At 38.4% G+C, this 144,179-nt stretch overlaps 7 protein-coding genes across 11 annotated transcripts in view; 3 read left to right on the top strand and 4 right to left on the bottom strand.

Annotated features, from left to right (window-relative positions):
* Nucleotides 1–1,188: 1,188 nt before the first annotated feature.
* On the bottom strand, nt 1,189–37,860 carry LOC117293330 (probable phosphorylase b kinase regulatory subunit alpha). 3 transcript variants are annotated; one of them, XM_033775596.1, is made up of 26 exons: nt 37,708–37,860; nt 35,610–35,768; nt 34,310–34,526; nt 33,607–33,689; nt 32,944–33,024; nt 32,083–32,223; nt 31,434–31,592; nt 29,564–29,782; nt 28,576–28,762; nt 27,640–27,774; nt 26,877–26,986; nt 26,172–26,316; nt 22,064–22,159; nt 19,912–20,067; nt 16,780–16,977; nt 14,045–14,164; nt 11,614–11,726; nt 10,702–10,811; nt 9,720–9,804; nt 9,035–9,271; nt 7,247–7,376; nt 6,662–6,760; nt 6,215–6,318; nt 4,926–5,087; nt 3,189–3,446; nt 1,189–1,435 (listed from the first exon to the last, which is right to left on the bottom strand). In XM_033775596.1, exons 1-26 carry the CDS (start codon nt 37,783–37,785, stop codon nt 1,205–1,207), a joined length of 3,813 nt encoding a protein of 1,270 aa, XP_033631487.1. In that variant the 5' UTR covers nt 37,786–37,860; the 3' UTR covers nt 1,189–1,204. The 3 variants fall into 3 exon arrangements, with proteins under 3 accessions (XP_033631487.1, XP_033631488.1, XP_033631489.1); XM_033775597.1 differs by lacking the exon at nt 22,064–22,159; XM_033775598.1 differs by lacking the exon at nt 14,045–14,164.
* A 340-nt stretch (nt 37,861–38,200) lies between these two features.
* Nucleotides 38,201–40,736, top strand: LOC117293998 (cytochrome b-c1 complex subunit 8-like). The gene is made up of 3 exons (XM_033776515.1): nt 38,201–38,296; nt 39,147–39,312; nt 39,646–40,736. Exons 2-3 carry the CDS (start codon nt 39,153–39,155, stop codon nt 39,738–39,740), a joined length of 255 nt encoding a protein of 84 aa, XP_033632406.1. The 5' UTR covers nt 38,201–38,296; nt 39,147–39,152; the 3' UTR covers nt 39,741–40,736.
* Nucleotides 40,737–48,789: 8,053 nt separating this feature from the next.
* Nucleotides 48,790–116,520, top strand: LOC117293511. Of its 3 annotated transcripts, XM_033775860.1 has the most exons (7): nt 48,790–49,702; nt 67,644–67,688; nt 92,900–93,047; nt 95,899–96,885; nt 104,316–104,504; nt 104,832–105,221; nt 113,322–116,520. In XM_033775860.1, exons 3-7 carry the CDS (start codon nt 92,990–92,992, stop codon nt 115,304–115,306), a joined length of 3,609 nt encoding a protein of 1,202 aa, XP_033631751.1. In that variant the 5' UTR covers nt 48,790–49,702; nt 67,644–67,688; nt 92,900–92,989; the 3' UTR covers nt 115,307–116,520. The 3 variants fall into 3 exon arrangements, with proteins under 3 accessions (XP_033631751.1, XP_033631750.1, XP_033631749.1); XM_033775859.1 differs by lacking the exon at nt 48,790–49,702 and having other exon boundaries at nt 67,569–67,688; XM_033775858.1 differs by lacking the exons at nt 48,790–49,702; nt 67,644–67,688 and adding an exon at nt 87,558–87,978.
* Nucleotides 116,521–120,460: 3,940 nt separating this feature from the next.
* Nucleotides 120,461–121,022, bottom strand: LOC117293558 (RNA polymerase-associated protein LEO1-like). The gene has a single exon (XM_033775917.1). It carries the CDS (start codon nt 121,020–121,022, stop codon nt 120,567–120,569), a length of 456 nt encoding a protein of 151 aa, XP_033631808.1. The 3' UTR covers nt 120,461–120,566.
* Nucleotides 121,023–124,832: 3,810 nt separating this feature from the next.
* LOC117293647 (cytochrome c oxidase assembly factor 5-like) lies at nt 124,833–127,863 on the bottom strand. The gene is made up of 3 exons (XM_033776030.1): nt 127,665–127,863; nt 126,650–126,748; nt 124,833–126,532 (listed from the first exon to the last, which is right to left on the bottom strand). The coding sequence occupies exons 1-3, from the start codon at nt 127,764–127,766 to the stop codon at nt 126,491–126,493; spliced, it is 243 nt and encodes an 80-aa protein (XP_033631921.1). The 5' UTR covers nt 127,767–127,863; the 3' UTR covers nt 124,833–126,490.
* Nucleotides 127,864–128,112: 249 nt separating this feature from the next.
* On the top strand, nt 128,113–135,119 carry LOC117294074 (protein unc-50 homolog). Its single transcript, XM_033776593.1, has 8 exons — nt 128,113–128,288; nt 128,938–129,179; nt 129,347–129,372; nt 129,627–129,692; nt 130,446–130,566; nt 131,200–131,339; nt 131,669–131,770; nt 132,259–135,119. Exons 2-8 carry the CDS (start codon nt 128,971–128,973, stop codon nt 132,396–132,398), a joined length of 804 nt encoding a protein of 267 aa, XP_033632484.1. The 5' UTR covers nt 128,113–128,288; nt 128,938–128,970; the 3' UTR covers nt 132,399–135,119.
* A 663-nt stretch (nt 135,120–135,782) lies between these two features.
* The window catches only part of LOC117294075 (short coiled-coil protein B-like), a 12,183-nt gene continuing 3,786 nt past the window's right edge, over nt 135,783–144,179 (bottom strand). Inside the window, exons 4-5 of the mRNA XM_033776594.1 lie at nt 143,725–143,863; nt 135,783–141,563 (exon numbers count right to left, since the gene is read on the bottom strand). Coding sequence (XP_033632485.1) covers nt 141,530–141,563; nt 143,725–143,863 — 173 coding nt within the window. The 3' untranslated portion in view covers nt 135,783–141,529. The remainder of the gene's footprint in view (nt 141,564–143,724; nt 143,864–144,179) is intronic.

Below are 144,179 nucleotides of genomic sequence, written 5' to 3' on the forward strand. Positions count from 1 at the left end.
GCAGGGTAGTTGTGCTGCAACTATTCCTGGATGGCAGGGTAGTTGTGCAGCAACTATTCCTGGATGGCAGGGTAGTTGTGCAGCAACTATTTCTGGGTGACAGGGTAGTTGTGCTGCAACTATTCCTGGATGGGAGGGTAGTTGTGTTACAACTATTACTGGATTGCAGGGAAGTTGTGCTGTAACTATTCCTGGGTGTAAGACAGTTGTGCAGTACATTTTCCTTGGTGTTAGGGTATTTGTGCTGTAACTTTTCCAGGTAGTAGGATAGCTGAATTCAACTACACCATACATGTATTACTAGATGATGCAGCTATTCTTAGTTCATAAGCTACTTTGGCTGGGACTATTCCCGAGTGGCAGAATAGTTGTGCTACAATATTTGATAAAGCAAATTTGTCACAGCAAACACCACAGCCTAATATTGGATCACCTGATTTCCTGTATTCATTAACTGAAAAGACGATCTTCTTGAAACCAACACTAGTAGACTATGTGCTCAAAGGTTAACAGCATCACGCTAAATCCTCCACTACATCACACACATAAACTTCATAATTCTCTCTAGATTAATTTCAGATTGGCTGGAAAAAACACATCTAGTCACACCACACTACGTCAAAGCAGAGTCAACACTGATGGACTTGTAGCTTACAAGTCCAAATATTGGCTACTCTTGCACTGCAGCATTTTAAACACAGTCCTTAACTACTGCACTTTACATGGCAGGGTTTCCCGAAGATCTGGTAAAAATAACATCATCATCGACATTCGGCAAAGATTTGCATCCATGGCCGCCTCATCCTCAAACTGTAATGGGGGTGCACTCCTGGAGCCGCCCCCGCCACCTGTTCTCTTTCAATCGCAGGTCTTCTCAGCTCTCCTACACAACTGCCAAAATAGCATGCTGGTAAGATCAGAGTTGGTGACCAACATTTAGGCATGTGAACTGGCAGCACTGATACCGCACTCAATAAAATATGCCCATCGACTCCATATTCTACACACAGATTGTGTGGTTTGCTAGAAAAAATAAATTAACCAATAAATATTTTCTTTAGTTGCAGATATTTTCACGGCAAGGTGATGTCATCGGGGAAAAAAGTTAGGGGTGTGTGGCAAACAAACTGCACCCTTCACATTTTGAAAGGTAGCGGTAAAACACGAGGCCGTCATCTAGCTTCAATAGCAACATAAATCCCCATCAGCTGACTTTGCACTCGACCTCTGCGTTCTCGTCCATGTTATGGGAAAAGTTCAACTTGTTGGCGGTGGCCTTGGCCAGGTACGCCATGGTGCCAAAGCGGCCACTGGGGGCGCTGTCATAGAAGTGACTACAGATACCGGCCACCCCTCCGCATTCTAAGATGCCGGGCGGGGGTAGGTGGTCTTTATCTTTGGCACAGCATAACGTGGCATCTCCTTTGATATCCAGCTGTGGGAGAGTGAAACGGAAGAAAAAAAGGTGTTATTGGTTTTCAAAAACTACTTAATTTTAATAGTTACTATGTCTAGTATTTGTGTAAAAGTTAACATGATTGTTTACTGTATTGTCTATTGATATCCGACGACTACGTTAGGCCTAGACTGCATTAAGTGCTAATTAATTATTTAAATATGATTGACCTTAAAATGGCTAATGTAGAATGTAAATAATAGCCTAAACTAAATGCACAAATTTAAAGGTACTTTAAGAAAGCAATTGGTATAAAAAATACAGAAAAGTACAATAACAAATGGTGGTTACAACATAACAACATCCAATTCAATTCAATTCAGTTCAATTCAGTTCAATTCAATGCAATTCAATTCAATGCAATTCAATTCAATTCAGTACAATTCAATGCAGTTCAATTCAATTCAATGCAGTTCAATTCAATTCAATTCAGTTCAATTCAATTCAATTCAATGCAATTCAATTCAATTCAATTCAATTCAGTTCAATTCAATTCAGTACAATTCAATGCAGTTCAATTCAATTCAGTTCAATTCAATTCAATCCAGTTCAATTCAATTCAATTCAATTCAGTTCAGTTCAATTCAATTCAATGCAATGCAATTCAATTCAATTCAATTCAATTCAATTCAATTCAGTTCAGTTCAATTCAATTCAATTCAATTCAGTACAATTCAATGCAGTTCAATTCAATTCAATTCAATTCAGTTCAATTCAATTCAATGCCATTCAATGCAATTCAATTCAATTCAATTCAATTCAATTCAATTCAGTTCAGTTCAATTCAATTCAATTCAGTTCAATTTAGTTCAATTCAATGCAGTTCAATTCAAGGCAATTCAGTTCAAACCAGTTCAATTCAATTCAATGCAATTCAATTCAATTCAATGATTGTCAAAATAATGAAAAAAAATTAAAATGCCCTCAAAATTAATAATTTGATGCACTTTACTGCCACTAGTGACAGCTTGGGAAATGAAAATGACAATATAAAATTTGACAACACAATATCACTCTTTGCACACAATCAAGAAACAAGAATATGCAAAAGAAAATTGCACAATCCTGCAAAGGGGAAAAGATCACCAGCAAAAGAACATCAATATAAGCGCAAACATTGTGATGGAAATACACACATTTGTAAATCAGAATGAACAATCATGAAAATAGGAGTGATGTTAAGAAGTGTATAGTTGAAAATAATTGCAAGGTAAACATGTACAATATATATATATATATATATCAAAACATGTATCAATATGATTCAATCAATCATCATGATCTTTAGAATACAAAGTATTAGAACATTTCTGAAATGGGGGATAAAAATGCATCAATAAATTCAAACAGAATATACATGTATTCATCAAAGCAAAGTACTATACATGAAAATTTACATGTATAACCACAAACACAAAGAGAAAATACAATTCAGTTTAAATAACATTTCCATCAATTCATTTCAAAAGTGAGCAATGTTGTATTAGAATACCACCCAGAATCAGTGAATGATATTAAATAGTAGCAGACAATAGAAGCAACACCTATAATGGTCGGGGCATACATAACTGTTCAGACTTTTATTGGACTAGTCAATCGTATTCAAATCTAAACAATTGGGTTTTGACTTTTCAACTACAATCAGAGTGCAGGTCATATCCGACTAAAGAACAGCTCACTCCCAACTACAAAAGGAGGGGCGGACAAACAAACAAAAATGACAAGAAATTACCTGATCTTTCAGGAAGAGACCATTTGCATCGTACACCAACCCTTCCACTTGTATGACAGCACCTAGATCTCGCAACCAATCATTCTCAACGATCAGGGACAACACCATTAGTGCTTCGACCACCAGCTGACGAAGCTCTGGCTGCGGGATCCGATTGAGGGCCGACTCCACTTGCAGGGAGAATTTGAACTCGTGCTCCGTCATTTCCCTGGTCATGTGATGCGGGAGGGCGTAGCCCTGGATACTGAGTCCATGGCACTGAAAATTTCAAATCAAAAGGAGACGTGTTCGGAAGTCTTCTGCATAGTAAAAAGATGCACTCACATGCAGTTTGCAAGCAATTTTTAAATAAGGTTAAAGGCACTGGACGCTATTGGTAATCACTGTTAGCATAAAAGCTTACTTATTAACAATCAATGGAGAGCTGTTGATAGTATAAAACGTGAGAAACGGCTCCCTCTGAAGTAACGTAGTTTTCAAGAAAAAAGTAATTTTCCACTAAAATATTTGAACTCGATTTCAAGACCTCAGAATTTGATTTTGAGGTCTCAAAATCAAGCATCTGAAAGCAAACAACTTTGTGTGACAAAGGTTTTTTTCAAATTGTTTTTATTTCGCAACTTTGACGACCAACTTAGTTCAAATTTTCAAAGGTTTGTGCATGTTGAGATACACCAAAGGGAGAAGACTGGTCTTTGACAATTACCGAAGGTGTCCAGTGTCTTTAAAGGGTCATACTTTAGTAAGTACTCCAAAACTTAAAGAGCATAACAACTTAGTGAGAAGCACTGCAGCTGTTGATAAACTGTTACCTTTCAAGTGTATGGTTTGGAAAAAATTTCACCCAAAAACATTTGAATCTGAGAAATGAAACATGCATGAATTGTTTCTCAGATTTATGAGGGTTGGAGGTGTCCCTTTGCGAATGCTGTTGCCAGAGATGCAGTTGATACCTGGGCACAATTTCATGGCTCTGCTTACCGTAAGCAAAGAATCAACGCTAACGTCTAGCGTATTTCACAGGTTAACTGAGAATTTTGGCTTGTTCGCGTGCATTCTCCCCGTTACTAGGCATTCTACGCTTGCACAGCTAGCGCAGAAATTCGGCGCTTGCAAGTAAGCAGAGAATCGTGATCGTAAGCACAGAATTCGGAGGAAAGCAGAGCTATGTCACCTTGCTATTAACATCAAGATGAGGTTTGTGTGAAAATACCACAACAATTGTTTTTCTTTTCTCACTAAGTAGACATTGTATTCAGACTGGTGACCAAGTCCAATTGAATGCTGAACTGCCTGTTATACACTCTCAGCAAAGACGACGAAGCATACAAGCTACAGAACATTTTTGACCAATTAGTCCAAAAACCAGGCCTACAATGCCCTCTTTGTCCACCAAGAAAGGATAAAAAAGACAGTTGAGCATTGGACATTGTCACCAGTCTGAAGAAACTCCTAGCTTAGGAGTAAAACATAACTATAACTGAAATAGAAACTTTGATTGGCTATAAATTCTCCTGCTTTTTTCTGGATCCTTCCCTTAATCCCTTTCCCCTCTTTTCTTTTATAAATGGATATGTATTTGTTTTGTACTTGTTTATGCATCTGAACAAGGTCCGGTTTGGATCGACAGCTAAGGCCATCTACCCAACTCATCATATAACTAAAATACATGTAGTAGTATTTTTGTATTAAAAAAAAAATAAAACAAAAACGAAGCTCTTAATTCAAGATACATACCTTTTCTAGAATCTTCCAGACTTTGTAGTAGAACTCTGCGGGTGCTCGGTTGAGGGAGCCGTCCAATCTCCGCCGTCTCAACCACTGGCCAACTCTCTCCTCGTACATCTCTTCCTCCCAGTTATCATCTTCAAGTTTCAGGGACATCTTACCAGATGAACTCTACGAGAAATCAAGGTTGTGATCAAGACACTTCAATACAGGCATCGTCAGCCTACAAGTACTTAAAGGCACTAGACACTATTGGTAATACTCAAAATTTTAGCATAAAAACTTACTTGGTAACGAACAATGGAGAGCTGTTGATAGTTTAAAACATTGAGAGAAACGGCTCCCTCTAAAGGACATAGTTTTTGAGACAGACGTAATTTCTCACTGAAATATTAAAAGACTAAAGGCCTGAAGGCATCTGAAAGCACACAAATTTGTGCAACAAGGGTGTTTTTCTTTTATTATTCTCTTGCAACCAATTTTCACAGATTTGTTATTTTATGCATTTTATGTTGAGATACACCAAGTGAGAATACTGGTCTTTGACAATAACCGAAGGTGTCCAGTGCCTTTAACGTTTCATGACAAGTTACACGACAAGTAATTGTGGCTGAGCGGTTTAGTGGATTGGACTCAAGTTCTGGTGGTTAAGTCATCAGGGTTTGGGTTCAAATTTTGGTCATGACACTTTTGTCCTTGAGCAAGAAATTTAACTATAATTGCTTCTCTTCACTGACAGGTAGGCCTACATGAAAATGGGTACCTGTGAAGTCAGAGACGATTCTTGTAGTTGTTTTAGATTAGTGTGATACATATTTGGCAGCACAAGCTGTATAGTCCAAAGGGCATGAAGTGATTTGAGATGGTTTAAAGAATGAAATAAATGACCCCATGGCCAGGCGAAATAATGTTTGAAATGCAATGACAGTTTCTTTGGAAGTGCAAAAGATAAGAGCTATTATTATCATTAATATAAAACAAATTTAAAGACACTGGATACCTTTGGTAAAAGTCAAAGAGCAGTCTTCTCACTTATGCACCAAATAACAAACCTGTGCAAATTTGAACTCGATTGGTCGTTGAAGTTGCGAGATAATAATAGAGATTTAATACTGATCAGTCTCAATCTAAAAGCTCACTGATTATAAAAGTTCCTATATCAGTAAAACTTCTTCAAAAAAATATTCTCATTTGAAGTTCTATGTTGTGGCCCTACAGTAAATGTTGAAATTTTGTAGCTTTTAGGGAAACAACATTTTTGATAAAATTGAACAATGAAGATCTGACATGATATTTACCGTCATTTGGCGTTTGAGACGAGATAGACCAGACAAGTCATCTTTGGGAGCGCTGACGATGGACAACTGCCTCTCCAAACCTCCTGTTGGCCTACGAGAACTAACTGGAAAAAAAACAAAAAAAAACTTTGAAACAATGAAGAAATGTTGTGCTCAAAGGCAAAGTATGTAACTTTGGTTTTTGGAACCGTTTGATTGTGTTAATCCTATATAAATGCATTTGTACATAATAACTAATATGGGGAATTTTGATTTCAAAAGGTGGTCACGCTTTTGAGAGATCGCTGAAAATATGGAGCGAAAATGTCTACGCAGGAAGAATAATCCCAAATAGGAATACACAATCTGAACAGCATTACTTGCATAAGGCTGTATACAAATAAACTTTTGTCTTCTTATTAAATCCCCTTTGGAAAAACCAACTTGGAGGGGGTGTCCATTTCCTACCTGCAGATATTCCAAACTCCTTGCCACTCAGGATATGATGCAGTAAGTCTTTTAACTCATAGGGACTTAGGGACATCAGATGCTCATACGCTTTGTCTCCTGATAAAAAAAAAAAAAAAAGGAAAAATCAAAGCCTGATATCATGGCTCTGCTTACAGCCGAATTTTGGTTGCGGGTAAAACGATTTAACCTGCTGCTAAAATAAAGGGATGTAACTGCCTCTAGCGACCGGCAATCCCAGTGGTCTAGTTGTAACATTGTAAGACAGAGTGCCAAAGGTCGTGGGTTCGAATCCCACCCAGGTAATATGCCTGTGAATTTTTTACAGAGCTCTGGAAAGTCCTGAGTAAACAGTGCAACATACATGTACATCAGTATATGGGTAAATAGACAAAAAAAGACTTAAAGGGTGCTAATAAATAGCCTTACGTTTCGCTCTTGGCAGAGTCTTTTTCAAAGGCTTGTTTCTTCTTAGGCTCAAACAATGTAATGTAGCTCTTGAAAATGACTCTGCTTTGGTTAAAGCGAGTCTGATTCGACTTAATTTCAGACTGTGTTGAATGTCTGAGAATAGGATGGACTCACCTGGGCATCCCATGGTGCGAGCAAGTTCAGAGGTCATGACCTGCATAATTAGGCCAACCCTCAGCCGTAGCATCTCATTAAACAGTTTGGGTTCTGTCCGTATGAACATTGCCAGGTAAACCAGTAACTCCTGCACATAGACACACGCACGAAGGAAGTTATTTATACCATTTAAAATGTAGTTTGTAGTATTCAGTAAGCTTGGGCAATATCGATTTATTTATTCACGCCGACAATATATCGCGATATTCAATATAATCGCGATTAACGAAATTTGACATCATCAGTCTTCAAACTCCAAGTGAAAGTTGTAGAAGAGACAGTCATAGCTTAAGAGAGGTGTTCTAATGACCTATTCTTCTGGTTTTACTCCAAACCTATGGGGTGCAAGATGTCTTCAAACTCCAAGTGAAAGTTGTAGAAGAGACAGTCATAGCTTAAGAGAGGTGTTCTAATGACCTATTCTTCTGGTTTTACTCCAAACCTATGGGGTGCAAGATGTCTCAGCTAGCAAAAACATCGCGATATTTAATCGATATTGCGATATAACGCGATTATCGCAATATATCGATATTTCGATTAAAACCAAATCCATCCGATATCGAAATCGTTTCCAAATTAATATCGCGATATTCGATAATATCGTGATATCGCCCAAGCTTAGTATTCAGTTCAAATAGAAAATTCTGAGAGGGATACTATATTAATCTACAGTAGATGAAGATTGGGCAGAGGTAAACAAATCATCAAACAACATGTTGGGTTCTGTTTACATAATGAACATTGCCAGGTAATCCAATAACTCCTGAACAAGGATATTCATTCAATTCAAGGTACACGTATGCATCAATCAAAATGTAGTACGTGGTATTCAATGAAAAATAGTAACAGACATAATTAATGTCTGGGCAGAGTTTGGACAGAGTGTAATGAAATTTGGGCAAATTATCAAAGGAAATTTGGTCAAGTACAATAAGTAATAATATAATAATAAAAAGATATTTATAGAGCGCCAAATTGCCAAAAGGGCCTCAAAGTGCTAGATACAAAGGTAAAAAGCAATAAGGCGTTAAATACAAAAACACCTCCAGTATGTAATGGGGAAGTTTACATCAATTGCATTAAAAATAATGAAGGATTAAACTGGCAGAAGGTAAAATATATCAATCAAGAAAAGTCTACTCAAATGCAATACCATCATAGAAACATAATATTCATGTCAAATACATAAAGAAAATAATGTCATCAATCAAGAAGTGTCAGTATAATGCAAGAAAAATCAACTCAAATACAGTAGATACAATCAAATACATGTACAATCATCATAGAATAAGAATGAATGGTTCAAGTGACACAAAGAAGAAAACAGTTCAAAAGTAGAATAGAAGACATTTTTTTCATTACAAAATACAAGTACAAGAATACACGATGAAAGTTAAACGATTCAAGTAAAATGCACAACAATTAACATATCAGTGTCAATTTGTTAAAGAAGTAAACTGGTTCCTATAAAAACAAAGAAGAAAACAGTTACAATGTGTTATATAAGAATAGATGTACATGTTAAGTACATGTAGGTCCCTTTAAAAGGAATACACTAATCAAGAATGCATTCGATTAAAGCCAAATGATTCCAGAATAATATTCAAGGTTTAACGCAGCAATATAAATTTGACAAACAAACGTATTGGGATATTACAGTTGGAAATTGTACAAGAAATTTATATGATAACGGATACCGCCGGGAATCCTGCCTGCGAGCGACATGATTGATTGAGTTGAACTTACCTGAGTAAGCACAGCAGAACTCCGGTCCTCCCCACACGCCTCCTTGATGACCTTATGGAGTTGCTTAGGAGGTAAAGGTGCCGTGATGATCTTCTCTCTTGGCTCAGGGGGTAAGCCCACAGACAGCTGTTTCTGCCTCACTAATAAGCTGGTCACAGACTGGGCTAGATTCTCCACTTTCTTCTGTAAGATGCCGGCGGTGTGGCGGACCACAGACCACGCCTTAAAGTGTGCACTCTGAAATGGATTTTAAGAAAAAAAAAGTTTGTCTTCATTAATAGTTTTAGATTTTAAAAGTAAACAAAATGACATCCGGAGATTAATTTTGGAAGAGGTTATCAGAGATGACGTATTGTGCAGGGCAGGGATGCTTTCTTAAGAAATAGATTTGAAACTTTGCATGGTTGAGATACAGTCTAGTCAGGTTTGAGGTAACATCATGTACATGAGTTAGATTTGAAACTGTAATTGATGGAGAGACACTCTAGTAAGGTTTTATGCATGATGATGCAGTGACTGTGTAAGTGTCGAACATTGGGACCTCTGAATCTGCTCAAGTTTTTCTCTTTCATGTGTTAACTTGTTCAAGCGCCGACCAATCACTAGCAACCCGTTTAAATTAGGCCTAGTTTAAAACAAAACACACGAATGTTACATTAAAACAATTTAAGCTTCATTGACCTACCTTGTAATACAACTCCTCCATCAATGTTTCTACGGTCACTTTCTTCTCTCCCGTCTTACTGAGTCCAGTGTCCCAGTTTATCCCTCTAAACATGACAAGAAGAAAACACAAAACCTATGACTGTCATTGTCATCAGTGTCACCAAAAGACTTCAAAAACATCATATGACATACATGTAGGGACAGGGACAACAGAAATTCAGGCTGTAGTTTTGATAGAGCTGTAGTGACCTACATTATTGCACACCTAAGCACAATGAGCGTTTACAATACACCGATCTATTAGGCTCCGCCCAAGGCGCACGTGTGAGCAAGAACACGTGAGCCTCTCCAATGCCATTCTGCACAACTCTGCCACGCGCGCCAAGCATACACGCACGCATGTCGGACTTTATCGTGTCAGACTTTTGGTTGTGCAACGGGTCGTGATTGGTCAATACGCAATGGGGTGGAGCTTAATGGATCGGTCTATTGCCAAGGCTTTGGGGTTCATTCCTGCGTGTACATTTTGAATCCCAAAATGGCGGACAGGGTAGGCGCCTGCAGATGCGCTGCGCATTGTACAATGGGTCCATGAAGTCTATCCTGCTATAAATCATTGTGTCAGATGTTTGTGTATCAGCTGCACATCAAAAGATTCTACTAATTCTGGCTCCAAAGCTGACATTTGTTTGTGTGTACATTGTACATGTAGCTTTACCATTTCATCTTTGAAAAGCATTTCTTTTGACAGAAACTTTGAATTCTGAGAATGGACTTAATTTTTGAAGATCGAATCGTATGTGAAAGCCAAGTCCAACTTATCAAACTTTTAATGATAAATCATAAAAAAAAACTTTAAAAAAATCAAGGCAACTCCCATTGGCCCAGTGACAAGGGGTAATAATGTTGGAGCACCATGAGCGTCACTGCGTGAGGGATTTGGGTGCTTTAAGAAAAGCCACTATGATCATTATGATACAAAAGGAAGAAAAGTGACTTACTCTGTGACATAGAGATAGTGTAGAATGTCAGCTTGATCATTGAGTGATACAGATTGGGAAAGCTGTTCCAGGAGATCTTCAGAGTTCAATCCACTGTACATCTCCACTAACTACACACAAAGACATCAATACAAAAATCAGGATTATAAATAATTATGATTTATTCATTTATTATGTTTCATAACAAATATTTACAGATTACTCATAGAATCAAATTTATCAGCATCAAATTTCATGATGATGGGACACATACATACATGTACATGTGTATGCATAAACCATTTGAAACTTTGAATAATTTTAAATTGGGGAGCAAAGAGCATAAACATACAGTACAATGTAGCTCTCGCAAATATTCAAATATATGCAAATATGCAAATATATGCAAATATTTGCAGATTTTCACAAAGAGCTAAATGTACATGTAAGACTGATTGTAGATTGGCTCAGTGGTTTATTTCACTGCCTTTCACTTCACCTCTTCGCAACCCTGTTTGAATCCAACAGACCAAGTCTTTGCATGTGGACTGGGTTTTAAGTCCCAATTACTGCTTGCATGGGTTTCCATTCCCTCCAACATCTAAAACTGAGATTTTCTTCTTGTTTCCTATTCATGATAATATTTGCACTTATTGTGCTGTAGGGTGTGTATTAATGAAATAAATTAATAATTGAACAAAAAATATGACAGCCTGCAAAATGATGACACATGTATGTACATGTTATGGCGTTAATGCATCTGCACAGTAGAAACACATTCAAAGCTAGTTCTGTGTACAGTTTACACACCCAGACACAACCTGTCAAGGGGAAGTTTCAAATGATTGTCAAGTCAAAATGGTAATAGTAGGAGGGTTGGGTCAGCTACAAGTACTTTGAAACAGATACCACAGTTTAGGAGTTTTGTCTTACCGCTTTATCCTCTGCCCAGCTTGCAGTACGCCTCATGGGAGAGCCACCGGTATCTTCAGGTAGAAGATGAAATGACGGCTTGGAGCTTAGTTTATTTGGGGATCTAACAACTTCTGCAATGGAGAACAAACTGCAAAATGTATAACCTAATTACACAACACTGCAAAACTACTACTAATTAGTAAAAAAAGTAGTAAATGTACTTCATAAACAACTTCATTGTTCTAAAATAACGGAATCATTTTGTTTATAACAACAAGCTAAATGAAAAATTCAAATTTCTCGAAGCCTAGATATGAATGAATATTCTTAAACAAGTTTTGTTGTTGCTGTTGTTTATTAATTTTTTGATCTAGAAACGATGAGAGGAAAACAAACATAATGGAAGACAAATTGACAATGTTTCTGTAATGATGTACATGTATGAACACAGGGGATGAATTTAAGGGCTGAATAAACCATTTGAGAGTTAGACTTGAATAATGGTTCAATGACTTGCTTAGTCACAACTTACATGTACTGCTTAAATTTGAATTCATCAGACTAATGAGACAGTTGCGTTATGGCACAATGGTACAAGCACCTGTTTTCATGAAACGCTAGGATTAATCTCGAGTTAGAACGAGTAACTCGTCCTAACTTAGGATGGATTTAATGCGTCCTACATATACGCCTACATTATGGATATTTGTGTATGGAACTTAACTCGTCCTAAGTCCTAAGATTTATCGTAAATTAGAAAGAGTTTGGTGAAATCGACGGCTGGGTTGCTATAAAAAAGCTTGTCCAAATCATTTGGCAAAGCAACTATCTCTGTAGTTTGATGAATTCAAATTTAAGCAGTAATTCTGACTAAGTCACTGTACCACCAGACGTTATTCGAATCAAACTCGCAAATCGCTTATTGATCAACAGAATAAAACACTTGATTAGTGGACCACAACCAAGCAGCAAACATCTTTGTCTTGTGCCCTGTCTGCAAGCATTTAAGTCCCCTGATTATTATCATACCAAAAGGAGATCAGGGGCCGATTTCACAAAGATCTAAGATTGATCGTAACTGCAAACCAATCGTAGTTGCTTAGTAAAGTGTGATGTCACAATACAAATCACTATGGTGATACTGAAAATTTGTCTTGCGATGAGTTTTATTGCTTTGTGAAATCGGCCCCTGGTAAGTTTGCATGTTTGTGCCATAACCAACGAAAGACACTTTTAGCAGGAAAGTATTAGGCTACCACAATCAGGCTCTACCACCATTGTCTTGTTCCCTGTTTGCAATGAGCACTGATAAATACAGATTTAGGTTCAGACTTTTCTTAGCTAAATTGAAAACCACCCTCCCCTCCAAAAAAGATTTTTGCTACGAATTTTCTTGTTTCCAAGAAATCCTACATTAAAAAAGAAACAAGAACAGTGTGTTAACAAATAAATGCCCCGTTGACAATAATATCAATTATATAGAGTTATCGCTCAGACATCATTTCCTTTGTTGACCTTGACATTTTGTCCCCAAAATAGACAGTTTACAATCTCAATTAAAAATCCCAAACATCTCAACATCAAAGCGTTTCAAAAAGGAAACCAGTTAAAAAAAAAAAAATCAAAGAAAATATGATTGAAGGTTTTAGTGAAGTGTGGGATAAATCAAAACACGGGGTGAAAACAAGTGTAGAGTGGTCAGGTGGTTATAAAGAATACAAATATGAACAAAACACCAAACTGTAAAGTTAATAATGAAACGCTAAACCGGAGAAGTTTAACATGGTTACAAATTGAGAGTGGTGATGAAAAGGTGGAGAAATGATTTTGATGTTTAATTAGCACTCACATGAACTGGTTAATATGATATTATATTATATGAATAGTATTCCCTAAAAAGATAGAAGTGTGTGAAAAAAGACACAAAAGCGTGAGCCGAAGCAATACTGATTTAAGCATCTACAAAATTGGCATGTAACTGTAAGCAAGTGCAGTAGTAAGTGAAAAACTCTTATAAACCAGAAATAAACTCGAAAATCAGAGAAAATGGAAACAGGGGTGTTTTTCTGAAAGGAAAAACTTGGTACATTTCACAAAATGGTTTTGCTAAAATCACAAGTAATAAAACCAATTTGATTTGGGGTTTTTTTGACAGTCAGAAATCTGAAGCTTTTCTTAAAAAAACTTGAAATAATTTGATTGTTTTCAGATGTTAACAAAAGCTATGGTTTGCTTTTCAACGACTAAACTGTGCACAACTTGTTTATCCCTGTTTACCAATTTTACAAATACCATTCAGACATGAAGTTCTAGGAAATATTGGTTGATTAAAAGAAAAGAACTTAGCAAAATTTTAGAGATCATAACACAAGCTTTGGTTGTCTTTTTCAATGAGCAAAACGTGCACAAAGATTAATTCAGTCGATGAAGTTCTAGGAATGATTCGTACCACACCAGGTTAAAAATTGCTGATCGGAGGTGGGCACCGGGGACAATTCTTGCTCGTCAATTTTAGCGAGTTCTGGCCGGTCGTCTTGGCTGAGGAGGCTTCTTGTACTACTGTTATGTCCTGTGGCGGAGGGGGGAGGAAAATGTTCAGAAAGCAGGAACTGGGGGTTCAGGGGGGGCTACATGCAGCTCTAAACTTTGTAAGAACTGTGACCTTCACCCACTAAAACCACATTGTAGTTCTTGGAACAGGCTGTCTTGCCCTTACAATGTACAACATCAGGCTTGGACTGGATTCCAACTTTTTTTGAGAGCAAAAGGCTGTACATACTAGTACTTGCTCATTCTTGTATGTAGCCACCTCTGGTCTTTTTAAAGGGAAGAAAGCATGATGCATGCATAATGTGACCCTTTTAACAAAATTACTCTTTAGCAGCAACTGCTTTATTGATATTTCTGTGATCAAAGATTTGACTTTTTAGAAAGAAAAATTTATATCACACAAGATAAATGGTCCGCCTTTGGTAGACAGGTTTGCTGATTATAAGAGCTAAGAAAATCTTCAAGGAGTCATTTTGTTGAGTCAAGTCACAAGCAGGTATCTATCTCAAAGTGTATTGATCATGACTGAATAACGTATTTAGTCATAATCAACAAACTCAATAAAGTAATTTACTGAGACCAGGGCCCAATTTCATAGAGCTGCTGAAGCGCAAAAAAGTAGCTACATATGTACACATGTACATATAAGCAAAACAAAATTAGCAGATTAAGGTTACCAGCCAAAATGTATGCTTATCTCCGGCTTATTTTTGCTTAGCTGAAAATTGTTGAACAACTTTCTCTTATGCAAAAAATAGTTATAGGCCTGACGTTTTGACCCTAGCAGAGTCTTTCTCGAAGAGTCTTTCTACGTAGGGTCAAAACGACAGGCCATTAACAATTTTTTGCATTATACCATTGGTCCATAGTTGTTTGCAACAGCTAATCCTCTTTTCTCAACTTTTTCTTATTTTACACAGCTCTATGAAATTGGGTCTTCTAAGGTCTTCTCTAAACATCAGCATGCATAAACACAGTCCAAATCATGTCACAACTCAAGTATTTTGCTTACAGTAGATGCTACATGTATAAGGTTCTTTTGTATAATTCGTTTCAAATTTATAGCAAGTGATGGGTTTTTGTGAAGCCTTTGATCAATCAAGTTTACGGGTTGCATGTCCCCCCCCCCCCCATTTTGTTTTAGTTTTGAATATCTTTGCTATTAAATCGTTTCCCCTTATCTTTAGCCAGATTAGATTTGCCGGTAAAGTGCATGGTATGAGTTTAAAGGGAAGGTGTATGATTTGTAACCACTCTTAAAAGTATTGGCAATATGAACACGTGGTTAGAAGCCTACAGCAGCTTCCGGTAGTGTAAAGCATTTTGAGAAACATTGCACTTTGAAGTTATTTGTTATTTAAATCTATAGGCCCCTAAATTTATTTCTGAGAACCATTACTGTCAGTAACGCTTCTCAGATTGTGTATTCCTCATTAGGAATTATTCTTCCTGCGTGGACATACTCCCTAGGGATTTTCTGCGACCAACCACATTTTAAAATGAAATGTTCACGTGTTAGTTTGTACATCTACAAATAGGATTAAAACAATGGTTGTGACATGATTTGTACACTAACACTCAATCAAAATAAAACAAACTATGCTTGTACACTAATGTACACTGGCAAACATAAACACATGATCTATGCAAAGCTGTCAAACCTACAAAAAAAATATCAAAAAGCAACACTAATTACTCAAGTAACCAAATAAAAAAGAAATACATTTTATAATACATAACAACAAACCCCAAAAGAACAAAAAATTCTTTCATGCTCAAACATGTCTAACTTGTTCAAACGAAAAAGTTAAAATATTGTATCGTTTCGTGCCAAAGTAACAAATTTCCCAAGGGACCAAAAACAAATTAATTCAAACAAAAAACTGAAAATAAGGAGGTATTTTGGGCAATGGATATGTTTAAAGTTAGCTTTGCACTTGTTATACAAATTAAGGAAATTAAATTTGCAAGTATTTTATGTGGAATTTGTTCATTGCAGGAAAAGAGTGTTGGTGAATAAAAATGACAAGAAATAATCGATTCAAGCTTGCAAGCTTACTCAATGTATTATCTTGCATGAAATATTATAATCTTAGAGAGAAAGTTCTTTACCTAAGACAATCAGGTTGCAAAGATTTTAGCTCAAAACTTTGATTGATAATGACAAATGTACTACCAAAACCGTTTACAATGTTATACACATATTGACTGGCAACGAGGTAACTAGTATACGTCTATTCCCACGAGGGACTTTGAGTGGCCAGAAGAGCAAACCTATTTCCCGAGGAAACTAAATTGTAATTCTCAAGATGCATTGTGTCATGTTTGCCGCAGGTGCAATATAGTTCAAGCTGAAAGGATTGACGGATTGTTTTCATGATGTCTGATTGTGTCTCTTAAGTAAATTATAAGGTCTTGAATTGTCGTGAGCGACCTAATTGGTTTATCAAACATGTTTTTTTTACGTTGCGATTTTTTTGTAGTAGTCATCGTGACACGATTAACCGAGTAGTTGAAAAACGATAGTCGCGACTTGACTAAGCAATCAACTATGACACTACATGAAGTCGCACTAGTCGCTCAGACTCAATGAGAACATCCAAAGTGTGCTTCCTGATATTTACTCGTACTTACCACCGTCGAGGTCGATAGACCGCGTACGTTTGACAATCCCACTGACGGACATCTTGCGCTGATAATACGCCTGGCTAGCTGAAGGCGGAGCTGTTGCTGGTTTGGTTTCCTTGAACTCCACGACAGGTGGCAGGTAAGGCTTGGGGGATGCCGACTCGTCATGTGGCCCGAAAAATTTCTGTACCTTCACCCCTTCTCCTATTGAAATAAAAATGATAGCAAAACCGATAACGAATCTGAATGAATCCATCATACTGATTCCACTATTATTGTGTAGTGATTACCACAGTAAGGTCCATGTTCTCTCTCATGAGTTCAAACTCAAATGCAAATTGCAGAGATATGTTTTAACGCAGGTTTTTGAACTGTTCTAATGTTTCAGCCCGTTTGACAATATCTGGGCCCAATGTCATTGCTCTGCTTACCGGGGAATTCTGTGTTTACAGCCTATAGAATTGTGTGCTTCATTGGTTTTTTGCTATGCATAGTGATGGCCAAGGTACACGTACATTGTACATGTGATAAGAAACTAGTTTGTGTGTGGTACCCATGTGAAGGTCTTTTCACACCAGAGCATTTTAACAAGGGCCCTTGACTAAAATCAAGTGGTATAAAAATGAAGACAACAAGGAAATCCCAGTCGTGTGAAATTTGTCGAGTTTAAAATAAAATTAAAAAGTGAAAAGCACAGAGCAATGTTCTCAGGAGAGTTGCGTAAATGTGTTGTACATGTACATGCTAAAATAATTTTTGTCTCACTGGACGAAAATTATCTTGGTGAAATTGTTTTTTTCTTGTCATGTAAAAAAAAATACAGCACCTACACATGTACGATTTGGTGCAAAACATGATGTGACAAAAATAAAAAATTCTACATAATGGCACCACTATAATTTCACATGGCTGATAAACACTTGAGTGATACATTTTTATCCCGAACAACCTACACGATCAATCTCAAATCGGCAAACTTAAAAGGCACATAAATATTACAATTATTCTTAACTCAAAAAAAGGGGTAAAAACAGTAAATAAAACAATAAAAACAGTATTTTCAGACATTTCTCTAAAAAGGAATCCTTCATATTTATTGTTTTAAAAAAAATTCCATGATTTAAATAAATGTCAGTTCTACAACACTACCGATCCTTTAAAGCCATTGGACCCTTTCGGTTCATAAACAAACAAAAAAGTTCACAGATTTACAAATAACTTACAGGGTTTACAGAAGGCAATGGTGAAAGACTTCTCTTGAAATATTATTCCATGAAATGCTTTACTTTTTGAGAAAACAGCAAAACAATATAAATTCTCGTTAACGAGAATTACGGATTTATTTGAAACACATGTCATGACACGGCGAAACGCGCGGAAACACGGGTGGGTTTTACCGTTGTTTTCTCCCGACTCCAATGACCGATTGAGCCTAAATTTTCACAGGTTTGTTATTTGATATAGAAGTTGTGGTACACAAAGTGTGGGCCTTGGACAACACTGTTTACCGAAAGGGTCCAATGGCTTTAAGGGGGGAAAACAATAAACAAACTTAGGAAAGTTGAGGAAATGCCTTAAATATCCTAGGAGAAACACAGTCAATATACATGATACATGTAGTTAAGGAAGTGCCCCAACCATCCTAAGAGGAAAAATACAGTTAACAACATGTTTAAATTTGAGGAAACGCCTAAACCATCCTAGGAGAAAAAACACAGTTAACATGTCTTTTTTATTCCTAGGATGGTTGAGGAAATGCCTCAACTATCCTAGGAAAAAAACACAGTCAACATGTATTTTATATTCTAGGATGGTTAAGGAAATGCCTCAACCATCATAGGAGGAAAAAAACAGCTACTAGGTATTTTTTGTCCTAGGATAGTTAAGGAAGTGCCTCAACCATCCTATGAGGAAAACACAATGGCCATGTATGTGTGTTTTTGTTTCCATGACAGTAAAGGATATGCCTCAATCACATGCTATAAAAAGACGTTTACCTGAGCAAGTAATATTGGATTATTTTCTTTAAACATTGTAATTTTAAAGTAAATCTTTACTGAGCAATTACCTCTTTTCTCAACTACTACGTGACTTCAGAGGTAGTCTAATTTTCTCACAATGTGTTTAGCCCAATTTCATAGAGCTGCTTAACGATAAGCATTTTTTTTTTGCTTAAGGTAGCAAAAATAATTGTTTAAAGTCACCTGGAAGTGGTATTTTGTCAAACCAAAGCTTTTGTCACTAATATATGTGTTTTGATGAGTGGAATGTGAATAAACAGTTAACTAAGGTTCTAAAAAGACGTCGGACCGGACCACTGGGCAATATTGTGAGTCTGTCCAGCCATGAAGGCTGACCCCATCTTTAGTTGTTTTGCTGCATTCAGCAGCAAAACACTTGGACGGCATTGCCAAAAAATTTAAGGCAACCACTTGTTCGAAACGTACAAACTCAATGACTTGGACTTGCATGTACTTTGCAGGTGTGTTTACTCAACGCATCAAGGCAAAGTCTGCCTCGATTGATGTCACAAAAGGGGTAGGCGGAGTCAACCCCCAAACAACTTTAACTATTTTGTAAACATATACATTGTAAATGGTGACAAACAATTACTAAAAAAATTGTTTTAAAGGGTGTATGTACTTTTTGTAGGACGAAAAACACAATGTCCACCCACAGATTTACACTAAACTTACACAGTTTGAAGATAATGATAGTATAAAGCTTTCCTGAAAGTGCTGTAGTTTTGGGGAAATGAGTAAAACAATGTCCTGAATATAGTTTTCGTCTCATGAGACGAAAATTATTTTAAGCATTTACAAACGTATTTTCATGACATTGTTTTACTCATTTTTCAAAAACTGCAGCTCACCTCAGTAAGTAATATTTGAAGGGAAGCTTTCCACTGTCATTATCTTCAAACCCTGTAAGTTCAATGTAAATCTATGGACATTTTGAAAAGGTATCCAACTCCTTTAATGTTACTAAACATACATGTACACTCTTATGTTTGACAAAATAAAAAAATATTTCCAGGTGACTTTAAACGCACACCTATTTCAGGAGCTTAAGTACGTAAGCAAACTGCGCGTGCAGCATTTTAGATTGTCTGAACATACCCTATGATGCCTGACTAACCTTGTTCCACAGTCTCAAGGAAGCTCAAATGTTTGATGCAGGAAGTGCTCAGGAAATCTTTGAGGTGACCTAGCTTGACCTGCACCCCGTTAAGGTAGCCCGTCTTAATCTTACGAATGACAGACCACATAGCGGACTGCAACATGCCGTGCTCACCTAGGGGAAGAATTGAAAATGAAGGTTTTAACATCCGCTATCGAATATTCGTAGAAATAAATGGCATCACTAAGAATGAAGTGAGAGACTACTATGTACAATACGTAACAGATCTGAATCCCATTTGCTTAAATTTTTGAAAAAAGTGGTTACATGTAAATGGCCTTTGTCTAAACCGAGTCTAAGAGGTTCATTAACCTTTGTGAAAGACTCTGTAAGAGTCGAAACAAAAAGTCATGTTCTCCATGTCCAATAAATCCTAGTTCTTAATCTGCAAAAAGGAGCCAGACTAGTATTCGTCTTAGCCTCATCTTGGCAACGCCATGAATTGGCAGCTACGGCAGCGGCTTGTCTGCCGCATAATCACGCCCCGAAGTACATAGGACGTCCTCAGGAACACCCTCAGCAATAGTCGTAGTCGTAGCCACTACATGTACATGTAGTACGGATTCGAACAATTTAAAGGTTACTTTGAGCTTGTCTAATTTAAGCCATTGGACACTTTCGGTAAACAGTATTGTCCAAAGGCCCACACTTCGTGTAATAGAACATATAAAATGACAAACCTGTGAAAATTTAGGCTCAATCGGCCATCGGAGTCGGGAGAAAATAACGAGAAAACCCACCCTTGTTTCTGCAGGTTTCGCCGTGTCATGACATGTGTTTAAAATAAATCCGTAATTATCGATATCGAGAATTGGTAATTGTTTTAATGTTTTCTCAAAAAGTAAAGCATTACATGGAATAATATTTCAAGAGAAGTCTTTCACCAATTACCTTCTGTAAACCTTGTAAGTTATTTGTAATTCTGTGAACTTTTATTTTTGTTTCTGTTCCGAAAGTGTCCAATGGCTTTAAGCAACAAAGAAGGTGATTAATTAGCATCAGTTCATAATTAACAATTGATTATTTTTATCTCACCAAATTGACAAAACTGTTTAAAATAGTTCAAAGGCATGATACATTTGGCAATAAAGTCAATACTGAACTTCAAGTAAACCCTTCTACATGTATGTACATGTATTTACATACATCCGTATATTTAAATCAAAGATGTTAATATTGTATTTAGCTGTGGTCAAGCCTTATCTTTTTGTTAAGAAGCCAACCGGGCTAATAAACTCTGGGTTCAACTTGATCCCAGGAAGTTTTTGAAGGCCTGAATTTTAAATTGTCATAAATGTATCTTTCTGAAGCGTTAGGCCCCTAATGGTTGCAATCACAACAAGTGAAATAGGCCTACATGTAAATAAAGTTACACTCAAAAATAAATAAACACATTTAAAAAAAATTGTTTCACATCGAAATGGAAAAAATATGAGCATTTTAAACAATTAGGTTGCACAGTTTTTAGTAGCCCACAGGGCAAGTTGAGAAGTGGTGTTTAATAGCCTGCAGCATTTTTTTACAAGACAATACTGTAAAGTACATGTATATGCCGGGCTAGTGTTAAGAGCGAGCCCCGTGTGGTATACATTTGCCCAGCACTAACTAAAAGGGCACCAGTCATCTAAACATTTATCATTCTCATAGTATTTCAGCTGGTAACTATTTCAAACTGTGTAAAATCCTAATCGAAAAGACATACTGCACAGAAACTTTGGACTTGAGCGCATCTGTTTAACTCTGCATGATCCACAAGAGACAAACTGATTTTATGGGGTGTCATGGCCGAGCGGATAAGAGGACTGAATTCAAGCACTGGTATTTCTGATCAGCAGAGTGTGGGTTCGAATCTCGATCATGACACTTGTGTCCTTGAGCAAGACACTTCCACCAAGTGATAAATAGGTACCTGTGAGGGCAGAGTTGGTTCTTGTGATTGATAAGCTTAGTGCGCTACATATTCGGCGGTGCAGGCTGTATACTCCCCAGGGAGCTAAAATGGTTTAAGGAATGATTCAAGGCTCAGTGACCAAGGGTAATAATGTTGAAGCGCCATGAGCGTCACAAGTGCTATAAAAGAAGCCACTATTATTATTAGGTTTGCCCTCACCAACAAAGAAATATTCACAGGGTTGCTCTGGAGATTCAGATCCCTCATTTGATCCCTTCTCAGATGAGCTTGGAGTTCTTCTCTTCTTGTGAAGTCCTATAGCGGTTTTAGTGTCGGAGGATTTGTACGATAAAAAAATGTTGTAAAACGTGCACCGAAACAGAAAGCGAAAGTCCGGTTTCTAAGCATGCTTGTGGTTGCAACATACATTGTAAAGACGGTTTTAAGATTACCAGGGTTTCAGGGTAGCAATATTGAGGCTCAAAATATGCTGAGCGGTGCTAAGGGCAAGGGGTGGGGTTCTTATTGAAGCTGCAGAGAGTTTGAGGGAAACAGGCAAGAAAGTGTTCATGGGTGGTGGGCAACAATTAAGCTTCATGCATGTATTGGACTCCACTGACATACATGTAGTAAGCCACTGACAATACACTGAACACATAAAGTCACAACAAAACTGATGCAATACTGTAAGCAAAGTGAGGTGATAAAATGCCGTATCTATCTGTCAAAAAGTTAAAAAAAAAAAAAACGCTGACTGGCTAACCAAAATGGACTTATTTGCACGCATGCCCCCCTTCAGACTGTTGCCCACCAACTCATGATCACCTGTGGAGCGCTTAATTTTTAGTATGCACATAAATGTCAAATTGTAAGTACTTTGATGCACTCCACTCAAAAGAATCATGTGTGTAAATGGTCACCCTACAGTTGGACATGGCATCCAAGCTCAAAGAAAAATTAGAGGAGACCAGTCTGAGTTGCTCTATGACTTGATACCTCTTTTGAAATGAATCGTCTTTTTACATGGCCACCCTAAACTGCATACAGTTGGACATGTCACAAGATCGAAGAAGAATAAGAGAGGACCAGTTGCTCTATGACTTGATACCTCTTTTGAAATGAATCGGCTTTTTACACGGCCACCCTAAACTACATTCAGTTGGACATGTCACAAGATCGTAATTTGGGTGTGATCCCTGGCTACACGGCAGTTAACGGTTGTATGGCTTCTGACTGGCACCCCCGAACAAAGATATTGCCAAGTTAGGGACACCGCCAATAAAGGGCTAGATAGCTCAGTTGGTAGAGCGCCGGCACGTTAATCCGGAGGTCGTTGGTTCGAATCACACTCTAGTCAATTCTTTGTTCAACCCCAAAAATCATTTCAAAATTTACCCAGTCAGTTTCCCTTGTGGTTTATATTGATATCTGAAACAAAAAGTCGCATCCCCTTAAGGTGATCCCCTGGCTGCCGCTTCCCAGGTTGTATCGTAATTTGGGTGTGATCCCTGGCTACACGGCAGTTAACGGTTGTATGGCTTCTGACTGGCACCCCCGAACAAAGATATTTACAAAATAGGGACACCGCCAATATAGGGCTAGATAGCTCAGTTGGTAGAGCACCGGCACGTTAATCCCGAGGTCGTTGGTTCGAATCCCACTCTAGTCAATTCTTTGTTCAACCCCAAAAATCATTTCAAAATTTACCCAGTCAGTTTCCCTTGTGGTTTATATTGATATCTGAAACAAAAAGTCGCATCCCCTTAAGGTGATCCCCTGGCTGCCGCTTCCCAGGTTGTATCGTAATTTGGGTGTGATCCCTGGCTACACGGCAGTTAACGGTTGTATAGCTTCTGACTGGCACCCCCGAACAAAGATATTTACAAAATAGGGACACCGCCAATATAGGGCTAGATAGCTCAGTTGGTAGAGCGCCGGCACGTTAATCCCGAGGTCGTTGGTTCGAATCCCACTCTAGTCAATTCTTTGTTCAACCCCAAAAATCATTTCAAAATTTACCCAGTCAGTTTCCCTTGTGGTTTATATTGATATCTGAAACAAAAAGTCGCATCCCCTTAAGGTGATCCCCTGGCTGCCGCTTCCCAGGTTGTATCGTAATTTGGATGTGATCCCTGGCTACACGGCAGTTCATGGTTGTATGGCTTCTGACTGGCACCCCCGAACAAAGACATTGACAAAATAGGGACACCGCCAATAAAGGGCTAGATAGCTCAGTTGGTAGAGCGCCGGCACGTTAATCCGGAGGTCGTTGGTTCGAATCCCACTCTAGTCAATTCTTTGTTCAACCCCAAAAATCATTTCAAAATTTACCCAGTCAGTTTCCCTTGTGGTTTATATTGATCAAGATCAAAGAAGTTGCTCTATGACTTGATACCTCCTTTGAAATGAATCGTCTTTTTACATGGCCACCCTAAACTGCATACAGTTGGACATGTCACAAGATCGAAGAAGGGAACCAGTTGCTCTATGACTTGCTACATGTACTTCTTTTGATAGTGCACCCTGTGTATCGGTAGCCCAAGTCTTTAATACAGAAGGGATCAACCTCAGGACTACTTTAAATATCCAACATATTTGGACATTAAAAAGTCATACTTATGGTTATGATCCAGCAAGACCTTCTCTGACTGAGATGTCTGAGAAAACAAATGGAAAGGCAAGATCGTACACCACTGGGAATGGCAAGGCCAGAAGATACACTACTGGGAACTAAGTTGCGTACATGCAGATGCTGCCCTTTTATGAAAACCACTGCTTTGACTTCTGCTCTGGCTTAAGCCTTTTAGCCTGTCCAGAGTCATGAGAGCTCAGGCCTGATACTTCCTGCAGGCATCAGAGGGACTGCCTCCATGCCCCATGGTCATTGCCTTGGTGCCCCCGAAATGCTCTAGTCCCAATTTACAAATTCCTCAATAGGGTGGTGCCAACAATAAGAAAATGCCTTGATGCCATTGCCCTTTCAAAAACGAAGCATATACAGGCCTGGCCCAGAGCTCATGTTTTTAAAATAATTGACGGAGCCTACACCGTAGTCAAAACTGTGCTTTCCAAAAGGGTGTAAATTGCAAACATCATCAGCACTGCTGGCACAACATGCTAGCCTTATTACATGTACATGCACTACAGTGTACAGTAAGCTAACATACAGTACATTATTCATTAAGTGTGGTTAATTCATTGTAAAACTCCCTTAGTTCAAAACAAAGATCAACCTAGAAATGCTGTGCTGGAAATGCTGCACTCATTTCAGAATTTCTTTGAGTTTGAAACATCCAGACTTACATACATGTATGTACACATGTACAATGTATGTATACATCTCACCTGGTTCTTACTTTTTTGGAAATGAAATTTCTATACGTGAATATCACGATAACCTACATGCATGACATGTATCAATTAATTTCCTTCTAAGCTTCAAATCTTACTGTAACCACAGGATTTGTACAATGAATTCACCTGAATTTGTCAGAGAGCCACAGCTTGTGGGTACTCATTACCAAAACTGTGGCCTTTGATGGAGAATAATGTACACGTATGTACATGTACATATGTATATGTGTCTGGTCCAAGCCTGCTTGGTTTGCTTAGCTAAAGTTCAACATTGAAGCAATCAACGTCAGGTGAAAATAGGCATAGGTTTTGGAGAGTTTGTAGGAAAACGTTGAACAAAACCATTACACAAGAACAATCAGCAACTTACTACAATACAGACATTTTGTACAAGGCTCCAAGCTTCACAAGACACATGCATAGCCATTGATATCAAAGCATTTCATATACAACAGAATCAGAGCAATTGCATTTGAAAACTTTAATATAGAAGTTTCTCCGAGAGTATTCTTGAAAATACCCATGTTTGAAAATGTTCAAAAATTTGCAGTGATACAAATTTGTAAGTTCGTCTCCAGTACAATACAAGAGCTTCTAAAGACCTAGTTGAAATCTTTTTACAAAGTCAACATTTAACGGTCTTAAATTTCCACAACCATTTATTGATGATGTTTGTCCTTTTGTCTCCTGTCTTTATTCAGGTTGGACTGACACACCTCTTGGACTGATGTCTTTCTGTTGTCCTCAGTCTTTTAATACTCTGTTTTTTTCTTTCACTGCCTGCCCCCCCCCCTTTTTAAATCTAGATTCATCCCTCTTCTTACTTATTTTTTTATTTTCCATTTCCGATGAATATATTTTCCTATTTAATGTTTTTAAGAGTTTTATCCTATTCGTATCTTGTATTTTTGAATTTATCTGTGAAGTTGCCAAGTAAATAATTATCAGTATATAATTCAAGGTTTGCGCTTACCCATCATGCTTTGTGTGATGATGATGGTGATGATTGGCCGACCGAGCTCTCTCCAGTTGTAACGCAGGTAGGCGACATCCGTCTTGGAGATGTCCGACAACAGATCATTGTCAAGGGCAAGATAGAACTGATGCTGATCCATGAACTAAATTAGGAAAAAGGAGTCAACTGTTTGTTTGAAGTTTAACTGAGTGGTTTCAGAGACAAAGAACATTGTGGTTTGATTAACCATACATGTACATCTACATGTATGTAGCCACGGTGGGCGGTGCTGTGCGGGCCTGCACAGGACTCACAATTTTTGCTGCGGACCCAAATCAACTGTCACCAGGGGCATGTACATGTATCCACTCCTAGGGCTGAAACATGTTCACCCCCTTCACAATTTGTAAGAATGTATGCATGTGTATCATCCACTGGGGGCCTGGCTTGTAGAGCAGAATGCAATACCTTCCCAGATTTTTATGAAGCAATATCATGTATGGTTAAGAGCTTTGCTTAATGGCACAAGTCACATGACCGGGATTCAAACCCACACACTGCTGCTGACAACACCAGAGTCTTGGTCCGTTGAACTAGACCACATGGCATCAAAATGGCATCTAAATGGCTTCACGGCATCAAAACAGACATTAACGTATCGGGTAAGATTTGACAGTAACGATGCACAGTTATGTATCTTTACAAAAGTCTGTATAATCATACCTGAGGTACAAAGGCTAGGATTTCTCCATGAGCGTTGTAGAGTTTACTGGTACTCAGTAAACCATTCTCCTTAGAAACGTTTCCCGACAGACCTAGCTTCTTGTTATGACCTATGAGGACAGAAAAATACAATACAAATAACAAGATACAACCTGATATATGATTTGAGGCATTGCATGGTGAGGTATCAATATAATTGGTTTGCGGTAACACCATGTGTGTATCTACTTGCCAGTAGTGCTGGGCGAATAGTGAAATTTGGTATTCGGTTAACCGCTGGCCAACTATCCAAAATTAACCGGATATTCAAATATTTTTTCCCCGAGTACTAACTTGCTTAAGGGGTTTACAATCACATGTACCGAAGCATAATCTCTTATCTCTTTTATTACTTCGGATATTCAAATTATTCGCCCAGGCCTACATGTACTTGCCAGGTAGAGTTTGTTCTTAGAGAACTGTCTTTCTATATTCTACTACCGCGGAGTAGATTTATCGGATTGTTCGGGAGACTTCTCAGTTCTGAAAAGAACTGTCCTGCTTTTTAACTACTACCTGGGCAGAAGGTATAAATAATCGGCTGGGCCTACTACTTTAGCTTATAAGAACATTATTACAACCTTGCTATTCTAAAACTTGAATATTCATTTTAACACTATTTTTCGTTGTTCCAACGACTTTATATGTATGTATAATTTCTGAATAGCATTGTGTTATAGGTGATAACAGAACACCATAAAACATGTAAACAGCCTAACTTTACCAAGTTGTTTATAGAGACGGGTAAGAACCCGGGCAGGATGAACTTGAACTGGGGATGCCTCCTCCACGGTTTGGATGTCAAAACCGTGCTTCTTCATGAAGCTCTGAATCATGTCGTCCTCGGCTAGCAAGGCAACTAATCACAGTGAAAGGAAAAATATATACATGTATAGAAAATAAACTACAAGTCATATACTTTCAAAGAAGAGATTGGTAGAGACCTTACAGGGCTCAAAACTAACACTGGACCGCAGGACCCAGGTCAGCGAATTTAGTGTCAGGCAAGTACATGTACCATCATACAAGTCCGGCAGTCTTGCGTTTCTAAATAGTAACACCTCACTGCATTTTTAATTTAAACTGATAATAAAAAATATCATTCAATTCTGTTGAGTATGGAAGTATTACCCATAAGAACAATAATTATGATAAATCTTCTCTTAGTGCGAAAACGGCTCAAATGTGAAACTGTGTAGATAGTCTGGTATTGTAACAAATGCTCTGGCCCAGGTAAAGTTTTCTTCTACAAATCCTGCAGTCTTCAGTATTTTCTCCCCAACTTCGAGCCCCATTATACATGTACATGTACATACATGTATGCAGGGTATGTAGTGTGGCAGGAGATTCTGTTCTAATCAAAATAGTTTTTGTACATTAATGCATCATATACATCATTCTATAAATACTTTGGACATGTGTCTGTGTCCATAAAAAAATCTAATGATTCTGCAAATGTCTGACGCCTAATAAAATGTCCATTGGACAGGCCTGGAATTTAATGGAGTCCACGGAGTCCATGGCCTCAAAAAGTTTCCCATACACTTTAAGATTTTCCAACGGAAGTGCCCTTTTTAGAATAAAACTGGACTTGCCCTCTCCAAGATGACATTCAAGGCCTGAATGGATCAAATCAAATTGTTATTTCTTTCCCCCTTACCCTGGATGACAAGATCTGGCTTGGGCTCAGCGGACATTCGTCTGTTGAGTGGGTCCACTTCACCAGGAGCTATAAAGCCTTCTTGAAGTAGAAGACCAAGAATATACAGGGCCTGACCCCAGATGTGAGGGATTTTCCCTCCAGCCACTCTGTCTTGGCTATGAGGATTCTTGTATTCAAGTGCGACCTTCAAATGAAAATCAGTATAGAAAAAATGTCACAATTAAAAAAAAAAAAAAATTGGAAGTGAACTAGCGGGTACATGTAGACTAGTCCCCTGTCGTTATCCTCAAGGATGCGGGTATACTGGTCCCGTGTCTTTGTCCTCAAAGATGCAGATAGACAGAACTACCTGCAAGTTTGCTACCAAAGTTTTTCTGCAAGGATAAAGACATGCAATTTTTCTACAGACCCACTGATTTCATTGGATATAATGATTTCATTGGATAAATATGTAGTGACATACATTTGTAAGCTTTCTAGATGTTTGTCAGCTGCACTTTCGAGCGTCTGCATGCAGCGTGCATAATGTTTGTATATTTTACTTGTACACAAACATGCATGTGATGACAATATGTACGTCCACATGTATGAAGGATTTGACTGCAAATCTCCATGTGAAATGAATGCAAGGTCAAAGGTGAATTTGCAAAGATCCTGATGATAGGCTCAAGAGCCCCAAAGTGTAATGTCAGATGTTCAGGCTGACTTGGGGGTAGAGCCATGTATAAAATTCTTTTGTGAGAAGTGTTGGTTCTAAGATGGTCTCAGTGTTTTAACAGTATACTCTAAACTTCAGGAGAAGATTATGTCCGAACAGTCAAGCTAAATAAATCATAAGAACTATATCTGCCCTCACAGGTACCCATTCACCCCTGGTTGTTGAGAACCAATAATAGTCAACTGTCATGCTCAAGGGCACAAGTGTCACGACCAGGATTCAAAACCCACATCCTGATGACTGAACCATCACAACTCAATCCCATACCTTATCTTTAGGTACATAGTACAGCTCCGGTATGGCTTTAGTGGAGTCACTCATGGGTACCAGTATGTCTCTCAATCCCTCAGCGTATTCATCAGCTTGTTCCTTGTTACCATTGAACACACCATCAAGAAGGAGGTACGTCCAGAATAGTGGCCATTCACACTCAATGTCCTCAAACACTTTCAGCTCAGCTGGCTCATAGTACAATCTATTGGGATCCTTAACGGGCCAAAAGGAAAGAAAGAATGAATGTGAGCAGTGTTGTAGCCACAGTGGGCGGTGCTGGGCGAGCCTGCCCATCCAAGGACTCACATTTTGTTTGCAAATACAGCACAGGTAGACTTTGAAAAATAAAATTGATTTATTGCGGACCACTAAAATTGGTCTGGGCATAATTAAAAAAAATAATGGTTTGTTTCCAGTAACATGCTCTGACAAGTTTTAGGATGTTGCATGTACATTTACATGTACATGTACATGTAAATGTAGGTAGGAAGGGAAAACATTTAATTTTGCACAAAAAAATTCATTCTGGAAAGAATTATTAAGTTTAAAAAAAAAAGTAAATCAAGCCTTTAACTGAACTGAATTCAAGGATCTCAGTAGGGCTCAATCAAGACCCTATCCTATGTAGCCCAGTGTGCAAACACACAAACGCTAGTTGTGTGAGTTGAGGTGGGGGAGGGAAGGAACTGTGTGAATGTAAAGTGGGGTCTGGGCAGTTACAGGCCTGTGAGCGGGTCATGAAAAAAAAACCGGAAAATTGTTGTCCGGATTTTGGGCCAAAATTACGAACGTAATAAAAGGCTTTAATTAAAAACTGAAGCGTAGACAACACATTCACAGAAACAGTAGGCAACAATTCTTACATGTAACAATGTGTTGTGCATCCTCATTTTCAATATATTTTTTTAGCATTCCTTTAGAAATAAATCCACAAGCGCGATGAGTCCTCGTCGTCGACTGCCATATTATGCATAACTTGTCGCAAAAAATACACACTGTACACACACTGTACACACAACGTACGTACGGACGCCGCATGGGGGAAACCATGTGTGCGCCCTCTGTTGGTGCAAATGAATAATGACATTGAAGTACATGTAAAATAGACATCGCGCTAAACGAAAAATTAACAACAACGGCTCCAATGAAAGACCAAGACGGAGCATTTTACTGGGTCTGGCCCCCGACTCATTATGTCAAAATCAAATCAAATCGCAATTAAAAAGCTTCCCGATTCCAGGTACGTGCTGCTTGACGATCTATTTCGGAGGTAAAAAAAGAAGATAAAAACGGAACGAGAAAAAGCGGAGCTCACAAGAAAAACAAGGAACGGAAAAAAAGCGGAACCCACGAAAAATGCGAACTGGGAAAATTAAAAAGAGCGGAAATCCGCTTTAAAGCGGAGATTTCACAGGCCTGGCAGTTAGAGCATTAGACATGTGCAGGAAATTGCCATGGGGGTAATGATAAGATGTGTAGGGGAAGGGTGCCTAAACAAGTTTTATCTGGGGACCCATGCTACAATAGTCTACAGTCTTTCCAATAAACAGAGTCATTTCTTCTCATACTTCCAATGCTGTAGACATTTGCGGGACTGTGCCATGGGGGTATTGATGAGGTGTGTAGGGAAAGGGTGCCTAAACAAGTTTTATCTGGGGACCCATGCTACGTTAGTCTACAGTCTTTCCAATGAACAGAGTCTATTCTTCTCATACTTCCAATGCTGTAGACATTTGAGGGACTGTGCCATGGGGGTATTGATGAGGTGTGTAGGGGAAAGGTGCCTAAACAAGTTTTATCTGGGGACCCATGCTACAATAGTCTACAGTCTTTCCAATAAACATAGTCATTTCTTCTCATATACCTCCAATGCTGTCTTGTAACCATCCCTGAGAAATCGTCGGCATCCATATCTCCCTTGTAGTTTGTCGATAATATGTGTCCGAGTCAGGTTAATGAGTGATTCATCATCCACTGCAAACGCTGGGAAGCCAATCACGCTCAGGAGACCTGCATCTATCTCCTGCAAGAAAAATCAAGATAAATTAATTATAATAATATGAATATTTTTTGGTAAATATTCTTATCCTTAAAATATGTCTTATATGTAACATGGCCTCTGGCTGCAAAGAGGTGTTTATCAATATAACTTTTCAATTTCAATATTTGTTATTACACCTGTCATGCCTGTAGGCCTAAACAACAATTCTGAACTATAAACATCAATCCATGATACAGTTCAGTCACTGTTTTGAAAATCTGGCACCCATATGAAAGAACCGTCTCAGCAGGAATACTTTCACAACACCTTTTTCACTCACAACAAGAACTAAATTGTACCAAACTGTACAAATCACTGGCTGGTAAACTTAATCTGCTGAGGCTGTTTTGTTCTTTAGCCACTTTGGTGGATCTACATTACATGTTTGTACATGTATATGAAACTAAGCCCTCGCAAGTAGAAGTTCGAACCCCCCATCCAGTGCAATATAAATGATTTTCAATCTGTTTACCTTTGAGCTTGATTCTCTTGGTAACATCGAGTATAAGACTGCTTGGCATTTAGCAATCATATCGGCCTGGACATGGATGACTGAAGCTGGGCCACCTCTTGCTCCAAACAGGTCTATTTCATTCAATGCTTCCATTGCAGCCTGAAGGATAAAGACAACAAAATCAAGTTGATTAGTCAATTTGAATAAACCAGGGCTCGATTTCACAAAGGACTAAAATTTATCTAAAGGTAATTTGTCAGTATAACCATAGTGATTTGTACTGTGACATCACACTTTAATTAGCAACTACGATTGATTTGCAGTTAAGATCAATCTTAGCTCTTTGTGAAATGGGCGCCAGGGCCCAACCTTATAGAGCTGCTTAAGCACAAAAAAAACTCAGTCTGTGAATATTTAATATAATTTACCTGAGAAAATCCAGCTTCATTGGCCATCAAGTTTTTGAGAGTTAAAAGTTGAAATAACAGAGCAATGTTATCAGGAGAGTCACATAAATCCTTACTACTTGCTAAAGAATAAGTTTTGCTTTTCTGAGACAAAATTATTACCGGAACTTTTGTTATTCATTTCTCAAAAACTACAGCACTTCAGCAAGTGATATTTTAAGGGAAACTTTCTATCATCATTATCATTTAACCATAATGTAAATCTGTGGACGATAGTGTTTTGTGTCATACAAAAAGTACCCAAACCTTTTAGGGGAGAGCTAAGCCTGATACCGTAAGGGAGGAAGGCAAAATTAGACAACTGGTAACTTGTCGTTAAACTGTAGATACAAGACGGTTCAACCCCCAAGTTACTTCAACTTTTATTCAGCATTCCTCACTAATCTTTTCTTTGATATTGACATCAACTGACCTTTGCCATTCCTATGGAACTTGCGTTGAGTTCTGGTAAGCCATGATTGGTTTTGTCACCTCTTTCCCAAATGCCGTAATCCTGTCAATCAAAAACAACAACAAATCTACATTGAAAACACACCAACAAAAAATCAATAAAGAAAAATGGAGTAACTGAAGTATAACCAGAAGTAAGCAAGAAGACTTGCCAGTGAATGCAACTTTCCTTTGGGACTTTACCAGGAGAAAAAAAACAACTTGATTTTTTAATTAATACTGTGGATGATAAAACAAACTAACTGCATGTTTTGTTTGAAAATGTTGGACTGAAGATTGCACTGGTAAACCGATTATGCGTAACATGACATTTGCATACGACCATTATCAGAGTCCAACAGTTTGGGCCAAGTTCACCATAGTATAATAGTTCAACTAAGTTAGCCCAAATTTTTGGGACTACGTTAGTCGACTATTAGGACCAGCCAACTGGTTATGGTCGCAATTGCTGGTTATTAATATGTTTTAATACCACATTGCAGAGAGGTCCAGTAATAAAAATTATAACTTTGATCCAACTTAATTCTTACAAAATTTTAAGTTTCTGTTTGGTGTTGTTTTGGATTTTATTAACGTGAGGGTAAACAATTTTCTCAGTTAATTTTCAGATAGTGAATATACTCACTGGTATGCGATATGAATGCTCAATGTAGAAGACTAGATTCTGTATGAACGCCACTTCATCAAGAGTGAATATGATCTGTAAACCTGCAGAACGAAACAATCAAGAAGATTTCATGGTAATTTTTTGTTTGTGGAAATTTTTTGGAACATAATCACATCTCCCTACATTAATACGTATATGGCCAAAGGTCTACGTAGGATAAAAAATAGAACACTGTATTACCCAGTCTTTATGATCACAAAATAACAAATATGTCCCAACCCTAATAGAAACAAAATTCACGCAAATAATCCTCATAGACTAGTCTGCCACGCCATGGGATATAAATAGGGTGTCATGGCGGAGTGGATAAGAGCACCGGACTCAGCTCTGGTGTTTCTGTTCAGCAGAGTGTGGGTTCATTAAACTTGTGTCCATGAGCAAGATACTTACAGTGTAACTATAATTGCTTCTTTCCACCCAGGGGTTAAAAATGGGTACCTGTGAGGGCAGAGATGATTCCTGTGATTGACTTAGCTTGGTAGCGCATATTTGTTGCACAGGCTGTATACTCCCAATAGAGCTGAGATGGTTGAGGAATGAATTGAATGGCCCAGTGACCGGGGCTAATAATGTTCAAAGAGCTTTGAGCTGCCTTCAAATGTATAAAGCGGTATTAAAAACAATTATTATTACATTATTATTATTATCATGAAGAACCTACCTGATGCAGTCATCTGTGCCAGCATGAGGAGGTACAGGGAGGTGGCGTCTATCTGCAGGTGTCCCCATTGGTGATCCCCAACACACGTCTCCCCTGTTGTGGTGTCATACTTGGCATGGAGACAGTCATCGAGGCTCTGTGATTTCTTAAAGGTCTCCACTTTCTTGACTTGCTTCATCATGCAGATGAGAAGCCCTCTCATGAGCTTAACAACATGCTGGGTATAGTAAAGGGATAGAACATTACAATTGCATACAGCTGTTAAGCAGAAAATTCTGTTTGCCAAATTTCTTTTTAACAGCTGTTAAAGACACTGGACACCTTTGGTAATTGTCGAAGACCAGTCTTCTCACTTGGTGTATCTCAACATATGCATAAATAACAAACCTGTGAAAATTTGAACTCAGTTGATCGTCGAAGTTGCGAGATAATAATGGAAGAAAAAATTCCCTTGTCACACGAAGTTGTGTGCTTTCAGATGCTTGATTTCGGGACCTCAAAATCTAATTCTGAGGTCTTGAAATCAAATTCAAATATTTTAGTGAAAAATTACTTTGTTCCTCGAAAACTACGTCACTTCAGAGGGAGCCATTTCCCACAATATTTTATACTATCACAGCTCTCCATTGCTTGTTACCAAGTAAGTTTTTATTCTTCAAATCATTTGAGTATTAACCACTAGTGTTCAGTGATTTTAAGCAGAAAATTCTGTTTGGCAAATTTCCTGTTAACTGCTTATAAAAAATGTTGTTTTTAAAGTTTGCTTTGCCAATACTGCACAGTAAAGGGGCAAAAACCAGCCATGGACTCGACTTGCAGTTCCTCGCAAAAGGAAAAATCTCATGGCAAAGAATAAGGCACTTTGATTTAATAATAGTGATGGCCATTTGTAACGCGCCATATCTGTCAATTTGACACTCCTGGCGCAGATTATGAGACAAGGATGTTGTATACAGTACAGTCTTGGCATAAATCAAAAAGATGCCAATTTGAGTTATCCATTTTAACAGAGTTAAGCATTGACAAAAAGAAAAGTTTTGAGTTATGATTTGAAGTTGGTATTTCCTGCAAATGGCTCGGAGGGAGCTAGTTCCAATGGTGCGGCCCTGAAACAGAAAATGATCGGTATCCGCAGGAGCATTGTGTCCGTGGAATGTGCAAGAGCCGAGTGTTGGTTGAGCGAAGCTGTCAAGTACATGTGTACATAGGTTGGTACGGATGAATGACTTCTTGGATGTACATGTACATGTATGAAGGTGAAGTGCCAGTAAGAGAATGAAAAATGCTAGATATTCCCTACCTGTTCCAACTCATAGGCCTTGGCTCTGTCCTCATCCAGGTCGGCCTGTTTCCTGTAGGCCAGTGCCAGACCCCACACTGCGATGATGCCGTAGACATTATCCCGTACCCAGGCATGCTGCACATCGGCGCTGGCTGGTAGCAAACCAGTGATTGGATTCTGTAAGGTTGTGACAAACATTGTAGGTTATTTTTTTTTTTACTTTAGGCAAGGCTTAACTTTCAGGTATTAAAACCCTATGTTTCGTCAACCCCTTTGTTCCGACAATCATCTTTAAAAAAAATAACCCAAATGACAAATAATAATAGTAAGACTTGTAATGCGCACGTATCCACCCTGCTGGGTGTTCAAGGCGCAGATTTATTTTTAAATTACCTCTTTCTCAGATAACACACAGCTTGTCTTGGCCTTGGTGCTCCTTCAAATGTTTCCTATAGACTTTAACAACTACATTCAAACTGAGGTTCTTCACTTTACCAGTAAATTCAGACAGAGTCATCAACTCGAGTCTTTCATCCTTGATGACATGGCTGTCATTACAGTGGCAGATTCTGCCATAAATCTTGGCGTCAAACTTGATAACTATCTTACAATGCATGCATGTAAATGATACCTGTAGAGCTGCTTCATTTGCACTTCATAAAACTGGTACAATACGGTCATTCTTAAACAAGAAATCAACAGAAAGACTCGTCCATGCACATGTAATGTCTCGCATTGATTTTTGTAACAGCATTTTGTATGGTCTTCCCGATGTGCATATTAACAAGCTTCAGAGAATCCAAAACTCTGCTGCTAGATTGGTGACACGTACTCAAAAGCGTGACCACATTTCTCCTATTTTGCATGATTTACATTGGCTTCCGATAAAACACCGTATTCAGTACAAGATACTTTCATTAACTTTCTTATGTTTGCAAGGTTTAGGCACAACTTATCTCCAGGAACTCATCCAAAAATATCATCCAGTTCGTAATCTCCGCTCTAAATCCAGGTCTCTCTTAGTTTGTCCCTCGACTTTTACTAAATGTTATGGGGCCAAAGTTTGCAGCAGCAGCAGCAGAATTATGGAATAGTCTTCCGGACACCATAAAACAAGCTCAAACAGTGAATTTATTTAAGACAAAGTTAAAAACACATTTATTTTTGCAATAGCCTTCAGTACTTCTTTCTGTATCAACTAATTTTGCTTTTGTATTTACTTCACATCTCTATTAACTTTTGCTTCTCTTGTGTTTTCATCTCTTTAGCGCATAGGGACTTCTCTGTGATTGTTACTAAATTGTACTAACAGTTCAAAAGAACAATTGGAAAACTTTCCATATCCTACCCTGACTTTTTCATTTATTTGTACAAAAATTGCTAAAAAGGTAATTGAGAGACGTTTTAATACCAAGTCCAAATAAAAAAAGTGGTGGCAGGACAATAATTTGAAACTTGTGACGGAAAACGGAAAAGTGCCGGAAATTATTCTGTAATTCTGTATCCTGCCACCACTTTTCATTCAAATTTACTAACCGGAATATCTAATTCATGTCATTTGATAGTTGCGATTCGCCGTCGGAATAGAGGGTTTGTTATCGCAACTTGTCATCATTTGATTGAGTAAACTAGTAACTAAATATAAGAATGATCCTATTTTATTTCAAAACGAATGAAAAAGTGGTGCTCTAGAACAGCTTACGTTGATGTACCAAGCAACAGCAGGCTAACACACTCCTGTTGTTTGGTAAGCTGGTAAAAATAAAATGTAAGAAAGTGCAAATAAAGATAATTACTTAACTTAATTATTCAAAACACCCAACCAAAACAAAAAGGCAAAATTGTTGTGTAAACATGATTATTATTAACGTTAACATGCATAACTTTAGAACTGTTCAAACTTCAATTGTGATGAAACTGAAAGTGAAAGGTTTGCTTCAAAACATTAATAGTAATACTGTAGTGACCCGCAGTATCACGCACGTGTCACACTGGCTCAGTGGGAGTGTCGGTCAGTGTGTGCGGTCAGAATGGCACTGCTGGCAGACGTTTTTGCCCAGGTGTACGTGTAGATTTAGTGAATACAAAAATGTCAGTTTTCCCATGTTGTTTTTACCTGGTGAGATAAGATGGTCTTTGTGACGAGTCGATGATAATAGTCGAGACGCACGCCAGAGTTACTTCGGCTCCGCATAGTTAACTTTAATCCTTTTTGAAAAGGAACAAACCGTGTATTAAAGAAGACCACATTTTTACTTGTTTTTATCGTCTGCTGCACACACACTGCAGCAAATTCGCAAGTATATGGATGACCCGTGACCTGAAAATATTTAAAAACGTATAATTATAATTTACAATAAAGAAGCGTAAAATTATTTTAAAATAATAAAAGCTGTCACGAAATAACATTGTATTAACTAAAATAATAACATTTTAGGCGATTTTATTCGTTGTTTAAATTTAATTTGGATTATTTAACCGTCTCACAATTGTTACGATGAAAGAGCCTACTGTGTCGAAGGATCGGGTTGATGGTATCGTTCCCAGGGCATAGGATACTTTTGTTTGTACACTGTCTTAATTTTGTACATGAAGTGCATACACTTTGGGTAATGGGGTCGAAGGAAGTGTAGTGACGCTCATTTTGAGGTCGATGTGACTATCGACGCCATTTTTGTTAAGTTTACAGAATAAAAATCACGAAGGTAAGAACAAGTCGAGAAATACCGGTTTTCGTAAAATCAAATAGAAAGATTTGTGCTTCCGGTATGATTGGGACATATTAAGGAATATATTTTACTGTCTGATCGTCTCAACACACATTTCCTCATTGAGTTACAGGAGCCCAATATTCAGACATGATCTTGATGTAAAAATTGTGTGTCAGATTTTGGGGGAACTGATCTGTGTGTGAACAGATTTGGCTCAAATTCCCTTATTTATTTAGGGTTGTGGGGTTTAGAACATTTACAAAGTATCAAATTCATGACAAGGCCAGTTCGGTTTTTAGGTCTCTTCGTTCTTCATTCAAAAGACAAATCAATTCAATTCAAACTTCAATTCAAATTAATAATTTATTTATTCGGAAATCCATTTATTCAATCATTGCAAGTTCAAACGACAATTCAAGTTCTTGACAACACTGCTTGCTGCGCTTGCTCGCTACATTCTTCTTCTTCCACTGACTCAATAATAAGCAAAAATGTTCTGAAGAAGCAGGCATTTGTTTGATCGCAAATATGACCGTGATGATCATATTCATGATGTCTTGTTGATGACACGAAGAAGATATTTTGATATTCAGGATGAACACTCCATTTGCTCAGTTCTTCTTTTCCACGAACAAGTTACACGTACAATAAAAAAGGATGAATCATGAATGGATGGTTTTATTTTAATTTATTCCACTCACGCTTGTGTGATAACTTATATTATATATGTTCTATACATGTATATAATAACTCTGTGTGTGGAACCTCATACTCCATAGGCACCAAAAAGGTCATTGTTATTTGGCACTTTGATCTTTCTATGTTTTATCTTCCATCATTACAGATCACCATGGGAGGAGATCACATATTTGGCAAGCTTGCCAAGTACAGGAATATCATCACATATTCCTTGTCACCCTACGAGCAAAATCCTTTTGCTGGATACTTCCGCAAAGGCATCCCCAACATGTGGAGAAGGTTTAAGGGTCAGGTGTTCCGAGTTACACCACGTAAGTTTCTGTCGCCAAGATTTCAACCACTTAGTGGATAAATATTGTTTGAAGCTTAGCATGGTGTGGATATGTAGGAAGAAACTATAAATAAATAGTAAACTTGCGGGCACAACCATCTTTTGTAGGAGTGAAAAGAGCCAGTGTGGTCTTGACTTCTCGAACAGTATACTCTGCTCGACTTCAGGAGAGAAAGACTAGCCAAATCTGGAGGCGAAGCAGTGGTTTGGCAAAGGTCTTTAGTGGAACAATGGCCATGGCATATTAGTTTATATTTGTATTGGAAACAAATTAGTTGTGTATCTTTATTCTTTTTTCCTTTTTTTCCCGTAGCTTTAATTTTCGCCTACCTGGTTTATAGCTATGGCAAGAACGAGAATGCGAGACAAAAGAGAAAGGATCCATCAGTGTTTGCCAATGATGAATAAAGGTCCCCAAGCCACCTCCAAAGATCTGTGCAACAGCAAGAACTAGAACTCTAATCCATTTGGATTGAAACTGGAACTGGAACCCAGCGTTCATGAAAACAAATTATGCTTTGTTTTGTCACAGTACACAGTTTCTTTGTGTGAATTACTTTATCAGCAAAATAAATCTTCAGCAAAAATGTTTAATAATGAGTTTACCTACATTCAGTAACCAAACACAGTGGCTTACTCAATAGACCATTATCATGGTGCGGCTATTTTAGTTTCCCCCACTTAATTCAATGTAACCACACCGAGGCTGTAAGGACAAATAGTCAGGTTCCTTTTTGTGCAATGACTATTGACATCCATTACTGGTATTGGATACAGGGAACCAAACCAAGATGGTGGTAGCATGGTACTGGTCTGTGATATGAGTCAGATTGTCACAGTTGTACAGTGAGATGTTCTATGAGACTAACGGTCTTAATTAATAGTATTTAATTTCTTTTCCGTTTAAGTGGAAATGATGCATCCATTGCATTGATTTGTGTTTTAATTAGATAAGTTTATAGATTGATTTAAATACAAAGTTCAAAGGCTATTTGAAAAAAACAATCCACATTAACCAAAACAAAACTGTTCTATGAAACTCTCTGTTCATCAAATAGCATAGTACACATCGTATCTTAAGATATTTGTAGTTTGATGAAGAGTTGTTTGACGATAGTTCTGATGTGAAAAGTTAAAAACAAGAAACAATACTCTGGAATCAACTTCCACATGTAGACAATTCAGTGAAGAATCACTACAAACATCAGTGTGTGATTTCAAGAAATATTAAACCTTTTAGAATTTGAGTTTTCACTGATGAGGTTTGTGACACTTACAGAACTCGTTAGACATACACCTGTACAGCCAAAATATCCTTCCAACTTGTTTTCAATTATAAAAGCTTTTTTTCAGTTTGTATAATTTAAGAGTGAAATAAAGTGTTTGGTTTGTTCACAAGAAAAATGTGTTGGGTTATAAAATTATGTTGTTGTATTGCTACAAATCTACGGACCCTATGAGAACTAATCTAACATGTTAAATTGATCTAATATATTGAAGGCACTCCTACTTTACATTAACATTTTGAGTTCATGGGGATACAAATTTTAATGACATTTGTAAGAAAATATTTATCGAATGTGGTGCTTATTTATAATGTTCAGTGAACAGGTGGTTAATTGCCCAAACCAAAGTAAGCAGGGTTTACACAGCTTGATAAAGGGACAAGAACATTAGGGCGTTTATATTATACTAATGGGAAAAAATCCGGGGCAATGTTCAATTCAATTCAATTTTATTTTGTCCCACCATGTAGGAAACTCTGTATGAATACAGGCAATACAGAAAGAAAAATAAATAACACACAATCATAAATAAACTACTGGAAATATTAATTAATCAGAAAACTACATTACTAATAAACCACAATTTAATTATGTTAATTTTGTTTTATCAGTGTGTGTGTGTTGGGGGGGGGGGGGGGGGTGTCAAGTGTCTGCTAACTACTTATAAAAACTCTCACCAGTACCAACCATCAAAGAGAATTTAGAAATGCATATTTTTATTATCTGAACTACTGCCAAAGTTACAAAAGTAGTATTTCATTTCAAAGATAGCCAAATTCCATTTTTGTTTATTTTGATTGCAGCAATCGAAATAAGGACAGTATGAATGTGCACCCTCCCGCCCCACCTCCCCTTTAATTTGCTGTTTTTCAATGAAAACCGAATCTGCTGTTTTTCATTTTGTGAAATGATCAGAGAGTGGCTGTGTGAAATGCGGTGTTGAAAATGAAGGGATGGAATTTAATTTGCTCTTACAAAAACCATTGATGTCCAATCCCTTTAAATAATTATAACATGGAGCTCTAACCGACTGGATGTTACCAAAAATAAGCTCAACTGTACTCGACATATAAACAACATTAATGGGGGATGTCTATGCCTCTATCAATTATATTGGTGAAAAGCTTTATAGTGTCTGCACTGTGGAGGAAAATGTCCATAAAACTAATAGAAAGAAAGGGAAACCATAAAGTGTTTTATTAGAGTGGACATTTTACTACACTACTCCGGCTCTGCTGTTTACAACGATGCTTTGAAGCTTTTTATTAACTAGTCCATTATTTCATTTTGTCTGCACTTATGTGCACTTAATGCAATCAATTGGCGACAGTCGCTTGATTATATGGGTTGAGGTTTAATTCGAATCACACCCTCGATCAATTTCATCGGTTTTAAATTAAAAAATAATACTTACAATTTAAAGGGATGTTAAACGTTAAGTGTAGAGCCTATACACTACATTTTCACTTCGTTAAAAATGTTGATTGTCGTAAAACAAACAGGGGCGCCAACCTAAGTTCTCTATCAGTTGATTTCAGTATGTTAACCCATATAGCGTACATTATCCGTCACCCAGTGAAGCTCACGGCGCTTCAACGTTCAGTATTTTCCTACAAGGAATTGGAGACTAAGTTTGTGAATTATGAGACAATACACAAAACCATGCAATGGTTGACAGGGTGATGTGGTGCAATATGCTGCCAATCAAACCAGGAACTCGGGCAGACTCTTTCTCTTTTCGATAAATGCACTGGGTTCTTTGCATTGCACAACACACGGGACCAACGGCTTTACGTCCCATCCAAAGGACGAAGCATCATGGTGAAGTGTACATGATTTGCTTTAAGGACACAAGTGTCACGACTTGGACACGAAACAGATGTACTTTTCCAAAACCCAATGATGTATACCACTCCTTTATGATATTATGTTTCTTGAAAACTAAAGGACTCGATAAACGTACTCTTCCCAATGGTGTGCCATGTCTTTATAATATAAATTCTTTGCAAACTATACAAAGATGAATGTCTCTGAGTCAGTTATGTTATGATCTCTCGGAAAACATTAGTGGACGAACACAAATGTTCCTGCAACAAATACAGTGATGTGCCAAACTCCTTATGTAAAACAGCAAATGCAACCCTCAGCCTAAAATGTGCAGAATCAGTATCAAGACTGACAGTTCTTTCCATAAGCAATATGACATTATGTAAACCCCCCTTTAAACATTTCGCCCTGCATTCTTGATATCTCCTTCGAGGGCTACATGATTACCAAGGCCGACACACAGGCGTCATTACTGCAATTAAGTTTTTGTCTTAGTCTCCCAGTCATAAATCTTATGATGTAATTCAACGACTGGTAATGGGCTGCATGACCAGAGGATAACCCCAGGACCAAACGGAAATTGAATAATTCATTAAGATAGGTATGCATTTTGAGGTGCTGTAGGGGGTTTCTTGATCGTCCTTGCTCCAGTGAGCTATGAAACAATATGGATAGACAATGTGATCCAAGGTCAAGTTTAAGGCATGGTGCTAGGGTTTGGAAGAGTTCACCCATACAATAATGAAGTTGATTTACCATTTTTCATTCACAATTAACATTGTTTAACATTAATAAAATAACAACCACTTATTGTTCACCAATTGTATTGATAAAAGTGGTTATAGTTTACTTTTTTTTTTGGGGGGGGGGTGCAGCAATGACTGACAGCGTGTCAGAACCAAATCATCTCGATTGAAAGACAAACACAGGAAGGATGCTGCACAGAATATGAATTAAACCAAAATGGCCTACATAAGAAATGGACAATTTTATGATAATGGCGGCAACAGTTATGACTTAAACCGTATTAGTTAATACTATTTACGAATGATACACAATACAAATTGACAACTTTTACGTTTACAGCTTATTTCTAGAAATAATTTGAAAGAACACACAAATTTCACGTCGAATGAGGGAGTATCAGCACCTCTTTACTATGGACAACACCATTCAATTGTACAGTCCACACTTCAATACGCACAAAATGGCTCACTCTAATGAAAGAAGGAAAATAACTATAAAAGAGAGCAAAAACAATTAAGACAGGCACTTCTATCTTTATTGACAGTTGTAAACCGGCTCTTTGCTAGAAACTCGTGGAGACGATATACATGTCGGTCTGACATTCTGATGTATATTGTTTCAAATTGCCCATTTCGATTCCTCCGTCCGGTTCCCGGGGTCACCATTATGCATAAAATAAAATGTCAAATTCAGACAGAACCGAACTCGTCCAATGGTTCTATTTTTAAATGAATTAATCGACTACCTCTAAGTCGCCCCCCTTGTTAATTGATTGTTATAAGTCCTCCGGGCAGATAGTTAATGTGCATTATGCATAATCCAGTCGTTAAACGCCTTGGGGAAATTTGCTCCCGTCCGAGAGTTGTTGTGGACGCCTTGCGAGATGAAAGTGAACTTTAGTTATGTGTAAGACTGAGTCGGTCTAAGCATCAGGTTGTATTTGAACATCGGGTACTGGATGAGGGGCGTAGATACCCATAGTGCGGCAGTCATGATCTGATCAAGCTTGGGAATTTCAGTCGGCGATGTGCACGGTAAGTTGCTTGTTTAAAATACTTATAAATTAAGAATACTAATAATAACATTGGCTTGTTATGATGATCATAATATCCGTCGTCCAGTAGCGCTCAAGGCGCTTCAACATTCAGTATTTCTTGCAAGGTATTTTGGACTACGTTTGAAATTATGAGACCCACTCCTTTTACAAGTTACAAGATGATGTGGCACAATATGCTGCCAATCAAACAAGGAACACCGGACGAACTCCTTATTTCAAGTGCACTTTTATACAAAGCACACGGGACCAACGGCTAAACGTCTCATCCGACGAACGAAACTACAACGTAGTTGTGTGAGTCACGATTGGGCATTTTTTCATGAAAGAAAAGGGACAACAAGAAGATAATACTATTATTTCAGATGAACAAAACTTAGGGGAGCCATAGGAATTGATATTCTTCCTAAATAGTATAGATTGTAGGATGGGGAAAGGATGGCATTCAAAGGACCCAAAGAGATGCAGCATGTTGTGATCAACCTGTTGGAATGGCTCTTTAACAAACAGATGAAACTGTGAGAAAAAAACACCTCTCTCTCTCTCTTTATAATGGCGGGTAAAACCGTGCAACCCACTTCTCTAAAAAGATCAGTGGTTCAACCCCCAAAACACCAATGAGACTGTGTTGAACGAACAGCTGCCGGAGTGTCACCAAGAGTTTAGCCAACCATAAGAGTGTATAAACTCTCCAGCATGCAGAAACGTAATATGTAACTCAGAGTCAACGTTGTCTGTGTTTGCATGCACCGAGGCGCAATGAGAATCATTTTTATATTATGGGTGAATCAAATTTGAAGCGACTGTGGCCGTTTGATACATATCTCCAACTCTTGCCACACCCACGTAAGATAAATGAAAATATTGCCCGATCCTTGTTCACGCAGTCCCCAGGGTTTATATAGAGATAGAGGAGTGATCTCAAACACTTCCCCCTAAAGTATCACCAGCAATCAGGCACCGTGTCCAGCCTCTCTCAACAACCTCAAGCCCCCGAGTGCTACGGGGTTTACCGCCAAAGCAGTTTGATGAAGCAGGTCACGCACTAGCGCTACTCTCTCGGCGCCCTCTCAAGACGACTCTTCCCGCTTATAAAGCTCTCTCTACTTTTGCCGCGTTTTTACTTCCCCGCTAACTGCGATAACAAAAATCTTCATGATTTTATTTGATAAACATCTCGAGGCAATGCGAAGATTTGCTGAGGAAAGTCCCCTTGTCTTTCTTTTGTTTGGTTAAGTGAAAAGGAAGATTTAATTAGTTCCGGAAAATTCGTTAACACATTAAGCTTGAGGGGGAACGGGGCTATAAACGTATGTGATAAATGCACGGCTGAAGTGAAATTAGCGTTGAATTGTGAGTACAAAATCATGAACCATTAAGGCTGTATCACAAAATATGTTTTTACGACTCGGTTGATTTAACTTCCCCAATCTTTTTGAGTGTTCATTCTTGCACAAAAGCAATGCCAATTTAGCACGGTCGACTTAAATTATGATTACTGAATTAAATAGTATAGCAACGATAAACAGTTTTGGGACATACCTGTATGCAATTATACCGTGATAAAAATGGCGATCAGGTTTCGTTTAAGATTTGAGGCATTGCATGGGGAGGTATCAATTATTTGGTTTGTGGTAACACCATGTGTGTCTATCTACTTGCCAGGTAGAGTTCGTTCTTAAATTATTTCTTTATTCTAACACCGCGGAGTAGATTATCGGATGTTCGGGAGACTTCTCATTTCTAAAAAGAACTGTCTATTAAGTTCGTTGACTACCATGAAAATCATGCTCTCTTATCATGTACTTATTATGTACGTACATAATAACTTATAATGTACGTACATGATAATTTATCATGTATGTACATGATAACTTATTATGTACGTACACGATAAATCCAAACATATCGTGTACGTACATAATAACTTATCGCGTACGTACATGATAACTTATCATGTACATTCATGATAACTTATCATGTACGTACACAATAAATCAAAACTTATCGTATACATACACCATAACTTATCATGTACTTACATGATAAATCAAAACTTATCGTGTACATACACGATAACTTAACATGTACGTACACGATACATCAAAACTGATCATATACGGTCATGATAACTTATTATGTACGTACACGATAAGTTCAGATTTATGGATTTATCATGTACGTACATGATAAGTTATCGTGACGAACGTGATACGTTTGGAAGTCTGGATTTATCATGTATGTACCACGCCAATAAAAGACACACGGAGATCACTCAATCACAAAAGAGCGCCCTCAATCCAACTGACGCCTCGCGAAAAGGGACTAAGAAACTTGCAGAGGGCGTCCCGCACTTCCTGTTTTAACCTTGGTGGCTTATCTCTCAATAAAACAATCCAGACATATCACCAAGTTATTCTGGAAAATTACAAAACATGTGGCTTCAAATAAAAATTTTGTCGGTTTATTGGGGAGGAAATTTATATTTACTTTCAGAAAGAACTACATGCACCAAAATGCATTTTTCCAACCGACTTGCTGTCGTTTTTCAAACGCACCCTCCATTGCCAAGACAGTTCCACCAAACTTTAATCACAGCCAACATTTATTTCACGACAGTCGAACAATGAACCTAACACAGTGATAACAGATGTTTTTTAGCAATTCCTCAAATTGCGCGACCCCACAAAATTAGTTTTCAATACAAGATGTTGGATTACGAACAGTAGTCAGGGGATCGTTTTCAACTATTGACTTGTCTCATCACGTTTCGTACTCATTGTACACAGCAAGTCAAACACATAATTAACAAGTGACATATCAATGCTAACAATCGAAATTCGAAATTTTCATAACTTTAGAATTTTAGAATGCTTAATGTTTAGTCGATAAATGTGTATTTTTTATAAGCCAGGTCTAGGAGGGCACATCTTTTTTGATGACAGTTTTTTGACTTTTGCCCTTCCCTGGCCTGTGCTTGTTTTATTGTTTTGCTTGTCCGAAGAATAAAAATAAAAATAAAATTAAATAAATAAAATAATTATTCAAGAAATTTCAGTGTGGGTGTCGACACCATAATGAGACTTATTATGAGATGTTTTCTTCTTCTTGTAATTGTTATAAATTAAAATTTTCTCTTGAAGACGAGCAGAGTATACTGTTCGAAACGTCGGGACCACACCGGGTCTTTTCAGAGCCAAACACTCACACAAACAAGATTTACACATGGCTGTACCATAGAGCAAAGAACTTGCTTCGTTGTCGTACCCGCAATTAAGTTTACTATGTATTTATATAGTTTCTTCTTGCACATTTAAAAGTGTGTACGGCACTAGGTAGGCATTCTTACACGTTAGTAACATACACGACATATACATGACATACAATGAATTCGAAAATGTGTACATGCCAGTTTCGTATTGTGTACTGTATGAATTCGCTCCTTCAAGAAAAACCCTTCACCATCATGCAAGAACTCAAAGACTGAAAGAGTTGAAAAATGACCACTAAACACAACCCCTCGTGGCAAGGGTTTTCCAAAAACCATCGACGTGTTCACGTCCTTGGATAAAGTCGGGCTATGCAACAGATCGTAGAAGATTGAAGAAGATTGTCTTAATCTTCTGGAATCCAAAAAGGCCCGAACTGTCATCAAAAGGATTCTCAATTGCCTCCATTAACTGCGTGTAATTACTTCAGTGTTAGAAGCGATCAGATTTAGGCAAAATATTGAATAGGGAAACTTTTTCAATTCGATTAGGCGAACTGAAGTTGTGGATTTTCACAGATTAACTGGTTCTTTGTGCACACATCTCCTACCAGACAGAATACAAATGACGATGTTATTTTTTGTTCCAATTTACATAGATAATTTCAGAATTTACAGTAGGATAGTGGTTTTGCTTGCATGAGCACTGCGGGTGGTGCAATCTCCAAGTGGTTTTTAAGTGTGTTTTATTCTACATAGTTACTTCAATTTACTAGAAAATTACCAGCACTCAAGCTAATTATAGTGGGGGGGGGGGGGCATACGCAGTAAGGCATATTGCCAACAGCTTATGTGCTTTTCTGTGTAATAGCCACAGGCAGTACTTTATTATGTCTAACCAGTGGGTTTAAACTCTTGGAAAATCGATGCCGTGTTAAGAAAACATGAATTGACTTTATCAATGGATGTCTTTTTTTGTTATAATGAAAGTATAATCTGCCAGTCTAATGCCTTTCGAGTTGGTCACTAGTGAATACATGGCCTTGGGGTGCCGATAGAACCGCTTGGGTATACATAAGAACATGAATAGCGCTACGTGGAGACGGGTTATTAAGCCCGTACTAAACTGAGATACCTGTTTGCAAATCACTGCTGAACGAAGTTTTGAAACATAACACAGAAGCTTTAGGGGGTCATGGGTGATTCAAAACTAATGTTTAGACACGGATCACTATTCGTATACAATCAAAAGCCCTCTCCATTTCGAGTGAAAAAACACATAGTGCCCGGACTCAGACAGAAGTTGGTGTTTGCTAAAGGGTGTTTCTGTGTACCACCTCGAAAGTCTTTTTGTCGATTTCACAACAACGACCAATTTAAGTAGGACACGGTAAACGGTAGACGTCAGTTTTTAGTGCGCACACAACCACAAGCACCACGTCAAACGACATCTCGGCTAACGTACGCTGAGTGTGTGCGCAGGTGCACGGCTGTGGTAGTCAGTGTGGGACAACTTTATGAGAACTCTCTTCATTACGTTATCAAAAAACTGGATGCTGCGCTGTGTCGTTGCGACTTCAAATTGGAACATTCAATGTAGCATTGGACTCGCTAGAGGGGAGAAAAAGTACATCAGTCACAAGAGTTCACCACCGCAGTGATCGATCTTGAATGAATAGCAATTCAACAGTGACTGAATTCCACTGGCTCCTTTTATACAATCGGTTCGTTCTGCTCAACGAACTGATACCAAGTTCAACAGCCATTAGCTTATCAGCGAACCGGTGAACTTGAACGCTGCTGAAATGAAAAACCAGTGAGTATAGCAACACCATAACAACCAGTCGTTTATACAGTACATCTGCAGATCATAGTTTAACTAGATCCTAGTGTAGTAGTTACCGACGTACTCCAGGCAAGTGTAGCACTAAAAATTGAACTTCAACCTGTGGGGTATAAGCGAGGGTATAGCACTGTCGAGCACAGCCCGTCTGACCCGTGTCGCTCTGTCAGTTATGTTGACATAACGGTTACGGGGAGTTAGTTGTGAACACCACAGGGAGCCTAACAACAAAGTGTGACCCGAGGGGAGTGAGGGGAAAACGCCGGGTCAAGTCTCGCTGCGTCCTGACGATCTCGCGCCGTGGAATTACCCTGTGGTCTGACGGATCAAAGATTGAAGGGTTCCAGTACCTGGGATAACTCAAACTGGAGGTGTCTACAGACCTACACCTGAGTGCGAGTGACGGTAAGTGGCTAGAGGTAACCTATTTGCTTCTATGGATAACAGTACACACGTTGTAGTGATCAAAGGAAAGAGTGCCGCATTCCTGACGTTTTCCCACAGGTAAATTGATTTGGGAATTGGGATTGCGCTTAACGAGTAGTGTGTGTATTATTGCAGTTGCCAATTAGGGCTTGGAGTTTGTTCAGAGGCATAGTATTAGTAGGCCTATGTGTGTGTGGAGGGTGGGCAAATTCAATTTGAAGAATAAACTTGAGTGTGGATTGATTTCTCGTTCGAACCCCAAGCATGTCTTACCTAAAGCAGAGTTTACTGAAACAGTACTTTTTGTCTTGTCGAGACTTTTGAGCCCATCAGGTTTTTATAGCCAGAAATAGGTTCAACAGCTTTGAAGTCTTGACATATATACTTTTCGATATAAGCAGTCAATCTTGCCTACAAGTACACGTAGGCCTGTTCTCCATTAAGTTAGACTCGATTCCGGACTTGAGATAAGTCTACGTCACTCCTTCTAAAAATGATTTCTATGTCTTTGCCAGTAGTATTGGAACTGGCAGTTGTGTGCGTGAGTTTTGATCGTCCTTATTGAATTAACCAACAGTTTGAGGAGCTGACCACATTTTTGTGATGGACATGTTTTTACTCCTGTTGTCTTTGTTTAAAGAGCAACCACAGCACAGCTTTATGAAGGTTATACCAATAAAGAGTCACTATCCAAATCATTGTAATAGGCTCATGACGGATGGCGTCTGAAAACGCTTTTGTCATTTTACACGACTGTACTTTTTGCAAGCAGTCAAAAACCTAGACACGAAAGTATTCAAATATGTTTTTTTTGTTCGGATAACCCAGTCTTTCGCCAAGCCGGAGTCGTGTTTTCCCCCTCTCTACTTCTCTCTTTGTCCGAAACATGTTTGTGTTAGGCTATACAAAATTGCAAAAAAATTGCATACAAATAAATAAATTATATACTGTACTAAATAAATAAATGTATTTTTTTCTTTAAAACAAATATAGATTTCGTAGAAAACTGACAAAAGAAATAAATGGGGGCAGTGCGCCTTTTAGGTTCACTTTCATTGTGTTTCCACGTGTGTAGGGGCTGGGAATATTATAGTTTGCCAATGTACAAAGCTCACCCCAAAACAAGGCAAAAAATCAATCTGGTTAGGGGCTCCAAGTAGAAAGCATTTGAAATGAAAGTAACTCAGGGGAGCTTAAAGGAACACGTTGCCTTGGATCGGACGAGTTGGTCTATAAAAAGCGTTTTGTAACCGTTTTCTATAAAATGCATATAATTGATTGGAACGATGTTTTAAAAGTAGAATACAATGATCCACACAAATTTGCCTCGAAATAGCGTGGTTTTCCGTTTACTGCGCAAACTAACACGGTCAGCCATTTATGGGAGTCAAAAATTTGACTCCCATGGGAGTCAAAAATTTGACTCACATAAATGACCGACCGTGTTAGTCGACGAGGTAAAAGGAAACCGTGCAATTTCGAGGCATGTTTGTGTGGATCATTGTATTCTACTTTTAAAACATCTTTCTATCCATGTGCATTTTATAACAAACGCTTTTCAAAGATCAACTCGACCGATCCAAGGCAACGTGTCCTTTAAGGTAGGAATTGGTATTCCACTGCGGTATGTTCGTGCTGGTGCAGCTGCAATGTTCCAGTAGATTAAGTGATGTATGGGACGGGGTACATCATGAGACAACGAAACAAATCTGTCGTGAGTTTCCCTATATAGCTGCAATTTGTATCAGCAAATTGCAGTGTAACACTTCAAGGTTATAAAGGTACACTGAGTGGAATATCTTCGGATCCTTATTGTTAAAGAGCGGTTTTTGTTTTTTTGTGAGTATAGGTGCGTTACAAAGTTTGTTACAACCAACCTCTTTCAAAATCAAGGCCTTGCATAATCATCTTTGAATGGACAAGGCCATTTTCATTTTTGAAAAGAGAACATTATTTGCAAAATGACAATTGTTTTGCATATTCATGTCATTAACTTTTGCTATTTTGATAATCTTCAAGCCAATTTGATTGTTTTTGAATGGGGATACCGAGGCCAAGGGCAAAAGGGCACACGTCTGGATGGGCTATCGGGGAAAAGACCAGGGGCAAAAAGGCAAATGTGTGAAGGGCCAATGGCAATACCAGAGGCAAAATAAAAGTGTTCGGCCAAGACCGTGCAGGGGCAAAACGGGCATCAAGAACAGAGGGGCAAAATGGCGAGTGCTTTAAAGAGTCAACCGAGGCCGATACCAGTGGCAAAAGGCAAATTGCTTCGGTCGGTCTGTATCTCAGACAAAAAAGTAGGCAAAGCCTGTTCTGAAATTCAAGATTGTGATTTGGTAGAAGCCCCAGTAGTTCTGAGCGTGTTCGTAACTCAAGTATTTTGAAAACATGAATCACATCACACCAATTTCCTACCATGCGCTTTCACGGTTGTGATGCATGATGACATCTTCGCAGTGAATTCACGGTATGATGGATCATTTTAATGAATTCGTGTCCCCTTTTAAAGTTAAATAGTCACCGAAGCACCTCTATCTTGCCCTGCAGTTTATTAGAATCCCATCACCCTTGCTGGGTCTGGAAAGTCATGAATCATACAACAAATTCTGTATATAAATACAATGAGCTTGGGCTCAATAAAGCAAACATTATCCGTGATATAAAGTGGAGGCAATTATTCTACCAAAGATTCAATTAACTGTTTGAGTCATTTACTGGAGGGCGATTTATAAACTCAAACGTCAACTACACGAACAACCTACCAACCAACCCACTCAACAAAAATAGTCAAATAAACAAACTGACAAAAAATACTCGTACATTTCAGAAACTTTGCGATTGACAACCTCACACATTGTTTCCAATACTTGCCATATATGGAAACCGAAGACAGTATTCTATTAAAAGATGTCGCATACTGTGTGAATTTTAAAGAGAATGGAGTTCAAAAAGAATTTGACGTACAAAGTCCAAGAGGATGTTAAGTACAGGATCGGAACAAGGGAAAGAACAAAAGAAGTCTCCACAGGGGTGCAACAAAAGGAATGTTTGAAGTTTATTTTGTGTGTAGAGTACACAACCCATTATTTATTACAGTTTTGATTAATCGTGGATTTGATTAACAGATACCCTTGATTAATTGTCTGTTATGTTCACACAGGCTAACCCTTTTCGTGTTAAAGGCTCTCCACATTTCTGACAAACTTGTTTTTGGACATCACAATAAACCAGTTTACACGCGACAGCTGTGTGATAATCTCTTCTTGATAGAAGTATAGTGCTTCTGAGAGAAGCCATCCTGAGATGGGTCTCGAAGTTTCGAGCAGTAAGCTCTGTTCATCTTCAGAATATCATAAAGAATCCACCAGACAAACCATATTGTAGCAAAAGAAACTTCAAATTACAATCAGATCAGACCAAGCAATAAAATAGGTGCGTCTTTCAGTGAACTTTGTCATCACACCTATGTCACTTCTTATCAAATTCTTATGCCTAACATTCTATGTTATTATATTTAGTGTGTGAGGGATACAAACCGTTAGCGAAATGTTTCGCATTCGCACCAACATATAATCACATCGTATATTATTGTCTTCAGTGGTTAAAGATATAGGATTGGTACTGGTAATGTTTAGCGGTATGCTTACTGCCTTTGAATCAAGATAAGGTACATCACTTGGCAATGTTGACGAATCTGCTGCAGCTATGCCAACTCTGTTTGAATCACTAGTTAAGGTAGGCCTACAGCACTGGTAAGGTTCAATGATAAGACTATACTGATTTTATACCCGTATGCTTACCCACTGTATCAACGGCTGCACAGTGCACAGTGCGGACTCTCTATGAATCAATATAAGGTACAATTGAGTGATATTGGCAAACATAAATTGATGCCTCTATAATGCCTACCGTTATCCGACTCAATACAATGTGCAAACTCTGTTTAAATCAAGATAAATATACATCGGAAGTTATGTTGAAAGAACTGCCCCCTGCCGCTGGTATTTTCCTCTCGTATACATACTCTCTTTGAATCAAGATATGGTACAACATTATTTTTGTAAACGTGTTAAGACTGTCTTAGAAAGACTACGGCTCGAAAAAGTTATGAGCCATTGATATTCACTGAAATTTAAAATTTGAAACACTATTTTTCTTCAGAGAAACCAAATGTGTTATCACATCTTTAAGTTTGTTTTTCTCACGGTGGGTCACATACAATCGATTAATCTTTCAGCTTTGACTGCACGTTTATACAATGGAACTGGTACCTAGAAACATAATGAAAGCATATTTGGCATATTTTGTCATGGGCACCAGCCAACGAGTTTATACGTAGAATGGGCCAGACACCACATTGCTGTTGAATGTCTTGCCGTTGCCATGGTAAAAATCTAGTACATTTTCAAATGGTTTGCCTTTTTAATTTACAGTAAGGCTATTTTGCATGACCCAGGTTTGACCATGCTTCCCTTCTCCAGGGTTTATTAACCGAGTATAATGTAAACAAAACCGAAGCTGGAGTTTTAACATTGAACACAACCTGCTGAGGATACCATGGGTGCGTTCGTTTAGCTTCCCTAGGTGGACCGCGGTGTGTGGCGTTTTTTTTCCCAGGACGAACGTGGGTAATTATCTGCACACTTTCGTCCTGGAAAAAACAAAACGCCACACACCGGGGTCGACCCGGGGAAGCTAAACAACCGCACCCCATATAGCACTTGCTTGCATGAACATTTAATGCTTAGCGCAATTAGAGCCTGATTTTACAGAGCTGCTTTAAGACAAAAAGTAGCTATATAAGCGAAACTTCACTCTGCTTACCAGAATAAGGTTACCAGCCAAAATACCATTCCACATGTGATGTATCATCCGTGACTGGTAACCTTCTCAGTTTAGCTTAGCAGATTAAGGGTATTCATTCCGCTTACAACGCTTCAATAATGTCATGGGAAAGTTTCATCTTAAATAGATTTCTCAAATTGTTTTCAACCAAATTGGATCATTCGAAAGTGTACAATCTATATTTACTTCGTATTGGCCTCAAAGTATATTGCCTGAAATAACATTCAGCCATGTTGATGTATTGAGTTTTAATCAGCCATTGATTCTAGCTACCCTGCAATTACAGCCTTAATCAGTTCGACCCTTTCCTTGTAGTTTAACCCTATCTAACAACGAATTGTCAGGGTTAAGTTAGATGGGTGCTGGGGGGGGGGGGGAGCAATGACACCGGACCCATCACATAATTATGTTAGCAACTTAGGCCCTTTTCGAAACGACGGTTTCGGCTTTGGATTCATCTCAGGCTAGCTTTGTTTTGACAATTGCGCGTGCTTTGGGTATACGCGGTCAGGGCTTCAGACTAGAGAACGGAGCCTCAAGCCGAATCCAAAGCCGAAGCCGTGGTTTCAAAAAGGGCCTTGGCCATTATTGTCTGCCTTGTGGAAGACCCTGGATCAAAGTTGGTCATTTTTAATAAATTGTCTTCCATCACTATACTACAATTTGAATCACCTCTTTTTACGATTTCTAGCTTGGAACTCAAGCAGCCTTAAAACAAAATCATTATGCTCATTACATCAAGTTTATTTAATTAACACCGACAACTGTTTATAACACTCCTATTAGTCAATCTTTGTGCCTATATAGTTTGCATGTCATGAGGAAATGATGTTCATTATAACATTCCTTTCACTCGTCTCCTATATTCGAGATGTCCATTATGACCTAGTCCATTATGATCTTTAACTGCTTGGTATCAGGGGTCAGTGAGTGCAGATCGCAGTTATAGTCTAAACAGTTGACGTGGTTAGCATTGGAACAGGTATATAGATCCCTGTTGCACGTGACAGTATGGAAAACATTTTCTGCAATCCTCTATGTGTTCAAGACATATATGCATATCATTAAAGCCATTATACACTTTCGGAACAGAAACAAAAAAGTTCACAAATTTGCAAATAACTTACAGGGTTTACAGAAGGTAAAGGTAAAAGACTTCTCTTGAAATATTACTCCATGAAATGCTTTACTTTTTGAGAAACGTTGAAACAATTATTAATTCCTTGACAACGAGATTTACGGATTTATAGTAAAAACACGTCATGACACGGCTAAACGTGCGGAAACAAGGGTGGGTTTTCCCGTTACTTTCTCCCGACTCCGATGACCGATTGAGTCTAAATTTTCACAGGTTTGTTATTTTATATATAAGTTGTGATACACGAAGTGTGGGCCTTGGGACAATACTGTTTACCGAAAGTGTCCAATGGCTTTAAGGTATGGTACTTCAATGGTTAGTGGAAGAGTACATTCATTCCAATACTCTGTAGTGTTCAAGACATGTGCCAATCATAGATGGGTGGTATATATGGAAGATAACTCCAATCACATAGTTTCCAAGACAGAAGGGATCCTACATCATTGGTTGCTGAAAGAGTATTCATTCAAATTTCACTTTCATGAAGCATATCATACATCATTGGTAAGTGGAAGAGTATATTCAGACAGGTAACATAAAGGGGTGGTACCATCGTTGATTACCCAACTATGGTTTAGCTCCACCCTACGTACAAAATACAAAATCTCTTGACGCCCCGTACAACTAGACCAGGCCTGAGATCTATCAGCAATACGCTCCATGTTCCTCGAACTCGCTTGGCCAGTTACGGGGATAGGGCCTTTTCCAGACTCTGGAATCCACAGACAAATACACAACATTACTCTCTTCCAGCAGAAACTTAAAAAAACACTTGCTCATGCTTGCTTTCCAACATCTTGACGATACTTTAACTTGAGTAAAGTGCGCCTTATAAATGTTGCAGTTCATTATTATCCTCTAGATTTCAAGACACCATAAAGGGATGGTCGTTGGTTTTGGGACAGTATTCATTCCAATCATCTGGTGTTCAATACATGCAAATCATTAAAGGATGAGATACCGTTGGTTTTTGGAAGAGTACATTCATTGCAATCCCCATGAATCAGACTTTTTATTTTTTATTAAAGATGGGATCATTTATCAGCGTAATTTTCACGGTGACTGACACTTTAAGCGCACCGTTGAATGCTCCTTAAAGATAACATGATTAAAGGTGTCTACACCGCAATGTTCAACATCTCTATGAGTGTCCTCTTGAAACCACGGCACCTGGCGGCTTCACGTGGTGAATAGCCTCTCCAAAAATAATCCTCAAAAGAAGTTTAAAGAAGATCTTGAAGATCCTTCTAACAAAACACCGGATAAAAGTGAAAGGAATAGACAGCTGTTTACACAGCGTGTCGTGAAGCATGTCTGCGTCCCTCTATGGTTCCATTTGTAATGTCCATTCACAGTACCAGACAACATAAATTCATACTGAGCCCATTTCGGAATACTGCTTATTCGAATACTGCTTAACAACTTCCCTTGCTAAGCAAACATTTAGTGGGGCACCAGACACAACAATGTAAACTTGATGTAATTGAGGCTGGTAGCTTGTCTGTTAAGCAATACTTTTCTATGCTTAGCAGAATTTTGGCTGGTAACCTGTTTCTGTTAAGCAATACTTTTCTGTGCTTGGCAGAGTTTTGGCTGGTAACATGTTTCTGTTAAGCAATATTTTGTTCTGTGCTCAGCAAGTTTTGTTGTGCTTACCTCAGGCTTCATGAAATTTAGCCCTTGTCAGTATAGTATCCATGTGATTCAATTTGTAACAATCTCTATACTGGTATGAGCCAAGTGGGACCTCTATAACTTGAAGGAATGTTTCCGAAGTAGTTCTCGACCTCCCCTGCTGGTATTTTTCCTAGCAACTGTTTCAATCACGACATCGTCTGGGGAATGGCTTCATTTATGAGCAAGTAACCCGTTTCAATTGAACTGGTACGCACTTCAAATTAACTTATCATATACAAAAAATAGCATAATTTATAGATAATTGCTTAGCATGAGAAAAAAATGGCTAGCAGTGAAAATGCTATTAAATTCACGCAACTAGTGTGACCTGAGCCTTTCTGTATATTTTGATGATAATTTACACGCCATGCTTCCTCAAGCAGAATTAAAGAGACAGCAGCACGGGTGAGAGTCACTGCTGACAGAGGGGTCTGAAACTATACACTCTGAAAACTTCCGGGTCAGAAATTGACCTGATAAGGGTCTTGGGGTCTGACCTAATCGGAGTCAGTATGATCTATTCGTGCTATTTGGCCCGACATGCTTCCACAAATAGCATTAAAGAGGCAGAAGTTGCCGTTCACAATTCACACTTACACATGGGTGAGAGTCGCACTGCTGACAAAGAGGTCTGAAACTATACACTCTGAAAACTTAATCCCATCTGGGTCAGCATGACACGAAATCGGTGTCAAAATGACCCAATGATGCATTATCAAACTTCTAACCACCTTCGTGGTAAAAATTACCCACTTTTTAAATTTTATTTTTTAGAATAGAATCAAAATTTGACGATAAAATATAATTTTTTAATTATAAGAAGGAGATTGCATCTCAAACGCTACTAAAATCACACAACAGTAAACAATAAACCAAAAGCAAATCCAAAACCCAACAACACCCATAAAACACCATAAACAGGAGGCAGTGACGCCAACATTAAAAACCCCAACAAGACAAGGTCCCAAAAAGCCCAACACGAATATAAAGCCAAAATAAAACTGACGAGTAACCCCGCCCAAAAGCTGCCTACTCGGGAGGTCCCTCTAGTTACGGACACGGTAGATTTATTCAACACGTCGCCCCCTATTCCGGCTCTCATTAATTCCCTTATTACAATAATGGATCTTTACCTTGAGGAGCGAAGCGAGTGCGACCGAAGTTCAGTGGCACTCGGAAATGAGTTGGGAAAACGTGCCTTGTTGCATTCAGGCAGCCTCTCACCCCCCCCCCCCCCCCCCCAAAAAAAAAACAAAAAAAAAACGACCTTACGACAGTACAGCAGTTTTGCTAACTCGTCAATTTCTTCGTGAAGACACTCAGAGCATACTGATCGAAACATTGAGTCGTCAACCACCGGTTCTTTTCAAAGCCAACACTTCTCAAGCGATGGTTTTACCCCAAACCTCTCTTACATTCAAAGACCAGTTTTCTCAATTGCTGTATCTCAACATATGCATAAAATAACAAACCTGTGAACATTTGAGCTCGATTGGTCGTCGGAGTTGCGAGATAACTATGCAAGAACAAAACACCCTCGTCACACGAAGTTGTGTGCTTTCAGATGCTTGATTTCGGGACCTCAAATTCTAAACTTGAGGTCTCGAAATCAAATTCGTGGAAAATTACTTCTTTCTCGAAAACTACGTTACTTCAGAGGGAGCCATTTCTCACAAAGTTTTAGACTACCAACCTCTCCCCATTACTCGTTACCAAGTGAGGTTTTATGCTAATCATTATTTCGAGTAATTATTAATAGTGTCCACTGCCTTTAAGGGGGTTGATTCATAACTGGTTTGTCTAATGAGATGCTTCTTATAGAGAGGGATTTCACTGTCGAGTTCAGTTTTTCGATTCAACCTTTGCCAATAGACAGGCCTATACTACAGTCCTTATTATGAAATTGAAGAAAAAACCATGTTGAAGAAGAAAAAAACTGTGCGAATTTTATCAACATCTACTGACATCAACGACGTATTTATTTTCATTGCACGGTCAAACACAGCTTAGTTTACTTCGACAATATCTGACACATTATGGTATACTATACGGTAGATCTGAATGAAAACGTTATGTTGACGAGACGAATAATGGCAATAATTATGTACTCAACATACAAATAAGCAATTTTGACAAATTGTTCACAGCTTGAGTGCTTTCACTAGACCCTTTTTCATAACTTGCTTGTCAACTCTTCCGTTGTCCCCTTTTATCACATCCAACTCGTGTTTCTCTTTGTCTCCTTGCCTCTCAAGACTTTGCTCTTCCTTTTTTTGGCAACATTTATCTTCCTCCCGTCCCATCTCCTTCCTGTTTATCAGTTTCCACTTCAACTGCGAATTGTCTACCCTTATGATGTTCACATGGCATGGTGTCGAGAACAAGTCATCTCGCCCGCAAGAAAAGTCGCCCCTTGCAAAGTCGCCCTTGTAAAGTCTCATCTTGCTAAGTCTCCTCTTGCAAAGTCACAGGTATAATATAGTGTCGAGGGGCGACGTTGTAAGTTTGTAGCCTTAAAAGTTGTCAATTTATCAACAGCAGTGCGTCAAAACCGAAAGTCACTGTTACATTTCAACAGTGCTACTAGAAAAGGACCATCTGTTCATGTTGTGTTTATGGGCTTAAATCAGAAGGGTGCTTAAACACAGAAGGGTACCTAAACCCAAAAGGGTGTCTAAACCCACAAGGGTGCCTAAACCCATAGGGTTTGTAGGTGAGCCTATGGGTGACCCGCCAGGCCCGATACTTCACGGAGGCAACAAAGGCGACTGCCTCCATGCCCCCTGGTGCTTACGGTGCCAATGAAATGCTCCGGTAGAAAGTTACAACTTCCCCATAGGGTGCCCTTTACCAAGGAGAAAATGCCTTGGTGCCCTTGCCCTTTTAAAAACGAAGCATCAGGCCTGAGCCGCAACTCCGAGAGGTGGGGCAGTCCACACCCACGATTCACGCCATGGTGTTTCCAGCCAACACCGGGGTTGTCACGGCCCCCTTGCTCTGCTGACAACTCACGGGGACTTATCCACTCTCTCGCCCCACCGCGGAATGAACCTCCAAGCCCTTGAGCCCCGTTCATCATCCTGACGATTGACATCAAATAATTGTTTGCCCTCATATTAACTAAGACAACATCTGCCTCTTCGAGTGCCTGCACCATCCGCACTGAGTCACGATCCTCTGTAGATTTATTGATGGTGCATCTTCAGTATCACGGTGTTTGTCCACGGATCCGTCATCTCCACGACACCCGAGATGGCCGTGATACCGTGTATGATCAGAGATAATAGAGAATTGGTGGACATTTTTCATTCAGTCTTCAATTATCACAAGGAGTTGTAAATCATTCAGAGGGAATCCCATATCATGGGCTTGACTTTATTACTATACGCACTGTATATTTAATAATGATGGTATTAATTGTGGGTATTAACAGTCAGATGGTTGGAGATGATTGCTTGGTCATGATTGTTTGATCTGGGACAATAGTTATATCTTGGATGCATGATGCTATCTAATTGGGACTTTAACTTCTCCGGGGGAACTGTAGAGATCTGGGCCAGGATGTGATATATGGCAAGTAATAATTCTCTAGGTGCAGTTTACGCCCTCTAGAGACGAGCAGACACCTATATATTACAACCGTCGTGGGTTCGAATCTCACCCGAGTAAACTGCCTGTGATTTGTTTCACAGCAGTATACAGAGCTAACACACATTGGTGTAAGGGTGAACAAAAATTAATACAAAATATGAAGTTTTTCCTTGTCTGTCTAAAGACTGATTGTTGGAGATGTTTTTATGAATAAAATATTGATGCCTCGGCGCTGGTGCATTCACAATTGGTGGAAGTTATTTTTGATCATTGAGTTTAGGTTTACAGCCTTTTAAAAATACACGCCCGGTCTCAGTCGCGTTCCACGTGGTCCCTTATAACCGATACACCTGTATCGAAGTCCACACCGTAAGGGTGACAGAATATTTTCTCACTTATCGCCTCGGTTTGATTGCACTGCTTTTCGAGTGGTAGCTATAACAAAGATGGATGCATTTTGTAGTCAAGTTATGAAAACTCGCTCCTTGCTAGTTCCTGGGCCCAATTTCACGGAGCTGCTAAACACAAAAATTTGCTTAGCATGAAATTTCTTACTTGATAAAAACAGGACTACCAACCAAATGTCCATTTGTTGCATATTGCTCGTTACTGGTCTTCAGCTGTTAGTTGCTTATCCTGAAAATCACGTGGAAACTTGGTTGGTAATCCTGTTGTTATCAAGGAAGAAATGTCGTGCTAAGCAAATTGTTGTGCTTAGCAGCTCTATGAAATTGGGCCCTGGTCCTAATGACTACATCATATAAGGTTCGGCACCCCAATCAACTCAATTTGACCAAAATTGGATTGGGTTTTTATTACGCTGCCTCTACTCAGCAATACTGACCGATTCATTTGTCATCATAAAATAGGGTCCTTTTGTATGTTTTGGTATATTCTGTTGCGTGCGCTTTGGGCCATTAGATGTCATGATTGCTTTATTGCAGTCAGCGTCGGTTTCATTTGAAGACATTATTGGGTGGTTTATGAGTCGAAGTGAGTCACTTGATGCCGCCTTGTAGAAAATAATCTCCCCCCAGTATTCAGTATTGGGGTACAGCTGGTCCGGCTTAAAATATCACAGCCATATAAGAAGAAAACAAAAATCGTTTAAATTAGTTTCTGTAAATTAAACATGCATGTATTTATAAAATATGCATTGTGATATGTGAGTAGGCCTATTAGGAGTAGATGGCCTGTAATGATTCTTACGGGCTGACGCTCTTAAAATGGTGTTTTGTACTTTGCAGGCATTTCAGTGATATATTATTTAGGGAACCATGTTGAAGAGCACCCTTTTTTAAAGGAGTGAAAGTGGAAAGTACCAGCGGTACTCTTTTCATTGTTTATACTCTCCCTTTTTCATGAGATTGAACAGATTTTTTGTTTGCCATTTTGTAACTCTTTACTTCACTTCATTTTGAATAATTAGGGTTACGAAGCCAATGAGTCTCGGAAAAAGCGAAATTAACCACTGTACTTGCCAATAACCGGATTAATATGGATTAAATTCCCGGGAAAATCCCACAAAGTCAGTTAAGGGATGAAAACCCAATCCGGAGATGGGAACGAGGAAAGATACCAACAACACACACACTCAGGTAGAAAACATGCCTGAATATCCGATCCATTTGGAAACGAGGAAAGATACCACGACGCCAACCCGATTTCCTTTTCACTGTTTCCATTTTGTTTGGTTCCATGCAAACACGTGGTCCCAAATCAATGTTCAAAACTAGAATAACCAGTATCATTTTTAGTGTGTACTATTCATTTTTGACAACACAACACTAACACAAACAAATGGTTCACTACCAAATCGAAGCTGGTCTTTTATCAGTCTAACATTCAGCAGTTAAGATTGTGATTGCGTACACAGGAAACACGACCAAGATGGCAACTCCCATTGGTAATATCTCTGTGAGATTCAACGCATAATTTTGACAAGATATCTGTTCTTTTTCGAAGCATCGCATGGTATCGAGCGACGCAAAAGCCTAAACCCATCGATTTGAATACAGCACACGGCGAATGTTTTCATAGTGTGTCAGCATTAGAGGGCAATATGATATGTTTGGACTCCGGATAAAGATATAGGCGGGAACACGACCACCCGGTTGTGATGGATTGCGTGGATTAGGAAAGTGGCGTAACAACCCGATACACCAGGCCGTGGCATGCGGTCCGACGGGGCAGTTAGGAGTGTTCAATCTCTTAACTGGTTTGGCGCGTCCAGTTTCTCGTGACTAATATATACGTTTATTGTGATGTGCAATTTGTCGGTAAAAGAGCATGTAAAATGCATTTTGGAGTTCGAAGAGACTAAGTATAAAAATGTCAGCTCATTTTTGTTCACTCTTCAAACAAGCAGAGGACAGTACCCCTGTGCAATTGTATCTACTGTGCTAACATGTTTTATTGGTATTAACATAAACATTTCAACGAAGGGGCCATCCAGGAAACAAATATCAATAATATAAAACCTCAAGAGAAACTGACTGGATAAATTTTCAAAGATTTGAGGTTGAAGAAAAAAGAATTTACTAGTGGGAGTCGAACCAACGACCTCTTATTTCACAGAAAAAAAACCCACACAATTGCTTTCTATGGTTTATGTTTTGTAGTTAAAAATAACGGTTTTTGTGTGTGATTAAAGGTTAATGTTATGGATTGGTTTGTGGTTGTGTGTGTAAAGGTGACTCTTAAACCATAAACCAAACGGTGGATTGTATAAAACGTTGGAAAATTCCCATTTATACAATAAGTTGAGCGAAAAGTTATGGGGTTTGAACGTATAATACTCGCAAAATAACACTTAAAGCTCATTCAAACAAACATTTAAACAAACGCACATAAAATATGAACATGAAAACAAACGATGTCAAGAGGCGATCGCGATGCATGCTGAACGAACACCTCAAAAACCCAAACCCGCCGAGTCCGGGAGAAGATAGTTTTCAAACCCTTTGCATTTTCCAAGGAGATTTCGTTTCAGAGATTCAATATTCACTGTTATGACTCGACATTCCAAAGTGCATTTTGTGTAAACATTGTCAGAAATGCACTCGTCGGAGTGCTTGCACTTCTCCCATCATGACACACAGAAACTTAAAAGGTTTCTTTAAAACAAACCGCGAAAAGCAGTTTTGAAAATGAGTTTTTAAAAGAGCATCATCGGAGATCCCCTATCCCTGAAGCTAGTAAGGCAAGCTTTAAGGGTTGGTTTTTAAGTTAGGTCTCCCCCGTATATATAAAAACAGTGGTGACTCAGTAAGTTTTGTTATTCAGGCGAACATCTGCCGGCTAGTGTCCTCACTTTACGAACCCTCCAGATTGTATTGAGATAACACTTGTGATTGGACGTTTAGCGAGCTAATATCTCGTAGACTGAGAGAGGGTTCAGGCGCCAGTTATAATTTCTTCTGAGGTACTATAACCACCGAGCGTTGACCTCAATGTGTGAATACGTAATGGTGTTTGGTCTGCTGCGATTGGCGCTCACTGATTTGTGTTATGATTCTAGTGATGAAATTTCAGACTTGTTGGGGAGTCTTTTTACTGCGAGGTGGGGTTTGGGTTGCATGTTGAAGTGTGGGTATGGATTGGATTTTGATTGGTGATATGATAGCACCGGTGGAATCGCTGTGTCTGAGTAAAATGCAGTGTGGACTTTTGATTTTAATTGCCAATGTTGGTGAGGATGATGTGAGGTTGTTGGTGACTTAACTGATAGTATTTTGGGTAAATTACCTCCTGTGGGAGTGATACAAGTTCTTTAAAACCCTCATTCTTGTAAAATGCACTCCATCAGAGAATCCAATGCATTGCACATGTATGAACGAACATCACCAACTAAATTAGGCATAGAAACGACAACAATGCAATGCTTAAACAATCACAGACCCATGTTAACGACAGCAAGGCATTGCTTAAACAATTATAGGCCTATGTTAGTGACATCAATGCATTGCTATAGGCCTCTGTTAGTGACATCAATGCAGTGCTTACACAATTAGGCCTCGGAACGAAAACAACGCAATGCAATGCTTAAACTAGTTTTAAAGCCAGATGTAACTTGCATAGTACAAGTATGAACAAACATCACCAATCAATTATTAGGCATAGTAAACGGCAGCAATGTAATGCTTAAACAATCATGCCTGTGTTAACGACGAGCTCACTATGACCATCATGAGAGAATAGAAATTAACATCATATTCACACTTATTTCTGCAAAAAACAATTACAGATGTGTTATGTTAACACCATAATATGGAGTTAATATTAACAACCTAGTGTGCCGTTTCTGTATGCTGGTCCAAGTTAAACAGAAGTGATGAAACATTTTCAGCTAAAGCTGGTCACTGGTTTCATAAATTTAAAGAACAAAAAGATAAATAAATTGTTTACTGTACTTTTTCAAGGAAACACATTTTACAGGGTGGGAAAAGAACACTGCACTCATCCTTTGCGCACGCCTTTGTAAAATAATCGGAATGAGATTTCCCCTCCCGGGAGCGAACGAGGAAATAAGAGGTGGCAAAGATGATTCATATGACAAACGACGTATCACCTCGGTTCACCTGTTCCTATGTCATCAAAAACGTGGTCCCTCATATAGAGCAAGGGTTGCTGGTCTGTTTTTTGTTTTCTTTTTAAAAGGTTACAGCATTTGTTTTTTGGAAGAGCCATTAACCCATCACTTTATGAATGGTTCCTGAAAAAACCATAGGAGTGGAATATGTACACTTCCAAAAACTAAATACGTTCTCCCTTATGATACAATATTTGAAAAACTGGGACATGAAATTATACGATTATTTTATGAGCTAAGTCTGGGAGGGCACATCTTTTTTGACGACAGTTTTTATTTTTTTTTACATTCAGTTTCATAACGTCCACATGAATTCACGAATTATTAAATACATCAAGAGCTGAACAAGTTGAGATGTACCCTATAGTTTTTAGTCGTTTCAAAATTTGATTCAAATCGGTGTAATCTCCATGAAATATCTACAGGAAGTCCAGGTTGCCACAGGTAAGGCCTTCATGGTTTATACTTTGTCTTTAAACTCACCCCAAATAATCTGATCCCACCGCTACGTAGTAACCCAACCCCCCTGTTAAAACACCCATGTCTTCGACTGCCAATGCTAACTCATGCGTATAAGTGCCCAGTAATGAAGACTTCATATTGGTACTTTCACAATTGATGGATGTAGCTACTATGGTAAATTGCCCTAAGGGTGAAAGAGAAGATTTTTTTGTTTTGCTTGGATATTTTTTTGTTATCAGGAACAGGGATTGGTTGTATAGAATCTGATATGAGGGGATGTACTATGAAGTACACGAAAATGCCGAATTATGCACAGTTTGCAAGAGGGAGACTGTGGGTAAACGCATTGTAAGTATCTCAACACGGTTCTAATAATTATATGCTAATTTAAACAAGATTCATTTATCTATAAAGCTCATTAGAAGCGACACCTAAGCTAATTAAGGAGTTATTAAGAAGCCGATTAAGACGTAATTAGAACTGACATCCAGTAATTTCGTAAAATATCAAACTCGCATGACCTGTTTTTTATTCGATTAAAAAAGGAACTATTGTTCAGTATACAACAAAAATATTTTCCACAAAACAGCGAGCGTGCGTAAGAGCCTATAGGCAAAGTAGCTATAGGTTCAACACAGGTCTTTTAATATTGGCCATTTAATATTTATCTTGATTCGGCACGGTATTGTGTTGACTTTGGCATCGACACGACAGAAAATCAGTCACTTTACTCGAAGAGAGAAGAGACTAGAACAAATCACAGGTTTGAACTGATGCGTGAAACGACAAAGTAGTGTCAATATGATCGGTGTTTTCCTGTTCCCCCGTGGTTATCGACGGCGTTTCCCCCACCATCATTGCAGGTATAGAGAGGGGGGACACAATATGGATACCTGCAAGCGTCTTCATTTTACCCGTCGCATCTTGTACCCCTTTTTTATACTTCTTTCTTGGGGAATTCTTGGGGAATTCTTGTTTAGAGTCTCCGGGCCCTTTGTATTCAAACGTCCGGAATAACTTCATTACCGCGATCAAATTTGCGCGGCAGGTTTTTTTTCTTCTTCGCTTTTTCTACATTTCCCCCCTCTCGCGCGAGCAGAGCTGTAGGTTTCTGGAGCGTGGTTATTGTGCCAGCACACCGTCACACCTTGGGAATTAAAATGTCGTCAAGATAAAAATGGGCAAGGGAGAACAAGATCGATGCTGCTTATGCACGGACCGGACAGTGAACCTGTTACTTCCCCCTCAAGATGTATACCGTCAATTCTTTTAGTTTTACCGCGGGGCGCTCTAAGGTTTTGCCACACGTTCAGTGTGTGGTAAAGGCTTCTAAAGGGGAAAGATATAGATGAATCCACAGAGTGACTTTGACTTCTGTGTTAAAACGAGAGGAAAACAAAAACCGGGAGATGCGTTCAGAGGAGCAGTTCCTGGGGCCCTCTTTGGCATAGCAACGGGGAACGAGGCGATCGCTGATTGGACGGGTGGGGTTTCCATTGACTGATAGGAGAACACGTTCATTGACGGGGATGTGAGTGGGGAAACTGAAGCAGAGATACAAAATGCTTGTGGACTGACACTAGTACAGGGATGTGGTTTTTTTTGTTTCATAGGACATGGCAAAGTGACGGACCAAGTTTCTATATATAAAGCCTGAGGTAAGTTTGATTTTACTATTTTCGTAAATGAGTAATTTGCGCATGGAACTTAATACAAAAACGCGGTTTGTGCTGTGGAAATGTACGAATTGCTCCAAAGCACTTTAAGTCCTTGTGGAAAGTAAAAAGCTTTCATCGAATACTTTCAACTGTAAGCGCTCTCTAAAAGTCAGTCTTGTATCATTGTCAACTTAAACCATTTTCATTTTTTCGGAATGCGACGTTGAAATATTTCATCCAGTGATGTTAGCTTGTGTTTGCGTTTGTTTTGGATGTACACGGCGGCGCCGTATAGGGGTCTTAGTATCAGATCCACACGTACAATAATAATATTTGGCAGGAAAGTAGTAGATGGCAATTGTCTTAATCGTTGAGAACGTTGAATCGGTAACTTGCATTTCATCGCTCCTTAAAATAAGATAGGAATATTTTTCGATAGTAACGTTAAGTTAGTATGTGTACCATTCGTCCAACATATGCTGCCGTTTTCTTGTTCTGGACAACCATGGTCGTTTTTGATCTAGTTATTTAATAATTGCCTTATACAGATCAGGGCAGACTTAAACTATGCACGTTCAAACATCACAAAGCCACGACACACTACATTTTATATAACACTGAACCTGTCTCAGCGAGATTCGTACACGTTTTATATCACCGCGATTTCAACTACAGTTTACAATTTTTGCAAATTTATTATGTATTTTTGACATAATGTAACGCCATCGTTTGGTATGAAACATTAAATTTGTACAGTTGTGCACGCGAAGCAACAATAGTCTTTTTGAGTTTCTTAAAAAAAAAAAAAAAAACTAAGCACTGATAAAACCTGCGTAAAAACATCATCAAGTGATGAAGTATGTAAAATGTGTTAATGTGTTTCATATAAAGCGCTTACGTTAACTTGGCAATAGATAATGTGAACACCCCCAATGGGAGTAAAAACATCATAATAGTGATGATTTTTTTTTATTTTTTATTTTTTTTTATTTTAACACAGCACAGCATGTGATTTGCTTGGAGTTGTGCACATTTTGTTTGATGTGAACATTTCTGTCAAGTGCTTCACCTATTGCGATTATGTTAACTTGGCATAATATAACCCATACGAATGTGAACAACCCCAGTGGGTATGTTTCACCGCACAGACTAAACAGACCAGACATTATGGATTTGTCAGCGAAGATAAATGACTTTGTATCATTAACAGCTTTCACAGGATCGTTGTCATAATTAGCCCTCTTGTGATGTCGAGACACCCAAGATCGATTCCCGGTCGATTCGTTCGGTTATTCTGATTTAGGGAAACAGGAGGGGAGTGTGGAAGGGTTAAACGGTGTCGAGGGGGTATAGTCACCTCTTTTGGGGAACAATGAAGGGATAAATGACCATAAGTTCTGGACTATCTGCAGTGAATGATGGCGGCCTTGTTGTCTGAAAGCTAGGCAAGGAAAAGGCGGCAAAGTGACATATTATTGATGTGTTGATTGACATACGGAAGGTCAGCTGCGGATGACCCACGTAGAACTCTTCAGTAATGTGCTAGCTTCAAACTGGTACTAAACACAGTGTACAACTTTGCTAAGCAACTTCTGATGTTGTTTTTAAAGGAGTCAAAATTTGTCACTTTTGTTTAAAAACGCCAGATAGAGATGAGTTTCCAAATAATACGAAAACATGATTTCGAAAAGACGCGTGCACACTCGTCAAGTTATTATTCACGGTTACTTCAGACTAGGTTTGGTAGGGCGTTTTCGAAACCAACGTTTTTGGCACCGGCTTTGAAATTCCGGTCCCGCACAACGAGTACAATTACCGTACCGAAAGACACCCCGAATCAGGTGAACCGGAAATGCAGCCAGTGTTTGGAAAGTGCTCCTTGTATTTGACGGTTGGAGATACAAAGTGGAAGTGACAACCAACGAAATAGAGAGAAAAAGAGAACACCAGCGTGTGTCTATGCAGCAACAACAACCTGATGTATACCATACATGCATTGAAGTTTAATTAGTTTACGAACAAACGCCACCCCGAGGCCCAAATATTGATCTATTTTTCAGTCATGGGCTAGGTACATCTTTCAACAGTTTACAATTGCCAGTAGTAAATTTAATAGTTTCATTCTGTCTTATTAAGAATTAGCGACGGGCTGTCTGTTAAAATTTGCAGTCTATTTGTTCAACCTCTTGGGTGTGATATAAGAATTAGGGTGTGCCCTCCAGCGGTCTGTGTTATGAGTGAATGGAATGCCTCTGGGTACAATACACACCTGACTGTGCTCTGATGTAGCACGGGTGTATGGAGGGTAAGGTACTTTGTAGTGCACTGTTGATGAGTTAAAATGATAAAGAAGATGCATTATCAATGATGTTGAGAATTCTAGTTCTTAGGGAGTTTCTCCCACTGCCCTCTGATACTCATCGAAACCTTGGACAGTATAAGCTCTACTAGTCCAATTAGGATTAGTCGTTTGGTGGGGAGTATCCTTGAAATCCTAAATAGGATTTGGAACTTTGCATGTTGGAACCTATAACAATGTTTGCTGTATACATAAGGAAATGCTTCTTTAGTGTGTTTTGCTCTGGAAGTGCGATAGCATCAGCGGATTGTTTTTTTTAAAGAATCGTCCATAACATAATTAGCATTCCTCCCCATACATTGTACATGTTTCTGACTAACTTGTAATTTCTGTTACATTTCGGATGATGGCAAATAACAATGTTCATGGGCTTATGTTTTCTTTGCTGGGAAGTCCTAAGCTTCATTTAACAGAATTTCAGTTGATTTCGACCACTTGGATTTATAGTTGTACATGCAATCGTTTCCGGTCATCACCTTTGTTTTCTTCTGTCAAAATATTTAGATTAAGGAGCTGAACAAGATCAGGGCTTATCTCATAAAGAATGATAGGCACAAAACTTGGTAAGCACAGAAAACTCTTGCTGTGGAAAAATAGGGTACTATAGCAACAATACATTCACCATTGCTGTATCTGGTATCAAACAGATTTCATGCTTAGGAAAGGAAACTTGCTGAGCAGAATATGAAATCAGGACCGGGATAAATATTTGTCCCGTGACTCTGTTGGGGTTAACATTGATTTCCAACCTACCCATTGAGAGATGACAATCTAATCTAATTATATGAGAATCAATTGCATAGATTACGACTATGAGGTCAAACCTCAACGTCTGCTGGACTGCGATGTTTACTTCAACAAACTCAACCCGTATATCATGGGTTTATGAAAAGGCACATTTGGCATTGAGGGTACGCCCAGCATGCATGGCAACATCGGCGTACGTAATCAACGTAATGGTGCGTTAAGCACATTTTCTGCCCGAGCGTCCGTTCATCGAGCTTAATAACAACCCGATCTGCTCTTCCATTTATCTAGTGCTCCGTCCCTCGAAAGCCAATGAATAACACACATAATCCCCTTCACTTTCTATCACAACTTTGGGGGGGGGGGAAGAAAATGTAATTTGACAAAATCGACCTTCAGGATTTAGCCGAGACTTTGAAATGATCTCCTCGTGTGTTGGGAAAGTGCACCGACAGTGTGGCTGTATTTACAATGTACTATTTTTGAAAATCTCACGTTGAAATGCGTGTTTTGCTGCGAGATATCACGCCCAAAAGAAAACATGTGGTTAAAGCCATTGGACCCTTTCGGTACAGAACAAAAAAAAGTTCACAGATTTACAAATAATTTACAGGGTTTACAGAAGGTAATGGTGAAAGACTTCTCTTGAAATATTAGTCCATGAAATGCTTTACTTTTTTGAGAAAACGGTAAAACAATATAAATTCTCGTTAGCGAGAATTACGGATTTATTTTAAACACAATCATGTCATGACACAGCGAAACGTGCGGAAACAAGGGTGGGTTTTCCCGTTATTTTCTCCCGACTCCGATGACTGATTGAGCCTAAATTTTCACAGGTTTGTTATTTTATATATAAGTTGTGATACACGAAGTGTGGGACTTGGACAATACTGTTTACCGAAAGTGTATAATGGCTTTAACCGCATGATATGAAACACAAATATGATACTAGGGGTAAGTTACAGCAAAATGGTAGGCCCCTTATTGATGTTTTGGGAGAGGATTTGTGTTCATCATAATCCTATGAGATTGTCAATGAAAAATACTTTACAAATTTTATAACCTCAGAAAAAATTATTCATGGTATTTTGAACGGATTAAGCTTATATAAAGGCATTTCACAACAACTGAAGTGATGTGAAATAATGTGTTTAAATGGAAGGTATACGCTTGGTTATTAGGTCATCCTAATGCACAAAGATCGGAGTGGCACTGCAGTTCAGTTTTAATGGATGCCCAATCGATGCCTTAAAGTTAATGGCAATTTAATCTAAGTACAACAACTTTTTGTAGCATTTCGAGAACCATTTCACTTGGAGTAACGTGGATATTGAAAAAGATGAAAATGTGAAACTAAACTGTAATAATATTCCAATTACGGATATTCTGCGTGCATGGACATAACCGCTCAAGTTTTTCGGCGATATTTCAAAAACACGTTTGTTTCTTAAAGCCATTGGACTCTTTCGGTAAACAGTATTGTCCAAGGCCCACACTTCGTGTATCACAACTGACATATGAGAAAACAAACCTGTGAAAATTTAGGCTCAATCAGTCATCGGAGTCGGGAGAAAATAACGGGAAAACCCTACCCTTGTTACCGCACGTTTTGCCGGCCGTGTCATGAAAGCATTTCATGAAACAATATTATTTCAAGAGAAGTCTTTCACCATTACCTTCTGTAAACCCTGTAAGTTATTTGTAAATCTGTGAACTGTTAATTTGTTTTCTGTTCAGAAAGTGTCCAATGGCTTTAAACATAATCTGCCCATAGCAAATACTATAGCCGGATACCAATGACACTTGCAACATTATGACATGTTATTTCGGCTGGTAACCTGACTCTGGTAAGCATTATTTGTCTATGCTTAAGCAGCTTACTGTACAGCACCGACTTAGTGCAATGAAACTGGTTCCATTTGATGAACGGAAAACATTGCAGAAAACCTTTAAAATTGTGATAAAATCAATCCAACGACCAATACATTTGAGGCCCCAAATAGTTCACCTGTAAATTCTACGCTGGGTCTTCATTACCCTTTTAGATTAACCCCTTATATCAGCAACATGAAAAGGCCAGGGATTGACTATATATCAAAAGAAAACACTCATTTCACAGTCAAATTGCGAGGTATGTATATTAGCAAAAAACTGAATTGCATTGTTTTTCAAATAGTGTTTTTTTCCTTCTCTTTCTTTTTACAATCATTGGTTAGAATGAGTCATAAATCAAGATATAGGAGTCATTTGCATTCTTAATCATGATTGATAGACATTTCAACTTCCCCTGACAATCGCGCCGAGTCGGTGTTTTTGTGCCCAAATCCCCCGCGGTATAGTTCACTGGTTCTTTTTTATTCTACAATCAAACCCATTTTTTTTTCGAGCTGGAAAGTAATATTTACGATGGCGGCAAAATCTCCATGCGCCTGACGGTATTTCCCATGGGGAGTTGTACACGAATTGAAGGAATGAAATGGAACTATCTAAGGACTAAACGGAATACTTAATTGTGTCAAATCGTTGATGGAACTGTCTGTATTTTAGGAGAGGGTGAGAGGATTGGGGTTATAGCGTTGCAATGTGTGGGGAGGGGGCGAGGTCGGATACTATACTAAAGCTTGAGTACGAGTTTTGAATAAATAGTGAATGAGCAGAGTGCGATGTGAGTAGGCCTTGGATCGCTTCAGGCTTACTGCTTATAACGGCTAGAGTGGAGATCAAAGAAAGATACCGGCTCCGTAGGGTCCTTAAAAGGCAGGTTGTCTTCAGTTTAGGTGGAGTCTGAATATTACAAGTAGAAATGTTTGGTTTAAATGTTCCTAAAACATGCAATCGGACAAGTAAACGTGTTTTTCCCTCGAACTTGAGTAGTGAGCTTGAAAGCTTCCACATGATAAATGTGTCATCAATATGTTTACTGTAATCAATTGAACTAATGAATGCACGTCAAAGATAGTGTAGGCCTGCACCACTTTGAAACATATGAACGCTTCTGCATTAAACAGTGGAGAGCAGCCACAAGAAAAAAACACAAGAAAAACACACCCCTTCTGAGTGTGTATTGACCTCTAAATGATGATAAACGTGAACCCCATTCTTTTCCTTTGTTTTTGGCAATCGCGGACTTGTAGCATTATTGTTGTGTATTTCTCGGTTTGAATGTCACAACAAACACTACACACGACCACTGTCCTCGTCCCAATAACTTCTCTTTATTAATAACCCCATGGTTTGGATGTCCCTATGTATTTTGCACATAAATCGAACCGAGTACGTACTCGTTCTGTCAAGCCAACCAATACACATCCATCACAACAGTATGTCAGAAGGTCATTACATATAAACACAAGAAGGACTTTGGGGAAAACAAATACCGTATCAGGAACTCCTTCTTATTTTCGTAACGAACGTGTACATTGCCATTACACAAACAATACAACGAAAGAAGCACCAACGGTCCGATGAAAGAAGTTACAAGGATGCGGGCATGATATATAAATGTCTTGGCAAACATCTAACTCGCATGTCTTTAAAGATATATATACATCTCAAGATGAGTCGTGACCTCCTCCTAATTTCCCCCACTCCTTGCTTGATTGCCCGACTTGAGTGAAAGGAAAAGGTGACGCTAAGAACCATTTAACTTCCCCGTCACAGTTAAGGTGTTTTTCAAAACGCTCGTCCTCGGACCCCCCCCCCCCCCGCCCTCTCTCTCCCTTTATACCCGTTTCCGCTTTACTGTCCCCCTTAAAACCTGTCCCTCTACCTCACTTACACATACCCTAGCCCCCTTTGAACCGCTCCCTCTACCCCCCTTACACCTACCCGTGGCCCCATTGGAACCTCCCCTACCCCCCCTTCCACTTACCCCTAGCCCCACCCCCGGGGTCAAAACTAAAAACCAATTGTCCTAATCATTTCAAACGGAATCTTGGGGACCCGTTGCTGCCAGTTTAAATACTTAAATTTGTCATGCATCATTAACCGCTGCCTTTAAGGTAATTGTTCTTATAGGCCTCGATACGGCTGAGTGCATTTTGCCAAATGACGGTCGGGGATGGCTGTCATTATTGGTTTTTCATGTTGAGAGTTGTCGAGCTGGAACCGGTTTTACTGAATGGGTTTTATTCTTTTCAGGATTATTGGCAAGTAAAAAAGTATTTGAGTCCATTTAGATTAGCATAATATTATAATTAGCATAATATTATAATGACATGATTTTAAACATTTTTTTAACCATGTGAAGGTAATGCTAAACCTAAGTAACAATTATTGAAAAGATATATTTTACACTTTCTCTTACAACAATGTTTTTGATCATTTCTGTTATCGTACAATTTCTATACAAGGGGCGGATCTCAAAGCTTGTCACCACGAAGTGGATATTAAATTTAACCGACGAAATCTATGAATGTTAAAGACGAGTTTAATTTATGTTACATATAGATCTTGTTACTAAATAAGGGCTACTATATTTGATAATTAGGCTTACTTCTGGGATATGTAAAACTACATCTTGTTTTTAGAATTTTATGACAAGCTTGCCTAGCAAGCAAAGCTCAACACACAAAGACGCAAACCAAACAATTACATTCCTAGTTGACGATCTAACAATGAAAGAAAAACTTCTTTATCTTGTGAAAATGTCTTCTCTTAATATAAATGCCTTCGAGAAAGACTCTGCTAGGGGCGAAACGTCTTGCCCTTAACCGTTTTTCTTTGCATTTATACCATAGGGCCTTTTGGTACATAAGCAGTTTGCAACAGCTAATTATATTGTTTTCATTAATATAAATGTCTTACTCGTTCATTTAACTTCACAAAACGAGCATTCAAAACGTGTATTCAAACTACTAAAGTTAAACACACAGCCAAAAAAACAAAGTGGAGAAATGATGGAGTTATCTTAATTGCCGAGTACAATCATTCTCCATACGATAAATCATTTAGGCCTACATTAAAGGAAAATTACACTTCCCCGCAGTACGCAATAAACAAAGCTCATTCGGTACACCATTATTCAGACCAATTTTTAGTGGGATTGTTCGTGAAAACCAAAAACATGACTGTATCCAATTAGGCTGATCAGTGCTATCGTATCATATTCGAACACGTCATGGCTCGCCTTAATTACAAACGATTAATTTTTGATGGAAAGGGGGTTCTTGGATATAGAGTTATCATCCAGTCCAAGGTCATCTATAGTGCAACTGAACCCCTAGGTTGATGGGAATTTTAATGTATTCATAGCTTTTCATAGAAAAAATACGCGCACCTGATGTAGACGTTAAAATGGAGATGTTATTAACCCCCCCCCCCCCCTGAATAACTGCCTAATATTCTTGGATCAGACTATTTGGTCCTTCAGACCTTGGTTTGGAAACATCGAGTTTTGCTCATTTTTAATTTTTTGAAATGTATTAAACCACCCCCCCCCACACGCACACACGCCCCCGCACACACAATTTGTTGTGCAACGTTCTTGTTTGACTGCAAAATATTTAGAGTTTTAACCGACAGTTGAGGCTGCATTTCTGAAGTGGGGTGTGGTTGTTTTTATGTGGACAGTAAAGTTGTTGCAGATTGCCTGTATTTATGCCTTCATTTTGGATTATTTGGTTTCAGGTACATGACTTGCACGGGTAAATAGATAATTTGAAGGTCATAATTTTAGTGTGCAGAATGTTTGTTGTTTTAATTTTTTAATTCGTACGGTTTCGATCATTGTGTATTATAGTAAATTTTACTTCTTCATTTGTACTTATATTAATTTAGGAAATTGTTTATCATGCAAGCAACCGAAGTAAATAATTTCACCATTCTGCAATTCCTATCTTATACCGACACAGTCGATGCTTTTACCTCTTCCAAAACAGTTGCAGATTGCTACGTTTTTGGATAGAATATTCCCCCTATACAGCAGGGCCCCCTTGTTAAAAATGCAAAGAAACGCAGAATCTTTCCAATCTTTTCACTGTGCAGTGACCGGCAGTAATGGTCGGGTAATACGTGTAGAAGGAGATGTCGACGAGGAAAACAAGATATTTAAAGTGACTGAAAATTCTTGAACCATAACAAAGTTGAGGGAAACTGAAAGATCGATAGAGAGCAACCCAAGCTAGATGAAAAGCATCTTTACAAAGAAGGGAGAAACGGCGGTAAAGGGAGCGAGTCCGTTGAGTTGGCTTTTTTAGCTTTCAATTGGATGTATTCGCGATTTCTGTTCAATATTATTTGATATAACTTTGGTTAAAAACCAGGTGGCCCAAATCATGCAAAATCCCACATCACCTTTCTTCTATAGCTTGAATTCGATGGATTCAGTGCTGCCACAAACCGACCGTGCGGTTTTGCGTGAAGCTTGCCAGGAACACTGGCCTTATCAAAAGGAGAAACTGTGTTTATTTGCGTTTAAAAATCAATACAGACCCGTGTATATATAAACAACATCTTTGAAAACTTCGTTGGATTTCTAAGATATTTTTATTTAGGATAGGTTGTGTGCGAGAACGAGAATCTGTGGCCTTGTGTTGTTCCGTGTTCGGAAAAATTGAAGTATTTATCCATTATAGTGTTTCCAAGACATACAAAGGGGCCATATTATTTACGTTTTTGTTTTTAGCCTTGCTGTAGTTGTGTAGGTCTGAATGGGGGAAATGAAAATGGAAAACGTGGAAAATTTGTGGTGATCTTGCGTCAATATTATTGATTCTATTCCACTAGAGTGGTTATGATTGAACCAGTGAGTTTCAGGCTCTACTTCTTTCTGATCCGGAATTTGAAGCGATTGAAAATTGTTTGTTACAGTGACATTGGTCATAACTGTGTTAGATTGGCCAGGGAAGTGTGTAGGAAAGCCGTCACATTGCGAATGCACACAGACGGAACATATTCAATATTGTGACCATCGCATTATCCAAATAACAAGCTGAAGGACGTGATACTCCGAGCGAAATGTGACATTTACAACATGTCTTGTTGGGATTATACTGTCTAGCAGGCTGAATCGAGAGATAGCAACTATTGTCAATATTGAAGTCATAGCTACATGGAATGTAACCAGCAACAGCAATATAGCAACAGCAACAGCAACAACATTAGCAACAGCAACAACAACATCATTCACCACACACTTAATGTGTTGAAAGCTCATCCAATAAAAACAGATTTCCTTCACTGCCTCAAAAATAATTTTCGAACCTCTATGACTATAGACTTTTTAAGCTTACTATATTGCCTGCAGTTTGAATTGGCTTCAACATAGGCCTATAAACGTAAAGACAAGCGTAGAAAGAGTTTTCGAAAAAAGAGCACCATAACAACACAACCTGTTAAAATATTAAAAACACTTATCAATACAACATAAAGAAACAATAACTTCCGATATTGTAGGGAAGCAGCCTCAACAACCAAGGCAATGGTACGCTACGTCACAAAACAAAACAATGGTACGTTTAAGGGTATAAATAGACCACATAACAAAGTCACGCCGAAAAGTTATTAAAATCCGATCACCAGAAAACCGGATAACTTTAATGGTTCCTTTCTTTGAAAAAATCATATAGCTGTCTCCTTGAATAGTACATGACCTCGTTTAGATTTGATGATATCAGAAAGCTGTCGACTACAATAACGATAACGTGTGATAACCAAAATTATGTTCCTTTCTTTCCTTCACAAAGTCATACCTTATAATCCTTCGGAATAATGAAAAGCTTTTCATAATTTCTTGTATTATTATCAAAAGTGATAAAGTAACAGTTAACAGTTAAAGATTGCTATCCATCGGAGATAAGTATCAATGCTTTGAAAGGGGATTGAAAATGTGGATTATATTTAATCCAGAGTATAATTCAAATCGTGTTATGCGAAAAAACACTTTTTGATATATTTATATTCGGCTTCTATTCACGAATTGCGTCCGCCCCTCCTTCTTTGCGTTAGGACGCACAGGCTGAATTTGGCTATTTGGGCTACAATATAGACTAAGGACTTCAAAGGTCTTCCAGGAATGGAGAACAGCAGTCCATAAAAAAAGATCATTAAATTTATGCTTAAATAATTATTAACAACAGGTCACTGGAAAATACAACTGCAGGGTAAAAGGCATTGCTGCGACGTTTTAAAATATTTTGAGTGTGATGTACAAATACAGGTAAAATTTAGATTTTACTTTAATAATTTATGGTGTTAAACTAATTTCCGGGCGCTATTATAAGAAATGATTTAAAGGTGACAAAGTCTGGGAGAGCCACTATTAGCAAAATTAATAGCAATACTTTGTATTTACACATTCAGTCTGGTTTTAGATATAATGCTATTAACATGTAATTATAACACAGAACCTGCAAAGAACAGTTATTGTAAAACGCCCTCTCTCAGTTATAAAACCAACAAGTTGTGAACAAACAAGGTTTTTTTTTTACGGCTGAGAATATTGCGAGCCCCTCCAGTACATAAAAGAAATCCATTTTATAAATATACACCTTTTTTTCAACGTGTCAAACGATAACAGAGTGCAGGTTGTTGGGTCTCTCGAGAGATTTACCTCCAAATCTCTCGAGAGTTGAGGGTATATACTCGGCCCGGGTCGAGCGACCATGGCAAGTTAGAGAGAGGCGATGAAATAGAAAGTGTTATGGGTGTTGGGTGTGTCAATGCACTTTTAGTATAACCCTCGAGTTCGCCAATGAGGTGTCTTTATAAATGTGTGTACAGAATGACCGACGGTGGAAATTGGCACGGTTATATTTACCTGTGGCACAATTTGTATTTCCAAACTGAAATTGGATAAGAAGTTAACCGACGCCACCTGCACCTTATAGCGCTGCTCTCATTGTAATGGCTGGATTGACCCGATGTTGGATGAATTACAGTGCGAACAACAAACGCCTTGTAATGTTATCCGTTCTATTTGTTAGAACCAGGGCCCAATTTCATAGAGCTGCTAAGCACACAAATTTGCTTAGCATGAAATTTCTGCCTCGATAAAAACAGGATTACCAACGAAATGTCCACATGATTTTCAGGATTCAGCAAACATCAGCTGAATTATAATCCAGTTCGCAATAATAATATTGCGAACTTGGAACTATTCTATATCTATACGGATATCTTATCGCTCGAACTTCCATAAGAACTTCCATAAAACTACCACGTGTCCAGTACTTTTAAGTTCCTTCCCCACATTAACATGTGGAAGGTTTCAATCAAACCAAATCGTATAGTTTAAATACAAAGAAATAAAACAAAGCATGAGCAGTATAACTTGCTCTTTGAACAAACTTACCATGGTTTAATTCGAGGTAACGCAGACTGATAAACAAGTTTAGACCAGGGAGCTACAGACGAAGTTTGAGATGTTACTTCGAGTTTGGGTATTCAAAGACCCATTTACAAGTTCCGCTGGTGATCGTGAATATAACAAGCAATGAGCCATTGGACCATGACTGGTGATCAATCATTCACCATCATGTCGCAGCACAGCTAGGCTTTATATAAAAAACAACTTCCAGTCCAAATGATTAGTTCCAGATCCAACTAACTCATCTATAGAAACCTTATAAACTCCACTTTCCTGATGAGACAACTTCCACTGACTTTACACGATTTAAAAACTGGGAGCTTTACTCTGCTAGCTTGTCGTGCCAGTAATAGTTCTACCATGGAAGCTGGTATGCTATAATCCCACAAGTCAATCATAACACGAAATTATTTGTGCACTGGTTTGTGAGAAACATGGAAATTTTGTTGGTAATCCTATTTTTATCAAGGAAGAAATTTCATGCTAAGCAAATTGTTGTGCTTAGCAGCTCTATGAAAGTGGGCCCTGTTTACTTCCTCTATTATATAATTTTTATGTTATGCGTAGCTATACTTTACAATATGGATCCTATAACAATTACTGCAAAATTAAATCGCTATTTCATACCAAGTTATGATGAGTGAACCAAAATGTAAACAACTGAAGCGGTTTCTTAATATTTCCATTTGTTATTACCAAGTTCCTTTCTTGGTATTACCATACACAGCTATATATGACATACGTATAGCTATACATAGATCATAATGTATTACTGCAACATCAAATCTCTACTTCAAATCAAGTTATGAGGCGTGAAACCACTCACTAAAAGCGAAAAACTGTGAAAACCACTAAAAGCGGTTTTAAATATTATACCATTAATTGGTTATAAACACGTTACTCCTCTATACTTTTTTTATAGATGGCTCAGTGCTGCAGAGCAACGTTATTATATACCGTGGATCATCGGTAGTATTACCTCCTCCATTTTGAATAACTAAGTTCCTTCCTCCATTACAGTTATAAATGTATCGGCTATATCGTTCAGTTCTAGATAACAAAATTAAATTGCATGCAATATCATAATAAATCACAAGGGGATTTATAATAAGATCCGGTCTATTTGGTAAAGTCGGGTTCCTTCCTTTCTGTGTTATAAGGAAGTTTATAGTTTCAAGGTATACTTTTTTGTCAAAATAAATACCAAGTTATAAAAACGCATAATAGCAAAGTATAGGCGCATCAATATCAATGAGATGACAATGACTCTTATATGTTTCATCTGAACGGTAAAGATAGCTGAAATATTATGATCAACACAATGTGTAACCAATACGCAAATTACTATAACTAAAAGTACAATAAAATATTTACCAATACCCCAATGTGGTGGGTGTGCCTATTACATAAACTGTTTGAACAGTTATAACTAATAGTACAATACAATATTTACCAATACCCCAATGTGGTGGGTGTGCCTATTATATAAACTGTTTCAACAGTTATAACTAATAGTACAATACAATATTTACCAATACCCCAATGTGGTGGGTGTGCCTATTACATAAACTGTTTGAACAGTTATAACTAATAGTACAATACAATATTTACCAATACCCCAATGTGGTGGGTGTGCCTATTATATAAACTGTTTCAACAGTTATAACTAATAGTACAATACAATATTTACCAATACCCCAATGTGGTGGGTGTGCCTATTACATAAACTGTTTGAACAGTTATAACTAATAGTACAATACAATATTTACCAATACCCCAATGTGGTGGGTGTGCCTATTATATAAACTGTTTGAACAGAAGATTATTGAATTGCCGAACAACCTTGAAAGGATTAGAGCGATATTGTTTAATCTCTTGATAACATTATCACAATGATTATCCCATTATCACACTGAATCTGTTGTTGTATTAATTTTTTTTTTACGTAGATATCTCGTAGTTAGGAGTTGGTTGTTTTGTGTCTGCAGCTTAAAAAAAATCAAGCCTCGTTATCAGAACAAAATCCTCCATTCTCACAACCATCCCACACTCACAGTTTAAATTTATGTACGTGCCACTTTTACAATTGACTAATATTTTGTCTAGTGGTATCTGGCTTCAAAGTCTGTGTATTTTGAATTTCTATTTGTGCCTATGTGTCCAGTTCAAATTCCGAATATTTTTAATTGCTTGTTTGGGCCACGTTTACTTCTGGATAATATTTTGCCCTTGGTACTATACTGCCCAGTTCAGAATTTGTGTAGTTGAAATCATATGTTTGTGTGCTACTTTTACAACAGGCTGATATTTTGTGCGCTATAGTGTCTAATTTGAAGTGTAAAGTCTGTGTAGAATAGAGTTCAACAATTCGACGCTCCCTACGAAAGTATTCAGTTCAGGAAATTTATCCGTGATTTCCCCCTGCAGTCGTTTCGTTTACTCGGCCAGTGCAATTATCACCACGGCAGTATAACCATGTAAACTTAATCCCTGAGCGAGTACTAGGTTTCCGATTCCCTAACAAAATTCGCCATCTTGGGAATCGTAAAAAAGAAAGAAAGAAAACAAGCTGCATCAGTGCATCGTGTATTTCCCTCAGGGCTCGTTCTTGAGTCCTTATGATTTCCATCACGCGATGTCATAACATCCATGCCTTGTACTTTTTTTTCTGGAGTGCTCGGGGGGGGGGGGGCAGCGGGGGGGGGGGGGGGTGAGTGAGAAGCGACGACAAAGTCCAGTTGGGAAAAGTGGTGGCTGTAACATTGTTTGCAGTATAAAACAAATTCGATTTCATTTTGATTGCTGTGTGTTTAGTTTTATATTACTAGGGTTCGTGGATTAGTTTGGTGTGGAGTGATAGATGAGAAGTGATATAAGCTAGGGGTCGTTGTCTCTTCATACTGATGCAGTACAAAAAACACTGATATAGAAGATCAATGTGCATATGCTACCTTCAAAGGTACTGGACATAATCGTAATTACTCAAATTAAGGGTTTTTAGCATTATACAAACGTATACTTGATATAAGGTCATATATTAATTGTATCATAATATACATCTTTGTGGCTATTTTAAAGCTGTTAACGTTATTTAATAATTATTCTAGTTGTGTTTGGGAATTCTAACTTTAAAGATGATATACATTTCTCATGTTTCGGATGGATTAACCTTGTTGAAATGTTTGGTTAATTAAATATTTAATCACAATGAAGCTACACGAGCTGGTAGTTTGTTCCACCACGGCTGAATTTTGGAGCACAACTTTATGTACACAGTTATATAGGTAGAGTGGCCAATGTTGGACTTTACTCCCCAATCTACTTCAACATGATGTAGTGCAACCCCAAATGCACACTGATCATTCTTCACCAGTGATAGAATACACTCGAGTGACGTTGAACTTCTCCCCCGTGTATTGTTCAATTTGGACGGCATCCATTACTGGTATCGCAACCCGACGATAATTATTTATACCGAATGTTCCGTTTCGACTCTTCGGGTTGCTTTATTTCATCTGCCCAGTAGGCCTACTACTACTTTGTAAATTAATTATGACTGATTGTAGAGTGGATGAAGAGAACAAAGGTTAGTCGATTTCCACTTTTGGTTGGTTTTTAATTAAACTTGCCGGCCGGATTTGTTTAATTGATTGGTATTCACATAGGGTAAGGACTTGCTCTTTGGTATTCCAAAGGTAAAGTTATCACGGACGGATTCGTCATTGTAATGGTGTGTCATTGTGAATCGGTTCTGGTGAGTGTGCTTAGGTAACTCAAATGCACTTTTCCTGTATTAAGTGATGATGTTTACTTGCTGGGGCATACGACTACAGTAGAAGGTAATGTGTAACGTGTTGCCTATTTTCGTATATGGGATTGTTGAGGTGTTAAGACAAAAAAAATCAATCTTTTTGAGTAAAGATATTTAATTGGATGGAAATATATCAAATAATTGATATACTGGGCTCGACTTCACAATTTTTTGTAAAAGATTTATCTTAACTGCTAACTCTTAATTGCTAAGCAATTGTGAAGCCACATTATAAATAACCATGGTTACAAATACGGACAACTCATCTTAAGATGAATTTAAGTCACTGTGTGCCATCGGCCCCTGTTATTTGTTGTAACCATATCGTTGACTCACTATAGAAGTTGTCATTAAAAGACGGATATGACCGATTGACCTTAAATGTGCATACAATGTACCATTAATTTTTTATTGATGTACAGTTTGACATTGTCAGTTGCTGGTATGAAGGTATTGGTAGTGAGTGGTTTCCTTTTAGCGAAGTATGTATGATTCAATATCGCAAAAGATAGCATAAACTTCTATAATCAATAATTAAATGAATGATAACGCCATAGAACATGAGCAAATAAGGAACTCCCAAAAGTGTTAAAAGAATCTCGATCAATCATATTGCTTCCGTTTCGAGTAAAATCATTTATTAGCATAAAACCTTACTTGGTGACGAGTAAGGGGAGAGGTTGATAGTATAAAACATTGTGAGAAACAGCCCCCGGCTCTGAAGTGACGTAGTTTTCGAGAAAGAAGTAATTTTCCACGAATTTGATTTCGAGACCTCAGATTTAGAATTTGAGGTCTCGAAATCGAGCATCTAAACGCACACAACTTCGTGTGACAAGGATATTTTTTCTTTCAGTATTATCTCGCAACTTCTACAACCTATTGAGCTCAAATTTTCACAGGTTTGTTATTGTATGCATATGTTGAGATACACCAAGTGAGGAGACTGGTCTTTGACAATTACCAATAGTGTCTACTGCCTTTAAACTATTGTACTACAAATTTGGCAATGTACTATGTGCTGTATTCCAATATGACCAGTCAAAGCATCCAAGAGTCCTGACTGATGACGTCACACTTTCATGTTGTACTGCATTTCTTATACTGACTTGCCAGCTACCTAATGGTTTCCCTGTCATCTGTAAAGTTATAAGAACGAACTGTGACGTCATCAGTCTATTAATTGTAATCCATGGTAATGTACAACAATTTAATATAATATGAAATTTACCATCGACGGCCGAGCAAACCTTTAGGCATAGACTTTAGAAAAGGCTCATTACAGTCTGGTCCCATTTTTAAACGATTGTCGTAAATTGGTATCGCACACGTGGTACCAGACACAGACAGCAGAATGTTTTGTGTGTGAAGTTCTATACAGTACTGACACTAATGTGTACGGAGTTATAAGTAGGCCAGCTGACACATTCTTTGACCTGCCTATTATTTCATACAGTAAATCATAATTGTTATCAACACAGTGGGGTTGAAACCTCCCTATCTGATATTACAAAGCACACAATGAAACTGCCTTTTGCTAATGATGTTTTTATCTCATATTTGGGACAAGACAAACACGTGGCTGTAGATAGCCTGATTTGTCGTAAGGCATACATTACATAGACCAATCTAATAGTCTTATATCAATATATATTTAAGGAATAGTTTGATTGTGATGTGGTTGCTGAGTGAGGTGGGAAATGGCGTGCTAATTAGACGGGGTTCTGTAACTTGATAGTGGTATCGATGTTGTGTGTGTAAGGAGCGTGTAGTACCAGTTTGTGGTTTTTGTGTTTGAGAATAAGCCATGTTGACGAATCAGCCATAACATGTTCTTAATAACATGCACGCTACGCGATATTGGAATTGAGTGGCTTTGGATACCGCTATGGATTTACTGGCTACAACGTGGCAAGCATTTACAGACGCAGTGATCTCTCCGGAACCGCAGCCGGAAGCCATTAATTAATTTTGTCAAGTTTATCGAAAACGGAGACAAAGAAGATAAACTATTTTTCCCAGCGTTGTTCATGTCACAACACCGAACAACACATTTCTTGGACTATTAAAGGCTGGGTATGCTTTTGGCAAGACCAGTATCCTCACTTGGTGACAACCTATTCATACAATAGCAAAGCTGTGAACATTTGGGCGTAATTGGACATCAAAGTGAAAGAGAAGAAACACACCTGTTGCAAAGAGTTGTGTGCTGTCACATGCCTGAGAACTGAGGCTGTTCTCATAATGGGTGAAAATAACATCTTTCTCTAAACACACTACTACAATAATGGGGTCGTTTCTCACAATGCTCTATAACAGCTCTTCAGCTTTAATGGTTATTATTAAAGCAGAGTAATTACCAACAGGGGATCCTGCCTTTAAATGTATAAAATAATATAAACAAAAAAATAAGGAAATAATAATATTAATAATAATAATAATAATATCGAAGTCTTATATAGCGCACGTATCTACCAAACAAGGTACTCAAGGCGCTGAGTAATACAAACTTTCAGAAAGATAGATTATTGCAGTGATGAATTTTGAGACCCAATTATTGAGCACCCGATAAGGGTTTACAAGGTGCTACGGCGCATACGGCAGCCACAGCCAGGAACACCGGGGTGAACCCCTTCTCTTTTCGAAAAGTGCACTGGGCACTGGGTTCTTTTACATGCGTTACACAACACATGGGACCAACGGCTTTACGTCCCATCCGAAGGACGAAGCAATGGTTAAGTGTCTTGCTTTAGGACACAAGTGTCACGGCTGGGGATTCGAACCCCCTTTTGAACGAGTAAAGATTAATACATAACGACGATTTCGAAATTAAGGTATAGCTTCAAGATATCATACCTAATAAATTCTAGACATGATTCAATTGAACTTTAAACTATCTTTTTCGGGTTGACTGCGCTAAAGCATGTTCTTCTTTGCTGAATGGTATAGCAAGATCTTCATTTGTTGCTAGTTGATAGTTTACATTAATCAATGTCGGGTTTATGATTAGTTTTTAAAGTTGTATGAAACATCTTTCAATGATTCGAGTGCTTTAAAGATCATGGCTGTTCATTGGGCAACAAAACTACATGAGCTGAAAAAATGCTTTTGTGTTTAGTAATCCCTCACATGCAGCTGAAGTATTATTATGCTTTATGAATCCGAAGAAAACATTGAAATACCAGAATTTCTAGGGTAAAAATGGTGACCCGTGGTGGCATTGTTGGTACAGCAAAGGGTTCGGAATAGAAAGGCAGCCTGGCCCGGGTCTGGCTTTGGGGGGTTTGTGGAGCGTAACCAGGTTCTCGACCGGGATTTCTATTCAGCTGGTGGAGTCCCTACAGACACCCTAGGGGACAATACTCAATCTGAGGTTTGACAAGACTCAAAGGGACTGGATAACGAACAAATACTGTTGTTGAGGCTTATAATATAGTGTGAAGAAAAAAAAACACCCCAAGTTCATTCTCTCGCTGTTGTTTGTAAGTGTCGTGTACTCGGTATACACTCTATAAGCGCTGTATTCAGGAACACACTCCCAGCCAATTCACTGTGCTCTTTCGGAGGGTTCGAACTTTGAACTTTATTTTTTCATCTCTTCCTTTGCTTGTGTATTGACTCACAAACCAGTGCACAAATAATTTCGTGTTATGATTGACTTGTGGGATTATAGCATACCAGCTTCCATGGTAGAACTATTACTGGCACGACAAGCTAGCAGAGTAAAGCTCCCAGTGTTTGAATCGTGTAAAGTCAGTGGAAGTTGTCTCATCAGGAAAGTGGAGTTTATAAGGTTTCTATAGATGAGTTAGTTGGATCTGGAACTAATCATTTGGGCTGGAAGTTGTTTTTTATATAAAGCCTAGCTGTGCTGCGACATGATGGTGAATGATTGATCACCAGTCATGGTCCAATGGCTCATTGCTTGTTATATTCACGATCACCAGCGGAACTTGTAAATGGGTCTTTGAATACCCACACACGAAGTAACATCTCATACTTCGTCTGTAGCTCCCTGGTCTAAACTTGTTTATCAGTCTGCGTTACCTCGAATTAAACCATGGTAAGTTTGTTCAAAGAGCAAGTTATACTGCTCATGCTTTGTTTTATTTCTTTGTATTTAAACTATACGATTTGGTTTGATTGAAACCTTCCACATGTTAATGTGGGGAAGGAACTTAAAAGTACTGGACACGTGGTAGTTTTATGGAAGTTCTTATGGAAGTTCTAGCGATAAGATATCCGTATAGATATAGAATAGTTCCAAGTTCGCAATATTATTATTGCAAACTGGATTATTTGTACCAATGGTTATGAGCGTCAGTCACTATCACGAGGTAAGTATATTTAAACTGAAATTTGGGTATTGATAACATTTGTTACCATAACTGGTGACATTAAAGTTACTGATAAGAAGTTAACAGATTCGTTCCTTTTCATTGATGTATGTATTTTTTAGCGTCCGTGGTAAATCGCTCGATAGTCATTTACATTGTGCTTATACGATATATGTATACATTAATATTGTACGGATATTTTATTACGTGTATCAACAAATGATAACCTCTCCAAAAATTCAAGTTTATTTCCAATATAAATGTGTTCTGAATCAGTTCGGTAATAAATACTCATGTTGATTTTTTTTTTTTAAATACAGAAAGACGAATTTTATCAACATTGAAAAATTCCTACATAATCTGAAATAATATGTTTGTTTTTGTAAAATAGTTAATATACAATTTGTGGATCAGCTCAGTCTGCATGCTTGCATAGACCTTGGAAACTCCAGGCACATAACTCCAGGTAGAATATACACAACTTGGTATTACACAATCGATTATACAATAGATGAGACAGGTTCTCAGGCTAGCCGCGTTTCTAAACAGCGCTAGTCCCGGAACAAGGACTCCTAGAGAGTGTGTAGGATTCAACCTGTTATTATTATCTCCTTTGATCCCAGCTATTCAGCAACAATCACTCACCCGTGAGGACCATCTCTTTTAGACTGGCCCCAACCTTGGATGGGTCTCTCCTTGTTGATTTTCTACCCGGGAAGCCTCGAACTTCTCTTACAGAATTGTTGTTTTGGATGAATGTTCACTCGATTGAAACAAATGATGTTGACGTCTTCCTGTATGTTCGTATGAATCTACTTTTGTTAACAACTATAGCTGATTTGATACAAGAACTCAGCTATTGCACGGGACACCATATACTGTGAAAGTCTACCGATATGGGTGCAGTTTTAGAGAAACAAACACTTTTGACACAGACTTCCGCTTTTAAGACCACTTGCATGGAAACTCCCTACGTGATTCATGTACTGCCTCAATTATCTACGACACGAGTTGTTATGTAGGTGACTTTGTTTACCATGGACACTACACAATTTTTGTATTTTCACACAAGGTACATTTTGTATTTTTTTTTTTAGCAGGGGACCCTTGCTAAATTGCTTTCGTGTGAGAGTGGCTCAATCTTTCAAAGCCATCCAAATTCTCCATTTTAGACCAAATGGAAAAGTTAGGGTTACAAAGTGAAAACCTTCATGGTGTGGCATAATGTTAGTATTTCTGTCGGTCAACAACCGGTAAATTTGTTGTTCATATAGTTACCACTCTTCAAGCAAACCAACAGGTTTTGAGTGACTTTAATAGCCCACTCTGTCACACAATTTCTTTCTAAGAAGTGGAGCATTGTCTTTGAGGTTGCCGAAGAAGTTTGACATTTGGATCAGTGTGGAGGCTTCACTCCATCATTTCCAAAACTGTAATGTAGCAAGTGGACCAAATTGGTGTTTGCTAGCACCCACTTCGCATAGCGATGTTCCGGTCTTATGTTTGCCGTTCTTCTGTCCGCGGAAGGCGGGGCAAACATTAAGTGTTTGGTCTTGAGGTGGGACCGTTGGCAACATCACTGGGGTTGTTAAACACAGCGTGAGTTCATGTAGGCATGCTAAGGACACGGGCTCATTTATTCGTTGACTGGGGGCACTTTGAGATGGGAAATTTCGTCGAAGGAACTATGGAGTGTGAATGCTAGCCTAGGAAACAGCATGGCCATTGACTGACCGTTCCTTGCTCTATGGACTGACATACACCATAGCAGGCAAGCACACGAGTACCACAGTGTACCACAAATGTATCGATACTACTATTTCATTTTGCAGTATGAAGACGATCAGTGACATTTATCATAGTGGCAACAGAAAAACAACACGTCCCTGGACTGATATACACCAGAGCAGGCAAGCTCACGTGTACCACAGTGTACCACAATTTCACGTTGTATAAAAAAGACCAGTGACACATTGTGGCATTCCCTGGACTGGGGGCACTTTGAGATTGGACTGTGGAAGGAACTTAAATGGAGTGTAATAGCTGAACGATAGCATTGGCAGAAAACAGTATGGCTCTGGAGTGACATACACCATAACAGGCAAGCACACGTGTACCACAGTATACCACAAACGTATCTATATAACAGTTTCATTTTGTAGTACAACAACGATCATTGACATGTGTTAGTTGCAATACAGAAAACAGCATGGCCCTGGACTGACATACACCATAGCAGGCAAGTTCACTTGTACCACAGTAAACCACAATCGTATCAATGTAACATTTCCAGTCACTTCCACAGCTACCTAGCAATAGCATAGACTTTCTGTAACCCTGAATTCTAACAACTTTAAATAGTAATCTGCCCTGCCTATAGTCATTGCACGTACTTGTATACCAATCAATGTTTTCAATTAAGCAAGTTGAACGAGCTTCCCTCCCTTTTCAAACTGCGGAGATATTTGGGGATAGGCCTATATCATCTGTATTTTCCTGAAGTTTGGTAACAAGTTAACTGAGTGTTTGACTATGGCCCAGACCAGCTGTGTGGACATCACCAAGCAAACAGTAGCCATGGGTAGTTGATGAGTGGCATCGTTGACATAATCAGTGAACTTTAGCAGATCGGATCCATTCTATTATCTGACCGTTATGTGATGATAACCTATAGAAAGGTGAATCCCATGCTTGTGTGGCGCTTGTCAAAGAATGATTATTTATGGATTTGAGTAGGAAGGGTCAAAAATGTGATCTTACGTTGACCTCTCTGGAATGGCCTAAACTTTTGAAGATTATTTCGTTACGTTAAAGGCGCGTATTGGTTTTCCTTCACTCATCTTAAACTAATAATAGTGTAATAGAGTTTGTTGTCTATAATCAATAGTTTCTGGATCAATATGGTTAAGCCCTTGTCTATTGACAAAGAGATAACTTATGTGTACAGTGGATGTTACAAGGGTGAAATGGTTATGGTATGGCGACCCATAGGGGCATGATGGCTACACCTTCATCAACTTCCTACATGAGTTATGTCATACATGGTTAAAGCCTCTTTCACACGAGAGCACTTTAGCAATGGTCCCTTGCTAAATTGTAGCATGGTTGGAAACATTTCCAAAATGTTTCTCGTGTGAAATGAAAACAATTGTTTCTATTGTCCAAGTGCTCTTGCAAAATATTGTCTAACAATACTATATTTTACAACCATGCTAACAAGAAGCAATGGCCCCAATTAAATTTCTGTCGTGTGGGAAGCACCAGCCCTGTTACGGATGTATGCTAATTCATAGGGTGGCATTTTGTAGACCCAAGTCTCATCGATTGCATTCTATACGGATCAAGGCACGCCTCTTACATCACAAGGAACACTCACTCTGACATGGTATAGTACTGGTCAATACGATGTAGACCTTCGTAAGAGCCTAACTGATAGATGCATCAATCTGCCGAAGAGTAAGTTCGATGTGCTATGGGTTTAGCAAAGCAACTTTAGGAACTCCAAAAACAACATTGAACACATGTTGTCTCATGGGCGCTCTTATAGGGCAGACAAGTTCACTGGTTTGGTGTGATGTTCGTACCATGGATGAACTGCTTACTACACCTGGTTGGTGCACAGTTGTTTACTGAATGTTTTATTGCAAAAACAAAGTTAATGGCCTGACGCTTCGACCCTAGCAGAGTCTTTCTCAAAGGCTAAAATGTATTCAGCTATGTTCTATTAGCTGAACTTTCAAGCGAGGTGTACCATCATTATGTAGTGTGTGTGAAATTCGTACTATACTTGGTTTAAGCATGGTTTAAGCATGGAGCAATAAACTGGTTTAAGTGTAGTGATTTACTGACATATTTTAGCTTAACTTTCAAGCGAGGTAACCCGTGGATGAACTTTGTACTACATAGGTTGGTGTATGTAGTGGTTTCCTGGAATGTTTTATTAGCTGAACTTTCAAGCGAGGTATACCATGAATGAACTTCAAACTAAACTTGGTTCAAGTGTGTAATGATTTACTGACATATTTTTAGCTGAACTTTCAAGCGAGGTAAATGTATACCATGGATAAACTTTGTACTATACTTGGTTGGTGTATGTAATGGTTTTACTGAAATGTTTTAGCTGGACTTTCAAGCATGGTATACCATGGATATATTTTGTACTGTGTTTGGTTTGAAGTGTGGTGGTTTACTGACATGCTTAGCTGAACTTTCAAGCGAGGTTTAAACTGTACCCCAGGTCAACTTGGAAATGGAACTAGATCAGAGCAACTTGGTGATATTTTAGCTTGGGAATATTTATCTACCAACCTCGATATCATAATTCGTGTCTGTGTCAGCAATAAGCTTCATTAAAAGTTGAATAAAGTGGTTTGGTCGATGGCATAACTCTTGAGGTAAGTTGTTTTTTTGGTGGGGCAACTTCAAAATGAAATTGCTAAGCTGAATGTTTGGGAACAAGATTGGCCTTGGTGAATAGTTTAGTGGACAGTTTGACTTTAGAAGTGTACCCAGACTCTCTCCTTTGTTCCCTCACAGCCTATAGCTGTGGGCTAGACGCTGCCATTCAACCCCAAAGCACCGTTAAGTAGCATATTGGACAATAACTGTAATATTGATTGGTTTATATACTTTCATCTTACCATCCAGGGACATGAGGGTTGGACGCTCCTACACCATGAGGACTAACGTGACTACTGGTTGTAGTAAATAAACAGGAGGCCACACTACGGCATCAACATGCCGCTAGGACCTCGGCAGTGGAGGACGGCGTGGTTTATGGCCGTTATTTTATCAGGTAAGTTATTAATTACAGATTCTGAAACAGCTCCGACATATTTCTCATAAATGTATGGATAGTTTGTTCAAAGTTAAGTTTCACTTTTCCCCCTTGAAAAACCAAAGAAGGGGAATGAAGTTTTACTCTTCCAATAACCACTGATGTGTCATCCCTATGATATGTTTCTTGAAAACATAATTGGAATGAATGTAATCTTCTAATAACCAATGATGAACCATCCCTTTGTTATGTTTTTCTTGATAGAAGAGGATTGTAACTCTGATATCAATGATTTACCATCCATTTATGATATGGTTCTTGAAGACTAGAGGATTGGAATGAATGTACTCTTCCAAATACCGACGATGGTCCATTCCTTTATGACATGTCTTTGAAAACTAGAGGGTTGGAATTCATGTACTCTTCCAATAACCAATTGTGAACCCTTCCTTTATGACATGTTTCTTAGAAACTAAATTTTGACTGGAATGAATGTACAATAACTAATGATGTATCATTCCTTTAAGATATGTTATCTAAAAAATGTGAGCATTGTTATGAACGTACTCTTATAATTTCATTGTTTAGCACATCTCCTATTTTAACACATATTTAAAACTAGATTGTATAAATATAGCAATAAAACGAGAAAGTGATAAGTCATATAAAGTGCCTTATAACAAAATCCATATCCAAGTACAAACGAGTGGTATAAGAACGAAGCACTATTCAATACCCCCAAAATATGCAGGTATTCAACACCTTCATGGTGTATAGAATTCGGCAGCCTCTGCGCTTTATCCGTCTGACCTCCCTAACCTGTGTTATTCTCACTCCGAGCTTTCCAGCCCCAACTCGGCCTCCTGTTCCATGTTACCTCATTGTTAGAGGCTTTGAACTCTGTTTTTGAGAATAGAAGTTGAGAAATAGAATTGGATATTGTTAACTGTAAGAGGCATTGGGTAGTCAAAAGTTAATGTTAATTTGAACTGATGGTATCTTTGTGTAATGGGTCTAGTCTTGCTACACTATCGGTACCGTTGGAAAATATGTTTTGCCTGAGGGGCTAAAATTGCATTGGCTTATTATGATTTGGTTTATACTTTACGTTTTATGCTGCATACAATTGGACCATGTTCAGGGTACAGGTTCATAGAGCTGCTTAAACAGAAAACACTGCATAAAACATCCCTGCTTAGCACTCATGAGCAGGATACCAGTCACAAACTGTACATGTGACATTTTAATTTGGTTGGTAACCTTTTTCATGTAAGCATGGTTTCGTTTGGCTTACTTTTGTGCTCATGCAGCTCTATGAAATTGAGCCCCGAGGCAAATGTACACGAAGGGCTGTCCTAACTTGCTTGACATACAAACGTTTGACAAAATACTGACGAATATTCCCCAACCCTCCAAACCCTCAACGAGCATGTTTGATTGCGGTGGACCTGTGGGCCCAGATAACAAATTTCTTCTCACAGGCCATGTTTGTCCAATATTGTGTATCGAAAAAAAAAAAAAAATTGTCCTGTGAGTAAATCAGCCGTGTGACGTCACTGGATCCATTTAGAGCACGTCACGTAACATGTGTCGAAAAAAGACGCGGTGTCATATGTCGGCACTCTTCTATTTTCATGAGGTTACTACTATTATAGTCACTCTATATCCAGCACTCGGGCAACCAGAAAGATATTTGACCGTGGATTATACAAAACTAAAACAACAAAAACAGCACCGCCACAAAAAAAAAAAAAAAAAAAATCAACATTGACAACAACAATAAGCAGGACAGTTCTTTTCAGAAATAAGTAGTCTACCGAAATATACTTAACTGCAGTAGGAAACATAGCAAGGCAAGTTCTCAAGAACCATTTGACACAGCAAAGCATGCACACAAAAACAACATTCAACCAGGCATAAAAAAAACATGAGTAACATACCCATAAAGTGAAACCTTTGAAAGATATATTGACTGCTCATTTCCTTCATTAAACCAACATTCCCTTATGAATTATGTTTTTACAAGTTTGACACTTTTTAACAAAGCATTTAGAAGCGTGCACGACCCTTTTCACGTAGCAGTGGTCACAAACATCACATCAAAACAGTGCCTCACTTTACTACAAAGCCTTTTGCGCTAAAGGATGTTGATACTATTTGTAGATCCTTTTATTTTGCCCATGCATGACATAAATCCCTATCCACTGTGAATGAAAACTACAACAACTACCCAAACCCTTTAAACCAAATGTTCCGCGCTGACTGGGAAAATTTGCGTGAATGGGAAACTCGATTCGGTAGTTCAAAAACAAACACAACACAATTTAGTCATTGGGGCATAATCAGTCTTCGCAATCGGCATTAGTGTCACTAAGACAACCGCAAATGGCTCGACAATTCTCGACTGATCAACTCCTAAAACACATAGTCCCAGCCGAGATAGTATAACTAGCCGCATTCCGTGTGCAACAAACCAATTCATCACTGACACGTGCGTTAACGAGGCGCGTAAAATTGAGCAGTTTCCAAAGGCACGTGCTGGAAGAGCGGCGTGCGCGGGACGTTCGCCATCATGGTTGGTTTGAAAACATGTGGCGACAAACCAATGGAACCCTAAACCTCTACATTGGGTGGTTGAATACTGTTAAGTTTACACTCAGGAAGTTAGTTACATTCGTAAACAAGAAAATATGGATTACTTTTCTGGTTAGTAGGTCTGAGCATGCGCACGTAACCGAGAACAATGGATTTACCTGGTAAGTCTGCTGCCACCTAGCGTCCCAAAAGTCCCCCATTGCTTAAATTTCGCTTGGTTACACAAGGTGTATTTATACGAAATAGTACTACAAGTGTTGTATTTTCTTATTAGTCATCAGACATGGAAACTGTGCTCGTCGGTACAAGCTCTGGGTGACAGTTGACCACGTGGCCCTGAGCGGTGACGTAATGGTCGAGTTCCAGCAACCAAGAGAAGGACTCTTATCTAATGGAGTTCTACAGCTGTATGACTTATCCAACACAGAACCAAGGACCGAGACCAGTCTACCGGGGCAGCCAAATGGAAATGTAAGCTTTGTATGTAGCTACTTCGACCATGCTGGGGAGTTCGTGGTTAGAATGTTGCAGGCGAGTGGAGGGGACATCGTGACGACCAGCCCGGTCATCCAGGTCACCTGGCCCCAGACCACGCTTCTGGCCCCGTCGACCCTGGAAGCCCAAGTCAGCGCTATAGCGGTCACAGTGACGACCACAGGAAACCTGTGCCTGGATATGCAGCACAATCGCTATGAGAACTCAGTAGTGCTACTTTATCTCGACGGAAACCGGACGTTAGGGAGTTCCGAGTCGGCAAACTTTGGCCATGGCACCGTTGTTGTTGAACGAGAGACTGGGTACCATACCACTCTCTTGTCGGAGCAGTTTGAGTGCGACTTTGTAGACAGGGCAGGGGTGTACTCCTTCATATTCTGCTCGAGTTACCGTAGGAGTATTCTGGGTACCATTCAACCGATCGACGTGAGTTGGAGTGATAGTTACGACGTGACGTTCCCCAGAGCGACAATATTTCCCTGCCCGAGTACTTCACACGTTGAAGTAAGTTTTGACGCGCCTACTTGCCACGGGGATAGAGACAAGATAAGGATGTACGCCGAGAGAGGGCGATTTGAGCTGAAGCCAACCACTGCCTTGGAATATATTACCGAAGTGACGGTGTATGGGACCTCGGTGTCGTTCGACTGCAACCACTTCTCGCGGGATTTTGCGGGATTCTGCTTTGTGTACGTCAGCACCGCGAGAAGTGGGGCGGTTGACGCGCATACAGATAGGATACTTTGCATTCCCGTTGACGAACTAGGTAAGCCCTTATTTCAATTAAAATACTCCCCGATTTGGGTCTCATAATGCCCCGATGGGAGGTTATGATAAAACTGTATCCCACTTGAGGGAGTTAAAACTATACTGTTACATAAAGATCACTGATGTAGAACAGCTAAAAACCTGCATTGAGGCTTCGAGAATGAGAGGTTTCAGACAGGTGTACTAACATCTTAACTGGCGTATATGCGATCATCTTTATGAAGTTCATGTTGCAGTCCATAACTTCGCCTGTCAACTTGTTTTATGGATTCTAACCATAACACAAGTATAATTAACCTTTTTGCATTGTACAGGATCGAACCAAATTAATCATGTTGCCTCTCAATCGATGCAAGATGACTACATATGTCTTACAGATGGGATTGTGTGTGCATTTATACACACCAATGGAACATTAGTTACGATTTCTCCCAACCTGGTTTGACAGGTTTGGAATATCTCCCGCCAGATTCTCGTCAGGATCTATGTCCATCAATCAGGAAGAACCTTGCTTTCACCAACCATCTGTTGTCATATAAAGTTCAATATAGTTCAGGCCTGATACTTCACCACGGAGGCAACGAAGGCGATTGCTTCCATGCCCCCATGTCATTGTCCTGGTGCCCTTGCTTGAAATGCTCCAGTAGAAATTTACAAGCTCCTCTAAGGGTCGGTGCCCTTCCATTTTCAAAAACGAAGCAAACTAGCATGATATAATTTGATATGAAGAAGACGAATAAAACGGGGGGGGGGGAGACATATTGAAAACGCTTTAGCTCTGATCGAGTCCAATATAATATGTTCGCCTTGCGGTCACACACAGCATCCACAGTAAAGTGTTTCACTTTCAGAGGGGAATTTCCTCTGTGTTTTTCCCCCGGGGGATTTGAGCTTTGCTACCCATGGTTTACCGGGAGCTGATGGGACTGAGCTTTGAGCGAGTCACGTTCCACTAACGAGGCCCATATAAAGCAGGTGTACTGACAGCAAATACTCTTTAATTTCAAAACCTCGTCGTTTATTCCCCGTGATTTATTTTATATTCTTATGTTGTGTGTGTGTTCGCCAACTCGTCAGGCGCCTTCCGTCGTCTCGAGGTTCGCTTTTCAAAATCAACTCATTCTCGATCTCTCTCTTCGGTTTCGGGTGGCATCAAACGAAATCCGGACTGTGCTATGAGATGCAGGATGTCTTTCTTGTGTGTACAAACACGTTCTGTCCACACTGAGCAGTCGAGGTTGTAAATGCTGAAGAGCAGCTACCAAGCGTTGATTTTCCCTCAAACGAGAGTTATAGATGAAACATTATTATGTATTTGTACATTATTTGTTTTATTCTCTTGGTGGTTTCGTTACGTTTTCTTCGGTCCAAACTTGACATCACTCACTTGAATGTCCCACGTGCAAGCAAAGTTTTGGATAAAAAAGCCTTCAGTGAAGCTGGATCAACGTAGCACTCTTCCTCTTGCATTAGGGAATCTGTTCATTTACACGTATCTCTATTTCTTAAAGCCATCAAGACTTACTTCTATCCATACATTTATATTAAATGCGCTGATCTTAATATTGCAGCCACACTTAGTTAACATCTTATTTTGTGCAGTACCGCACTGTTAAAAGAGTTAAAACTAAGCACAAGTTGACAATAGCCTTTTCATAGTTTAATTTAACAAGGTCATTTGCAAGTTGAACTGTTCACTTTGTTTGCAACGAATCTACGATAAGTGTAGATTCACAAATTTTGATGCGTAAAAATAATCTACGTTTTCATCAATGGGGTGACGTCACAGAAATAGTTTAAAAGCATACTTACAGCATAATACTAATAAGTATATTAAAAAAGAAATGCTGCGTAGGCCTATTGTTTGTGACTTGCTTTCTGATTCAACCCAAGTTATGTTTTCACTAGCACTCTTCCTATTAGTGCTGTCCACTCTTTGGAAGTGCAATTGCCACTCGCTGCCAAAAATAGCTAACAAAAGAAAATTCGGTTATAATTATTTCATCAGTCTCGCCCTTCGGCATCATAATTCCTAGCTAGAGCATGGGATATACATCTTCATTACTGTGTTATACACTAACACCCAAATCCAGCTCTCCTCTGCTTAAAAATTGTTGAGTCTCAGCGCGAGCCTGCCATAATCATCAATTTGATATCTTGCATTTGATGGCCTGGTAATTTTTTTCTGAATGGGTTGTCAGATAAATTCTGACAGCGAGAGAGAGAGAGAGAGAGGGGTAGAGTAGAGACAGAGTGACCGTAGATTCTTTTAGAAACCCGGGTCTGACTGTTCTCTCTGCCCTTGGGGCAAACTCGGCCCCGTATCTTCCATCCATTTCAGTAATGCGAGTAGACATCTGCCGGTGTTTCTGCGGCTTTGCGGAAGCCGTGCGTGTATCTCGTCTCTGCTGCTGTTGACGGCCCATTCATAATTTTTGTTCGGACGTCGAGAATTTGCGGAAATGAACACAATGAAGGAAACTCAGCGCTCTTAGTCTTAGTCTTACAGTATCGGAAAATGTGTTGCGCGCACTGCTAATGTGAACTTTTTTCCCGGTTGCAAGGTTCATGTAGTGTCGTGTGTACAAGTTTAGGTACTCATATTCCACTTGCGTCGTTGAATTCAAACAGCGGGGAAATAATGTGGGATTTAAATAATCGTCTTGAGCTGAGACTAGGCACGTGTATACCTAAGTATACACACTTTAAAATTTCATATTCCACTCTGGATCATGACTCAAACAGCGGGGAAATAATGTGAGATTTAAATATAGCGTCTTGGGCTGAGACTAGGCATCTCTATAGCTGAGTGTACACATTTCAAACGTTCATATTGCTCTATGGTTTATGGAGTTCAAACAGTGGGAAAATAATGTCGGATTTAAATAATAGCGTCTGAAGCTGAGACTAGGCGAATGACACATTTCCAATGGAAATTCAAAGATAAACACAAATTGTGCATGGATTTTTAGTAGTACTTTTTACCATATAACAGTTTGATCGTCCCGGAGACGCCAAATCCACCTGCAAATACAACGGTGTCCCAATAAGCCACCCGAAATTACTCATACAGCATAATTCACCCTCGTCAACCCAGCGATGTGGACTTTATTCAAATACACGTAGCTGTCAATTTATATGCAAATTACAAGTTTATAAATATTCATGATGATTACTTCAGCATCTGACATGGTAGTAGATGGGTGAGCGAGTGAGTCCAGTTGAATTTGATCGCGAGGTGAACCAGAAGTAAGGAAAAGTTCGCATTATGTCAGAAACGAAATTTGGTTGACAGTACACCTGGTACACTCATAAAGTATTGATGATATGCACTGGTTCCTATTCTAACTAAATTCAAATACCTACATCGAAATTTAGGCCACTCTTCGGTAAGATTGGTTTCTGTCAGCCTTATTCTGATTTACAGTCTACAGTATTAAGAAGGATAGGCCTACAGTTAAAGTCACATGTGAACACTGGTACCGACCGCATGTCTGGACGCAACATTCGCGAACGGACACCGAACCTCATATATCTTAGAACGATTCATGCACGAATCGTTTCTCAGTTTCAAATTATTTCAAATGGATTAAAAGTTGTCCAAACCTTCATTATTACTTCGGAGGGATTGATTTCTCAAAACAGTTTATTTTATCAGCAGCTGCGCTGTGCTCCCTCAAAGTTGGTCTTTCATTTTGTAAGTTTTGACCAATGTATTGGGACTACCTTTAAGAATGCTTTACACTAATTTTAAAGGCGGCTTGCACTATACAATAACGCTACCATGCTATTACCAACTTGATTGGTCTTGGGTCACTTTACCCGTTTGTACCCCCCTTAATAATTTGTTTCAGTACGACTTCGAATGGTATGGCCGATAGGAGGTCGCTTATTGGTCAGCAGTATTGATGATTGATCCAATACTGCTCAGTGCCCTTGGTGGCGCCATTTTATACGTGCCATTTGAATGCCATTTGAACTATCGGTCTATTCAAAACAAGTTTTATGTGAGTTCGAGTAACAGGGTTATGCTAAATTATATCGAGCAAGTAAATACACAGAGCTGACCCTAAATATTTGGAAAAATACAGCACAGTTTTGCCTTCGGTAATTTGGATTCGTATAGACATAGTAAATAACGGAAGTACAACAAACTAAATGATCAATATTTCACCAGACCGGCCACTACTTCACCTATATTAGTCGTCAAGCTGATCTGGTTAGAAATTTGACATGATATATAATTCACTGTATACTGGTGTCGAATGGTTCCGTCATTCGTTCTTGTGTGTTATATTTGGATAACCCCTTCTATTTTATACTGTGTTATGATCGGGTATCTCTCGACACGCCCTGACATCTGAAATAACACCTTGATATGTCAAGCTTAGGCTGCGCATTAAAGTTGAAATACATTGCATTTTTTAAGAGGAGTAAAATACGGAAGCGTATTTCCGCCACATGAATATTTGTTCCCCCCCCCCTTTTTATCGTGTACGTACACGATGTACACGATAACTTATTATGTACGCACACGATAAATTATCAGGTTCGTACACGATACATTATCATGTTCGTTCACGATAAATTATCATGTACGTACACGATAACTTATCATGTACGTACACAACAACTTATCATGTATGTACACAATAACTTCTCATTTACGTACACGATAAATCCAAAATTATCGTGTACATACACTATAATTTTTGGGACTTATCGTGTACGCACATGATAAGTTATCGCGTTTTGACTTATCATGCATATTTTTCACAATTCCTTTTTTCTACTTGTCGATATTTTATTTTGGAGACATTAACACGAGTAATGTCTCCAAAATATATTAATTAAATGTGTTTAATTAAAGTTATGTGCGTATTATGCACGAACAAGAAATGCAATATTGAGTGCTCCAGTATGTTTTTATTATAGTTGTCTAATATGACATTTTTTAATAAACCATTCTATATATAAAAGACCATGTGCGTACTGTAGTGCACCAAACGTTCAAGACATTGTTTGACTGCCCCTTTAAACTATGCTAGATGCCTCGGACTGGGCACCACTATGTCAGAAAATGTTAGGGAGGTTCAAAACTTTACAAAATAATTAACTATAACCCAGTTATGGGGGAATCCGGTTTAATTTAATTAAGTTTGTTTAAATAACTTTATGGGCATAATAACAGCGCACTTACAATTATTTCAATATTGACTGCCCCTCTAAGTTATGTTTTACGCCTTGGACTAAACGGAAGTAAGCCTCAATCTTTTCCTCCACATCACATTTTAGCAAACGCCTAATTACTGACCGAGAACACTAATTAATTGATTGAGCATTGCGCAGCTAGAAATATGTTACCTGAAAACGGAGTATGAAACTTATCGTGTAACATACACAATAAGTCTGGATTTTTCGTGTGCGTACACGATAAGTTATCGTGTACGTACACGATAAGTTAGGATTTATCGTGTATGTGCATGATAAGTTAAGAGAGGGAATAAAATTATTCATGTGGCGGCAATACGCTTCCGTAGTAATTTTTTACACCCTCCCCCCCCCCCTTTCACCTTGTGGGGGTGGTGGTGGGCCAATTTCAATAAGCGCAGACTCCTCCCTTGGGCCTTTACCAACTATTGTTCCTACACGTGTTGAAAGTCGACAAGGCATTTTTTTCTAATTTCTCGTCACTCATTCATAACAACCGACCGGTAAACTATTATAGCCCTTGGTTTCACACTCCGGCTGTGGGCTGTTTATTTTCCTAACCTTCAGAAGTGACGTTTTGTTAATTCAACCAAGCTAATTATATCATTTTAATAGCTTTACAGCGCGTTCAGGTAGCCACTAACCGCTAGAATCAATGTATCATTGGATGCCCTTTTGCTTGGGGGAAGGGTGAAAAAAGTAACTTGCTGTTGGACAACATTATTTAGGCTGAGTTAAGGATGATTATTTGGTAAATATTTATCTAAACCCCGTAGGTACATTGGAAATGTAATTACCCAGGGATTGTGATATATCAAAGGGTTTGAAATGGATAGGGAATGAATGTATGTAGCCCTAAGTTGTGAGTGTTTGTCCACGGTCGAAAGGGCCATATGAACTGTAACATTTTGCTACGTTCATCTGTGGTTTCAATTGGTTTTATAAGGCTTGTGAAATTGGGAAATCAAAATGGGATATGGAGGTTAAAGAATGACAAGCAATTGGCAAATTACAAACTTTATTTATTGCACAATAAAAGTTAATTGCATGCAATTTTCCGCAGCTAAAATTCCACGTTCTCAAAAATTTAATTTTAGAAAATATAAATAGCTATTGCAAACTGCTTAGCAATCAAAAGGACCTGTGGCGCAAATGTAAACAATCTGGCCTGACGTTTCGACCCTAGCAGAGTCTTTCTCATTTAGCCTTTGAGAAAGACGGAACGAAACGTCGGACCATTAATTTTCCATTATGGGTTATGTTTTTAAAGGATTTTGTTTTAACAACAGTAAGTAGTCAATGTATGAGCAAAATACTACACAGTACTATAATGAATGTTCTGGCACTCCGTTCATTTAGAAAATGAAATATATACACGCGAGAGAGTTAAGAAGTATCCTATAATTCTTTTGGGACAAAATCGGAGGGGAAGTGTAGGCATACGAGTCGGCATGACTCACCAATAAACCGGGGAAAAAAGGAAAGATTGTAAGCCAACGAGAAAGGTGGCCCGGGCCCCGAAGGGCTTTCAGGAAGTAGAAACAATATCCATCGGAGTTTGGGGGATGATAAATTAGCTTTATGAATCGTTGCTTGCCGTGGGGATTTTGCGAGGACGCGGTATTGGTTTGGACTTTTTTTCTACCGTTTGTTCAGCGTGTTACACGGCGGGGCTAGCTCTGGCTACACGGCAGGTGAGGTTGGTTTGACGGCTAGGATGGGACTTACAACCCCCCCCCCCCCCCCCCCGTTCCCGTGCCATGCCTCGAGACAGTAATGCTAGTTGAGCTATTATGATTTGTAATGGTAACATTAGCCTCGCACTATTGCCGTGTTTTCGTGTGTTTGATTTCTTATCAAAGAGCGAACTAGGTGTTTTTAGTCGAATGTTGCTGCCTACAAATCGCAACACTGTACAACATTGCTCGATGACAATTAGGCGTGCATGTTAAAACTAAAACATTGAATTTACATGAACGTAATTAGATATGGATTTTTGTTGATATGAAGTGTTTTAATTGGACGAATCCACCTGTTGTGTTATTAAATTACAAACCCCCACTTGTATTAGGGCAGACCTTAGGCAATGCAAAAACAAAACGGCCTCCCGTCTCATTTTACTGCATCGTTTGAAATTAAAAACCGATCGATGCATTTACTTCATACAAATCTCTCGTTTTTAAAAGTTGATTTTTTCCCCCACCTTTCTGCTGATAGGTCCCCCTGTGGATGGATCGTGGAGTGATTGGTCAGATTGGGGCACGTGTACTGTGAGCTGCGGACAGGGCCAACGGAACCGTTACCGACTGTGCAATAATCCACCTGCTGCCAATGGTGGCGCCCTTTGTGTTGGTCAGACAGTCGGCTCGCTGCCGTGCAACAATGGCATGTGTCCAGTGCCAAGAGGTAGGATTGATTATGAGGCCAACATTCAGAGTCCCCAACCCTGAGTGAATATCCAACAACTTCTCTAAAATCACAGCACCAAGTTTGCCTGATTTTGAATCTTATTAGTAGGCTCTTTGTAAAAAAAACATCATGTTGGACACGGGGCCACGAAACTACAGTCGTATCACATAGTCCAAGAGTTCTGCAGACCACGACAAATTCCAGGTCCTTCAATACGAAGTGAGACAAATTATACAGAATTGTGTATGTTTACATTAATCTGACAATCATTAGTCATGATTGATTTCTAACAAGATACAATTTATATCTCTGCCCATTATACAGACCCAATAGTGATGGTGACAGAACCTTACGTTCCTCCTAACTGCACCTGTGGATGTACCCTCCGGAACAGACCCAGTGGGTTCATAGCCTCCTCCCCCGATGTCTGCCACCCAACCACCCAGACCCTAGTGGGTACCTGGCTTGTCTGGATGCCAGACTACAAGAGGGTTCGCCTGGAGTTCGAGCTCTTCAACCTACATCTCCAACAAGAGTGGATGAGAATCAGGGACGGCGGGGACGCGACGGCCAAGGTACTGGCCTACCATACGGGGAGTAGACTACCGGGACCTGTCCTGTCGACCGGGAACAAGTTGTACATCGAGTACAAGGTGTACAGCCGGAGCGGTGAAGAGCCGACACGGGGGTTCAGGGCCCGCTACAGCAGCATTGGTAAGGATATAACAATTGTGCAAATACAAGACTGACGTGGAAGGTCGTGGGTTCAAGTCCGACCTGTTTGGTTTTATCCCAACAGGTTTCGGAAAGCACAAACACACTGTGCTTATTTTACATTACATCGTTGGGGGCAAAGCCAGAAAAGCTTTCATCAGCTTTCACCAGACTAGTATGCCTGTAATTTATTTTCCACAGAACTCGGGGAAGTACAGAGCATACAGTGCTAACACACATCGTTGTATATGGGTAAAACCAAAAGTAATATACTGCAAACTTATTATTCAGAAGAGGAAAGCACAGGAAATAGATTTTAAATAGACAAAAATTGAAAAGTGGCCCATGAGGAATGTTGTACAATTGGCTGTTCGAGTCTTCGAACGACCATATTAATGCTTATGTTGTTTTATGTTCAAAGCAAGAACTACTCATGTTCTCCAAACCTACAAATGGTACAATTTTTAATTTTTTATTCGAAATATACCACCAGACAATATATAGCTACTATCAAATAAAGAGCAAAACACCTGTTTCAGAAATCGTCCTTCTATCGACTATACGTAATAAAACATCGACTGGAATGGACTCGATAAATTATCGAGCCAGTGTCTTCCCCGTATAGCAATCTCAATTTTTACCCGATTCTGCACCCGGCCAATTATGCCCCGCAGCCAGGGAAGAAAGTCGCTGTGTTTCAGTGCGAAGTGCGAAGAAAAATATCAAATCAGTTCACCGCATTATCAACTTACAACCACCTCCCCGGGAGCTTCTAACGGCCTGGAACGATGGTATAATTGGGATTCAGAGCTGGGAAAATTGAAGGATGGGAGAGAGAAGGGAGATCTTCTTTCTTAATTTGGGATACTCGATTGTCTCCTTTGGGGAGGTTTTTCTAAAGTCAAAGAAAGTGCTGATAACTCGTTGGTTTCAACAACTTGTGGTTTATTTCCGATGTGTCAAGGACAACTATAAACAAGCGAATTCTTCCTATAGTTTAATCTGATTTTTGTAAAATTGTGATTTAAAGGCGGTGGACACTATTGGTAATTACTCAAAATAATTATTAGCATAAAACCTTTCTTGGTGACGAGTAATGGGGAGAGGTTGATGGAATAAAACATTGTGAGAAACGGCTCCCCCTGAAGTGCCGTAGTTTTCGAGAAAGAAGTAATTTTCCATGAATTTGATTTCGAGACCTCAGATTTAGAACTTGAGGTCTCGAAATCAACCATCTAAACGTACACAACTTCGTGTGGCAAGGGTGTTTTCTTCTTTCATTATTATCTCGCAAGTTTGAGCTAAAATTTTCACCGGTTTGTTATTTTATGCATATGATGAGATACACCAACTGTGAAGGCTTGTCTTTGACAATTACCACTAGTGTCCACTGCCTTTAAATAGTCCGAAAGTTCTGTGATAACAACCAATGCCATTTTTATATGGATGAATTTGAGAGTTAAGACTAGTCTTACCTCTTATAAGACGAGTTACTCGTCCAAACTTAGATCTAGCCTTTAGTTGTTTAGCCTAGGACTATGTCCTAAGTTAGGACTAGTCCCAAGCTCTTTGGGAACTCGATCTCATTTAGGACGAGTTACTCGTCCAAACTTAGGTCCAGCCTTTAGTTTTGTATCCTAGGACTAGTCCTAAGTTAGGACTAGTCCCAAGCTCTTTAGGAACTCGATCTCATTTAGGACGAGTTACTCGTCCAAACTTAGGTCCAGCCTTTAGTTTTGTATCCTAGGACTAGTCCTAAGTTAGGACTAGTCCTAAGTTAGGACTAGTCCTAAGTTAGGACTAGTCCTAAGTTCTTTGGAACTCGACCTCATTTAGGACGAGTTACTCGTCCAAACTTAAGTCCAGCCTTTAGTTTTGTATCCTAGGACTAGTCCTAAGTTAGGACTAGTCCAAAGTTCTTTGGAACTCGACCTCATTTAGGACGAGTTACTCGTCCAAACTTAGGTCCAGCCTTTAGTTTTGTATCCTAGTTCTTTGGAAATCGACCGCAGGGGTAGGTCAGGCTTTGGACTCAATAAAATGTGTCCTACTTTTTTCAAGGGGCAAATATCATGCCTGAATAGAACAAACGGGTTTCAAAACTGACCATGCAGTGCCATCCACAGTGTTTACAACTGAATAACCTTGAATGGTCATCTTGTTCAAATAATGTTCAATGTAAATATTTCATGATGAATACATCAATTAAGGTACAAGTGAAACGAAACTGAAAAAAGTACCGATATGTATAGATTGACGAAATGTTCATGGAAAAATGTCCGTAATAGATTCAATCTTGCAGGTTCTGTATCAATGGACTACCAGATTGAAACATTTTTGTTTCTCCGTATAATATTCCTTGATTCGTTAGAATCAGGTAGTTGCTGTTTGTTAACTTCGACGCCGTGAAATTTTACAGTAACATAACACCGAATACATAATGCTGAGAAATGACATACATTTGATTTGTATGGTAGCAGTGTAACCTTAGATAGCGTTATGCATTCTTTGGATTTCCCATGATGATATTGCCACAATCTAGTTCAGGACTTGTGTAACCCAAGAAAATGACTTATTGCTCCGGTTATCAAGTCAGTGGGTTTTAGACGTTTGTATTAATACTATGGCAACAACGACAACCAGTAGCGGGTAACATCGGGCTCAACTGACCGTAGGTGACTTGTGGGTTGACCCCCCCCCCCTGAAACGAAATTTTTGAATTATGAGATCATAAGTGTGGAATTTATATGATATTTCAGGATAAACTCTGGCATTTGTTGTGTAAAGCCCTCATTTTGCTTTCATGAGTCGGAGGGGTTTAGCGAGCACCGCACGGTACACGAGATCAGTGGCAAGATGGATGGTATGTTGATATCAAAAGTTTATAATTGACCTCGAATTCAGACTGTTTGTTTATCTGAAATCGAGCTTTCTGTGTCAAGTGTTACTTGAACCTAAAAACAAACCTATATATTATTTTATGGTGCGTGAAATCTCAAAGGCGGTTCCATTGTATTGAGAAGTGAGTTCGCTGATTTTGCTAATTTGTCTTGTATGCCTGTCTCACTAAATGTCTATATCAAGCAAAGACAGCCACTACACTGTGTCCTACTCTCTAAATGCAAAAGAGTGAGACAATAAAAACTCTTTGAAGAGCCATATTAGGGACAACTCTTTTTCGAGTGGTCTTCCACTCGTTTAGATTAAAGTTTGCATATTTTTGAGTGATTTTTCACTCTGTCCTGGAGTGAAACCCCTCTTAAAGATTGAAATAACCACCACTCTTTTTAAAGAGACATATGAGGGACAGCTCGAAATGTAAAGAGTGTGTTTCACTCTTTTACATTTAGAGAGTAGTCAGTTTGCATTTAAACGGAATGCCGTTTAACTTGTGTAGGAGGATATTTTGATGCATTGTGGTGACTTGTGTTTTCATTCGTGGCTTACGTCTTTAATTTAGTCAACCACAGCAAATGGCATTACGAAAGCACAACTCAGAACTGCCATAAAAAAAATTCAATTTGGCAATGCGACTCATGCTGAGATCTCTTGGGATGACATTAGATCAAATGTCGATTTGCTTCTTAAATGTTTGCCTGCTTCATTGGCACTGTATCTTTAAAGGCTGTGGAGAATAATGGTAGTTGTCAAAGACCAGTCTTCACACTTGATGTATCTCAACATATGCATAAAATAACAAACCTCAAATTTGAGCTCAATCGGTCATCGAAGTTGCGAGATATTAATGAAAGAAAAGAAAAAATTGTCACACGAAGTTGTGTGTATCAGATGCTTGATTTCGAGACCTCAAATTCTAAATCTTAGGTCTCGAAATCGAATTCGTGGCAAATTACTTCTTTCTCGAAAACTACTCCACTTCAGATGGAGCCATTTCACACAATGTTTTATACTATCAACCTCTCCCCATTACTCATTACCAAGTAAGGTTTTATGCTAATAATTATTTTGAGTAATTACCAATAGTGTCCACTGCCTTTAAAGTGATATGTCAGCAAATTTTGAGGGCCAAATTAAACTCTGACACTGAGAAATGAGTTAAGCAGTTAAAGGTATTAAACAGGATTCTTGGTAATAGAGTTGACAAATAAGTCGCAGCCTACTCTGGTATAGAGTGTTCACGTGTTGTTTGATTTAACGCCATGAAACAACACAACTGTGAACAAGGGTGAGCTCAAACGGTTGTGTGAGTAAGGAGAAAATAGTTTTAAAAAAAATATCTTTTTTTCAGGTTTTCAAATACAGTTTTCTTGAATATGACTGCATTTCACAGAAACAAAGTGGTTGTAATGTGAACTTCATAATCAGAAGCTTCAGACTAGTCAAACAATGACCTTCTCTATATCCGGACGCAGGTCAAGTCCTTGTCCTAACTTAGGACTAGAACTAGGACTCTATAGGAGTTATTAAAAACTAAAGACTAGTCCTATAGTTAGAACATGTAATTCGTCCAAACTCGAGATAAGACTAGTCTTATTATAACTCTTTGTGATATCCTCCCCTGGGGTCGATTTTAAATATGATAGTCCTAATTTAGGACTAGTCCTATGACTGTTCTGATGTTATTAAACAACTTTTAGGCTAGTCCTAAGGTACTCGTCCTAGATAGGACTAGTCTTAATTCTTTGTGATATCCATCAAGATCATATATAACCTTTAATGTTACTTGTCGAATTCTTGTTTTACGAAGCGTCAGGACTGAATACTTTGAGTGATTTTTGTCACGTGCCGTCAGTGAGTGCTGAATCGTGCGTTTGAAAACTAATGGTTTATGTGGGAGTTATTTGACAACTGTGACACTACAAAATGCCGGGGAACATCTCGCTGTGCTTATAAACCCAGAACATAGTAATGTAATTTGTAGGGAATTGAAGTGGATGGAATATGACAACTAGAGGATATGCCCTTCCGGAAAGATAAATGTGCGGTACCGTAAGAGCATATCCGAAGATAAAGAGTCATTTGTCAGTATTTATGTGGATGTTTGTTTCAGGAGAATCTACTCTGTGTGTCACAATCGATTGTCAGGGTGACTTTATTACGGAAACAAAATGGATATAAATCACTTTGGTTTTATTTGGAGCAGATCTAATGGAGGGTGTTAGCACTTTTCGAGTTTATCAGGATTTGACTATTCGACTTCAGGATGTTGCTGGACAGAATAAAAAGTGGTTATTACTAACGGGGTATAAGAAATTGCAGTTAATATTAAGTGGAATGTTGTGGAAGTTCATGCTGAGTGTACAATATTGTATTGTCGTCTTTCCTTTTTGTCTGATGGTGGAAAATTGAATTTCTGTTTTTAAAAAAGAGTAAAAAAAAAAAATTATTGGTAAAACACAAGATATCTCACTAATCTTTCAGATTCTCAACTTCAACATACAATACGAAACTACATAATGGTTGGTACAAGCTCCATGGGTCAATATAGATAATGAAATCACGAGAAATTCAGATGGAAATATTTCTCTTGAGGATATTTTTAAACAATCAGTGAGGTTTCAGATTGAAACTTAAGTAGATTTTATATACGAACTAAAATTGACTAAATTTCTCTTTAAAAGTTTTGTTTCACACGTACAATCAGCATTGATATTCGCTGATATATACGTTCTTGTTTTCAACATCGACAACTTAGAAAGGCCGAGTTCGGAATAATATTTACACAGAGATTGACCCTAGCCTCGCAAGAAACGACCTGCTTGGGTCAAAGGGTAGCTTGGGTCAAAGGTTGTCAATGGATACTTTAACGTAGACAAAACCCTCTGAAGAAAGATGGTTATTATAGCTAGGCCTAAAACAGACCGTCGCTGTAAAACAGTGCCAGATGGTTTATGTTAAGAGCTGACAACTGACGCTGCGTTTTCAGAACAGTTTTCAGCAGCATTTTTTGCTGCTCTTTATAGCCGCCATTTTGATGCTTCAAACTTTCGGACGTAAGCCACTGCCAAATCCATGTTGATGAATATACATCAAAAGTTATATAGACTGTAAATGACTGACTAATATGTACTACATATTTCCAGATGCATTATTCTAAATTACTTTTGCAGTTGACGCTCCCTATCATTTAATTGCACCACCATGGGTCGATTTCACAAAGATAGTCCTAACGTAGGACTATGTCCAGCTATGACGAGTAACACCTCAACTTGGATAAGACTAGTCTTAACTCTGTGTTGAATCCATATAATAAGACTTTAAAAATTGTTGAAACAAGACAGGTTACATTATCACATAGTATCAAAGATCTGATTGATAGGAACAAGACGAAAATGTACAGATATTCTTCACTGCTCCAAACGGTCTGCATTAGGGTGCCTAGAGTAGATTGATAATGATATAAGGTTGTCTAAAACATGAGTACATTAACCATACTTGTTGGAAGTGTGTTAGTCCCCAAAGGACAACTTCACACTGTAAACAAACGTGTAAATTATGACTGCACTGTTTCAATTTTTAAGATTTGCCATACCACCGCGCCTTAGAAGGCGGACGTGACCACAGCGAAGTACCGCACAGTGAGTTTCATTTCAAATCCGGACATTTTGTATCTGTGTCTGACCAAAAGTACATCGAGAGCTTTAATTTCCAAATTGGAGGCTCGGAAGAAATTGGACTGGTGCCTTTATGTCTTACTTTGCATTGCATTAGAATGATCGGTGGATCCAGACAGATTAAACATTGATTCTAGTCGTAGTTATTTTACCAAACAATTCAGCCATCATTGGTACACAAAAGATTCATAGTTTACTAGTCATTAGGATTGTGTATCTATCGAAATGAGGCAATATTGCCTCATTTCCAATGTCTCAAAGTGAATGAGTAGTACTTTTTGCAGGTTTTTCTTTTTCTTGAAATAACTGGTCACAAAGTAATGATAGTAACGAACTTTCAATACTACAGTAATTACCCAATCTGGTCGACATAACAGGGCATCAAATATTGTTTACGAACCCCCCAAAAATGTATTTATTCATATTATTTATTCATAACAGGTGTGTTCGTTGAATGGCGCTAAGCTCGTGGATTAGTCCCATACATCTTTATGACTGTTGTCTGTAAAACCTAGACGATGTCATAAATATGTTTTTTTTCCCCCGTCTATTTAACTGCAGCAGTGGTTTTGATATTTTGACCCCTACCTTTTCCAACCAATGATTGTGGCTACTGAATTCTGGGTGTAGTTTCTTTGTCGGTTAGTGGTGTTTATAGTGAGAGGCTGGTGTTTATGGGTGTATAAACAAACACAAATCCAGGAAAATAAACCGCATTGCGTGATCTGGTAACTTTCATTGGTTAAAAATGTCATATGTAGAACTCTTTTTTGGTGTATTATGCCTACGTTAAAATATTCGTTTTTCTCACTAGGATAGATGTAGAGGATAAACTTGCATCTGGGATTGTGTTTTACCGTAACATCACCGCATGCTCGGTAGGGATTCGAACCCAAAACCTTTGCCATTCTTAAGGCAGTATGGATTATTCTAGAAACAGTATCGGTTGTCATAGAGACAGTATCGATTATCCCAGTATTGATTCCGCCGGTATCGACTCTCCCAGTCACGACTATTCCCGTATCGATTATTTCAGTATCGATTCTTCAAGTATCGATTCTTCCAGTATCGACTCTTCCAGTTACGATTCTTCCAGTATCGACTCTTCCAGTATCGATTCTTTCAGTTTAGATTCTTCTAGTATCGATTCTTCTAATATCGACTCTTCCAGTATCGATTATTCAAGTCTCGATTATTCTAGTATCGATTCTTTCAGTTCTCATATTCCAGTATCGATTCTGCCAGTGTCGACTATTCCAGTATCGATTTTTTGTTCTTCAGATAGTTTAATCTTTCAGAGACAGTATTTGATTATTCTAGAGACATTATCAATTATTTTATAGACAATATTGAATATTCTATATCCAATATTGATGGTTCTGTTTTGAGGTTCGGTATTGGTGATGGTTCGGTAATGCTGATGGTGGAATGATACTTTTTTTCAAAGTGATTTCACAAATGTATTCAAGCTGTGATTTAGTGTCAGACATTTTGGTAATATTCTTTTTTGATCTTTTTCTTGCAGATGGCATTATTCCTCCCCCGACTACGCCGGTGGTGGCAGGCTCCATCGGCGATGAGGCAGGGACCGGTTTCAGTCTGGGCACCATCAACAACACCGTCATGCTGGTCGGCATCTTCCTGTGTGCTGGCATCATCCTCATCTCTATCGTCTTTACCATCTTGACTGGATGCAAGAAGAGCAAGACACCAAACCAGATCGAGATGCGCCCCACGTCAGGGCCCGGTTCCTCCATCGTCTCAGCTAGCGGGACTCGCCCTTGGGGTCCGCCGGGACATAGCTGCTCCTCCCAGTCAGAAATGTCGCATCAGTCAGCCAAGAGAGGGCGCCCTGATGGTCATCTGGGAGACCGTAGCCAGCTGTACATGGTTCAGAACGACGGGCTCGCATATTTACCAGAGTCTAATGTGAGTTTGTCATCGCCGTATCACACCCACAGCAGTGATACCATAGGAATGAGGAGACCCCCTAAGATACCAGAGGATAAGTTACCCAGTCCGTATCACCCACACCGGACGGACTTCATGCAGATGGAGAGACTACGCAAAGTCGGTCTGCCTTACCACATAGGTACGGGTAGCTCCCAAAGCGAGCTGAGTCGCCACAGTGCGCGAACTGATAAGAACACCACCACCCTGGCCTCCAAGACGCCCCAGCAGTTTGTCATGCGCGGGTACAGTGCGGCTGGAAGCCACTCCAGCTTTGAGAGTGGCATGAATGGTAACCATCGTAAGCATGGTTCCCTGCCGCGGAGTGAGCGCAGTGACCACCGTCATAGCGACCATCGTCACAGCGACCATCGTCATAGCGACCATCGTCATAGCGATCATCGACAAAGTGACCATCGCCACAGCGACCATCGCAGTGATCATCACCACAGTGATCATCGAAGCAGTGACCAAGGACATGATAGTAGTCTACCCTGCGTGAACAGGGAGGGTCAGTTGACTCCCCTGGGTATGGCACTCTCCAGAAATGTCCCCCCAAATCAGAACGAGTTTAGAACTCCTGAAGGGTTGCCTCATATACCCGAAGGAATGACACCTCAGAACCACGTGAGCCATTGGCCTCAGACTCCAAATGAGTGTAAAACAGTAGCAGAGGTGAATAGAGGCACCCCTGGGAAGTGGAAGAAACAACCGGAGAATGCTATTCACCCAGTGGAGGTCCCGCAGCCTCTTGTCAATGGAGATTCACCGACTGGTCGACGACCACGGAAGTTACCTTTGACCCCGAAACAAGCCTTTTTCGAAGACACGGAGAGTCTTGGGGTTGTTACTCCAATGACTGACGTTTCATCCAAGGACAATATGCAACTAAGAAGCCCCAGGTCAACTCTAAGTCCCAGAAAGAACGAAGTTATAAATATCAGCAACAGAGTGGGGTCGCCTCCGGCAGCGTTATACCAGAATGAATATACACCGGGACATACGAAGCGGAGCATTCCAACAAACGGTGGCCGTTCAAAACGGAAAAAGCAACCACCGAATTCCGGCAACTCCCGCAAGACTCGGAAGTCTGACGAAGACGGCAAATCGGCCGCTAAACTTGCCCTCTATAGCACGGCAGAGTCCGACGATGCCAGTGCTACTAATTTACTAAGCGAGCCCAACTCGCCCGTACGTATACCAATACTGGACAAGAAGCAGAACACAGACAGGCTCAAGTCTGTTTTCATAAGTGACGAAAGTTTAGCCAAGACTTTCTCGGGAGGAGAGAGTTCTCGTTCTGGTATGACTCCTCGGTCTACTCGGCGGCTCCCAAACACCCCTCCCTCGGGCTTCTCCCCTACCTCGAACAAACTCAAGAGTGTTCTTGTGTATAGTGATTTCTCGATCGACCAGGACGAACCGGAGTACGACGACTTTATCCCCAACCTCCCGGGAACCTTCTTCGAGAATCAGACTCCATTGCCGACAGGGCTAAGCCCGGCTCGAAGGAAGAATCTCCCGCTCAAGAAATACCCACACACAGCCTCGGAAGTCTGATGTTTGCTAAATATTGTAGTTTTTATCTGTGCATATATAGAGTTTAGAAAAAGCTGTACAGTCATACAAAATTATATCTAAAAACATTTAGAAAAGAAACAATGCTGTACGCTGCGTACGTAGTTATAGTAGCTGGCGATATTTCTATGGTGCTTTAGTGTAGATTGGTTAATAACGGTACTTTGTACCAATCAACTGCATCAAAGTCATGTGAACTAAAAATGTGAGGCAAAATGTCAACAAGTCTGGTGCTTTCTAAGTTAGTACTTCAAAAGTTGATTATGAGCACTGGTTACCTGACAAACATGGATGCGATACTTTGTGCACAAAACACGAAGTGAACAGTTTGTTGGTCTAAAAAGGTTTTCACCAAATCTTCTACTCATTGAATATATTAAAGTTAAACCTGCGACAGTAGGTTGGTGCATTTGACTGTTTATGCAGTTTTAGTACCATACAGTCAGGGAGTCAAACAAATATGACGTCACAGAAATCACAAGAATCACAGAAATCTAGTCACCACGTCAGAATCAAACTACACTCTGAAATCTTCCGGGTCATAATTGAACCGGATAAAATTATGTTTCCCGTGGGGTCTGACCAAAGTTCTGGATCATTATTTCCATTTTATACCCATCACTTTCCGGGTCAGGCTGGCCCCAAAACGGGTCAGCCACACGGGTCAATCTGGGTCAAGTGTAAGTTTTTAGAGTAAAACATATGAAACGCAAATTGCGGTACTCTTTCGATAATAAGGTTTCAACTAAAACTTCTAGCAAACTACGTTTTTAAGTCACTCAATGGCACAAAGGTTTTCACAGGAGTTCTGAAATAACTGTCTACAAAGATAGTGAAATATAACTACAAGATTTTGGGGGAACTTAAGTATAGTTCAAGTATAAGAAAAGTGGTGTAAATATTAACATGAACTATCTGAAGTTTTGTTAAAAGTTAGATTAGATTATTTATGCTGTGCGTACCAGCTTCAAATAAACAAGTCGCAGTCTGTGAGTGAGGAATATTGTCGGTAACTGTATTGGATAACTGTATGTGTTGTGGGAAGCATTGGTGTGATTTCTTCATAGTCAAGACCAACGGTCTCTAAATCCCGGGTTTTAAAAGTGACAATGCAAAAATGGCCAGGTCCTAACTTTATAAAGCTGTTAAAGGCGCTGTACACGTTTGGTAATTGTCAAAGACCAGTGTTCTCACTTGGTGTAAAATTTGGCATCAATCGGTCGTCGAAGTTGTGATAAAACGATGAAAGAAAAAAACACCCTTGTTGGACGAATTTGTGTGCTCTCAGATAGGAATAAAAAACTTCTTTTATTATTTTAGTGAGAAATTACCTCTTTCTCAAAACCTAAGTTACTTTAGAGGGAGTCGTTTCCCACAATGTTTTATACCATCAACAGCTCTCCAATGCTCGTTACCAAGTCAGTTTTTAAGTTAATATTTGTTTTGGGTAATTTACAAACGTGTACCTTTCCTTTTAGCAGAAAATACTGCTAAGCAAAACAAAATAGTCGGGCACCAGCCACAACAATGCAAACTCAATGCAATTTGGACTGGTAACCTGATTCTTTTAGGCAGTACATTCTGTGTATTGGCGAGTTTTTGTACTTACAGGCTGTTTAAGCCTTTATGAAATAGGGCCCTGTATATGTTGACAAGGGGACACATGACAGTTAACACCAGGGTCACAAAGTTCAAAGGTGTTTCATATTATATTTGTCGAGAGAGTTGCTGCCGAACTCTTTTGGGAAAGGGTTGATTGCTATAAATCACAGTCATGTTGATTTTCTTTCGTTCACAACAATGTAACCAAACCGAGGCGGGGAGGAAATTAGTCTGGCCCTTGTTTGTATATTGAACATTTGCGTTGGTTTATTGGTATTGCCATATTGCATACACAGAGCATGGAGCTTGTGAAGACAATTCAGATCGCATCCAATTTACCCCTCTCAAAAAGATACGGTTTGACCATGGAGGAAGAAATAAACTTAACGTTAGGTTTCTAACTGCGGCACCCCCAGTCTCCTCTGGACCAAACACAGCAAATGGAAACACGGTACGCCTTTTCGAAAACGCTCATTGTTTTCAGTGACGTTGTTTTCTAGCGCTTTATTATAGCGCCCTCTTCTGCGTGTGTGTTTTAAAAACAATTTGTATTGTTTACAAACGACACGTTTGGAGTTTAATGTTTAGTACATTTGACGAGGTACATGCAATGTCATAATGATTTATGACCACGGTGCCTTGCTTAAATTGCAAGTTAACTCAGTACTCTTTTTGTAAGTTTATCTCATTTTGTCATTGTTTACAATTCTTTTGATAAAGTTTAAACTAATCAACGCATAATGTGTACGTTTTTAAATCTATAGAATATTCATAGGGGAAAACCAACCCAAGTGGACTTTTAGATCATCAGAGTGCCTCCAATTTCCAACTAAATTGTTTTTTGGTGATTTGTTTTTAACTATTGGGGTTGTTATCACATTTTCTAAGGTTAAAACATTACAACAATTATTAGTATTTATTAGCAAAAATATTTGAATTGAGTGTCGGAAGGGTGCTTTGTTTCCTCAGATTGGACGATCTCAGTCACAGAAAGGGGGCGGTGACCAAACAAAACCCAAAGGCTAAGATACGGATATCGACAATGAGGGCGCTCGTCATGTTTTTCAGCCACGGGTTTTGTAATCCGCGATCGCCTTTAATGGATCCAAATCATGAAAACGAAAAAGGACGGGAAGAACCGAATAATGCAGAATGGTTTCTTATTAACTCATTCAAATATTCAATTTACATAATGAATGGTCATCTCAAGCCTTTTATCCTAAAATCTTCCCAGGAACAAAACAGTGCCTGGTTAAGTGACTTCCATTGTCGGTTCACGGTTTGTGACCCGATTTTTTTTCCCAGGATGTTTTGGTCCATGGTCTTTGCTTTACAATAATTTGTATTTCTTTCATGCTGTCATACTATTTTAATACACGTCCTTCCTCCACGGATTCTATCAAAATTGTCACTTGTTAAGCTGAGAAAAGTAGTTAGCCAATGTAAATAATGACAGCACTGGACAAATAGTAATTGTCATGTACCAGTATTCTCACTTAGTGTATCCCAACATTATGCATAAAAATAACAAATTTGAAAATTGGACTCGAAGTTGCTAGAGAATAATGACAGAAAACACCCTTTTATGATTTGAGGCGTTGCATGCATGGTGAGGTATCAATGGTTTGCGGTAACACAGTGTGTGTATCTATTTGCCAGGTAGAGTTTTCTTTATGCTGCACATAATTATTTGTGTGCTGTCACTTCAAATATTTTGAATGAAGAATTACTTCTTTCTCGAAAACTACGTTGCTGGAGAGGGAGCCGTTTCTCACAATGTTTTGTACGATCAACAGCTCTCCATTGCTCGAATTACGAAAAATAATGTATTTATTTTTCAAGGTAACAATATTGTTAGTAATATTACCATGTGTCCGGTCCAGTGCCTTTAAAGCAAACCATGGGAAGGATACACTGTCTTTTGTAAAACTACATTTTGGATGAGTGAGAACACATTGGATTTTTTTTACACAACGTACCCCATCTCCACTTTAACTTGTATTCCTATTCTGAGAAACTACTATTATCCACATTTTAAAGTGAAAGTTTTTAAAGAATGTAAATGACCGTTCAAAATAAATTCCATATTTATTAGGCCTATGACCTTTTATTTTTAGAAGATGTTTAATTATGGCAAAAGGATTTGCAATTTTGGTAAATCTTTTTTAACAAGACCCATACCTCTTTGACTTAAAACCAACAGTATGCCATTCATTGTGGATTTATTACGTATACCTTTGTGAAATAATGTTGCGAGGTTTCCAATGGTAATGTTGTTTTATACTTTAACCCGACGTTTACTCGTGAAAACAGTGACACTTGACCGAATCGGGATTCAATAAACGTAACACCATTGGAATTATACCGTGTATTTGTGGCAATCATTTAATTTGTCTAGCTGTTGTTTTATATGGTAAACTTTGAAGGTCACAATCCACTGATGACATTTTGTTTTGCCGCGGTAGCGTTCCCGCGGCCGCAAATTGCGATCGTTCCCGCAGCCACAGATTGCGATCGTTCCCGTACAATTCGTTTATACAAAAACGCATTTTTTGTAGGGTTGGGGGGGGGGGCAATAACGATTCTCCTCGGTAAGAGCGATAGAGGTTAAGGGTACTGACTTCAAAACGAGAACAAACACTCAACAATGCAAATGCAAAAGAAAACCCAGACACATTTCTTCTAAAAATGTATACTGTAATTATAATGTTCTACATCATTAGCAACATGATTCATACATTTTTAATTGAGATTAAACAAATTTGACTTAAAATCAACGGTTACCAAAATATATATTTTACCAGTTAGTGTATCGTGTCTTTTTCTTATAATATATAAGGGTTAATCGTTTGATAGTCTGAAGATTATGCCTATGGGGGATAGGCATATACATGTATTATATATTGTGGAACTTGAATGTTCTCGTTTGTGCATGGGGATTTATTTAAAGGCAGTGGACACTATTGGTAATTGCTCAAAATAATTATTAGCATAAAACCTTTCTTGGTGACGAGTAATGGGGCGAGGTGGATGGTATACAACATTGTGAGAAACGGCTCCCTCTGAAGTGCCATAGTTTTCGAGAAAGAAGTGATTTTCCACGAATTAGATTTCGAGACCTCAAATTTAGAACTTGAGGTCTCGAAATCAACCATCTAAACGCACACAACTTCGTATGACAAGGGTGTTTCTCCTTTCGTTATTATCTCGCACCTTTGATGACCGATTGAGCTCAAATTTTCACCGGTTTGGTATTTTATGCATATGTTGAGATACACCAAGTGACAAGACTGGTCTTTGACAATTACCAATAGTGTCCAGTGCCTCTAAGCATCAATGGGGTGGGGTTCACCGGGGCGGGTGCTTCGGTTTCTCCAGTATTGTCTACGGTCTACTGAGCCAAATTTGTATGCAGAAAATACTGCTAGACATATTTCTTTGCTCTAAGCACAAAATGAGCGGGGCACAAGCCACAGCAATGCAAAATTTATGTAATTTTGGCTGGTGACAAGTTTGTGCTAAGCAATAATATTCTGTGCTTAACAAGTTTATATGCTTACAGGCTTTATGATATTGGACCATGGTGGTGTACGGCCTATAACTGGTGGTATATATTGTTGGTGTTCTGCCTACTGGCTGTCTACTGTGTACGGCCATCATCGGGTCCACGGCTCATGCCGTCCCCGGGTCCCTGGGTGGGTCTTGGGCGGTCATCGTCGCCTTCACTGGGCCTTGGGAGGTCCCCATCGTCATCACTGGGCCTTGGGAGGTCACCATCGTCTTCACTGGGCATTGGGCGGTCCTCATCATCATCACTGGGCCTTGGGCGGTCCTCATCGTCATCACTGGGTCTTGGTCGATCCTCATCGTCATCACTGGGTCTTGGGCGATCCTCATCGTCATCACTGGGCCTTGGGCGGTCCTCCTCGTCGTCGTCATCGACATGACTGGGTCTTGGACGCCAGTCATCATCGTCACCGGGTCTTGGACGGTCCTCGTCATCTCCTGGATAGGGTCCTTCATTTGGACAAGACAAAGCAATTCCGACGAGGCAGCAGAGGCCAAGCACCAAAAGTGTCTTCTTTGAAAGTCCCATTGTTTTCACTGCAATCGAAATTAAAAATTACAACATATCAATGATAACAAATTCCTTTAAGGTTTAATTAAAAGCAAGGCTGCCACTGAAAATTGATCGTATCCCATTATAAAGACGTAGAAAAACCTATATTGTTTTGCATGCCGTAGTTGTCATTTAAAAAGGTTTGTTAAAATATTGTTAAAAATTATGCGAAGATAAACATAATTATAAATGCTTCTTATTAACAGGTACTTTTGTTTTAATGAAAGTTCGCCCAAACAAGGCTTAAAGCCACTCTTTTTGTATATTGGGCTACAAAAAAGAACAGTTATTTAATGTTAAAAGAACTCAGGGGAGCAGAAGGTGGGAATTGATATTCCTCTTAAAACAGTCTAGATTATATAGGATGGAGGGAAACATGCACCAGGCAAGGAATTTAAAGAGATGCAGTAACTGGAATGAAGCTGTTGGAATGGCTCATTGTACTCTTCACATATACCACATTAAAATGTTTGTATTCTAGTACTACTATTCCTAATACTAAAAACGAAGAAACTGGGAAACTGCCTCAATTGTGCGGTCTAAGAAGGTACGCACTTAGTATACAAAAAGAAGGGAATTGATATTCCTCTTAAAACAGTCTAGGTTATAGGATGGAGGGAAACATGCACCGGGCAAGGAATTTAAAGAGATGCAGTATTAACTGGAATGAAGCTGTTGGAATGGCTCATTGTACTCTTCACAGATACCACATTAAAATGTTTGTATTCTAGTACTACTATTCCTAATACTAAAAACGAAGAAACTGAGAAACTGCCTCAATTGTGCGGTCTAAGAAGGTACGAACTTAGTATACAAAAAGAAAACAATTAGCCGACTCTAAATGAATTAAACTATTGCCAAAAAGTGAGAACAAACAACTTACATTTTCTGGACGTTTTGCAGATGCCGTCAATTCCAAACCTGCGAGATGTGCGAAATGATGAATCATAAAGCGTTCTCACTTTCTTTTATTCACCTTTCCTCAACTTCTCGAACTACGTCATACTTTTTGTCCGCAAGACTGTCCAAACAATAATTACGTAAGGTTCGTTCTATTTTGGTTCAACCGCCATCCCGAGATGGGAACCGAGTGATCCAAGGTTACCTTTAGGCTCAGAGTTAACAGTGAAAGCAAACACAGTGGAGGAGTGAAGCCATCGTTCCAGGCAAACAGTATTCGTTTGACACGCCCTCTTTGGGCATTCTTAAAGTTTGTTACTGTTTATCGGTCCTTCAGTTTGAATATTTAGAAACTAATGTTTCTTGACTAGTTTTACAAATATATTTTCTTACAAAATATCTACTAAGTAATATTTGACCTGTATGATACCTTTGGTTTACAACATTGTCAAAGTTCTCACAACATTCAGAAGCTAATGCAAAATTGTTCTAATAATCGTTGCCATGGCAGCCAAACAACTTAGCAACCAACAACAAGCGAGCTGTTAAATAGTAAAACATAATCCTGTGCAAACATATGCCACCCGGGTTGTTCAAACACCTGGAAATAGAATTTTGCTTCTTTCAAACATAAGAGTATATGCTTACGAACAATAAAACAATTTGTTTAGTAATTGTTTGTCACGATTTATATGTTTAAAAAATATATAAAGTTGTTTGGGGGGCTGACTCCACCTACCCCTTTTGTGACGTCAATCGAGGCAGACTTTGCCTGCAATACGTATAGTAAACACACGTGCAAAGTACATGTACGTCCAAGTCGTGAGTTGGTACATTTCAAAAAGTGTTTTTCTGCATTCAGCAGCAATACACCTGGTCGGCATTGCCGGAAAAAACAATTTATTTTTATTTTTGAAACGTACAAACTCACGACTTGGTCCGTACATGTACTTTGCAATTGTGTTTACTCTACGGGTCGGGGTCTACTCTTAAATTTGTAAATAACATAAGAACTGATTTGTTAAAACCTTAGTTAACTGTTTATTCACATTCCACTCATCAAAACACATATATGAACACATATATGAACACATATATAAGCCACAATATGAACCAATGGCATAAACAATCAAGCAGTACGAATTAATGTATAAAAATCGAAGTTTTGCGTCTGGTCCTTTCTCTATGATTGAACAATAACAAAATATAATGTTGTTTTTGGCTTAATTTCAGTCTAGAAGCTTGCTGGGTATGAAGTTCATGCTTCTTTTATGTGAAATATGTTCATATGAAATGAAGTCATATTTCGACACAACAAAATCTGGCACCCCCCCCCCCAAAAAAAAAAAGGGGGAAAAAGCGACATCTGTTCAATCGATAACGAATAAAGAACAATGTATTTTAAAAGTGCTGAACTGCGTGCATGGTTTTCACTTTTCTCTCCTGACCCACAAAAAGGATAAAAAATCCCAAAGGTAAAAGTTTCTCATGTACACTGGTAGGCCTATGACCAAAACAACATGGACACTGTAGCCATTTTTTTGTCAGCTCTATACCCAGTCTAACCAGTCACGGCCATGAAATATGCAATGATGTTCACAGACTAGACGAACAAACTGACCATAGAGGTTCTCCAAGAATTTCACAAAGATCCCAAATATACAAAAAAAGGGAAACCGGATCTGGAAAGTCATTTTGAAAGAGAACAATTATCCGCTAAAGAGACTAAAGAAAAGACGAGCAAATCGACCATGGGTTCTCAAAGAAGTGAGCAAAGATCCAGAAAATAGATAAACACTAATGGAAACAGGATCTAACTTCATTTTGTATTATGTTCGTTATTATTGTTTTATATTATTATGTGCATTATTGTTGGAAACTTAGCAACAAGTATGTCTCAAACAGAAAACATCATTTTCGCAGAACGGTTTGGTAGATTTTTACAAGTCTTTCCAGCTTGTTTCAGCGTCATTCACATAGACTAAAGAAAAGACGAACAAACCGACCGTGGGTTATCCAAGAAGTGCACACAGATCCAGTCAAAAAAAATGGAAACCGGATCTAACGTCATTTTGTATTGTGCATTGTGCATTGTTCTTTTCCATAAAAAGGAAGAGTTGAATTACCAATCTTGCATAATTGCGCGCTGAATTATGGTTTCTATGCTAAACATCAAAACTTTGTTTTTGTTGGAAACACCAATGACGTGTGACAACTTGCTTAGTTTAAGTCAAAAAATAACAGATAATTGGGTTGCTTTTTACTGTTTTGACCAATCACCATCTGTGACCAACTCTATAAAGCTGCTAAGCAGATAATAGGCCTATACTGCTTAATAGCAAATTTAAATGGGTACCATTTGCAATAATGTAAACTTTGGAATTTGGGCTCAGTGGTAAAAAGTTTCTAATAAGCAAGTTTTGTATGAATAGCAGGTTTTCATACTTACAGGCTTGATAAAATTGGGCTCACAGGTGATCATGTTTTGAACCAGGCGTAAAACTCTTGCCACAGTAATATCAAACACAAACAATCACCAGGCAACGCCTTTTGAGTGACCTTATTGATTGGTAACATCTCTGTGTTCACTTTCCACAATGGTAACAGGCCGTACCAGTCACCCCACCAACGTTCTGAATAAAATTGAACCCAGCGAAAATGTCCATCTTCCACATAACTTCCTTATTATCTGGGGTGGGGTGGGGTGGGGTGGGGGCGACGGCGAAGTTATATGGTATGTCAGGCATGGGCCCGGGAAAAAAAGTACAAACATTTTCTTTCCATTGAGTACAAATCCTGACCTAAAGTGAAGTAGTTTTCAAGAAAGAAGTATACATGTATTTCCACGAATTTGATTTCGAAACCTCAGATTTAGAAATGTGACAAGGGTGTTTTTTCTTTCATTATTATCTCGCAACTTCGACGACCAATTGAGCTAAACTTTTCACATGTTTATATTGTTAGATGCATATTGTTAGATACACCAAGTGAGAAGACTGGTCTTGGACAATTACTGATCAGATAGTGTCCAGTGTCTCCAAGTAGAAAACTGAAACACCCACAAATTTACTTATAATGTTTTACGGTGCAGTACTCATCATGACAATCAAGACGATTATATTAAATCAAAGAAGTTGAGAAGTACCTAGCAAGGAGGTATGGCCTGCAAAACAATCAACTGAACTCAGGAACCGAACAAGCAAAAGATGGCAACAAAACAGAAGATGGTGAGAAAAATAAACTAACTTGCCTGGCAACAGACAGTGAAGGATAGAGTGAAATGGATAATTTGTGAAGGGGCTTTTCTCCTGCAGTGGATTGAAATAGGCTAGAAAGACAGACAGACTCATCATGGCTCTGTGTGGATTTGTAATAAATAATAGTAATGCATCTTACTGACCAAGAGCGGGCGCTTTTCTAACCATAACCCAAAGCCATCCGTTCAAACGAACTCTCCTCAACACAAACAGTACAGGTTTGTCGTTTTCCCAGCAAAACAACAAATAAATTGCATGAATTAACGTATTTACGAATGCTGGTGTTGAATAAAATTAGCGGTCACTTTTGGTTTTATTTATGGACGGCAGGAAGAGGAAGATTGTTCAATGGAGGGGAAGGGATATCTAGAGTCCTAGAGAATAATACGACTATAAGGCCTAGTTATGTCAATAATAAAAGATGACATTTTTTAAAATTTTATTCACTATGGATTTATTCAAGAATTCCATCTACAAATTTACCCTTTTGGGTCCAGAAATTTTAGAATGTTTACCAACAACAATGGCATCTAAACCATGTAATGGACAGTTTTAAAAGTAGGATGAAATAATAATATGCATGCAGTTAAATCTAGGACATTTTTTTGGTAAAAGTAGTCACAGACCAGTATCTTCACTTGTTTCAAACATGCCTAAAATAACAAACTTGGGAACAAATGGACTCAATTGGTCATCAAAGTTGCAAGAAAGTAAATTAATGAAAACTACCATATTGTTACACAGAAAACGTGTACTTTCAGATGTCACGGAAAGGTCAATCCCTTTATCAGATTAACATTTTGGGGGCGTATAATTACCTCTTTCTGTAAAACTACATTACACCATGCCACATATTGAGCACCAAATGCCTCTAATCGAAAATATAGTATATTACAGTATAATCAAATAAAGCCTTGCATAATCCACTACATCGGTGATTTTAAAAAATCATAAAAGGAAAAGTATGTCTGAACATCTTATTTTTTACAAAATCTCAAATAAATCTTGTCGACAACAAACCACAATCTGATAAAATCATTCCTAAACTGGCTGGATCTTGAATACGCTCCACGTTGTGGTGTGATGCTGGAGACAGACGGTCAAGCTATGCTGATCAGGTCGTCGTATTGTCTCTACTCCCTTCCCCAATAACACTAATATCACATCAGTGTGTCTTTTGGTTGGCCACACAATTCCTCGAGGCTTTGCGCTCTGAGTTTGGACATAGTCAGCAAAATTATTGTCCAAAAGTCAATTCACATATTGTACAAATGCTCTGTCTGTCGATCAGTATCCTTTCCTCCCTCGAAATCGTGTCCTTGTGTCCAACTGGGAAACAAAAATACAAAATTGAGGAATGTATGAAACAAAATGAAAACAAAAATTGTACTTTAGTTGTTTGTATTTTACATATTGAACTAAATTACTCAAATAATATTGACTTACTAGAGATCGCTTGCATTCAAAGAATGACACCTGAAGTGCCCGGCAGTGGTTGTCAACATTTTCTCCTTTTTGTAGACATTCTTTGGGCGTCTTCTTATCCTTTAAAATCAATCAAATGTTTTGAAACAGTTTTTAGGTCAAAAGTTATTAATAATATTAATGTAAACAATACTGTTGTCTGAAAGTGACAATACCCCAAAACTCACATTTTGAAACATGATTTTGTTCTCCATGTAACTAGAAAAGGTGTAATTTTCTAAATTCCAAGAGTAAGACCTACGTAAAGTATTTGGTATTACAAGTTAAGTGCCATATTACATAAACTACTTCTTCAATTCAAGTTCTTGTTCTGCTTCTTCTTTTTAATTTAAATTGTGCATTTTTATTTTACTGCTTGATTGTGACCTTCTTCTTCCTTTCACTTCGAGTGCTGCTTCAATAACTGAAGATTTAAACCGCACTGCGGCTGGGCGCACACATCGAACCATGAAGCAAGGCCCCAATAACAAAGTTGCCAAGGGCAATGCTCAACGCCTCAAGTCATGGATTGCATGATCAAATTTAGAGACTAGTGTTGAACTTAAAATTAATGGATAATCTTCCGGACGTCGCCACCAATTTATCCGCCGTTAATTAACTCCAAAACCACTGAATTTTTTTCTTACCTGAGAAGAAGGGTTACCGCATATATACATCCAGAAAAAAAAAAATAAAAAAAAAGGCCGCAAGTTGGTGGCAAGGACGTAAAATTTATAAAAAAAAAAAAAAAAAAAAATATATATATATATATATGATTATTTGATTGGCTGTTATTTTCCCGCTTCTTTCTGGATCCTTTCCTTAATAATCCATTTCCCCCTCTCTTTTTCTATAAATGGATATGTATTTGTTTGTACTTGTTTTATGCCTCTGAAGAAGGTCCGCATTGGATCGAAAGATAAGGCCATCTACCCTATTCATTATAATATTTATATATGATTATTTATGATATAAAATAAAACAAACTTGAACTTACAATTCTTACGCAAGCACTCGCCAGAAGACAAGCTTTGAGATCCTCTCGAACACCAGCGCATGGTCGTTTCGACTCTTCCTTATCTTCAAAGTATTTCGGCATTTTTGATGAAAATCACTCACGCAGTTCACAAAGTACAATTTAACTCAGCACATAACGTTTGCACACAATTCACGAAGTACCCAAAAAATTACCATGGGCGCGGCCATCTTGAAATCTAATTATATTTTTACAGAAATGTTTCTTCAACACTTTTGTACAAAATATTTCACTTAAATGTCATTAAATAATACAAAATAATAATTGTGTATATAATTTTGCATCAAAACGTAATTTTTGTGGTTTTGGTGATATATTACGAACATTTAAGTTTACAGTAAGCGGGCGAGGTTGCAACATGGGAAAAAGTTTCAACTACACGTACACGAAAAATACGTACACACACGAACTACATCTAACATAACAATCGACGTCGAGAAATTGTTTACCCAAAATTATGTTACTTCAAAAACATTATGTAAACAGTGTAACAGTGTAGTTGTAAACTTGTACTAGAACTGCGTTAAATTGCCTTCATTTTGATCGGAGACACATGCTGAGGGAGGTTATTTTGACGCTATTTTGGTGAGTTTTGCTGTGTGTTTGTATTACATTGATATGTACTGCATCTATTTCGTGATAAACAAGAGGAAGCGGCAATATTGAATGAGATGAAATTAATCAAAACTGACAATCAGCCTAGTCAATGCTATTTAGTATTTCTGCTTAATGGTAATGTAGTTTTTTCTTGGGTTTTTATACACTTTTCTTTTGTCAGACTTTTGTTTAACAAAAGTATGATGATACAAATCAATACGTATTTAGTTATATTACGTGTATAGGCCTATTATATGATTTTTCAAATGTTTATGTTACAAATACAATACATTTATACAAGTTATTTGTTTGGTTTCAATGTTCATTTTAAATTACTAATTACTACATGTATGATTATGAGTCTATGGCAATATACAAACATTGACTGGACATGTCATGGGATGGGGGGGATGCGTTGCTAGACTGGACTAAACTTGTTCTTGTTGGGCTATGTCTGTATTCTCCGCTGATGACGAGTGACTGATAGTTAGTCTGATGATAGTGACAAGTCAACCTTCAATTTCACAAGTCAAGTTTTTGGCATTTCCTAATAAATATAGGTTACATATAAGAGTGCAAAAGTGACATGAATCAGTATTTTTGCTACTTTTATTAAGTCTCTTATTATTCTTTGCAGAGCTGAGTCAGTCGATCAAGAAACACATTTAAGATGCTGTCATCTGTCATCATCGCCAAAAGCTCGCCCCCGACAAGCCCCAATGGGTCCCGACCTACCAGCCCCAACCCCATGCTCGACAATAGACACACAGCCCAGGCAAAACGCCGTAAATTCATGCGGCGGCTTGTTATGTTTCGCCAGATGGACTTTGAGTTTGCTTTGTGGCAAATGGTATACCTCCTTGTTGCACCACAGAAAGTGTAAGTTTGAAATAAAGGAATGGAATGGTACTGAGGAATAGCAAGGACACCAAGGCGTTTCTCATTTGTAAAGAGCACCTCTGATTAGAAGTGGTTTGCCTTTTTTATTCAGTCTCGTTGAAAATTTAAGTTACTAAATAATAATTTTGCTTTTATCTTCATTTCAGATACCGTAATTTCCAGTACAGGAAACGTAAGTAGGCCCAAAACACACAGCCCTTTAATATATAAAACTGTGTTTTGTTACTGCACGATAAACTTTTTGAATTTGTCAATATTTGGAAGTGGTTGGGTCTTTTTGAAGCAAATCTTGTAACACAACAGATGCAGGACAAATCAAGATATAACTCGACTGAATTTGTTTGAATATAGCCTGCACGCTTTGCCTATATACTTATTTCTTAAAACCCGTCATAACATTGGGTACATTTTCTTTCCATTTAACAGAAACCAAGGATCAGTGGGCGAGAGACGACCCTGCCTTTCTTGTTCTTCTTAGCATCTGCTTATGCGGTAAGGACTAAGAACTCTTTTCCCGTGTCAGTTGTTGATTAAAATTGGCTCAAACTTAACTGGATATGAGTTGACATTAGAAGTGACTAATGACACATGTATTTTCTGAAATAAATTATCTTTTCAGAATGGATCAAACCAAAAAATCCAACTGTATAGAGCATGCAGTTGGTGCTCTATATTGGGCATGGTGTCTTTGAATACATGTGCTTGGTATTTGGGAATTCGTTAGAGGAATTTAGTTTGGGGTGGGGGCAAGCCATTGTTGGAGGGGGTACTTCTGTACAAGAGAAAAAATAGTGTGTTGTTTAAAGTACACGTATACCCTCTGCGCCCCCCCCCCCCCCTCCCCAGTTTGGGTATGGTTTACTACAGAGTTGAAGTCTTTTGACTGAGGTCTCTATACATATTAACCCTAATGCTCATTGAAAACATGTTCCACTGAGCTGACCTTCTGTTTGTCAACACAAGTTGTGTATGGTGGCACGACTGTGCTCAGCACCAATTGTTTACAAGTACACACTACATGTACATGCAGGCTTACATTATCTATCATTCATTCAAACTAATGTATAATGGATGATACTGTACTAAATGGTCTGACAGTAGGAAGGTTTAAAACAAATTACAAGTAATGCTGATATTCATACATGTCCTTCTTGAGGAGTAAGTTACAACATTTCGTATGAATTGGAAGTCAACCTGTGCAGAAGGCCTAAGTAATTATTGTTTTGACAATTTTATTTTATCCAGCCTCATCAGTGGGATTTGCCATAGTGTTAAGGCTCGGGGTTGTAGGCTTCTTCAAGTTTCTCCTGTGGGTGGTATTTGTGGACTGCATTGGCGTTGGACTACTGGTTGCAACTGTACTTTGGTAAGCATAATTTATAGTCAACTCCAACAGGATAGCCGGGACTGGCCAAGTTTTCTCTTTTAACACGAATGTTGTTAAAGGTAAAGAAGCACCAAATAATATTTGTCAATATTATAGACTTCAAAATGTACTCTTTATAATAAAGTGGACCCTCTCTATAAGGAGTGTTGACTGTACACTTCTTTGTATGAATCCAAATGACAAGCTTTATTTACATTCACCAGATAGCCTAGTCAGTTTATCATAATCACAGGGTCATGCTAAACTTCTTTATATGATCCATACATGTAGGTTGCAAAATACAGGAAATATTGGAATTAAAGTTCGTGTAAAAATGCAAAGACTTAATCTAATCCAACAGTCAATTATACATTTGTGTAGTGAAACTTTCCTGAAAGGCGATTGTGTCATCACAAACCGCTGTGATCTTGATGAAAAGATATAAACCAATTTTGTATTGTATATGTATATTGTATTGTATTGATTGCCCATAATCTTTTTAACAGAAACTTCTGGAAAGTTGTAACTATTTGAAATCACGTATTTCACAATTGGATTTCTTTTGGGTGCTGTTTAGACCATTATTACAGTCATCAGTTTTCAATGGCTTCATTCATTACTCTATCATTGCAGGCTTGTTGCCAACAAGTATCTGCGAGTCACAGGGACAAACTCACAGGACGTGGAGTGGGGGTTTGCATTTGATGTACACCTCAACGCCTTCTTTCCTGTTCTCATTATTCTACACGTAGTTCAGCTCATTCTGTATATTCGTGAGTATAGCATCATCAACTAGCCTAGCATCAACGACACAATTCTAAATATTATCCAGTGAATACATGTGGGCCCTATAGCTTAGCAAAATGCCTCACAGAATGTACCATTTGCAACTCAAAAATCACCGATTTGTTACTCAATATTGCCGTTTAGTGTGCACAAAACAAGTTTAATCTAAATATGTTGCTATGCCAACTAGCTGGACGAAATTGTTTCCTGTTATCCAATGATTGATGAAAACCAAACTTCTTGTAAAAAAAAGTCAAAGTCTTCTTAATTGTGTGAGATCTCTCTTAACGATCTTCTCGTTTTCTCTCATGAATAGCTGTAATTAGTTATGACAACTTCCTGTCTACATTGATCGGCAACACGCTGTGGCTGATTGCAATCACATACTACATCTATGTCACCTTTCTGGGATACAGTGGTAAGTTTTAGGGCACGTCAATACCAGTTCCAAATATATGTGCATGTATGTTCGGTTTTGTACATGTACTTGTTCACAAAACAGAACAGTCACCTACCTACATGTAGCTAAATCAACTCCAGAGTTAGACTTACGCTTAGTCATGAAGTGGAATGAATCTTATACATTGTATTAAAACCTTGGACAAATATACTGCCCCTTTAAGTTTCATTCTGTTTTACTCTTATCACAATCATCAACTATGAGTGCATGAATGTTTGCTTTTATATGTATATGGTCACCTACCTAACAGATTCCAATACAACCAAATGTTTCAGTTCATTTAAAGGGCCTTGAGTGTTTCAGGCGGACTTAGGCATTCCATAAGTTTATGCTATTATTTCTCCGACTTCAACTTGTACTAGCAGAAAGTAGAATTTCCTTCCCTTCTTTTATGCAAGGAATTTGCACGTCCTAATTTTGATATCTGTTTTTGATTGTCATTACAGCTTTACCGTTCCTGAGGCGTACAGTGGTCCTTCTCTACCCACCCTCTCTTGTACTGCTGGGCCTGTTTGGGATTTCACTGATTATCAATTGGAATATTTCTAACACTGTCATGACATTTTACCAGTACAGAGTGATCTAGTTGCAACACTATAATGGTCCATCAACTCAACTCAGTAACGGCACATTTATCAAGTTACTCCCGGGACCAGGGCTTGGTTTCACAAAGAGTTAGGAGTAGTCTTAGGAGGTATTATAAAGTTAAGGCTAGTCCTAAGTTAGGATGAGAAACTCGTTCTAACTCGAGACAAGACTAGTCTTAACTCTTTGTGAAATCCACCCCAGATCTGATATATAATAAGATTGCCATCAATTTTCTTCTTTATGGTTTTGCAAAACGCAGTGCAGTTGATTTTCTGAGATTCTAAAGCAGACACGAGTGTCAAGTTTTAAGGGTGAATTCCTTTATACAGCAGACTTTGTTAACACAGGCTTCAATGAGTAGAATCAAAGATGGCTATTTATGGTGTACAGATGCAGCTATCATATTGGCTATCCTTTTATGAATGCACAAACAAACAATAAAACTATTGTTGGTCTATTTGTTTGAACCAATGCCTTGGCTTTGGCTTAGGCTTAGACTCCATTATGAAGCACCATGATGAACGGCTTCTGAAATACTGACAGAGCTTTAGCCAAAGATGGTTTGAAAAACTGCTTCACTATCATGGAGAATAGTTGCTGCCCTCACTTGGTAGGCTTATCCATGAGGAAATTATTTGCTTTAACTAAGAAATCAATGTTAAAACAATAATTCATTGTTACTATTACTTTGGAGTTTTGTTCGTAACTGTAGGATAAATTGTAAATAATTGTACAGTATTTTTTGTAGAAAGTTTTTGAAACTTTACAAAAAAAAAGTTTCCATTAATCTTTTATACTTTTCATTTATTTAAAAACAAAAGGCTTGTGGTTCGTTATATGAGTCACAATTAATTCTAAATGCAATGCAAATAACATGTTATGTAGCCTCACTACAAAACTCCAGTTTCAGTTACTCGTAGAGTCAAGCATTTTTTTTCAATGTTTATTTACACAAAACTTATAAGACATAGTCCAGGCCTGGAATATCATCCCATAGAGGGCAAGGTCATTTTCATTTCGCAAAGGAACCTCCATTGGAAAGTCTTAAATTCTATGGGAAACTATTAAAGGGCACAAAGGAAAACGGAGTTAACTACACAAGTAATTCCAGGCCAGACATTCTTTGTTATCTTTTAAGGAATCTGGATGTGTTCCTCTTTTTTCGGTCATAACATCATTTTATTTTCATAACTTTGAAGCATTATCTGTTTGAACCGTTCTTGTGCAACTTTGCTTTGTGCAACAAGTAAATTAAAATGCAGGAGTTTCACATTTTTATGTTGATTTGTGGATTAATTTATGATTTTGAGTAAATCATTGACTTTAAACAAAGTTTCCATTTATTTCTTCAGATACAAAATTTTTTAAGATTGATAAAGACTGTCTCATTTCACTTATCAGTATTTTGGTTTTCATACCCAACTTCAATTTATGACATTCATCAGGTCACCTTCCTTCCTCCATTCAGTGTTTGCACCCTGAGTGCAAAGTTTTTTAACATTGCCTATATTTTTTATCATAGAGGTTAACAGAGGACAAGGGTGGTTCTTGAATACAGGTGTTAATCAGTTATTATACATGAGGCAAAGAAAGCAGCATTCAGATTGCACATAAGTGAAGGGAAGTCTTCATTTGAACTGCATCTAGTTTTACTTGAACCCTGTACAATTGTATAAAAAAAAGGGTGAACCTTAAACTGTACATTGTCAAAGGCAGCTGTATATCAAGTTCATACGGCGTATACTTATACACCTGTACATAGTGTTTCTCCACTCTTGAACACCAACAAATGTCTTTGCCCCCAAAACAAACATGTCTGCTTAAGCACAATAAGATGCTAAGCACAACAAAATTATGCTTATCAAAAGTTACCAGCCAAACTAACATGCCACATATACCATTGGCGACTGATACTCTGCTCAGTTTTGCTTTAGCAGAGAGAAATTGTCAAAGCAATATTTTCTGCTTACTCCATGAAATTTGGCCTTGATGTTTTTAAGAGCTGAATTTCAGCTTTCATTCTTATAATCTTATCTCGAGAGCAATTAAGTTAGACATTCAATACCTTGAAGATAAACATAGAGACACGTAGGTGTTATGCTTCAGGTTGTAATTACACAATGTGACAATATCACCCGGGGACTACAGTACGTGTGTTATTGTAAAGAAACTCACTACAAGTCATAGGTTACCTGCGTCTGAAATGACATGAAATGCAGATTGATCGGAGGTGCGAGAAAAGGTTAATTTAATATCAAAATGTGTATCGATATCGAGTCTTAAATTTCAGTGATGGGTATACCATTGAATTGTAACAACTGTGGAACGATGAAACACAATCAAATAGAAGAGGGGGGGAAATTGAGTAATTGCAATTAACTTGATGGTGTCAGGTAGATGGTTTTGAAGTGATTTTTTTTTTCACAGGTGCATCTCAACAAGCACCAAAAAACAACTAAGTACAGCTTGTCATGAGCCTGGATCTTCCCTTCGACGGGACGGCCACTACTTCCTCTGATTTTTCCATAAACCATTAGAAATAGGAGCGAAAACAATCTTTGGAAGCTATCCTCAATCAGGAAAACATTAGACAAAATCACAGTCCATGCTGTTAGGATCCAAGTTATTTCTCAGTCAATAGTATTTTTGGTTATATAGGACTGTGTACAGGAGTTTGTCATCTGAAACGCAGGAATAAGTCAATACCTATTGAAGAAAACGAAGAGAGTGACTTGTTCTTTGATTTTTGTGCTCTCCATTTCATGTTTTCAGTTCCATTAGTTCTTTGGGAAAACTTGAATTGAACAATGAACTTTTAAGTGGAACAGAACCTGAGACATTCCTTATTTCATTCTTCATTAAGAGACACTCCTTTCTATTGACCATTTAATACCATTCAATATGGTTCTGAATGTTCATGATAGCCTGTAAGATGATAGCATTTAGTAAAGGCATCTCAGAGTGCCATTATAAACCAGGCAGGATAGTTGGTCCATGGGAAAAAAACAGGAATTATATCATTACAAGTACAAGGGCTGACCAATGTACACATGGTGTAGGCTTTAATATACATTTCAGGCTTAATCACAATTTTTCAGGTTTTACCCAAGGCAAAACAAATCGGGAATCAGACTACTTAATATACATGTATCAGGAGGAACACCATGACTGTATAACGCATTGACTGTGGTTGAATGGTTTCAAAATGGTTCAGTCAACTTGCTGGGAAAATATTACCATGGAGGTTTTTAAAGTTGATACTTCTCCTCTTTTTGCTATCAACAAATTCTTAAGTCAATGGAAAGGAGGTCAATTTAAAGGGGGCACAAGGGTTTGGATGTTAGGCAATCAAATGTGGCACTTCTCAAAACAAACTTGTTAATTTTACATTGATTTTTGTTTATTAATTCACAGCCACAATTTATTTGTAGACACTGTCATTACTTGCATGATTATGGCAAGACTTAAAAACAAAAAAATAACCTTATAAAATGAAGATTACTTTTTAGAGATAAACATGAAAGCCTACTTTAAATAGAGACTCTACATTATTTGTACAGGAGATTTCTTTTTGCTTAACTCCACATTTAATACAGTTACACATTGAATTATTTAGGTGTTACGGGATTTAAGCGAAATAATTTATAAGGCAGTGTCTATGCAGGTTTCTCTCTAGAATCATATGAAATAGTCATTTCTTCAAGATGATAAATTATACAATCAACCCACAGGAATATATTCAGAAAAACACTGTTCAAAAAGCTCTCAGGCAATCAAGCCCACTAAGCACATTAACACTCTTGCTTAGCGGAGGTAAGTGCCAGCCAAGATACAATGTAAAGTACAATTTTTGTTGTTGGTTCCCTGCAAAGTTTTGCTTAGCAAATCAATTTCTGCAAAACAGCTTAGTGAAATTTAATGCTGAGCATAGAACAGTGCTTATAAACAGTGGGTTATCAGCCAAGCAGCATGTTAAGTACATCTTTTGGTGTTGGTACCCTTCTAAGTTTTGCTCAGCAAAATAATATATGCTAAACTCTCATCAGAGAAATTCGTGCTCAACACACAAATTTGCTTACAAACTGACATGATGTAGAATTGATGATGATGAAGACACCCATGAAGTTACCTATTCATTTAAAAGTTACTATATATTATTATCGTAATGCTAACCAAGCATCTGTGCTTAAAGCTGTGCCCTGTAAAGCACATGAATCTTGGAGCTGTAAGCGCAGAACTATGCGGTTAAGTGGAAACATGATATTGGGCCATAGTGTGATATGCACATGTAATTGTGATTAGTAGGCCTACAAGTATTAACTTTGATGGTAAAGGCAGTAGTATACAGATATAATTATATTTGGTTTTTAACATTTTACTGATGTTTGTAAGCATACATTGGTTGTGCTCAAATGTTGCGTTTTAAGCAGCTCTGTGAAAATGGGCCCAACTTTAAAGGAGAAAAGGGAAGGACAAATTCAAATGCCTGGCAAAACCCACATGTGATCTTAATAGTAGCTGGTGGGTTTGTTTTGTTTAGGAAAGCACCGAACGTCCAGTGCTTATCAAACGGTCAGCAAGCTAAATACCATGTCTATAAGCACCATGTTTTCTTTTACCGGAATTCTGCAAACTTTGCTGAGCAGAAAATGTAAGCAAAAAAGTCTGCTTAGGCCGGTTTTGCATCACACTGCTTACCAAAGAATTGTGGGTTTATGGTGCCCTTAATAATAATGTGGACTCCTATAAGCCGTGCATCATGGCCAGGCTTAAGCACAGAATCCACAGCTAGCAGCACCATGTAATTCCCCCCCCCCCCCCCCCGGTGTTAAGACACATGAATTAATCACAGTTATTGACAGTTTGCCTAATTACTGTGTTGATTGGGTAAATTACAATGGATACTCCATGAAGAAAAACCTAAACAAAATATAACGAGAAAATTAACACATAATATTCACTATCAACTTATTATATTAATGAAAAACTATACTTCTTTCTTTGCCTGGGCTATTACTGAAATCAACACTTGTCAGCAATGGAGCACCTAACCAAGGCGATTCTAAAATGAGATATGATTAGGTTGCTGCCTTGGGTTTGATTTGTACATAGGTCTGAAGAGAACTGTTTTTCATTCGGACAGGAAGCATTCAATGAGAAGGACGTCTACAAGTTTAAATAAGACTGCTGGATGACTGTTCTGACTTTTTTTTTTTCAATGTACAAAAACAATAATATTTTTTAATACAAAAATTGTAAAGTAACTAAGAATTAAAAAAAATGCAGCGAAAAACAGTTTCCTGGGCATTTCCTAAATGCTTTATAAAAAACAAAAGAATACATTAGACTAAATTTGGTAGGGTTGATATGTGCTTTCTGAATAGACACTTTATCACACTGTATTTGTTGTAGAATGTGGACGAAATTTCTTGGTACTTCAAAATTCCTAATACACTGTAATTATAATCTTCAATTACACTATATCCATCCTGAAGAAAAAGTCTGATTTTTCTTTTATTTTTACTTCAAAGGTTAGGTAGGGTATACATGTACCAATGATTATCGCCCCCAATGTTAATGACCATCAATGTAATTGTTAAGGCTGCAGCTTTTGATGGTGTACAACTTTTGAGGAACAAAGGCCTTCAAAGGAGTGTGTGCATTGGCGGATATCGGCGCAATATAATACATGTACTTTGATTATCTTTATTCAAAAACATTTCTTTCTGAGAAACATTTCTGCATGAAATGCTTCTCAGATTGTGCATTCCCATTTCAGATTGTTCTTCCCGTCTGGACATGACCGCTCAGATTTTCTGCGTTATCTTGAAATAGCGAGTTAGTTTTATTGTATATCTATATTTAAATAGAAGTAAACAAAAAATGGAACAGTTAAAAAAGCCAAAGGTATACTTTGCCTTAAAAAAAAAAAAAAAAACTAACCACAAACTTTTCATAATTTATCTTCTGAAAGAAAAAACTTGTTTAACTTGTCATCAGAGAGGGTGGTCCAGATGTGGCCAGATTAAAAAAAAAAAATATTGATATCTGTAATCTTTTATTCCTAATAATAAATTAAACTGCCCATGAACTTATCACCACACTTTGCTTTTGTATCAATGTTCACTGTTAGGTTACAATACAAGCAAAGAGAGGAGGATGAAATGCAGACTTATCGACATTACTTTAGACTTAAAGATAAAAAGGCGCCCCTAGCTCCGCCCAAGTGCCCCCTCGAATTGCCACGCTTACAATTTCCTTCCCAGAGTTCACCTTCCTTAAGGAAATTTCAAGACGCCCCATGAAAAGAATTGCAAGTTCAAGGGTTCCTAATACGTGTAGGAGATGCAAACTACTTGGCTCCATTGATGGATGTTCATCTAACAATGTGGCCCATCATGTGAGATTAATCAGTATTGAGTCAAACAGGACTGATACTCCACCTGTTGGATGAGGAGCTCTAAAAGGGTCCACCAACCATAAAGATAGGATTTGAACTGCCTCTAGCTACCGGGCAATCTTGGTGGTCTAATTGGTATGACACTGCTCTATCGTGGGTTCGAATCCCAACCGAGTAATATCTCTGTGATTTTTTGTTTCCCCAAAACTCGTGGAAAAACTGAGTTGATGTACAATATATATGAGTAAACCATAATGAATAGGACTTAAAGGTTTTAAACAGGATTGGTAGAGCTGACAAAATAGTTGCAGACAGTTCATTTTTATAGTTTTTGTTTTGTGTGCATGTTGTTGTTTTCTTTAGTCATCAGCTTTTCAAAGATGATGACTGCATGAATAGGGGGCAGTATATGATCTTGTGTACCTCTTGTGGATAACTTAGAATAAAGTAAAGCAGTAACTGATGCAGAACTTCTTTGTTTGAAAACAAATCCTTTTGATTTTGAATGATAGTTAACCCAAATATTACAAATTCCTAAGTTAGCTCATAAACCCTGCACAGACCCGTAACTTCTTCATAAAGCCAAACACGCTGAATTCATTAAATGTCTTATTACTATTGATAACAATGTACAGAGAAAAAATAATACTACTATTTAAAGAGTCAAATTATTGCACAACATATACAAATATCGGGGTTAAAAAACAATTGTGGTCCGTTATCAACGAAGATGTGAAGCTTAAAACTTTTCAAGATTCAGGGTTGGATCTGTCCAAAAAGTAAAAATACAACGACTTCTAAGATGTTAATAGTGAAACACGTTTGGAATTTTAAAAAGTGAATTTATACTATTGGGATTCAAATTCTTGCAGACTTGACCTTGAAGGTGTATTACACTACAGCACTTGGTTTTCTACACTGTACACATAGTTAAATAACTGTGATTACACTACATTATACTCTACAACGGCTGTATTGCCATTCACACTGAGATGTGAGAACATGCTGGAAATTGTACATGTTAATGGGGGAGTAGGGCATTGAGTAGATATACCCCCATTGGGAGAATAATTATGACATGTTGACTGAACAGCCAAGTGAGTGCTTTTATGTGTAAAACATCCATAGAACAGCGTCAGCAACTGGTTTATTTGTGCACGTGGCATTTTTCTGTTTGGAAAATGGGGCTATGACACTGTAGATGCATTGTATACCCCCATCAGGAAAATATGGTTGCAATAGTTGCTTATCCCAATTGGAGCCGAGAAATTGTCAGCAACTAGTTTATGCACAACATTTCGTTAAGCTTTATGTACATGTATCTTGAGAATGCTCATACTGAGACGACTAAAGCCAATCTATTGTTACAATGTGTTTAAGCCATTGCAAAACACTTCGAGTGATTTCCTTGTAATGCTTTTTGTATCTTAGTATGTATGCACGTACATGTACACGTACATGTATGTGTTAAAGCTACAGGACACTTGCGACAAAGATGATATGGAGAGTGAGGTTGAATTTTATTTAAACAAGGGGTACCATGGGTATAGTTTCGCTGCATTTTGTATGTACATGGAAACCACCTACGATTGTTTGCCTTCTACTGATGTGCATGTACACGTTCATAGCAAAAAAACAGTGTACTGTGTTCATAAACACTTACCGGTACTAAATCTCCCCAAAAAAAAGACCTTAGCATGTGAGACTGGAATTGAACAGCCATCTTCCTAAATACACAGAAAGATAAGTTTTACAGTACATTGTACATGTTGTACTACGTTGCATCTGCAGGGATTATGCGCTACATAATGAGCTTTATGCAAGCAACATGTTGTTAAAGTCGTCTAAGTTTACACCAATGTTAAACCTTTGTCATGCTGGATGCATCAGCATTTCTTAATAATAACACCTTGCAAGATTACAGGTTTGACATAACAGAGGATCAATGTGGGTAATCTTACTGTTATTAAAGTGTTAATCATGATCAAGCATTTCACCTGGTCTACTCGCGTCCTAACTTTAAACTACACTGGCAGTCAGTAACAAGCTTTAGTTGGTATATTTTGGTTTTGAGAAGTAGGCAACACATAATTAGTTTATATGCTTCTGCATTAAAGACTACTTTACTCGTACGACTGTACATCGGCATGCCTATCATGGTAGCAGTGCACTACACTCGCTGGTTGCAAACATTTGGATTCCTACAGATACAATGAATGGTTTATATTACGCAGCTTTTCTCTTGATCTGTGACCCTTTATTTATTTAAATTTGTTGGCGGGTTTATTGACCATCACCTGACCCAGCCAGTTCTATCCCCAATTCATTCGGTCCTTCAGCTTTTAACACGCATGACTGAAAAAATGTAAGCAAATTGGACCACACAAGTTATGCTAAATAGACATTCAAATAAGCTAGTACGCATTTTGCATAATTGTCACATGCATCATGACGCCATGACGCGCCAAGACGCATGTTTTCGTTAAGGATACTTTCTCAATAAAAACGACAGTAAGATTTTGTTTTTTGCCAACGAACTGGGGAGAGAGATTTGCGCACGAGAACTCCACCATGTGGTATGAGCAGAATTACCGAAGCGTCTTTTTTTGGTGCTAAGAATGCGACGAGTAGCAACGACGACGTGGCAGTTCTACACATGGTACCTCTCCAGTTGGTTGGGACTGTTCTGCAAGAACAGTGAACACACACACACACACATGATGAACGACTCACTTCTCCGTCTTCTTTCCCTTACTACCAGACCTGGTGTACAGAAATAGACACACATCCATGAATTATTTATAACATGTCTTCTGCAATCCTGATGTTTCATAGAATTTGTCAAATGTACTCATAAAGAGTCTGAAAATAATACTACATAAAAATTACATAATAATTAATGATTAATGTAGGCCTAAACTACAATCCTAACTATCAACCAATACATTTAAAGGACAATTGAAAAAAAAGTATATTCTAAAGATTTTCTAAGGGACAGGGTATGAATTATATGAATAAATTAGAAACATTAATATGCATAATAACTATATCATTATATAGAGTAGAGTACAAGATTTGAAGAGTGGTTAAATCCATTTAAGGGGGTGTGTAATTTGCATAAACAGTGGACATTACATACTTGTAGTACATGTACTGTACACTAGTCCTAATGTACACTACACTCAACTGGATTTATCCCCTCCTCATTGCTTTGAGTGTGTACAGAAAACTATGTGCATTCACACCACACTACTAGGTTAAATGAGAGTTTAAACGCAATCATCAATTTCAACAATAAGACAACAGTCAATCTGTCAATCGATCAATCAATATGTGTATGAATGTGCAAAGAGAATACTAATTCTCTTCACTTCTTTGAGAATGGCAAATAATATGAGCATTATGATGTCAATCAACTGGTTATTGGTTAAATGATACTTCATATACAGTGTGCAATGCAATATCAATGATTTATCAACAAAACTAAATGCAGTGTGTGCATGTTGACATGCAAAAACATCAATCAATCAACCAATCAATCAATCAATCAATATGCAATCAATGTACATGTGTATGTACCAATGTGGGATGAGAATATCCCTTCACTGATTTGAGTGTTTGTACCATGTTCATGTACACACGTGTACACTCCACTGGGTTAAATTAGAGCCTATTTGCAAAATGAATTATCAACAAAAAACAAAGAAGTTTCAAGAAAAATCAGTCAATCAATCAATCAATCAATACAATAGACAATTTCAACAATATTAATCAAGCAATCAATCAATAGGCAATCAATATGTGTACCATATACGGTACACACCACTGGGTAAAATGAGAGTCTAAATGCAACATCAATAAATTATTGGCAAACCCAAAGCACTTTCAATCAATAGTCAATCAATCAATCAATATGCAATTTCAACAATATTAATCAAGCAATCAATCAATTGGCAATCAATATGTGTACCATGTAAGGTACACTCCACTGGGTAAAATGAGAGTCTAAATGCAACATCAATAAATTATTGGCAAACCCAAAGCACTTGCAATCAATAATCAATCAATATTCAATCCAATTTGTCAACAGACTTAAAGGAACAAACAAAGAGAAAGATAACATACATACATGCATAATGAACAGTTTATGAATCAGGCACTGTACATGTACAGTAGTCATACATGTAGGAATGAAAATACACATAATATGACAGCAAACAATTCAAGAATATGACAAAGTACACTACATGAATGACATTATGCAGGACAGCCAAATCAAACAATGCATGACTGAATCTCATATTTGTCACATTATCATAAAAAGCAAATTATTTTACATCTGAATAAAAATACAAGTATCAGATATAGTATACAAGTCTAAGACACACGCATTTCAGACATTGTAATAGAATTACCAATCATGTCACAGTAATGCATTTAAAACATGGTAGGTACACATTGACAAGTTTGACTGAAAAGAAATACAAATTTATAAAGATTGGCATAGACTCTAGTAAGCATTCAAAAGTAAAAGTGCAATAGAAACAACAGGCAATCACAACAAAATCTAAAATCCTTGACAACAAAACCAAATAAGATAAAAAAAAAACACACATTGAAAGAGACACCATGGATGGCATGATTAACAAAATGTTTGCCATCATTGTGTTAAAATTTAGCTCAGAGGTGTTTTTTCTCCTAAATGGTCTAGGCATGACTTTGCTGGACTTGAATTGCACATGGACAAAACAGTGCAACAGAGTATGGGATCTAAGTTGACTACATCAATCTACAACAACTTTGTCAATTTGGTGAATTTTGTTCTGTATGGTAGGGATGTGGATGATGATCTTTAGAATGTTAGAGCACAGGTTTTATCTGTGATTGGAGTCCTACTTCTAACAGTTCAGAAACGAATACTCACTTCTTCTTGCTTTTTGGTGACGTGGACTGGAAAACACTGGACGCTGACATGAGATTCTCAATGTACTGGCCTAGGACTTGGTTCTCTGACTTCAGCTTCAGGTTTTCCTCCTTCACTTTGTCAACTCTGGTGGACAAATCTGATGTGCAGATAAGGAATTGAGAGAAAATTGTTAGCCTTTGTTATATATAGTATCTGAGAATATTGAAGTTGGAATATTGTAGTGATGGAATGATGTAGTACACTATACAAATATTGACTGCTTCCAATGCTACATGTATGGTTAAAACTACAACTCCCGAGCTGATCTCCGGAGCATTCTATTCGGAACAGCCGGGAATCACAGAGGGAGTCGGAGTTTAAATCCATATCATGAGTAAAAGCAGTCAATATTTGTTTTATAACACCCCATCAGACTGTTTATCATCCTCGTACACGTACTGTTCGTACGCGCC

The sequence above is a fragment of the Asterias rubens genome, chromosome 8 (assembly GCF_902459465.1).
Source record: "Asterias rubens chromosome 8, eAstRub1.3, whole genome shotgun sequence".
In the NCBI taxonomy this organism is placed as follows: Eukaryota; Metazoa; Echinodermata; class Asteroidea; order Forcipulatida; family Asteriidae; genus Asterias; species Asterias rubens.

What these genes read in the sequence shown, in the direction of transcription:
- LOC117293330 (XM_033775596.1), bottom strand. Translation starts at nt 37,785, where the DNA reads ATGCGGAGCCGAAGTAACTCTGGCGTGCGTCTCGACTATTATCATCGA. An exon ending in GTCTATCGACCTCGACGGTG is followed by an intron (nt 14,165 to 16,779) that starts GTAAGTACGAGT and finishes CCTCCGCCACAG; the next exon opens with GACATAACAGTAGTACAAGA. An exon ending in CACTATCTCTATGTCACAGA is followed by an intron (nt 9,805 to 10,701) that starts GTAAGTCACTTT and finishes TGTCATGTTTAG; the next exon opens with AGGGATAAACTGGGACACTG.
- LOC117293998 (XM_033776515.1), top strand. Translation starts at nt 39,153, where the DNA reads ATGGGAGGAGATCACATATTTGGCAAGCTTGCCAAGTACAGGAATATC. An exon ending in GGTGTTCCGAGTTACACCAC is followed by an intron (nt 39,313 to 39,645) that starts GTAAGTTTCTGT and finishes TTTTTCCCGTAG; the next exon opens with CTTTAATTTTCGCCTACCTG.
- LOC117293511 (XM_033775860.1), top strand. Translation starts at nt 92,990, where the DNA reads ATGCCGCTAGGACCTCGGCAGTGGAGGACGGCGTGGTTTATGGCCGTT. An exon ending in TATGGCCGTTATTTTATCAG is followed by an intron (nt 93,048 to 95,898) that starts GTAAGTTATTAA and finishes TTTTCTTATTAG; the next exon opens with TCATCAGACATGGAAACTGT. An exon ending in GGCCCGCTACAGCAGCATTG is followed by an intron (nt 105,222 to 113,321) that starts GTAAGGATATAA and finishes TTTTTCTTGCAG; the next exon opens with ATGGCATTATTCCTCCCCCG.
- LOC117293558 (XM_033775917.1), bottom strand. Translation starts at nt 121,022, where the DNA reads ATGGGACTTTCAAAGAAGACACTTTTGGTGCTTGGCCTCTGCTGCCTC.
- LOC117293647 (XM_033776030.1), bottom strand. Translation starts at nt 127,766, where the DNA reads ATGCCGAAATACTTTGAAGATAAGGAAGAGTCGAAACGACCATGCGCT. An exon ending in CGAGTGCTTGCGTAAGAATT is followed by an intron (nt 126,749 to 127,664) that starts GTAAGTTCAAGT and finishes TTGATTTTAAAG; the next exon opens with GATAAGAAGACGCCCAAAGA. An exon ending in TTGAATGCAAGCGATCTCTA is followed by an intron (nt 126,533 to 126,649) that starts GTAAGTCAATAT and finishes TTTGTTTCCCAG; the next exon opens with TTGGACACAAGGACACGATT.
- LOC117294074 (XM_033776593.1), top strand. Translation starts at nt 128,971, where the DNA reads ATGCTGTCATCTGTCATCATCGCCAAAAGCTCGCCCCCGACAAGCCCC. An exon ending in CTTGTTGCACCACAGAAAGT is followed by an intron (nt 129,180 to 129,346) that starts GTAAGTTTGAAA and finishes TCTTCATTTCAG; the next exon opens with ATACCGTAATTTCCAGTACA. An exon ending in TCAGCTCATTCTGTATATTC is followed by an intron (nt 131,340 to 131,668) that starts GTGAGTATAGCA and finishes TCTCATGAATAG; the next exon opens with CTGTAATTAGTTATGACAAC.